This window comes from Oncorhynchus mykiss, chromosome 6, assembly GCF_013265735.2.
Source record: "Oncorhynchus mykiss isolate Arlee chromosome 6, USDA_OmykA_1.1, whole genome shotgun sequence".
In the NCBI taxonomy this organism is placed as follows: Eukaryota; Metazoa; Chordata; class Actinopteri; order Salmoniformes; family Salmonidae; genus Oncorhynchus; species Oncorhynchus mykiss.
This window is the reverse complement of record NC_048570.1, coordinates 31185982-31330160: the sequence shown is the minus strand read 5'-3', so window position 1 is coordinate 31330160 and position 144179 is coordinate 31185982. Positions and strand designations below refer to the sequence as shown.

General features: G+C 42.0%; 3 protein-coding genes and 1 pseudogene across 4 annotated transcripts; 3 read left to right on the top strand and 1 right to left on the bottom strand.

Annotated features, from left to right (window-relative positions):
• Positions 1 to 9998: 9998 nt before the first annotated feature.
• On the top strand, positions 9999 to 14947 carry LOC110525734 (chemokine-like receptor 1). The gene is given in 3 exon segments (XM_021606132.2): positions 9999 to 10029; positions 10032 to 10069; positions 13643 to 14947. Coding segments are annotated over 3 exon segments (1047 nt in total). The 5' UTR covers positions 9999 to 10013; the 3' UTR covers positions 14636 to 14947.
• Positions 14948 to 15097: 150 nt separating this feature from the next.
• LOC110525735 (chemokine-like receptor 1) lies at positions 15098 to 19261 on the top strand. The gene is made up of 2 exons (XM_021606133.2): positions 15098 to 15233; positions 17373 to 19261. The coding sequence occupies exon 2, from the start codon at positions 17401 to 17403 to the stop codon at positions 18439 to 18441; it is 1041 nt and encodes a 346-aa protein (XP_021461808.2). The 5' UTR covers positions 15098 to 15233; positions 17373 to 17400; the 3' UTR covers positions 18442 to 19261.
• A 4501-nt stretch (positions 19262 to 23762) lies between these two features.
• Positions 23763 to 24554, top strand: LOC110525732 (annotated as a pseudogene).
• A 20-nt stretch (positions 24555 to 24574) lies between these two features.
• Positions 24575 to 115085, bottom strand: LOC110525733 (WSC domain-containing protein 2). Of its 2 annotated transcripts, XM_036979876.1 has the most exons (9): positions 114505 to 115085; positions 57597 to 58450; positions 52376 to 52490; positions 42374 to 42558; positions 39315 to 39436; positions 38467 to 38641; positions 31282 to 31446; positions 30240 to 30440; positions 24575 to 27281 (listed from the first exon to the last, which is right to left on the bottom strand). In XM_036979876.1, exons 2-9 carry the CDS (start codon positions 57982 to 57984, stop codon positions 26923 to 26925), a joined length of 1710 nt encoding a protein of 569 aa, XP_036835771.1. In that variant the 5' UTR covers positions 57985 to 58450; positions 114505 to 115085; the 3' UTR covers positions 24575 to 26922. The 2 variants fall into 2 exon arrangements, with proteins under 2 accessions (XP_036835771.1, XP_036835772.1); XM_036979877.1 differs by lacking the exons at positions 57597 to 58450; positions 114505 to 115085 and adding an exon at positions 53987 to 54272.
• Positions 115086 to 144179: the final 29094 nt, after the last annotated feature.

Sequence of the window (144179 nt, the reverse complement as noted above, 5' to 3'; positions counted from 1 at the left end):
AACCATTTTAAGGCAATGTTACCAAATACTAATTGAGTGTATGTAAACTTCTGACCCACTGGGAATGTGAAGAAATAAAAGCTGAAATAAATAATTCTCTCTACTATTATTCTGACATTTCACATTCTTAAAATAAAGTGGTGATAACTGACCTAAGACAGGGAATATTTACTAGGATTGAATGTCAGGAATTGTGAAAAACTGAGTTTAAATGTATTTGGCTAAGGTGTATGTAAACTTCCGACTTCAACTGTATGAATATATACTGAAAATATAAACATACATGCAACAATTTTACAAAGATTTTACTGAGTTACAATTCATATAAGGAAATCAGTCAATTGAAATAAATTCATTAGGCTCTAACTATGGATTTCAGATGACTGGGAATACAGATATGCATCCGGTCACAGATACCTTAAAAAAAAGGTAACGCTGTGGATCAGAACACCAGTCAGTATCTGGTGTGACCACCAATTTCCTCATGCAGCGCGACACATCTCTTCTCATTGATTTACTAAGGATGTGGATTGTGGCCTGTGGAATGTTTTCCCACTTCTCTTCAATGGCTGTTCAAAGTTGCTGGATATTGGCGGGAACTGGAACACGTTGTTGTACACGTTGATCCAGAGCTCAGTGGGTGACATATCTGGTGAGTATGCAAGCCACGAAGAACTGGGACTATTTCAGCTTCCAGGAATTGTGTACAGGTCCTTGTGACATGGGGCCATGCATTATCATCCTGAAATATGAGGTTATGGCGGCGAATGAATGGCACGACAATGGGACTCAGGATTTCGTCACGGTATCTCTATGCATTCAAATTGACATCGATAAAATGCAATTGTGTTCGTTGTCCCTAGCTTATGTCTGCCCACATCATGACCCCACTGCCAACGTTGGACACTCTGTTCACAGCATTGACATCAGCAAACTGCTCGCCCACACAACGCCATCCACGTGGTCTGAGGATGTGAGGCCAGTTGGACGTGCTGAAAAATGATCCTTGACGATGTTGGAGACGGCTTATGGTAGAGAAATTAAAATTAAATTACCTGGCAACAAATCTGGTGGACATTCCTGCCGTCAGCATGCCAATTGTACACTCCCTCAAAACTTGAGACATCTGTGGGATAGTGTTGTGTGTCAAAACTTCACATTTTAGAGTGGCATTTTATTGTCCCCAAGCATAATGTACACCTGTGTAATGATTATGCATTTTAATCAGCTTCTTGATATGCCACACCTGTCAGGTGTATGGATTATCTTGGCAATGGAGAAATGCTCACTACCAGGGATGTAAACAAATTTGTTCTGTATTTTATCATGTTTAATGTTTTGTGTGGACCCCTGGAAGAGTAGCTGCTGCATTCGCAACAGCTGATGGGGGATCCTAATAAATTACCAATAAATACCAATAGTTCACTTACAGTGCATTTGGAAAGTATTCAGACTCCCTTGACTTTTTCCACATTTTGTTATGTTACAGCCTTATTCTAAAGTGGATGAAATAGTTTTTTTCCCCCCTCATCAATCTACACACAATACCCTTTAATGACAAAGCAAAATCAGGTTTTTAGAAATGATCAGACCCTTTACTCAGTACTTTGTTGAAGTACCTTTGGCAGCGATTATAGCCAAGTACCTTTGGCAGTGTCTACAAGCTTGCCACACCTGTATTTGGGGAGTTTCTCCAATTCTTCTCTGCAGATCCTCTCAAGCTCTGTCAGGTTGGATGGGGAGCGTAGCTGCATAGCTATTTTCTAGGCTCTATCAGAGATATTCGATCAGATTCAAGGCCGGGCTCTGGTTGGGCCCCTCAAGGACATTCAGAGACTCGTCACGAAGCCACTCCTGCATTGTCTTGTCTGTGTGCTTAGGGTCATTGTCCAATTGGAAAGTGAACCTTCGCCCCAGTCTGAGGTCCTAAGCGGTCTGGAGCAGGTTATCATAAAGGATCTCTCTGTACTTTGCTCCGTTCATCTTTCCCTTGATACTGACTAGTCTCCCAGTCCCTGCCTCTCAAGAACATCCCCATAGCATGATGCTGCCACCACCATGCTTCACTGTAGGGATGGTGCAAAGTTTCCTCCAGACGTGACGCTTGGCATTCAGGCAAAATAGAAGAGAATCTTGTTTCTCATGGTCTGAGAGTCTTCAGGTGCCTTCTGGCAAACTCCAAGCAGGCTGTCTTGTGCCTTCTACTGAGGAGTGGCTTCCGTCTGGCCAGTCTACCATAAAGGCCTGATTTGTGGAATGCTGCAGAGATGGTTGTCTTTCTGGAAGGTTTTCCCATCTCCACAGAGGAACACCGGAGCTCTGTCAGAGTGACCATCACGTTCTTGGTCACCTCCCTGACCAGGCCCTTCTCCCCCGATTGCTCAGTTTGACCTGGCGGCCAGCTGTAGGAAGAGTCTCTGTGTTTCCAAACTTCTTTAATTTAATAAATGTTTTGGTACCCTTCCCCAGATCTGTGCCTTGACACAATCCTGTCTCGGAGCTGTACAGATAATTCCTTCGACCTCATGGCTTGGTTTTGGCTTTGACATGCACTGTCAACTGTGGGACCTTATATAGACAGGTGTATGCCTTTCCAAATAATGTCAAATCAATTGACTTTACCACAGGTGTACTACGATCCATTTGTGGAAACACCTCAAGGATGATCAATGGAAACAAGATAAACCTGAGCTCAATTTCGAGTCTCAGAGCAAAGAGTCTGAATAGTTTTTTTTTTAAATGGCAACATTATGGGGTATTGTGTGTAGACTGATGATAAAATATATATATATATATTTAATACATTTTAGAATAAGGCTGTAACATAACAAAATGTGGAAAAAGTCAAGGGTTCTGAATACTTTCTGAAGGTACTGTATTCATGGACTGTGACCAACATTATTGGAAATTGTTCATGAGGAAGACAACACCTCTTCAACCTCAGGAGGCTGAAGAAATGTGTCTTGTCACCAAAATTCCTCTCAAAGTTTTACAGATGCACAATTGACAGCATCATGTCGTGCTGTATCAACGCCTGGTATGGCAACTGCTCCGCCCACAACCGCAAGTCTCTCCAGAGGGTGGTGCGGTCTGCACAACGCATCACCGGTGGCAAACTACCTGTCCTCAAGGACACCGACAGCACCCGATGTTACAGGAAGGCCAAAAAGATCATCAAGGACAACAACCACCTGAGCCCCTGCCTGTTCACCCCGCTACCATCCAGATGGCGAGTTCAGTACAGGTGCATCAAAGCTGGGACCAAGAGACTGAAAAACAGCTTTTATCTCAAGGCCATCAGACTGTTAAACAGCCATCACTAACACAGAGAGGCTGCTGCCTACATATAGACTTGAAATTATTGGCCACTTTAATAAATGGGTTTACATATCTTGCATTACTCATCTCATATGTATATACTGTATTTTATACCATCTATTGCATCTTGCCTATGCCGCTCTGTCATTGCTCATCCATATCTTTATACAGTGGGGCAAAAAAGTATTTAGTCAGCCACCAATTGTGCAAGTTCTCCCACTTAAAAAGATGAGAGCGGCCTGTAATTTTCATCATAGGTACACTTCAACTATGACAGACAAAATGAGAAAAAAATCCAGAAAATCACATTGTAGGATTTTTTATGAATTTATTTACAAATTATGGTGGAAAATAAGTATTTGGTCACCTACAAACAAGCAAGATTTCTGGTTCTCACAGACCTGTAACTTCTTCTTTAAGAGGCTCCTCTGTCCTCCACTCGTTACCTGTATTAATGGCACCTGTTTGAACTTGTTATCAGTATAAAAGACACCTGTCCACAACCTTAAAACCTCTTAAGCCTACCCCCTCCTTTTTCGAACATTCTGTTAAAAATCGCGCAACTTTTCAGCGTCCTGCTACTCATGCCAGGAATATAGTATATGCATATGATTAGTATGTGTGGATAGAAAACACTCTGAAGTTTCTAAAACTGGTTAAATCACGGCTGTGACTATAACAGATTGTGTGTTTCATCGAAAAGCGCAAGAAAAACTGCTCACTGAAAGCTAAAAATAATATCCATGCGTCACTTTCATGGATTGTTAAAAGGGCACAAAATTAATTATGGATCTGCATGCAATTCCTACAGATTCCACACGATGTCGCCATTGTCGTCATTATCCGGGGAGTTATTTGTTGGTAAAACCAACTAACTGGATTCCATTTCTTCCGGTCTCCGCCAGGATGTTTTGAAGTGCACATTTTCGGCCATTGATTTGAAGACGAGGAGCTATTGAATACACATCGCCCCGGGATCATTTTGATAGATTATAAACGTTTACTAATACCCAAAGTTGGATTACAAAAGTATTTCGAAGTGTTTTGTGAAAGTTTATCGTCAACTTTTTTAATTTTAAAAAATGACGCTGCGTTTTAAAACAATGTTTTTTTCTGAATTACACAGCTTCCATAGATGGCTATTTTGGGTATATATGGACCGATTTAATCGAAAAAAAGACCCAATAGTGATGTTTATGGGGCATATAGGAGTGCCAAGAAAGAAACTCGTCAAAGGTAATGAATGTTTTATATTTTATTTCTGCGTTTTGTGTAGCGCCGGCTACGCTAAATCTTTTGTTTACGTCGCCTTCAGGCATTTTGGGGTGTTGCATGCTATCAGATAATAGCTTCTCATGCTTTCGCCGAAAAGCATTTTAAAAATCTGACTTGTTGGCTAGATTCACAACGAGTGTAGCTTTAATTCTATACCCTGCATGTGTATTTTGATGAACGTTTGAGTTTTAGCATTTAGCGTAGCGCATTTGCATTTCCAGGTGCCTAGTTGAGACATCTGCGTCTCAAGTAGGATCAAGAAGTTAAACAGTCACATTCCAAACTCCACTTTGGCCAAGACCAAAGAGCTGTCAAAGGACACCAGAAACAAAATTGTAGACCTGCACCAGGCTGGGAAGACTGAATCTGCAATAGGTAAGCAGCTTGGTTTGAAGAAATCAACTGTGGGAGCAATTATTAGGAAATGGAAGACATACAAGACCACTGATAATCTCCCTCAACCTGGGGCTCCACGCAAGATCTCACCCCGTGGGGTCAAAATGATCACAAGAACGGTGAGCAAAAATCCCAGAACCACACGGCGGTACCTAGTGAATGACCTGCAGAGAGCTGGGACCAAAGTAACAAAGCCTACCATCAGTAACACACTACGCTGCCAAGGACTCAAATCCTGCAGTGCCAGACGTGTCCCCCTGCTTAAGCCAGTACATGTCCAGGCCCGTCTGAAGTTTGCTAGGGAGCATTTGGATGATCCAGAAGAAGATTGGGAGAATGTCATATGGTCAGATGAAACTTTTTGGTAAAAACTCAACTCGTCGTGTTTGGAGGACAAAGAATGCTGAGTTGCATCCAAAGCACACCATACCTACTGTGAAGCATGGGGGTAGAAACATCATGCTTTGGGGCTGTTTTTCTGCAAAGGGACCAGGACGACTGATACGTGTAAAGGAAAGAATGAATGGGGCCATGTATCGTGAGATTTTGAGTGAAAACCTCCTTCCATCAGCAAGGGCATTAAAGATGAAACGTGGCTGGGTCTATCAGCATGACAATGATCCCAAACACACCGCCCGGGCAACGAAGGAGTGGCTTCGTAAGAAGCATTTCAAGGTCCTGGAGTGGCCTAGCCAGTCTCCAGATCTCAACCCCATAGAAAATCTTTGCCACTCCCTAGCATTCTTCTTGCCAATGTTCAGTCTCTTGACAACAAGGTTGATGAAATCCAAGCAAGGGTAGCATTCCAGAGGGACATCAGAGACTGTAACGTTCTTTGCTTCACGGAAACGTGGCTCACTGGAGAGACGCTATCCGAGGCGGTGCAGCCAACGGGTTTCTCCACGCATCGCGCAGACAGAAACAAACATCTTTCTGGTAAGAAGAGGGGCGGGGGCGTATGCCTTATGACTAACGTGACATGGTGTGATGAAAGAAACATACAGGAACTCAAATCCTTCTGTTCACCTGATTTAGAATTCCTCACAATCAAATGTAGGCCGCATTATCTACCAAGAGAATTCTCTTCGATTATAATCACAGCCGTATATATCCCCCCCCCCAAGCAGACACATCGATGGCTCTGAATGAACTTTATTTGACTCTTTGCAAACTGGAAAACATTTATCCGGAGGCTGCATTCATTGTAGCTGGGGATTTTAACAAGGCTAATCTGAAAACAAGACTCCCTAAATTTGATCAGCATATCGATTGCGCAACCAGGGGTGGAAAGACCTTGGATCATTGTTACTCTAACTTCCGCGACGCATATAAGGCCCTGCCCCGCCCCCCTTTCGGAAAAGCTGACCACGACTCCATTTTGTTGATCCCTGCCTACAGACAGAAACTAAAACAAGAGGCTCCCACGCTGAGGTCTGTCCAACGCTGGTCCGACCAAGCTGACTCCACACTCCAAGACTGCTTCCATCACGTGGACTGGGACATGTTTCGTATTGCGTCAGACAACAACATTGACGAATACGCTGATTCGGTGTGCGAGTTCATTAGAACGTGCGTTGAAGATGTCGTTCCCATAGCAACGATTAAAACATTCCCTAACCAGAAACCGTGGATTGATGGCAGCATTCGCGTGAAACTGAAAGCGCGAACCACTGCTTTTAATCAGGGCAAGGTGTCTGGTAACATGACCGAATACAAACAGTGCAGCTATTCCCTCCGAAAGGCTATCAAACAAGCTAAGCGTCAGTACAGAGACAAAGTAGAATCTCAATTCAACGGCTCAGACACAAGAGGCATGTGGCAGGGTCTACAGTCAATCACGGACTACAGGAAGAAATCCAGCCCAGTCACGGACCAGGATGTCCTGCTCCCAGGCAGACTAAATAACTTTTTTGCCCGCTTTGAGGACAATACAGTGCCACCGACACGGCCTGCAACGAAAACATGTGGTCTCTCCTTCACTGCAGCCGAGGTGAGTAAGACATTTAAACGTGTTAACCCTCGCAAGGCTGCAGGCCCAGACGGCATCCCCAGCCACGCCCTCAGAGCATGCGCAGACCAGCTGGCCGGTGTGTTTACGGACATATTCAATCAATCCCTATACCAGTCTGCTGTTCCCACATGCTTCAAGAGGGCCACCATTGTTCCTGTTCCCAAGAAAGCTAAGGTAACTGAGCTAAACGACTACCGCCCCGTAGCACTCACTTCCGTCATCATGAAGTGCTTTGAGAGACTAGTCAAGGACCATATCACCTCCACCCTACCTGACACCCTAGACCCACTCCAATTTGCTTACCGCCCAAATTAGGTCCACAGACGATGCAATCTCAACCACACTGCACACTGCCCTAACCCATCTGGACAAGAGGAATACCTATGTGAGAATGCTGTTCATTGACTACAGCTCAGCATTCAACACCATAGTACCCTCCAAGCTCGTCATCAAGCTCGAGACCCTGGGTTTCTACCCCTCCCTGTGCAACTGGGTCCTGGACTTCCTGACGGGCCGCCCCCAGGTGGTGAGGGTAGGCAACAACATCTCCTCCCCGCTGATCCTCAATACTGGGGCGTTCTGAGCCCTCTCCTGTACTCCCTGTTCACCCATGACTGCGTGGCCACGCACGCCTCCAACTCAATCATCAAGTTTGCGGACGACACAACAGTGGTAGGCTTGATTACCAACAACGACGAGACGGCCTACAGGGAGGAGGTGAGGGCCCTCGGAGTGTGGTGTCAGGAAAATAACCTCACACTCAACGTCAACAAAACTAAGGAGATGATTGTGGACTTCAGGAAACAGCAGAGGGAACACCCCCCTATCCACATCGATGGAACAGTAGTGGAGAGGGTAGCAAGTTTTAAGTTCCTCGGCATACACATCACAGACAAACTGAATTGGTCCACTCACACAGACAGCATTGTGAAGAAGGCGCAGCAGCGCCTCTTCAACCTCAGGAAATTCAGAAATTTGGCTTGTCACCAAAAGCACTCACAAACTTCTACAGATGCACAATCGAGAGCATCCTGGCGGGCTGTATCACCGCCTGGTATGGCAACTGCTCCGCCCTCAACCGTAAGGCTCTCCAGAGGGTAGTGAGGTCTGCACAACGCATCACCGGGGGCAAACTACCTGCCCTCCAGGACACCTACACCACCCGATGTCACAGGAAGGCCATAAAGATCATCAAGGACATCAACCACCCGAGCCACTGCCTGTTCACCCCGCTATCATCCAGAAGGCGAGGTCAGTACAGGTGCATCAAAGCTGGGACCGAGAGACTGAAAAACAGCTTCTATCTCAAGGCCATCAGACTGTTAAACAGCCACCACTAACATTGAGTGGCTGCTGCCAACACACTGACACTGACTCAACTCCAGCCACTTTAATAATGGGAATTGATGGGAAATTATGTAAATATATCACTAGCCACTTTAAGCAATGCTACCTTATATAATGTTACTTACCCTACATTATTCATCTCATATGCATACGTATATACTGTACTCTATATCATCGACTGTATCCTTATGTAATACATGTATCACTAGCCACTTTAACTATGCCACTTTGTTTACATACTCATCTCATATGTATATACTGTACTCGATACCATCTACTGTATCTTGGCTATGCTGCTCTGTACCATCACTCATTCATATATCCTTATGTACATATTCTTTATCCCCTCACACTGTGTACAAGACAGTAGTTTTGGAATTGTTAGTTAGATTACTTGTTGGTTATTACTGCATTGTCGGAACTAGAAGCACAAGCATTTCGCTACACTCGCATTAACATCTGCTAACCATGTGTATGTGACAAATAACATTTGATTTGATTTGAATTGATTTGATTTGATTTTGATTTGAAAGTCCGTGTTGCCCAGCAACAGCCCCAAAACATTACTGCTCTAGAGGAGATCTGCATGGAGGAATGGGCCAAAATACCAGCAACAGTGTGTGAAAACCTTGTGAAGACTTACAGAAAACATTTGACCTCTGCCATTGCCAACAAAGGATATATAACAAAGTATTGAGATAAACTTTTTTTATTGACCAAATACTTATTTTCCACCATAATTTGCAAATAAATTCATAAAAAATCCTACAATGTGATTTACTGGATTTTTTTTCTCATTTTGTCTGTCAAATGCTGAAGTGTACCTATGATGAAAATTACAGGCCTCTCTCATCTTTTTAAGTGGGAGAACTTGCACAATTGGTGGCTGACTAAATACTTTTTTGCCCCACTGTATGTTGCCAGCAGCATACCACCCTGCATACCACTGCTGCCTTGCTTCTGAAGCTAAGCAGGGTTGGTCTTGGTTAGTCCCTGGATTGGAGACCAGATGCTGCAGGAAGTGGTTTTGGAGGGCCACTCTTTCCTCTGGTCTAAAAATTATCCCAATACCCCAGGGTGATGATTGGGGTCAATGCCCTGTGTAGGGTGCTGTCTTTCGGATGGGATGTTAAACAGGTGTCCTGACTCTCTGTGGTCACTAAAGATCCCATGGCACTTATTGTAAGAGTAGGGGTGTTAACCCTGGTGTCCTGGCTAAGTTCCCAATCTGGCCCTCAAACCATCACGGTCACCTAATTATCCCCAGTTTACAATTGGCTCATTCATCCCTCTCCCCTGTAACTATTCCCCAGGTAGTTGCTGTAAATGAGAATGTCTTCTCAGTCAACTTACATGGAAAAACAAAATATATTCTTATTCCATTCATTTACTTAGATTTGTGTGTATTAGGTAGTTGTGGAATTGTTAGATAACATGTTAGATATTGCTGCACTGTCAGAACTAGAAGCACAAGCATTTCGCTACACTCGCAATAACATCTGCTAAACATGTGTATGTGACCAATAAAATTTGATTTGATTTGATGAAAAGTCCCCATTCGCTACTGGGTTCTTAACTAGTCCTTCTTTCATTCCTGAAATGTCGACGAGTCTCTTCATGTTTGTTCAAAATTCCTGAAGGAGCTCAATGATAACAACACATTCCTATGCTATTTGGAAGCTGCTTTTTTCTCAACGTAATATTCTAAATCTTTTTCATAAGGTAAGGTTAACTTCCGTGGGAATCTTTACACCAACAGCATGTGTTTGTCTATGTCCTGTAAAATGCAACCATTTTCTGGTGTGTTCCTCTTAACTTTCTCACAGTCTGAACTGTCAGCTGTTGGCTTCCAGAAATTAGGACCATTGCTATTGCCACTCTTAGGCTACAAACAACTTGTTTAATGGAATGGCTTTTTAGTTAGTATAACATTTTCTTAAACGCATTGTTTGGTTCTAGGTTATGAATTTAGTAGGTGAAGTTAAATTGATGTACAGTGCCTTCAGAAAGTATTCACACCCCTTGACTTTTCTCAAATGTTGTTGTGTTACAAGGTGGGTTTTAAATGGATTTCATTGTAATTTTGGGGGGAAAACAATCTTCACAAAATACTCAAAATAATAGCAATGTCAAAGTGGAAGAAAAATTCAAACATTAGTCCCCAAAAATATATACAACTAAAACACTAATATATATTGATTAGAGAAGTACTCAGCCCCTTGGTACTCAGTTAATTTCTTTGCCACATTTCTTTGCCACACGTTTTTCTTTAGTGCCTTATTGCAAACAGGATTCATGTTTTGGAATAATTTTATTCTCTACAGACATCCTTCTTTTCACTCTGAGGATGGATCAACAACAACAATGTTCTCCTATCACAGCCATTAAACTCTATAACTGTTTTAAAGTCACCATGGGCCTCATGGTGAAATCCCTGAGCAGTGTGCTTCCTCTCCGGCAACTGATTTAGGAAGGACACCTGTATCTTTCTAGTGACTGGGTGTATTGATGCACCATCCAAAGTGTAATTAATAACTTCACCATGCTCAAAGGGATATTCAATGTCTATTTTTTATTTTTACCCATCTACCATTAGGTGACTTTTATTGCGAGTCACTGGAAAACCTGCCTGGTCTTTGTGGTTGAATATGTGTTTGAAATTCACTGCTCAACTGAGGGACCTTACAGATAATTGTATGTGTGGGGTCCAGCACAGGAGATTGGTGGCACCTTAATTGGGGAGGACGGGCTTGTGATAATGGTTGGAGCGGAATCAGTGGAATGGTATCAAATACATCAAACACATGGTTTCCATGTGTTTGATGCCATTCCATTAGCTCCGTTCCAGCCATTATTATGAGCTGTCTTCCCCTCAGCGGCCTCCACTGTGGTACAAATACGAGGTAGTCATGCATTTTTTAAATGTTAAACACTATTATTGCACACAGGGTGAGTCCATGCAACTTATTACAGTATGTGACTTGTTGAGCACATTTATACTCCTGAACTTATTTAGGCTTGCCATAACAAAGGGGTTGAATACTTATTGACTCAAGATATTTCAGCTTTTCATTTGCAATTAATCTGTAAAAATGTCCATAAAACGTTATTCCACTTTGACATAATGGGGTATTGTGTGTAGGTGACACAAAATCTACATTTATTCCATTTTAAATTCAGGCTGTAACACAACAAAATGTGCCCGACCACCTCGATTCAGTCTTATGTTGCAAAATTTGGAATGTTGTTTTTTTTTTACATTGGATAAAAGTATAAACTCAGAGCTACAAAACAATGGGAACTTAATTCTGCTTTGAAAGTTTATAAACTGGTAAACCTACGTTGAGAAAGTGGCCCTTTAATTTTTTGACACATCTACTGGAGAGCTCTTTGTTGTCTACACCTATTTAGCATCGTTCACAACCTCTTAAGCCTGAGCCCCACTGATCTCTTTAAGGATTCACATGTGAGGCCATGTGCTAAGCAGAGTGAGTAAGGTCGTGTATTTTAAACAACCAAAGAATACTAAAAGGGGTGAAAGTATTAATCTACAATAGGAAAAATTCCAGGTAAAAATACACTTTTAGTCCTTGGTCTGTTTCCTGATCTGACATTGGTGCAGGTCATGTTTTTCTTCACATTACCGTCTCTGGTAAACACACACTATATCAAATCAAAGTGTATTTGTCACATGCACAGGATACAGAAGTTGTAAACGCTACAGTCAAATGGTTACTGGCATATTTGCATAGTAGCAATATCAAAAATACAATGTGTCCAAATAAAATATTTGATAAATATTTGATAATTATTAGATTATGCTTACCCAAACACACTTGCCTAAATTGATGGGTCATGTGAAAGAAATGCCATAATCACCCCCCCCCCCCCCCCCACACACACACATCTAGCTAAGTGGATGGGTCACTATTGTCTTGACATGTACACATGCTCATGAAATACAATAGATGGCCATAATCACCCCCAGACACACCTGGCTAACTTGATGGGTCATGTAATCATCTGTAAAAGTGGACTTTTGTTTAAACATGTAGCTAGCTAGTTAAACAATGAACCATAATCCCAACCCATACTACTAGCAATACAAACGGACTGTCATAGCTAGCCACCATCCCTGAAATGCTGTAGTATGCATCTGCAGGTAGCTAAAGCTAACCAACTAGGTTCAATGTTAGCTAGCTAGCTAACATTAGTCTATAACTAGCAATGCAAATGGATTTCTGAGATATTAATAATATTACTACACATATCATACACGTAAGGTTATCTAGCGAGTCAGCAAGCTAATGTTTGCTAGCTAGCTAAGAGTACACTTTCATTTGCAATGGAAACAACTATCTGACTAAATTAAAAATGTATAATATCTGAAAATGTACCTAGATTCTTACCTGTATACATGGATGAATGCTTCACGGCAGACTGGAACTCCTTTAACTCCCTTTTGTTTGGACAACTTGTTTGGCCCGTGTTGTGTCAAGTCATTTTTCACACTGATCTTTGTCTATAGCATTGCTGCCCTGCTAAATTCAGGGCAGCAATATTGTTGAGAGCAGTAGCAACCCTTTTGCAGTTCTCCATGGCAAACGTTATATCGTTCTAAAAAGCCGTGGTAGCAAGGATTATCTACACATACTGAGCAGCTCATGTTATAGACAAAAGTATGCTACATGGCAGACCAATCCGAACTAATCTCTCGGCGTGTCCAGCCCATCCATTATCTCAGCCAATCATGGCTAGCAGGAAGGTTCCTGTCTTTTTCCGTTGCTAAACCATTTAGGCTCGTCATTTAACAATAGTATTTGTATTTACAGATGGCATACACATTTGTTATTAAGGCACATTAAATTTCACATGTTCCAGAAGGCATTTCAGCCAAAAAAACGTATTTTGAAAATATTAATGTTTTCATGCTTCAAATGCCTCTCCTGGGAAGTAGTGACATGCAACATATGTCTAGCTCATACACCTAGCTTCCTGAAACGGGTCGCAAATGTGGAAAAAGTCAAGGGGTGTGAATACTTTTTGAAGGCACTGTATGTGCTGCAGCATTGAATACATCCAGTCTTAAGAAAAAGTTGTAGTGGTCAAGTACAACTTGAACAAGTTGTAGTATGGGCCTACCTACAGTACAAGATGCATGTTTTTATTTTATTAAATATTATTTACTGAAAAACTGGAAGGACATAGCATGTCATGTTCTTTTAGTTAGCATGCAGATGCAGTCATTACAGACAGAACCTGTTCTGACTGAATCATTGTATTCATTTTCTTTAGGGTAAAAAAACAACAGAAATCATGGATGCCTCACACAACACATCAGTCTATGATGACTACGATGATTCAGTGGTAATACCTTCCCAGTCCCCAGTCATCTATGAGATGTATCAGATGAAGGCTGGCTTTAGACACATGTATGTGTTAGTGTACTCAGCCAACATTCTGATGGGTCTGCTGCTCAACTCTGCTGTCATCTTCAGGACTGTAAAATGCAGGTCCAAGAAGAAACTGAGTCAACAGATGTTAATCATTGGCTTGGCTGTCACCCACCTCGTCTTCTGCCTCTTCGCCCCACTTTACCTGATCACTGCCTGGAACTACTTCTCCTGGACATTTGGGAAGGTTGTCTGCAAGCTGGGGTCCTACGTGATGTTTATGAACATGTTTTCTGTCTCACTGATGATCACCTTCTGGAATGTGTGCTGGAGTGTCCCTAGATGCTTTGAACACCGCATGTCCACCAACATGGTCCTGCTGTCCTGGTTCACTGGGGCCATACTGAGTACCCCCTCTCTACTGTCCAGGGAGGTTCAGTACACTGCCGATGGACATGTCTGCATTGACGACTATGGCTATACTGGAAGCTCCCAGATGTCTAAAGAGGGAAGGGAGAGAATGATGACAGTGTTGATCTGTCGCTTCATTGTCGGGATGCTGCTCCCTTTGGGTGCGAGATGTGTCAGTTGTTGCTGCATGAACAGCATGGGAAACAACCAGCTGAGGCCACGGGTTATTCGACCTGTGACTATTGCCCATTTCCTATGCTGGACTCCTGTCATTAGTCTCTCTGTGCTGCAAGTCACAATGGGGACAGGCAGCAGGTTGTTCACATACGCATTGCCCCCGGCCACTGCCCTGTCAGTCTTAAACAGCTGCATCTCTCCTATCATCTGCATATGGCAGGAGAAGAAGGAACAGAGCCTGAGAGGACCCCCTCGGGTGGAGGACAACAGAGATGAGGATGAGGACATGACATCCCTGACACGCTAACCATAAGGAGGATAATATCCTTAAGCAGTAATGGGAAAACAACATACTGTAAACACCATTTGCAATTTATGAACAGCTTGAAATGTAGTTAGAAATAGTGATATCATGCAAAATCAAAAATATTTTTTTATGAATTGTAATAAATACTTTATAAAATTGTCTTGTTAACAACTCACTGTATGTATAATTAATTACACATTGTACATAAAGACCTCTTGAGGTCATACATTACTTCTTGTTTTTAACCTGTGTTTATTTTCAATTCAAATGCTTGCCAAGTAAAGATTTGATGAAACACATAACTATTAACATTTCTGAAAATACCTCTTTTCAATTACATTTGCCAATTTGCCATAGAAAAAATGTGACACCAACAGTGTGGCATAATGTGACACAATACTTACAACAAGGGGCTACCAAGCCAAAATAGAGTACTGAAAGTAGTGGAGTGGAATGGACATGTTTGGAAAACTGCACAGTCAGCCAGTGCTGTTGTATTGGTCAAAAACGGAGAGGAGTGCTAGGATATCACAAGTGACAATCAATTGAGAAGCACCACTGGACAGTGACATGTCAGCACCATCAATTGGTCTGTAAGGTAGGCTATTGTCTTTTCCTTCATTTCGGAACCATTGTTTCAGATCATCTAATGTTATGTTTGTGCTATAGATTACATATTAAGTTAATTGTTTGGATAATTGTCAAGTACTGATTTAATGAATATAGGCAATATCTTATACATCTGTAATTGAGGATGTTTTCAACGCTTGCAAAACATATCTTACATTTTCACGTAGGCCTATAGACATCAGTATTTTATTGAGGAGAGGGAGAAATTGATGAAGGCCATTGATGAAAGCCAAAATGTGAAGTTTTTAACTTTGCTAAAAATACATTAAAACTTCTTCAGGATCGGTGTCCCGTCCGTGGTACGGTTTAGCTAACGTAGGCTAATGTGATTAGCATGAGGTTGTAAGAAACAAACAAAAAAATCCCATCTACTGTATCTATCTGATATGGGCAGAAAGCTTACATTTGTGTTAATCTAACTGCACTGTCCAATTTATAGTAGCTATTGGAGTGAAATAATTCCATGCTATTGTTTGAGGAGAGTGCACAATTATGAACTTGAAAATGTATGAATAAACCAGTTATAGGCCAGTTAGGGCAGTCTTGATACAACATTTTGAATAGACATGCAATATTTCACTGGATCACTCTTAAACTTTGCACATACAGTGTTGCCATCTAGTGGCCAGTCTAAATTGCGCCTGGGCTAGAAAAATTAATTTAGCCCTTTCTCTTGCGTTTCAAAAATGATGGTACAAAAAATATATTTGTATTATCTCTTACCAGATCTAATATGTTATATTCTCCTGCATTCCTTTCACATTTACACAAACTTCAAAATGTTTCCTTTCAAATGGTATCAAGAATATGCATATCCCTGCTTCAGGGACTGAGCTACAGGCAGCTAAGACTTAAGACTTGGGTATGTCATTTTAGGCGAACATTTTTTAAAGAAGGGGCGGATCCTTAAGATACGTTTTTAATGGTGAGCAAGCGTTGAGCCTTTTCCTTTTCAATTTTCATTGAAGAGAGGGAGGACACGGTAGTAGGAGAATAGTGAGGAGAGAGTTTGTGACAAACTAGCGATGGCCCTGGAACTCCAACCCACGTGATCATGAGCACATACAGTCAGGTCCAAAAGTATTGGCACCCTTGATAAAGATAGGCAAAAAAAAAAAACGATTAAAAAAATGATGCAAATACTGAGCTCTTTTGTATGCTACATTTTTTGTAGAAAATTACATTATTTTACACTTATACATTTGCTAATTTTATGTTTAGATTTGACATTTTAGTCATTTAGTAGACACTCGTAACCAGAGTGACAATGAATGTATTAATCTTAAGATAGCTAGGTGAGACAACAAAATATCACAATCATAGCAAGTACATTTGCCCTCAAAGTATTTATCAGCAAAGTCAGTGGTAGTAGGAAAAGACAAGTAAAAAAATACAAAATAATAAAAAGAGGACCAGTGGAAACTAAATTGCCCCATAACATCAAAGATCCACCACCATATTTTACAGTAGGTATGAGGTACTTTCTGCATATGCTTATGTTTTTTTTATATCAAACCCACCACTGGTGTGTGTGGCCAAAGAACTCTATCTTCAAATCATCTAACCATAGCACCGCCTGGAGTTTGATAAACGGCATTGGAACCGGTGCTATGGTCAGATGCCATGAAGATAGAGCTCTTTGGCGTCGAAAAACGGAAGTGTACCAGGACATTTTAGCCAAAAACTTGGTTGCCTCTGCTAGGCCACAAGAAATGGTTAATTAACCACAAAATCAACATTTTGCAATGGCCATCTCAATCTCCGGACTTGAACCCCTTTGAAAACCGTTGGTTTAAATTGAAGAGGGCAGTCCATAAGAGCAGACAAAGGCTATCAAAGATCTAAAAAATATTCTGTATGGAGGAATGGTCTAAGATCCCTCCCAATGTGTCCTCCAATCTCATAAAATACTTTAGAAAATGGCTCAGTGTAGTTATCCTTGCAAGGAAGGGTGCTGGAGTACTGAAAACAAGGGTTTTCAGTAGTGGACATGTTCAGAAATAGACATGTAAATTACCCATGGCTAGAAGACAGACTTTGAAGTAAAGGGTTGAGAACAAGGGGGTGATCAAAACCATTTCCTAACGACAATATCTTATCTTCACAGGGATTGCAAGCCAAATAACTGCAACACAATGGAGGATTATACATATGAATATGATTATAGCAATTACACCTATGACAATGTTACTCCTCCCGAGGATTTAGATTTCAAAACTCACAAGACATGCTTCACAGAAGTTTCATGCGCCTCCCTCCTGGTGGTCAATGTAGTTATCTTCCTGCTGGGGGTTTGTGGGAATGGGGTGGTCATCTGGATCGCTGGTCTCAAGATGAAGAAGACAATCAACACCACCTGGTACCTCAGCCTGGCCGTCTCCGACTTCATATTCTGTGCCTGTCTCCCCTTCAACATCATCAACACGGTGACAAAAGACTGGATCTTTGGGCTCTTCATGTGCAAGTTCACCTCTTTTGTGATGTTCCTCAACATGTTCTGCAGCATCTTCCTCCTGGTCATCATCAGTGTTGACCGCTGTGTGTCAGTGATGTTTCCAGTGTGGGCTCAGAACCACCGCACCATGGGCAAGGCCTCTGTAGTGGTGGTTCTGGCCTGGGTTGCCTCTGTCGCCCTCAGCATCCCCTCCATAGTGTTCAGAGACGTCAAAACCCATTTAGGGATGAGAAAGTGTTTCAATAACTACAGAGACCAACACAGCCACAAGATGATTGCAGTGAGTCGGTTCATTGGTGGGTTTGTGCTGCCATTCTTTATCATCATCTTTTGTTACTCTGTCATCATCCTGCGACTGAGAACCAACCGAATGATGAGCAAGTCCTCCAAGCCCTTCAAAGTTATGACTGCCCTGATAGCCACATTCTTCATCTGCTGGCTGCCTTACCATGTCTTTGTACTGCTTGAGCTGAACCACCAAAGCTACGACCTGGAGATTATAAGAGCTGGGCTTATGGTGGGCACTACTGTAGCCATAGCTAACAGTTTCCTCAACCCAATGCTGTATGTTTTCATGGGCAATGACTTCCTGCAGAAATTCAAGAGCTCCATACTGTCTAAGATGGCGAATGCCATCGGAGAGGAGGGCCGCACCACCAGCCGCTACCTCTCCAGGTCCAGCTCCATGGAGGGCAGCCGCAGAACCTCCACACACATCTAAATCTCTATGATGATGGTAAGGCCTCAGTGGCTGCAGACGCTTTGTCTTGTAGAAATGTCATGTAAGGTGTATTTTCACTTTATGATCTAATGGACTAGTTATATTTGTCATATATTTGTATAATCACAAGTAGTGCCCTTTGTCTCATGTTAAAACATCTATCTGTTTGATATGTTTCTCCCATGAGCTCCAGTATATTTTCCTACCGTAACTTTTTCCAACCAATTTGAATGTCATTATCTCACATACAGAATGCGATGGAGGCCTTGCTGTGGAGTGATCTTTTGTAGTGATGTGACCTAACATAGGGTTATAACCTATTTACTAGACATATTGAAATAACAACCTAATAACCTAATAATTATAACCTCTGTATAATGTGTGTATAATGTGTGTCCCTGTAGATGTTAATCTTACAAGCAGAAGTCCATTTGTTTCAGTGAGTGACCAAGCTCAAAGTTCAACGACATCAGTGAAAACAGGAAATGCTCCTGTTTGACAGCCATGTCTCTTGAGGGGAAATGTTTTTTGTGGGGAAATCATTGTGACCTCTTTGTGGTAATTTGTGTAAATTAAGCTGAAACATATCCCTACCGCTGAAAAAAAAGCTACCTTCTAAAAGGAAATGAACGTCACACTGCTTACAGTACGAAGAGCAGAAATACTATTCACACACTTTGAAGTGTACACTGGGTGTACATAACAATATGAACACCTTCCTAATATTTGACATCAGAACAGCCTCAATTCGTCTGGGCATGGACTCCAGAAGGTGTCGAAAGCATTCCACATGGACGCTGGCCTATGTTGACTCCAATGCTTCCCACAGTTGTGTCAAGTTGGCTGGATGTCCTTTGGGTGGTGGACCAGTCTTGATAAACATGGGAAACTGTTGAGTGTGAAAAACCCAGCAGCATTGCAGTTCTTGACACAAACCAGTGCACCTGGCACCTACTACCATACCCTGTTCAAATGCACTTAAATATTTTGACCTGCCCATTCACCCTCTGACTGGCACACACACACAATCTATGTCTTAATTGTCTCAAGGCTTAAAAATATTTATTTAACCTTTTATCTATACTGATTGAAGTGGATTTAACAAGTTAATTTAATAACGGAGCATAGCTTTCAACTGGATTCACCTGGTCAGTCTATGTCATGGAAAGAGCAGGTGTTCATAATGTTTTGTGCACTCAGTGTGAATACAGTGCATTTGGAAAGTATTCAGACCCCTTGACTTTTTCCACATGTTGTTATGTTACAGGCTTATTCTAAAATGGATTGAATACATTTTGGGGAGCATGGGAGCATCGCTGCACAACTATTTTCAGGTCTCTCCAGAGATGTTTGATTGGGTTTAAGTCCGGGCTCTGGCTGTGCTACTCAAGGATATTCAGAGACTTGCGCCGAAGTCACTACTGCGTTGTCTTGGCTGTGTGCCTAGGGTCGTTGTCCTGTTGGAAGGTTAACCTTCACCCCAGTCTGAGGTCTTGAGCGCTCTGGAGCAGGATTTCATAAAGGATCTATCTGTGCTTTGCTCCGTTCATCTTTCTCTCAATCCTGACTTGTCTCCCAGTCCCTGCCGCTGAAAAACATCCCCACAGCATGATGCTGCCATCACCATGCTTCACCGTAGGGATAGTGCAGGTTTCCTACAGCCATGACGCTTTGCATTCAGGCCAAGGAGTTCAATCTTGATTTCATCAGACCAGAGAATCTTGTTTCTCATGGTCTGAGAGTCCTTTAGGTCCTCTTTGGCAAACTCCAAGCGGGCTGTCATGTGCCTTTTACTAAGGGATAACTTCCATCTGGCCACTCTACCATAAAGGCCTGATTGGTGGAGTGCTGCAGAAATGATTGTCCTTCTGCAAGGTTCTCCCATCTCCACAGAGGAACTTTGTGACCATCAGGTTCTTGGGCACCTCCCTGACCAAGACCCTTCTTCCCCAATTGCTCAGTTGGCCTAGCGGCCAGCTCTAGGAAGAGTCTAGGTGGTTCCAAACTTCTTCCATTTAAGAATGATGGTGGCCACTGTGTTCTTGGGGACCTTCAATGCAGCAGAAATGTTTTGGTACCCTTCCCCAATCTGTGCCTTGACACAATCCTGTCTCGGAGCTGTACGGACAATTCCTTCGACCTCAAGGCTCTGCCATGCACTGTCAACTGTGGGACCTTATATAGGCAAGTGTGTGCCTTTCCAAATCATGTCCAATCAATTGAATTTACCACAGGTGGACTCCAATCAAGTTGTAGAAACATCTCAAGGAAGTTGATCAATGGAAACAGGATGCGCCTGAGCTCAATTTCGAGTCTCATAGCAAAGGGTCTGAATACTTATGTAAATAAGTTTGACATTTTGTTATACATTTGCAAACAATTCTAAAAAACGGATTTTGCTTTTAAAAATGAATTTAATTAATTTTAGTGTAATGCTGTAACGTAACAAAATGTGGAAAAAGTCAAGTTGCCTGAATACTTTCAGTCAAGGGGTCTGAATACTTCCCAAATGCACTGTATACATCTGCCTCAGCTATTGCAAACATCCATACACAACGTAACGTCCAGCCCTATGCAAAACAAATAATTTGTGGTCGTCTGGATCGCTGGATATTGTGTTTTGGAACAAAACTATTCATTTATATTTCCTGCCATATATCACCCAGCTTGTGGACAGGTTTCTATGCAATCAGATTTGTACCATGACATGTAATTCATCCCACCTCACCATCTGTCAGATCATCTGCTGTGACACTGAAAGTCAAGTGTTATTAAATACCCTAGCTGAGAATCATATTGGAGAGTCCTGTGTTTACGTGTGAACAACACATGGACAACACATTTCACACAACCATTGTGTGACTTGATTAATGTGAACTCATTGGAAGTTAGAATTGTTAATGTATTTGTAAAAACACAACCTTTGTTCTGTTCAATCTACCTCTTTAATTAGTTTATCTGATGAATAAGATGAATCGGCTAGGATCTTGTGTTGCAGGGTTAGGCAACCCTGGTCCTGGAGGGCCGCAGCCACTTCATGCTTTTGATTTAACCGACCTGGAAGACCAGGAAGACCATGTTGAATTTATGCAATCACTGAACTTATCAATTAGCTCAGTTGATCAGGTGTGGTGCCTAGTTGTAACAAGATCCTGTTATATGTGTGGCACTCCAGGAACAGGGCTGCCTACCCCTGTTGTTTGTATATTGGACCATGTTTGTAATTATTTATGGTAAACCACAGAAAGAGAAGCTGCTTGTTAAAAGGAACTTAACTGGGAAGCGGAAAGACCATTGTCACATTCTAACTGAATTGCATTTGTAATTCTGCAGCAGACTGTTTCTGCCTTTTTCTGATTCAATCCGATGTTTTAAGAAATAGAAAGAAATAGAAAGTTAACTGATGTACACTTGTTTTAATGTATTTAATAATTAAAAGTCATGTGACATAAACAAACTCCTGTGTCCAACCATCTTTATGTGTATGCCATGAACAGTTTATTGAAAAAGTGCATGTAATTACATTAGTCACCCAGCAGTTGCAAAACAGCATGCATCAGACAGTGTGGAGAACAAGTATTGATACACTGCCGATTTTGCAGGTTTTCCTATTTACAAAGCATGTAGAGGTCTGTAATTTTTATCATAGGTACACTTTAACTGTGAGAGACGGAATCTAAACAAAAATCCAGAAAATCACATTGTATGATTTTTAAGTAATTAATTTGCATTTTATTGCATTACATAAGTATTTGATACATCAGAAAAGCAGAACTTAATATTTGGTACAGAAACCTTTGTTTGCAATTACAGAGATCATACGTTTCCTGTAATTCTTGACCAGGTTTGCACACACAGCAGCAGGGATTTTGGCCCACTCCTCCATACAGGCCTTCTCTAGATCCTTCAGGTTTCGGGGCTGTTGCTGGGCAAAACGGACTTTCAGCTCCCTCCAAAGATTTTCTATTGGGTTCAGGTCTGGAGACTGGCTAGGCCACTCCAGGACCTTGAGATGCTTCTTACGGAGCCACTCCTCAGTTGCCCTGGCTGTGTGTTTTGGGTTGTTGTCATGCTGGAATACCCAGCCATGACCCATCTTCAATGCTCTTACTGAGGGAAGGAGGTTGTTGGCCAAGATCTCGCGATACATGGCCCCATCCATCCTCCCCTCAATACGGTGCAGTCGTCCTGTCCCCTTTGCAGAAAAACACCCCCAAAGAATGATGTTTCCACCTCCATGCTTCACGGTTGGGATGGTGTTCTTGGGGTTGTACTCATCCTTCTTCTTCCTCCAAACACGGAGAGTGGAGTTTAGACCAAAAAGCTCTATTTTTGTCTCATCAGACCACATGACCTTTTCCCATTCCTCCTCTGGATCATCCAGATGGTCATTGGCAAACTTCAGACGGGCCTGGACATGCGCTGGCTTGAACAGGGGGACCTTGCGTGCGCTGCAGGATTTTAATCCTTTACCCCGTAGTGTGTTACTAATGGTTTTCTTTGAGACTGTGGTCCCAGCTCTCTTCAGGTCATTGACCAGGTAGTTCTGGGCTGATCCTTCACCTTTCTCATGATCATTGATGCCCCACGAGGTGGGATCTTGCATGGAGCCCCAGTCCGAGGATGATTGACCGTCATCTTGAACTTCTTCCATTTTCTAATAATTGCGCCAACAGTTGTTGCGTTCTCACCAAGCTGCTTGCCTAATGTCCTGTAGCCCATCCCAGCCTTGTGCAGGTCTACAATTTTATCCCTGATGTCCTTACACAGCTCTCTGGTCTTGGCCATTGTGGAGAGGTTGGAGTCTGTTTGATTGAGTGTGTGGACAAGTGTCTTTTATACAGGTAATGAGTTCAAACAGGTGCAGTTAATACAGGTAATGAGTGGAGAACAAGGGGGCTTCTTAAAGAAAAATTAACAGGTCTGTGAGAGTCGGAATTCTTACTGGTTGGTAGGTGATCAAATACTTATGTCATGGAATAAAATGCAAATTAATTACTTAAAAATCATACAATGTGATTTTCTGGATTTTTGTTTTAGATTCTGTCTCTCACAGTTTAAGTGTACCTATGATAAAAATTACAGACCTCTTCATGCTTTGTAAGTAGGAAAACCTGCAAAATCGTCAGTGTATCAAATACTTGTTCTCCCCACTGTATATGAGCCTGCTGCCTCTGTAATGTCCAAAGGGTCAAAGTCAATGTTTTGTATTGGATGCTGTGCCTGACCAGGTTTAGGTATAGGTGTAGGTGTATTTTCTCTTCATTATACATTTCAAATTGAGTGTCAATGTCAGTTCATCAATGTTACTCCTCCCGAGGATGTAGATTTCAAAACCCACAAGACATGCTTCACACAGAGGTTTCATGCGCCTCCCTCCTGGTGGTCAATGTAGTTATCTTCCTGCTGGGGGTTTGTGGGAATGGGATGGTCATCCGGATCGCTGGTCTCAAGATGAAGAAGACAGTCAACACCACCTGGTACCTCAGCCTGGCCGTCTCCGACTTCATAATCTGTGCCTGTCTCCCCTTCAACATCATCAACACTGTGACAATGGACTGGATCTTTGGGCTGTTCATGTGCATGTTCACCTCTTTCACAATGTTCCTTAACATGTTCAGCAGCATCTTCCTCCTGGTCTTCATGAGTGTTGACTGTTATGTAATGGTCGTATATCCAGTTTGGGCCCAAAACCAGTGTACCGTGAGGATGGCCTCTGCAGTTTTGGTCCTTGCCTGGGTCATCTCTGTTGCACTCAGCATTGCCTCCATAATGTTTTGTCATGTCACCACAGACTACACAACAACATGCTTTAACAATTGGGATGGGTATCCCAAAATATCCATCTAATTGTAGTTGTGAGTCGATTTGTCAGCGACTTTGTGCTCCCGCTCCTCCTAATCATCTTCTGCTACTCTGTCATCACCCTGCAACTGAGGACCAACAGGATTACCAGGTCCTCCAAGTCCTTCAGAGTCATGACTGCCCTGATAGCCATGTTCCTCATCGGCTGGCTGCCCTGCCATGTCTTCATTATACTGCAATCCGGAGCCAGGGATAAAGCTTATCTAACTGTTATTCCTGAAGGTCTGAAGATATGATGGACTAAATACATACTAACCAACGTCTGGTGTATTTTTACTACCATACAACATTTATTTCAGATTGCATGTTTATTTGGAATCGCAGTCTTTTACTTCCATTCTATTACCTTATTTATAATCACATTACATTCATTCCATACAAAATACATTCAACTGTGACACCCCTTTTGAGATAGTGCTAGCCTGTCAATGAAAGCAAAAAACACTCAAAGTTAAAGTCCTATGTCAAAAATAGAAGAGATATCTCCCATTTACTTGTTGCATTATAAATATATTTGTAATTTTGTTGCACGTACTATAAAAAATATATGTGTATATTTTGGAAGGAATTTTTTCTTTCATTGCACTCTTTCTACATGTGACCAATAGAGACACGCACACATTATACATCAGTCAACATAAAATGGTGGGTGTACAAAATCAAATGCTTCACTTACAGATTATTTTGATGTATATTAGCTTTCTATTCTCTGTTGCACATTACCTATGGCTGGGACTATTATATACCTGTACATGTAGCTTGTTTTGCGATACCAAAGCAATCGAGAAAATGGGGTGCGTCACTTTCAGCATTACTACTCACCTTCAACAAAAATGATCAGGGATCGTATATCAAGAAAAAAAAGCATTGAGGGGAAAACTCTCATCTCATATCATCTATAACTTGAATAAATGCCTTTTGGGCCTTTGGGGTAGTAAGCGTGCAGCTACAGTACATGCTACAGCTGTATTAACCTTACAGTGAAACACTTTTTGGATCATATTCAAGTTAAATAAATGAAGACAAATATTATCTTATTATGAAGACAAATATTATTATCTTATTATGAAGACAAATATGATTATCTCTTAGTTATGAAGTCACTCAAACAGAGACACAATGTTCATTTTGATTGATTTTGGTGTGTTTGAGTCATTATAGGCAGGCAAATTTGACTGCCCCCCCATACAAATGTATAATTTGAAGTGTTAAACTATCAGGGTATGCTTGATAACTCCACAATACTGATCTAACGTGCCTCAGCCACACAGTGAGGTGGCATACAATTATTGATTGTTAACCCTGCCTCTTCCCAGCCTGTATTAAGTTATGAGCCAAATGGAAATCTCAAACATTCGATCAGTGCATTGCACTGACACAATATTTGCAATAATTGCATAACAACATCCTTGGTATTTTGTTTCATAAGCTCGACACTAGTGTGTCTGATGATGCATTAAGCGGACAGTTTAACATCAAATATCATCAATAATGTATTCACATTACCAATAATATTTGATATTAGTAATCATTTTATTTTCCCTACATTTCAACTTAAAGCCAACAGTTAGCTGACAGAAAAGGCACCACATTGTAATTTTGCTTCAAACCACCATTATAAGGAAAGCAACAAGTTCTGCAGAGTGATTTAGCAGAAGTGGTAGTTTCAAAATAGCGCTGTTTGCAGAAAACTCCATTCAATAAATCCACAATAAATGTATCATGCGCAGTGTGTCTGGCTGACCACATCTGAGGAGACCAAGGACGAACAAGCTGTCGATGAGTCGAGGCTAGTTATTGAAAGGGCTGTCTTGACAAGAGTCAGGAGTGTTCCATAGAGCCTGATGGTCAAAATAAACTATGTAGAGTTAATTATTTAGTGTTCCAGAGCTGTTGCCAGTAACCAAAAGGACAGCTGTAATGCACAGATGTAATGACTCAGTAGGACTGATGCAGCACAGTTTTAAGAGAGGCCACTGCTTCAGAGAAGCAGAGCAGCTGTTTGATAGTGCTGTATTACCTCTTCTTGTTAGAATACTGCTGAAGTATGAGGAGAAGAGTGAAGATCTAGCCTCATGGTGTGTCCACAGGGGTAGACGGAGAGATGAGTGTTCAGTCCCATTCATTACCTCCTATAGATGGACACAGGGGTTTTCGCCAACCAAATCCAAGTCCAATAGTACGGTTTTGACCACCTCCTAATTTTAAATATAGTGGCTCTCAAACATACTGTATTCAGCAAGTTGAGGTATAGATTTTTCATATCTAACAAAACAAAACATTTAGTTGAAAATGACAGATCATTAAAAGGTTTTGTGACATTTCAAACCATTTCATGAAAGAGTATTTGTTCTCCTAATCAATACGGTTGTGTGCCTGTCAGTCAAACAAATAAAGGAAAGGGATGTGAGAAAGAAGGAGACAGAGAAGTGGTGGGGAACAGAGAAGTATATTAAATAAAAACGTATTTCCTACACATAGATTTTCAGTTCATGTGACTTTTATATTTGAAGCCATTTGGACATGGATGGCATGAATTAATCCTAGAACGAAGGGAAGGGATAGAAGAACAGAGTGAGAAATGGAGAGAGAGAGAGAGGGAAAGGAGAGGAGATATTATCTCAGAGTGGGTCGGTACTCCTTCGGCACCCCGGCCATGTTCCTCTTCTTTAGGGAAGCGTCCACAGTCATGACCAGTTCGTCAATGCTAGTGCGCATCTCAGGTGTGTACGGGTCATAATCCAGTTTACGCAGGCCGGAGCGCTTGAATTTACCGTCCTTCTGTCCCTCTACACAGAGTAGGCGTTCCTCGGCCACCTCCAGGTCCAGAAACAGGACCATGTCCTTGAGCTTAGAGAACAGCTCCCTCTTCAGCTCCTCAAAGTGGACCACATGGACATTCCTCCCATAACGCAGCCAATCCAGTGTGTGGGACGCCCACCAAGGAGCATAGTTCTTCACAAACTCAGGCCACTCTGCAAAACAACACAGAACACCAGAAGCAGATTAAAAATAATCGAGTTGTGTGAGAAGGCCTAAAATCTTAAATAAGGGTACACAATTGATCTTTAGCATATATCAGTTATATTCAATGTAAATAATTATAATCCAAAATTGGAAGAAAACACCTATAAATGGGGCACTATTGGCTGTATGAGCAGCCCAGCGAAAAGCAGGAAAAAATACAATTTGAATATAATTTTAGAATACAATCTCTGCAGCTCTCTACATCCCCAGGGAACCCAAGGTAGTGGATCCATTCTCCCTGCAGAAGAATCATCAAACACTGATATTATTTCGTTTAAGAGGTCTGGTGCAATTCACCAAGTGTAATCACAGCACATAATGCCTTCTCTGAGACCCGGGCTTCCTTGGGGGGATTAAATGAATGACACAGAACAGAGCAAGTTTTTGTCCTTTTAACAGATAGACCTGCTGCAGTCTGGGGGGCTCAGGATTTACCACCAGGGTCAATGGAGAGCTTCAGGGGCGGGACATACTGTAGAGCAGGGGACAGCTAGGATAGGGATCTACTGTTGTGGCACCAGTAGGTCTACCAGCACCCTACAGTATACATTGTCCTTCAGTTGACTGCTAAGACAGTTCAGTGCACCATACCCTTTTGGAATACTTTACTGCAGAAACCTTTCAATCTTTTATAAGCCACAGTCCATAAAGGAGTTGGCAGGCGAAACCAGGGCTGCTTTAGCATGTACCTTTATTAGGAGGAGAGGGATGGTTGTTAAAGTGTAAGTCTGCTGAGTTAGCAGTGCAGGCTTGGGGATTCAGATGATATGAGAGTGGAAGTTATACTGCCATAGTGAGCTTCAGAAGAACATTGCACGTTAAAGGGCAGCAGTGAAGCAGAGAAACAGTTCTCTTATCAGATAGCGAAACCAAATCTGGAGAGCCAAAACACCACAGCTATTGAATTCCTCTTGACAAACCTCATGCATTGTATGCCATGAAGCATTGGTAAATACCGTAGGCAGTCCTAATCCGAGTAGGATAGTACAATTCAACCATTTTAATGTAGTATGTGAATGGATAGAGGTTTGTTTGTTTGTCAGTCAGTTGGTGTTCAGTTACAGTGGCCATGGACCAAGGTTGTTGAGCCCCTCTGGACATCAGGAAGTACAGAATGTTAGCCTATAAGGGGGGCAAAAAGCTAATACAGTACACTGAAATGAGCTGTGTGAATAACTTAATTATGTAGCTAAGGGACATTTGTTGGTTTAGGGATTGTAAGATAATATTTTTGACAAATTCAATAATTTGACGTAATCATCCAGAGACCACTTCCGAATATGACACATAGCCTACCGATACTTATGCATGTGTAACATTCAAATACTATCGCCAAAATAATTTGTTTTGGATTCAAGGTAATTGTGAGGCTGCAGTGCATTAAAAGGCGTCAGCAACTCTAACAGTAACTCTAACGTCATCATAACAACCTACAGTACAGCCCCCCTCTAAGGCCTGGGGCCGGTGATCACACAGCTGGGGCCGGCTCTTACACAATGTCCTGCTGAGTCAGAGGTTCCATCTCGAATGGCACCATGTTCCCTATTTTGTGCAATATACAGTATAGGGAATATGGCAGGGTTCCCCAATAGACAGCGAACGGGCCAAATTTGTCCCGTGGGTAATTTTATTTGGGCCCCCAAGTTGTTGGACATAAAAGACTGTAAAATCACCAGGAAATCAGCTCAAACTCATTTTTATTTAGAAAATATGTTCCCAAACTTACAAGGGATTTCAGATAGGAGCTGTGGTTGCCATGGTTACTGACACACTCTGAACTGTGTGGAGGGAAACATTTATAATATGAGAACATACCAAAAACAATTCTGCCCATTGGAGGAGCTGAAAATGAGAAAATCTTACAACATGAGGCCAAAACCCCATTATATCATTCAGATATTGAAAGCCTCTGTGGTTGACCACATTAGTTAATAAAAAAGACATTATAAGGAATAAGGTTTTGAAGTGTCTGTCCTATATCCAAGAGTTCTAAGAAAGCTCAGGAAATATTTTTGTTTTGTTTTTACACACATTTAACCCCTTATTTTGGTTGGCACAAAACTACATCCATTCATTTGTATGGGTCATGTGACACATGTGTCTATCTTTCTATAGAATGGGCTTATTAGTTTATAGGCCAAACCGTTTGGATGCTACAGACATTTTTGTGAGAAGAACGATTTTCGGGATGTCTCCCGGTCTGACAAAAAGTAGCTTTTGCCACTTTCCACCGCAGATGCGACATAGGTTGATGTGCTGAATTTAGACGCAGCCCACGCAGGAAAAAAAACAGATATCTCTAGCTTAATCTGCTGGGTTTTGATGGGGAAATGTTTATTATGTTACTTAGATTAAAGCACGGGTGCATCAGCAAACTCTAGGGGGTTTTAATAAAGAGAGAGCCACTGAAAATGGGCATTCAGTAGCATGATGGGGAAAAGGCATATCCACAGTATGCCAAGCCTGTTCATATCTGTTGATTTCACTTAGTCATGACTCATCAATAATTTACATCACATACCCTTATTACTGTGTAATTATACTAATGTAATTACTGTTACAAGTATTGTAATTACTAATGCTTGTACTTACACTGTACTTACAGCAGTAACCCTATTCATCTTAGCTCTAACCCAAACTCTAGCTTCATGTCAACACCTCGGCTCAACCCCAACCCTAACCCTAAGTAAAGTATAAGTACAGTGTATTAAAGAGCACTGTAATATAAAGTATAACTGACAGTTGATTAGATTAATCATTTTCATTGCAAGACAGCGGAAGGACACAATGCACAAATACAGTAGGTCGAAAAAAGTACAAAAAATAAGCATTGGCATTCGCTGAGGACGAGAGACTGAATTGTGGACACAGTGACAACATGTTGTCATCATTGGCTAAAGTCTCACCTTTCCCTCTCCAGTGGGCCTGAGAGGCGAATCCAATATGGCCGCCGTACTTGCGGTTGAACTCAGCCATGAGGGCTTTGTAAGGGTTGCGGATCATGACGATGCTGGCGTCAAAGGCTTCAATCTCCTTCTTGCCACTCTCATGTGTTTTAATGCAGATGGTCCTACCACTCCGCCAATGGTCTCGCTCACCTTTGAAGCCTTAGAAAAAAGTATATATATACAGTACCAGTCAAAAGTTTGGACACACCGACTCATTCAAGGGTTTTTCTTTATTTTTACTATTTTCTACATTGTAGAATAATAGTGAAGACATCAAAACTATGAAATAACACATATGGAATCATGTAGTAACAAAAAAAGTGTTAAAAAAGAAATCCACATATATTTTATATTTGAGATTCTTCAAAGTAGCCTCCCTTTGCCTTAATGACAGCTTTGCACACTCTTGGCATTCTCTCAACCAGCTTCATTAGGCAGTCACCTGGAATTCATTTAAATTAACAGCTGTGCCTTGTTAAAAGTTAAGAGCCAATCAGTTGTGTTGTGACAAGGTAGGGGTGGTATACAGAAGATAGCCCTATTTGGTAAAAGTCCAAGTCCATATTATGGCAAGAACAGCTCAAATAAGCAAAGTAAAACGACAGTCCATCGTTACTTTAGGACATGAAGGTCAGTCAATGCAGAGAATTTTAAGAACTTTGAAAGTTTCTTCATGTTCAGTCGCAAAAACCATCAAGCAGTATGATGAAACTGGCTCTCATGAGGACCGCCATAGGAAAGGAAGACCTAAAGTTACCTCTGTTGCAGAGGATGTGTTATTTCATTGTTTTGATGTCTTCACTATTATTCTACAATGTAGAAAATAGTAAAAATAAAGAAAAACCCTTGAATGAGTAGGAGTTCTAAAACTTTGGACCGTTAGTGTATATATATATATGGAAATGCTTAAAGTGTATTTTTTACTGTGTAAGTGACTGAATGACTTCCCAACTGGCCAGTACCCATGCCATATTTTATGTCTAAGTGAGGCCTACAGTACCTTTGTTGTAGAGGGAGCCATCAAAGTAGTAGCTGCCTGTGTAGAAGCCGGTGGCCAGCTCTATGAGGTGGCGGGCCCAGGTGTTGCCAGCCCCGGGGAAGCTGGCCAGAGCAATCAGCTGCTTGGAACGCGTGGGCAGGAAGCGCCGGTCCATGCAGCGGTTATCTGAGGGAACACAGGATAGAACACAGGTCACACACGTGATACACAATAATGAATGAGAAAATTAAATACACAGACTTATTTGTGTTCCTTACTAAAAAATAGTCTTATTAACCTGCCACAGAATTGAAATTGCTGGACAGTGAGGGAGAATGTCAAAGGGTCTCTGTACTTTAGCTTGACAGTAGGAATCTCAAATGGCTTCAGTAAGCCCCTGAAGGACTGGTGAACATAGACTGCTCTTTCAGGTTCATACATCCTAGACCTAGAGCAGACATGTGTTTCTACTATAGAGGGAAACATATTGCAAAGGTCATGTATAATGTCTTTGAAATCCAGTCACTGCTTCAAATGTCCTGCACTGTAAACACAAATCAATAACTTACTTGTAACAGATGACATTCACATTCTGACTGTCTCTGAAACTCACTTGGATAATACCTTTGATGATTCAGTGGTAGCAATACATGGTTATAACATCTACCGTAAAGACAGAAATGCCAATGGGGGTGGTGTTGCGGTCTATATTCAAAACAGTTCCTGTATAGCTTAGAGAGGATCTCATGTTAAATACTGTTAAAGTAATATGGCTACAGGTTCACCTGCATCACCTAAAGAACATTCTTGTGGGAAGCTGCTACAGACCACCAAGTGCTAATAGTCAGTATCTGGATAATATGTGTGAAATGCTTTGATAATGTATGTGATTTCAACAGAGATGTTGACTGGATTTCATCAAGAAAAAACTTCAAACTGTAACCAGTGCCTGCAACCTGGTTCAGGTTATCAGTCAACCTACCAGGGTAGTTACAAACAGCACAGGAATGAAATCCTCAACATGTATTGATCACATCTTTACCAATGCTGCAGAAATGTGCTTTAAAGCAGTATACAAATCCATAGGATGTATTGATAACAATATAGTAGCCATATCTAGGAAAACCAAAGTTCCAAAGGCTGGGCATAATATAGTGTATAAGAGGTCATACAAAAAGTGTTGAAATGATTCTTATGTTGATGATGTAATTAATATTTTCTGGTCTGTGGTGTGTAATAAGGAGCAACCAGACGCTGCCCTTGACACATTTATTAAATTAATTATTCCAGTTACTAATAAGCATGCACCCATTAAGAAAATGACTGAAAAACAGTTAAATCCTCTTGGATTAATGAGGAATTTAAATGTTTTATGGTTGAGACGGATGAGGTAAAAGATATGGCAAATAAGTCTGGCAGCACAACCGATTGGCAAACGTACTGCAAATTGAGAAATCATGTGACTCAGCTAAATAAAAATACAAATAAACTGTACTATGAAAAAATATATATATATAAAGAATGATGGTAAAAAGCTTTGGAGAACCCTAAATTACATTTTTGCCAAAAAGGCAAACCCGGCTCCATCATTCATTGAATCAAATGGCTCATTCACAAAACCCACTGATATTGCCAACTACTTTAATGATGTTTTCATTGGCAAGATTTGCAAACTTAGGCATGACATGCCAGCAACAAACACTGACACTGCACATCCAAGTATATCTGACCAAATTATGAAAGACAAACATTGTATTTTTGAATTCCGTGGTGTGGAGTGTGGAGGATGTGAAAAAAGTATTGTTGTCTATCAACAATGACAAGCCACCAGGGTTTGACAATCTGGATAATAATAGTAGACAATATTGCCAAATCTTCAATTTAAGCCTACTAGAAAGTGTGTGCCCTCTGGCCTGGAGGAAAGCTAAAGTAATTCCACTACCCAAGAATAGTAAAGCCTCCTTTACTGGCTCAAAATAGCCAACCAATCAGCCTGTTACCAACCCTTAAACTTTTGGAAAAAGTTGTGTTTGACCAGATACAATGCTATTTTACAGTAAACAAATTGACAACAGACTTTCAGCATGTTTATAGGGAAGGACATTCAACAGCACTTACACAAATGATTGGCTGGGAGAAATTGATGATAAAAAGATTGTGGGGGCTGTTTTTTTCAACTTCAGTGTGGCTTTTGACATTATCGATCAGAGTCTGCTGCTGGAAAACCGCATGTGTTATGGCTTTACACCCCATGCTATATTGTGGATAAAGAGTTACCTGTCTAACAGAACACAGACAGTGTTTTTAAATGGAAGCCTCACCAACATAATCCAGGTAGAATCAGGAATTCCCCAGGGCAGCTGTTTAAGCCACTAACTTTATTCAATCTTTCCTAACGACATGCCACTGGTTTGAGTAAAGCCAGTGTGTCTATGTATGGGGATGACTCAACACTATACACGTCAGCTACTACAGCGACTGAAATGACTGCAGTTAGTTTCAGAATGGATGGCAAGGAATAAGTTAGTCCTGAATATTTCAAAAACTAAAAGCATTGTATTTGGGACAAATCATTCACTAAATGCTAAACCTCAACTAAATCTTGTAATGAATAATGTGAAAATTTAGTAATTTGAGGTGACTAAACTGCTTGGAGTAACCCTGGATTTTAAACTGACATGGTCAAAACATATTGATGCAACAGTAGCTAAGATGGGGAGAACTCTGTCTATAATAAAGCCCTGTTCTGCCTTCTTAACAACAATATCAACAAGGCAGGTCCTACAGGCCCTAGTTTTGTCGCACCTGGACTACTGTTCAGCCATGTGGTCATTAATAATATGCATGTCAATCTCTCATGGCTCAAAGTATAGGAGCGATTAACTTCATCACTACTTGCTTTGTTAAGAAGTATTGACACCCATGCATTCTCCACAAGACATGCCACCAGAGGTCTCTTCACAATCCCCAAGTCCAGAACAGACTATGGGAGGTGCACAGTACTACATAGAGCCATGACTACATGGAACTCTATTCCACATAAGGTAACTGGTACAAGCAGTAGAATCAGATTTAAAAAACGAATAAAAGTACACCTTATGGAACAGCGGGGAGCAGGGACTGTGAAGAGACACACACACAAAGGTACAGACATATGCATACACACACAAGTGCTAGCACACGCATACTGTACATTGTACTATTGTTGTATGGTGGTAGTATATATTGTGTATTGTAGATACAGTGCATTCGTTATTCAGACCCATCTACACCCAATTCCCCATAATAACAAAGCAAAAACTGTTTTTTATTTTATTTTTGCAAATGTATTACAAATAAAAACTGAAATATGACATTTACATAAGTATTCAGACCCTTTACTCAGTACTCTGTTGAAGCACATTTGACAGCGATTACAGCCTCGAGTCTTCTTGCTTATGACGTTACAAGCTTGGCACACCTGTATTTGGGGAGTTTCTCCCATTCTTCTCTGCAGATCCTCTCAAGCTCTGTCAGGTTGGATGGGGAGCGTCGCTGCCTAGCTATTTTCAGGTCTCTCCAGAGATGTTCGATCCAGGATCTGGCTGGGCCACTCAAGGACATTCAGAGACTTGTCCCGAAGCCACTACTGCGTTGTCTTGGCTGTGCTCTTAGGGTTGTTGTCTTGTTGGAAGGTGAACCTTCACCTGAGTATGAGGTCCTGAGTGGTCTCGAGCAGGTTTTCATCAAGGATCTCTCTCTGTACTTTGCTCCATTCATCTTTCACTCGAGCCTGACTAGTCTCCCAGTCCCTGCCGCTGAAAAACATCCCCACAGCATGATGCTGCCACCACCATGCTTCACTGTAGGGATGGTGCAAAGTTTCCTCCAGACGTGACGCTTGGCATTCAGGCCAAATAGTTCAATCTTGGTTTCATCAGAACAGAGAATCTTGTTTCTCATGGTCTGAAAGTCCTTTAGGTGCTGTTTGGCAAACCCCAAGCGTGCTGTCATGTGCCTTTTACTGAGGAGTGGCTTCCGTCTGGCCACTCTACTATAAAGGCCTGATTGGTGGAGTGCTGCAGAGATGGTTGTCCTTCTGGAAGGTTCTCCCATCCCCACAGAGGAACTCTGGAGCTCTGTCAGAGTGACCATCAGGTCCTTGCTCACCTCCCTGACCAAGGCCCTTCTCCCCCGATTGCTCAGTTTGGCCAGCCAGCCAGCTCTAGGTAGAGTCTTGGTGGTTCCAAACTTCTTCCATTTAAGATTGATGGAGGCCAATGTGTTCTTGGGGACCTTCAATCAATGCTGCAGACATGTTTTGGTACCCTTCCCCAGAGCTGTGCCTCGACACAATCCTGTCTCAGAGCTCTTCGTACAATTTCTTCGACCTCTAGGCTTGGTTTTTGCTCTAACATGCACTGTCAACTGAAGGACCTTATATAGACAGGTGTCTGTGCCCTTCCAAGTCATGTCCAATAAATGTAATTTACCACAGGTGGACTCCAATCAAGTTGTAGAAACATCTCAAGGATGATCAATGGAAACAGGATTCACCTGTTTAAAAAATATATATATATATATATATGCAAAAACAATCTAAAAACCTGTTTTTGCTTTGTCATTATGGGGTATTGTATGTAGATTTAAGAGGGGAAAAAATATTTTATCCACTTCAGAATAAGGGTTGGATTGTAACAATATGTAGAAAAGGTCAAGGGGTCTGAATACTTTCCGAATGCACTGTATGTAGTGGTGTAATAATGTTATATGATGTAATGTTTTATATTTTGTTTTTATATGTGATGTAAGTGCCTTAATGTATTTGGACCTCAGGAAAAGTCACTGCTGCTTTGGCTAATGGGGATCCCTAACAAATACAAATACAATGAGACTCTTGAACTAGAGATTGCTTCATATATGTGTAAGCTAAGTCACCCTTGATACAAGTTCCTGCTTAGCAACAGTGTAATCACTGCGGTGGTGTAAAGTACTTAAGTAAAAATATATGAAAGTACTAGTTAAGTAGTTTGTTGGACTTTACTATTCATATTTTTTGACTACTTTTACTTTTACTTCACTACATTACTAAAGAAAATCATGTATTTTTTACTCCATACATTTTCCCTTACAGCCCAAAATACATTTTCAATGCTTAGCAGGACAGGATTTTTTTTCCAAATTCACACACTTGTGTGCTGTCTGGTTTGCTTAATATAAGGAATTTTACATTAATTATATTTTTACTTTTACTGTTGATACTTAAGTATATTTTAGAAATTACATTTACTTGTAATACTTAAGTATGTTTAAAACCAAATACTTTTAGGGTTTTACTCAAGTAGTAATTTACTGGATGACTCACTTTTACTTGAGTCATTTTCTATTAAGGTATCTTTACTTTTACTCAAGTATGAAATTTGAGTACTTTTTCCACCACTGTGTGACTGCAGGACTTGGTTGGTGTGAGAGCAGCCCTGTGGTGGTTGTGATGTTGCAACTCTGAAGTCTGTTTAAGGAAGCAAGAGATGGTACAATACGTCAGTTTGTGTTCTGGGACAGCTGTTGATGCACAGGCTTTCGCCATACTGGAGACGAAAATAAATGTCACATGAAACATGGCCAGTGACTAAGAAACAAATAATTGTACAATTTATATAGCCAATGTGTATAATACAGAATGTTTACGTTTTAAAATGTATTTGACTGTTTTTTTATTGTATCCTTATATAATATGACTGGTCCAGAACAGTATGTTGTTGTACATTGTTTATTAGAGCCTGTATTTCCAGTTCTGAATGTAAGAAGTGCTGTTGCAGCAGTAGGGCAGCATTGCTCACAGCCTCTCTGGGCATCCATCCACTGAGGTGAGAGAAAACAGCAGCAGCAGCATCCATGGTGATGGTAAAGTGTAGTGTATCGCAGGGCAGCTCTCTAGGCCCTCTACTCTTTTTTTATTTTTACCAAGGACCTGCCATGTGTGTCCATGTATGCTTCTGATTTAACCATATGTGCATCCGCAACCACAGCTAATGAGTCACTGAAACCTTTAACAAAGAGTTGCAGTCAGTTTTGGAATGGGTGGTTAGTAATAAACTAGCCCTGAAAATGTCTAAAACTAAGAGCATTGTATTTGGTACAAATCATTCCTTAAGTTCAAAACCTCAGCTGAATCTGGTGATGAATGGTGTGACTGTTGAACAAGTTGAGGAGATTAAATAACTTAGTGTTACCTTAGATTGTAAACAGTCATGGTCAAAACATATAGATTCAATGATTGTAAAGATGAGGAGATGTCTGTCCGTAATAAAGAGTTGCTCTGCTTTTTTGACACCACACTCCACAAAGCAAGTCCTGCAGGCTCTAGTTTTATCTTATCTTGATTATTGTCCAGTCATGTGGTCAAATGCTGCAAAGAAAGACCTAGTTAAGCTGCAGCTGGCACAGAACAGAGTGGCACGTCTTGCTCTTCATTGTAATCAGAGGGCTAATATTAATTCTATGCATTCCAGTCACTCTTGGCTAGGAGTTGAGGAAATTCCAGATTGTTTGCATAGTTAATTTACACACAGCACTGACACACACACTTACCACACCAGACATGCCAACAGGAGTCTTTTCACAGTCCCCAGGTCCAGAACAAATTCAAGGAAACGTACAGTATTATACAGAGCCATGAGTGCATGGAACTCCCTTCCATCTTATATAGTGCAAGTGAACAGCCAACCTGGTTTCAAAAAACAAATAAAGCAACACCTCACGGTACAACGCCTCTCCCCATGTGACCTGCTTGTTGTGTGTATGTGCTTATAGATGCACACACACACTACATGTTAATGCTTTTAAATGTAAATTGTAATGTATTTTATCTGCAATGTATTTTTCGTTATTTGTCGGACCCCAGTAAGACTAGCTGTCGCCCTTGGTGTCGGCGAATGGGAATCGTAATAAATCAAATCAACTGGTGATGGTGTGAAAGCAGTGGGCTAGCTGTTTCACAAGAACACTCTCACCCATGCTCAGAAACACTGTACACAAATGGTTTCCTGTACCACTTCCAGCACTCTGCCATTCTCTTCTACTTAAAGAGCATCAAAACAAATATATGGGAATCCATCCTTTAATATGAATAACATTGGTAATGGTAATTGATGTAGTTATATCCAGTCACTACAACTAGAGAGGGATTAGAAGGATGAGGTCAGTGGTAGATAGTGGCTTGTTTACCTTGGACCTGTGTCTGGTACACCACAAAGTACTCGTCATTCCCACAGCTCTCAAACTCCTCGCCATGGCAGCGGTGCAGGCACAGGTCCTCATCCTCCATCTCATGGAGGGAGAAGTGGGGGGTGGGGAACCCACAGAGACACCTGTCTCCAGCTAGGACCGCTAGGGACAGCTCCTGGAGGACAGGAAGGAGGGAGCCCAGGGACATCAGAGAGATAAAGATGATGTATAGGCATATGATACACACACTCACACACTGTAAAAATAATCTAGTTGTTTCAACAAATTATTATTAAGTAAATAGTTCTACAGCCTTTTTTGTTTACTCAACTTTTCGGTCCATGTGCTACCTGAACTTAAAATGTTTAGCTCTAACTTGAGAAAACTTAGGCAAAAACTCAGTAAATGTAAAATGATGTGTTTGCTCAACTTTTCTCACATGTTCATTCAACTATAAGGCTGTGGAACTGGTTGCACGCACACACACGCCACGCCACACACACACGCCACACACACACCCACGCCACGCCACAGCACGCCACGCCACACACACACACACACACACACACACACACACACACACACAGTGCTTTTAACATACAATGTTTTCAACTTACATATTCGACACACATTGACATCACATTGACGTCTTACATCAGCAGTTACTTAATAATAAATAGTTGAAACAACTCGTTTTAAATTTTTTTACAGTGAAAGCACTTGTAGGCACACATACACATGACATGTACGCACCCTCACATAACACAAATACACCTGCTCTCACTCAAACAGTACCAAGCAAACAGACATCACAATCTCACACATCACAATATGTACATTTCCCTCACCTTCTCCGTACACATGTCCACACACTTCTCCACTGACATGTTCTGGATGACAGCGCTGATGGGCAGGGCCAGGGTGACGTTGTCAGGCCTGTGGAAGCACCCCTTAAAGATGGCACTCCCATCTGAACCAAGGACAAACACAATATACTAGATTAGTATCAACACATTTTCATGTGTGTTCTGACTGAACAAAGCTTTCAGTTTGACCCCTATAGTATAAACTGACCCCTCCCTTGGCCTCACTAGGAACCTAACACAAAGCATGAGGCCCTGACCCAGCAGTGGCCTGCCCTGAGCAGTTACCATCACATCAGGGACTGCCTGGCTCTCTTACACTGGCTGTCTCAACAACCTTTAGCCCCAAGCTGTCCCTATGGGCTACCACAGTGCAGAACAGTAAATAACAAGCCCAACCATACTGTAGAACAGTAAATAACAGGCCCAGCCATACTGTAGAACAGCAAATAACAGGCCCAGCCGTACTGTAGAACAGCAAATAACAGGCCCAGCCATACTGTAGAACAGTAAATAACAGGCCCAACCATACTGTAGAACAGTAAATAACAGGCCCAGCCATACTGTAGAACAGCAAATAACAGGCCCAGCCATACTGTAGAACAGTAAATAACAGGCCCAGCCATACTGTAGAACAGCAAATAACAGGCCCAGCCATACTGTAGAACAGCAAATAACAGGCCCAGCCATACTGTAGAACAGTAAATAACAGGCCCAGCCATACTGTAGAACAGCAAATAACAGGCCCAGCCATACTGTAGAACAGTAAATAACAGGCCCAACCATACTGTAGAACAGTAAATAACAGGCCCAGCCATACTGTAGAACAGCAAATAACAGGCCCAGCCATACTGTAGAACAGTAAATAACAGGCCCAGCCATACTGTAGAACAGTAAATAACAGGCCCAGCCATACTGTAGAACAGTAAATAACAGGCCCAGCCATACTGTAGAACAGTAAATAACAGGCCCAGCCATACTGTAGAACAGTAAATAACAGGCCCAGCCATACTGTAGAACAGTAAATAACAGGCCCAGCCATACTGTAGAACAGTAAATAACAGGCCCAGCCATACTGTAGAACAGTAAATAACAGGCCCAGCCATACTGTAGAACAGCAAATAACAGGCCCAGCCATACTGTAGAACAGTAAATAACAGGCCCAGCCATACTGTAGAACAGTAAATAACAGGCCCAGCCATACTGTAGAACAGTAAATAACAGGCCCAGCCATACTGTAGAACAGTAAATAACAGGCCCAGCCATACTGTAGAACAGTAAACAATAGGCACATTGACACTCTCGCTCTTTCTGTCTCTCAGTTCAGCTATTCTCTGTTAAGTCCATCTTCCTCTATCTCCTCCGCCTGCCGTCTCACAAAAGACACCCTTTCCTTTTTTGGTAATGAAATGCTTCATTGGAGCTTCCTCGGCTAGCGTGTCACTTAACTATAAATGATCAGCCCAAGGCCCCGAGAACTAGAGCACCTTTCTAACTGTATTAGGTCTGTGTGTATTACTCATCATGGTAACATATCATAGATGCAAATATTAAGCTGCATTAGCGCATGTATGTTAGCCTAGATCTAATGTGTGGGTAGACTACACATGATCTTTCTGATTCAGTATTACAAATAGGTATATAGAGATAGGGGAAAGGGACATTATAACGGGAAAGGAAAGGGTGAAAGAGAGGTAGGAGTTTTTACTCAGAAAATGGGGTCTTATTTCACTACAAACGTTCTGCTGCTGATCAGAGGGGAAAATGGGAGGCTGCACTGTTTCCCAGACAACCGGATGATAACAGTCTGCAGTGCAGAGGACAACAGAGGGTAAAACATCCTCCCGTTCATTTCCTCTTTTGAAGAATTGCAGCAGGGTTCTTGTCACATGATTACTGCGATCAGGGTCAGAGGTGTCAGAGCATGCTCAAACACATTTGAAAAAGAGCAATGCTCAGCCATCTGGAATATGCATGCTTCAGCAAACAGGAAAAAAGGAGAAACAACAACAATTACAGAACAGTGTTGTTATTTTAACCCTGAATATAAACAAGCTTGGAGCCACTTCCAAAAGATATACTACCATAGATTGTGGATTGGTGTCAATGTGCTTATCGTTTAAGAGACCTAGGAGATAGTAGAAGTGGGGGAGGAGGAAGCGTTTGAGAGGGAGTAAAAGGAGAGGGAGGAGGTGCACCCTACCCTGTTGCCTCTGAACTTCCTATCACACTTAACTTCCCGTCCCACCCATAGACATTAATATCAGTACATAGCGATAACGCGGACATCATCCATGTATTCCTGTGGAGAACTCCTGATGGCGTATGAAGCCGGAAGTACTTGAATTTGAAGTTTGCCATATTGCTGAATCATCCTGCCTGAGAGAGTCAATCGGAAGCCTCCTAGTAGCCTACCGGCCCATGATTGGTCTACGTCAGCACGTGGTCCTGTGTGTCGATAAATGTAGTAGTATTTAATGAAATATCTAGATTTGTATTGAACTTTAAAATAATTCACTGTGGGGATCAAACTTGATAATTTTAGAGTCCTACACGGCTGTTTATTTAGCCCTTTGGCGATCGTAGGCTTTCTAGGGCAGACCAGGGTTTTTGTTCTCACAAAACGAGAGCCGTGTCAAAGTGAAAAACATGGCTCGCTGGGCTAGGTAGCACAGCTCTTTGGGGGAAAAGTAAACAACTAAACCGGGTTGCACCCGACCCTGGTAAAAGTGTTCACCGTCAAACCACCAAAAACTAAATATTTTATTAGCATCATTTATTAGCATTGATTGCAAAACAGTGCCAGGGACTGTGTAGAATCCTTTCAAGTATCTACTTTGCAGTTAGTTAACTTATGGTTTTTTTTTGCATTTTAGCCTATAATATGAGGTAGAAGTCATGTTGAAAGAGAACAGCACTGTGGTATGATTGCCTGGCTGCTCCTATCAGTACCCCTCTGTTTGTCATTGTGTGGGGTGCACAATGCCCCCTAAGTGGAGTACCCATGCCCAGGTGGAGTGTGGTGATAGGTGGTTAAAGCTCACAGTGGCGCGCTGACTCCTGGCTCAGCTCCAGTCTGTAGATGGACAGGCGATTGGCCCCTCCACACAGGTTGCCCTTGTCGCCCTTACACTGCATGATGCATTCACTCTCAGAGGCATTGGGGGCCTGGATCTTGTGGCCACAGTAGCACTCCGCCCCAAACTCTAGGCCTGAATACAGGTATCCCCTGGTGAAAGGAAAACAGAGGGGGTTAACATGTTAATATCATCAATAATGGGGGGGATCACATGACCCTTGAACGAGGTGGCCGCATGAACTGACAGCTCCGCACAAGTAATTTCCAATTCTTATTCTTAAGTTAAACCCCATTAGCTTTAGTAAAAAAAGCCATGGTGGTTACAAAAGTCGACATTACATGTGACATTTTCGCGCTGACTCTAGCAATAGCAGCGGAAAAAGCCTCAGAGCTTCAGAAAAGGCTAGCGCCATTAGCCAGGAGCATGACGACCATCCCTTCCCGAGGCCCAACAACTGCCAACCTACTCCTCTGTCGAAGACATCCTTTCTGAGCTGAGATCCAAACATACAGAACTCAACATCAAACTCAGCTCAGTGTAATAGGGGACAACGTGACAACCCTGGAAAATGCCTTGCCTGACATCAACAACAAGATAGCCATCAACGTAGGGTGCCTGGATTAGCCAGATTTGGGAATACAATCATTGGAAAACTCAATGGCAGATGCAGTGAAAACAATAGCATATGCTGAAAATGAAACAGAGCATCTGGAAGAGAAAATCAGAGGACCTGGAAAATAGGGGATGAAGGAATAACTGTTCTAATAACCCTGTCCGAAAAAGAAGAGGGAAACATGTCACTGATCCGCTACCTACAACACAACCCCCCAGAGTGGCTCCACCAGCCCACCGACAGGCCCATAGAACTGGAGAGCTCACCAAGCACTGAGGCCCCCACCAGCAGCCAGACAACCACCGCGCCCAATCGTCATACGTTTCCTGAGATTTCACTGACAAGGAACGAGTGCTACAGGCGGTGAAAATCAACACCATTACAGTGTAAAACGCAAAACTCACCTTGCACCAAGACCTGTCAGCTGGAATACGTTGAAAGCGCAGAGAGTTTGACAAGGTGAAGAAACACTTCATTAACCGAGGCATCTTCAGGTGATTCAAATACCCAAACGCGTTCAGGATTCTTCACCAATGAGCCATATCACACTTCAAAACTCCCGAAGAGGCAAATAGGTTTTTGAAGGACAATCCTGGCCACTGAGAAACAGACCAATGACTAAAAGCGATTACTGTTATTACTATTGGAGGTGAGACAACATATCTGCCATCCAATAACCCAGCCACCCGGCTAAATGTAATTTTAGCAGTCTATTTATTATTTTTTGGGGCTGCGTGAGGGATAGGCCCCATAGCCTAACATAGGCCTGCAAAAGATTTTGCCTACTTTTATTTCCACATTTTTAGCCCCTTTTACGATCTTGTATCATCACTGCAAGAGCTCGGAAGGTGAAGGTCGAGTCATGCGTCCTCCGAAACATGACCCGCAAAGCCGCGCTTCTTAACACCCGCCCGCTTAACCCAGAAGCCAGCCGCACCAATGTGTCGGAGGAAACACCATTCAACTGACGACCGAGGTCAGCCTGCAGGCACCCGTCCCGCCACAAGGAGTCGCTAGAGAGCGATGAGCCAAGTAAAGCTCTCCCGGCCAAACCATCCCCTAACCCGGACGACGCTGTGCCAATTGTGCGCCACCCTATGGGACTCCCGATCAAGGCCGGATGTGATACAGCTGCGCCTCTCAGGAGAAAATTCACTATTTACAGCCTGTTATCTTGTTTGTAGAACATATAGGCTATTTGGCAGACAATGTGATCAGACACTGTGTCAATTCAATATTAGGCCTATAGCTTACTTTACTTACATCTCATATGCATTTTCTGTACCCTGTACCATCTACTGCATCTGCCTATGCCGTTCGGCCATTGCTCATCCATATATTTACATGTACATATTCTTAATCATTCCTTTACACTAGATTTTTAGATTACTTGTTAGATATTACTGTACGGTCGGAACTAGAAGCACAAGCATGTACCTACACTCGCATTAACATCTGCTAACCATGTGTATGCGACCAATAAAACCCATAGCACTTTCGAGTGGCTAGATGTTCTTTACCATTCAGCCATCAGATTTGCCACCAATGCTCCTTATAGGACACATCACTGCACTCTATACTCCTCTGTAAATTTCATGTATTGCTGCCATGCTATGTTGTTGTCTAAGGTCTCTCTTTATGTAGTGATGTGTGTTTTATCCTATATTTTTGTCCTATATTGTGTTATTTTTTGAATCCCTCGTCCACGCAGGAGGCCTTTTGCCTTCTGGAAGGCCATCATTGTAAATAAAAAGTTTTTCTAGCTGACTTGCCTAGTTAAAGAAAGGTTTGTCTGCCTTCGCTTTGACCTCTGTAAAACATCCCGAGGTCAAAGACCTGGAAATTCAACATCCCCATGTTATGAAACAAAACATTCCATTCATTGGTCACTAAATAGATAGACAACTACTGTACTCACAAGGCAAGAAAGACTCTCCTGTTTCTCCGGCTACAATGTGGGATGCTGCCAAAGCCACATTAAGAGGTCATCTAATTGCATATGTTTCCTCCTCAAAAAAGCAATGGAAGCACACATGTTAGATCTTGAGAGGGAGCTGGAACATTGCGAAAAGGTACATGAACAATCCCCAGACAGTGCCACCTGGAGTCAACCTAAAACAGCCAAAGTCAACCTAACATTGTTGCTCGTCCTTCCGGCCCATAAGCTTGCTGCATTTCGACTACAACATAATTACCAAATTGCTCGCCAAAGACTAAACACTCCTCTTTCCAAAATAACAAAAACGTACCAAACTAGATTTACTAGAGACAGGTACTCTTCTGATTACTTTCGCCGTCTTTTTGATATTATAGATCAAGTAAACGCACAGAAGACCCCTGTCCTGCTGGCTTCACTGGATGCTGAGAAGGCGTTCAACAGGATGGACTGGAGCTTTCTGTTCTCAGTCTTAGAAAGGTTCAATATGGACCCAAACTTTATTAAAGGATGCTCGCTGTCCCCTCTGCTCTACTTATTGGGGGCGGAGCCTTTAGTGGAGTTGATAAGGAGCAATCCAAGTATTATGGATGTTTATGCAGGCGGCCTTCAGCACAAGATTTCACTCCACGCGGAATATGTCTTGCTCTACGTATCCCACGTCCTGAGAAATCAAGAGGACAAGTACATTAGAGTGTCTAGTTTGAGAAACAGACGCTTCACAAGTCCTCAACTGGCAGCTTCATTAAATAGTACCTGCAAAACACCAGTCTCAACGTCAACAGTGATGAGGCAACTCCAGGATGCTGGCCTTCTAGGCAGAGTTCCTCTGTCTAGTGTCTGTGTTTTTTTGCCCATCTTAATCTTTTCTTTTTATTGGCCTGTCTGAGATATGGCTTTTTCTTTGCAACAGCATCCCGGAGTCGCCTCTTCACTGTTGACATTGAGACTGGTGTTTTGTGGGTACTATTTAATAAAGCTGACAGTCGAGGACTTCTGAGGCGTCTGTTTCTCAAACTAGACACTCTAATGTACTTGTCCTCTTGCTCAGTCGTGCACCAGTGCCTCCCACTTCTCTTTCTATTCTGGTTAGAGCCCGTTTGCACTTTTCTGTGAAGGGAGCAGTACACAGCCTTGTACAACATCTTCAGTTTCCTGGCAATTTCTCGCATGGAATAGCCTTCATTTCTCAGAACAAAAATAGACTGACGAGTTTCAGAAGAAAATGCTGACGCTCCAGATACTCAACTAGTCTAAAGATGGCCAGTTTGATTGATTCTTTAATTAGCACAACAGTTTTCAGCTGTGCTAACATAATTGCAAAAGGGTTTTCTAATGATCAATTAGCCTTTTAAAATGATAAACTTGGATTAGCTAACACAACGTGCCATTGGAACACAGGTGTGATGGTTGCTGGTAATGGGCCTCTGACATTTAGGAAGATATTCCATAAAACATCTGCCGTTTCCAGCTACAACAGTCATTTACATTTCCATGAACAATGTCTACACTGTATTTCTGATCAACTTGATGTTATTTTAATGGACAAAAAACGTGCTTTTCTTTAGAAAAAACAAGGCCATTTCGAAGTGACGACAAACCTTTGAACGGTAGTGTAATGTATATGCATGTGTTTTGGAGTTGTGGAGAGTACTGTACTTCTGCACACAAAATATTAGATTACAGTTTGATATGACCCTGTGTCTCTATCTTCAGAATGCTCAGCAGGAATTTGTTCTTGATCCAGACATAGAAAATGTGTTTATGACTATCACATACTTTGCTAAAAAATCTATTATCTAGTGTGAGCTTCTAATTCCTCCCCTACATTTAAAATGTGGATTTTAAAAGCTCACTTATGACCTCAGCAAGAGACAGCCCAGGTCTAATGGACTCTGGTCTCCACTATTCAACTATATTTTAAACTGGACAGAGTGAATGGGGTGATTAAGGAAATGTGTACAGTACATGCTGTGTAAGATGCTGTAAAACTAATGATCTGCTTGTTGTCTCAGAAAAAGCTGGAAATAGCTAACATGATCACAGATAGTGTTGCTGCAAATGTGATGTTGTTTTTTTTAAGTAAAAAAATATTTATGTCTGCTACATATGTTTGTTTGTTGATTGAAAAATAAGAAAACTTAATAAAACGATATCATCAATAATAACAGAGAGGCTCTGTCTCACACAATAATATTCTGCATTGGTTGCAACATGATAAGAAATAAAAATGTCCCTACAGCAGCAATACTCTCAGTGCTTCTAGTACTGCCTGACAATCTGTAAGCATCTCGTCTCACCTACTGCAGTCTGCAATGTCTGACCAGAGGTAAGTGGTCTTGTATTTCAGAACTCGATTATGCATGCAGTAGCAAGACACACGTCAGCCTCTCTCTCAGCAGCTCTCTCTGCAGTCAGTCCAGTAATAGGGTGATTGACTCATAGACAGTCAGCTGGGTAACTAGCAGTAACCTCACTCGCCCTCTTCAAGATGAAGAGAGCCCTCTGGGTGGACAAGGGTGGGACCAGAGAGAGATTGCATGCATTAATACTGCACCAAGACACCAGAGCTTTTTAAAGAAATAGATTTTCCAGGGTGATGCTGATTACGAAGTCCATGCAGAGTACAATATTCTGGAAGGCTCTATCCATCAAACACACATGGCCTGTATACTCCTTGGGGCACAGTAACCTGGCAGTGGCACATGAGAGATGCATACTTGATTCCTCTGAGTTCTTTAGAATGCCAATAGATGGCCAACACTACAGCCTTTACACAAAAAATGCTGGGTTTGTTAGGATGACCCAACTGCTGGGTTGCAGACATTGGGTCACTTAATTTGGTTGTTTTATTTTAAATCAGCAAAGTTGGGTTGTGGATGCTGGAGTATTGTTACTGAGTTATTGAGATATGGCCCAGCCGGTTAGATCAGAAGACCAGAAGCGTGGCTTAGTAGGGGCGTGGCTTTCAGATAGTTATTTTTGGCCACCAGTGAGAGTAAATGTAATTCTGTTCCGTTGTATTGTTATCACATGTTAAGGTTGAACACTGAAACTTTTATAGCTTTAATGAAGCTTACACACGTGTATGAGTTCCTTAAGAGCCTATGCATTTCCCAGTGTTGGGATAGTTACCACTTTGTTACAATATGTTATTACTATGTTATTATGGTTTTATTAGAATATGTAATGTGAAAAAACATTAAAGGAAAACAAAAATTTGCACTGTACAAACTTAACATGATGACATTTACGCTCACTGGTGGCCAAAAATAACTATATAAAAGCCACGGACCTTGATAGTGCATGACTCCTGAAAATAACCTATGGATTACATAAAAAAGACCCAGCTGCTCGGTCAACCCAGCATGAAAATGAATACAAATCCAATTCATGGTTAAATTAATTAACTATTAAAGGCCCAGTGCATTAATTTTGTCTGAGGATAAAAAAAATGTTTGTACTCAATAATACCCTGAACAAAAACATAAATGCAACATGCAAAGTGTTGGTCCCATGTTTAAAAGATCACAGACATTTTCCATATGCACACAAAGCTTATTTATCTCAGATTTTGTTAACACATTTGTTTACATCCCTGTTGTCATGACGTTGCTCTGTTCTCTCTCTACTCTACAGATTGGACTCTTGGAAAGCCCTTTGTTAACATAGAGAAAGTCTGGTAACATCAAAAGGTTGGGAACGGAACCATATTTCAGTAATCCAACCAGATGAAAATATTCATTGGTACTTAAAGAGTATGATGTCAGATCAGTTGTCATCGGAGACATTATTACTGACGATAGGACGACATAAACTGTATCTTGGAAAGTCAGATTCACATGGAATTGTTGTGCAATTTAAATGTTTAAATATTAAACAATTTGTGAAAAGATTCAATATAATTCTACCTTCTAAATGAGAGAATTGTTTTCAAAAGTGAACTATGCTCACTCAGTGTCCCCGCCCATGTGAACAGGCATTGGTTGTGAACTATGAAGCACACCCTTCTCTCCCCCACTACAAAAGCCCATTGACGAAAGTCAACCTAGTGTTCCCGATGACGTGAGGACTGCTGTCCATACGTTTAAAAGGGCTAATATCAACTACAGAACTAAACCAACCTCAGCATGAGCTCTGGTTGCGAATGGTTGAACGACTACAACCTAACGAAATTAACATTGTGTTCCCATTGTGAGGACAGCTGTCCATACGTTTAAAAGGGCTAATTTCAACGTGGAGGTGACGATCAACACGCTGGAAGCATGACCTTCGACTATACCAGCCAGAATATAGCATGAGCTTATAGTATGGCAACTTTGAACTCTTATTCACTAAAGAAGTGATACATCCTAGATGTCGAGTTATCAGCAGCAGCTGTAAACGTGGGCTATGAAAGGACAAACAATCTCTTCAGAAAGACAGGGTACTACAACGTATACGTTCTACCACGCGACGACGGTACTACAACGTATCCGTTCTACCACAAGACATATTCTTCAAAGGACAAGGGAGATCTCTGCTGGGCAACCCAGCCTTCCATCTTCGACCAATCTATCGAAGCGCAGATCAGAGTAAATATTTCTTGCATTTTCCATTTCCAAATGGGCGGTTATTTAGAATGCATAAGATTCTGTATTTATGATAGCATAGCTTCATAAGTTCCGATAGAGACCCAATCCTTTTGTTCCTCAGTCTTCCCACGCTTCATTCAAACCCAACCCCCTTTCTTTGTGTAACCAGCTGTCATATCGGTTCCGTTCGCTAGGGACGTTTTCTTGTAAGACATAATTAGTAATCAATGTATGATCCATCCTGTGTACAGTATATGTAATTATGTGTGATTATTTAGGTATTTAGTAAATAAATAGTTAAACCAAAATTTGTATTGCTGATTCAACTGGTTAGCCAGGTTTTGTGAAGATAACCAAGAATTTTCAGATGAGACTGAATAAGTTAACGATTGATAATTGACTGCTATTGATATAAAATATTACCAGGTCTTTAAGAGTTTATTCGAAAGACAACAGCTCTATAAACTTCCTTCCGTGGTGCCCCGACTTCCTAGTTAATTAAATTTACATGATTAGTTTAATCAGGTAATATTAATTACATAGAATTGATTTGATAAATTAGCATGTCATATATCACTTAATCCATAGTAAAGATACGACACTGTTAGTGAGCGTTTCTCCTTTGTCAAGATAATCCATCCACCTGACAGGTGTGGCATATCAAGGAGCTGATTAAACAGCATGATCATTTCACATGTGCACCTTATGCTGGGGACAATAAAAAGTCAATCTAAAATGTGCAGTTTTGTCACACAAAACCATTTGGAATTTGGCAGTACGTCCAACTGACCTCCCAAACGCAGACCACGTGTAACCATGCCAGCCCTGGACCTCCACATCTGGCATCTTCACCTGTGGGGTCGTCTGAGACCAGCCCAACTAAAGAATTTCTGCACAAACTGTCAGAAACCATCTTAGGGAAGCTCATCTGCGTGCTCGTCGTCCTCACCAGGGTCTTGCCCTGACTGCAGTTGGGCGTCGTAACCAACGTCAGTGATCGCAGTCAGCGTGTCGCAGTCAGCGTGTATGGTGTCGTGTGGGCAAGAAGTTTGCTGATGTCAACATTGTGAACAGAGTGCCCCATGGTGAAGGTGGGGTTATGGTATGGGCTGGCATAAGCTACGGACAACGAACGCAATTACATTTTATTGATGGCAATTTGAATGCACAGAGATACCAAGGTGAGATCCTTAGGCCCATTGTTGTGCCATTCATCCACCGCCATCACCTTATGTTTCAGCATAATAATGCACGTCCCCATGTCGCAAGGATCTGTACACAATTCCTGGAACTGAACATGTCCCAGTTCTTCCATGGCCTGCATGTCCAGACATGTCACCAATTGAGCATGTTTGGGATGCTCTGGATTGTATAACAGCATGTTCCAGTTCCCACCAATAACTATCAACTTCGCACAGCCATTGATGAGGAGTGGGACAACATTCCACAGGCCACAATAAAGAGCCTGATCAACTGTATGCGAAGGAGATGTGTCGCACGGCAAGAATGGTGGTCACACCAGATACAGACTGGTTGTCTGACCCACGCCACTATCTTTCTTTTTAAGGTATCTGTGACCAAAAGATGCATATCCGTATTCCGAGTGATGTGAAATCCATAGGTTAGGGCCTAATGAATTTATTTTAATTGACTGATTTCCTCATAAGAACTGTAACTCAGTAAAATCTTTGAAATTGTTACATGTTGTGTTTATATATTTTTTCAGTGTAAATAATATATATTTTTTATTCTGATTTTTCAGGGGGTGCCGCAGCATCTTTAGCACCTCTACTTCCCACAGCTATGGATTTGTCTGCATATGAGCAGCCTGCTCTGGGAGGGGTTGGAGTACAGAGAAAGAGAGAGGAGCAGAAGAGGAAGATGAAAACATGCTCTCTACTTCTCCTCTCTCTCTTCTCTCGTTGTCCTCCTCTTGCTGTCCTCCTCTCTTTCTCTAGTAACGGAATGCATTGGGCTGAGCCATTGGGAGAATGAGAGGGACAGTAGAAGGCAAGGTGGACCGGGAGAAATAGATGATTTGAAGAAGAGATGATAAGAGGAGGCAAAGAGAGAGAGAAATCGAGAAAGAGAGAGAAATAGAGAAAGGGAGAAAGAAAGAGAGAGAGAAAGAGAGGGAGAAATAATGTGAAAAAAGTATAGAGACTACAGGTATAGATAGCTAATGTGAAGGAGAAGGAGAGAGGGAGAGGGTGAGAGAGTATGATAGCTGGCACAAGGCACTATATCCATTAAAAAGGACTAATTTCATTCTGCCAGACATGTTAATCTACTACACACTGATCAGGTACACAACCTTTACTCCTCACTCCCACCCTGTGACTGTGTGTGTTTGTATATGTGTATATGCGTGCCTGCGTGAGTGTGTGTGTTTGTATATGTGTATATGCGTGCCTGCGTGAGTGTGTGTGTTTGTATATGTGTATATGCGTGCCTGCGTGAGTGTGTGTGTTTGTATATGTGTATATGCGTGCCTGCGTGAGTGTGTGTGTTTGTATATGTGAATATGCGTGCCTGTGTAAGTGTGTGTGTTTGTATATGTGTATATGCGTGCCTGCGTGAGTGTGTGTGTTTGTATATGTGAATATGCGTGCCTGCGTGAGTGTGTGTGTTTGTATATGTGTATATGCGTGCCTGCGTGAGTGTGTGTGTTTGAAACATAAGCATTTTTTATCCTGTCATTCCTCAGCCAAACAGTTACAGTAGTAACCACCAGTGAATTTAGAAGTAGCAAGGATAGTAAGCACACTAGAGGACATTTGATTGCTTGTTATGTCTTTGTACTGAATCGTCGTGTTTGTGAGTTTTTATATTCACACGCCTACCTTTCAGCACAGTTGTCCTGGCAACGGAAGACCGTCATTTTCTTGTAGTCGAAAAAGGACACTCCCCTAAGTGCTCTTTTTGCTGTGTCGTCGATATAGCAGCCGATGTACTTCGCTGTAAGAGAGAAAAATATAACATTTTTGATAATAAATCAAATATGCACAATTCAAGCAGACCAATGAATATTATAGGAGACAAGGGAGAGAGGCAATAATACTGTTTGAAATAGCACATGTTTTGTTTAGCATGGAATTCCATAGTTTATGTGAGTAAAACATGCACATTTAGTACATTTCCAAAGGTAATTGCTTATTATTACAGCCATAGTCAATTCTGTAGAGACATTCTATAAATCAGTAAAACAACTTTTAAGTAAAATCCCAAATCATCAATTTGATCCATACAGTGAAGACAAATTGAAGGGCAATGTTTCTGCTCAAGGAATCAACACCAGACTAGCATGTTGATTTATTTATAAAGACACACAACTCCTTCTAGTGGCCTGCTACTGCAATGGCACTCAGTACACTTCCTCCCTGACTTATTTGAAGTGAGTATTGAGGGAGGGAGGGAGGGATGTCCTTCTGCAGTGGGACTGGTTGATCCTTCCACACTTCCTTCCTGCTCTGTCTGTGAGGTAGCATGCTGGGTAGACCAATCCAAAACCCTCACCATCTGTCCCCTGGGGGGTTGAACAATGCACATCCTAACCCACCACATTACTGTAATTGTAATGGTCTAAAAGGCAGTAGAGCGGCAGCATGTGGTGCTCTGTAGGACCTTGCAGTAATCTTCCTCCCAGACATAGCAGCAGAGTGGACTGATCACTAATCTGCTTTATGACAAAGGGAAGCAGTGATTTAGTTCAACTGAACTGCACTTCAGTGGGGCTGCCCTTCCACCTTCCGTTTTTGTGCTGAGTTTATTAAATTAAATAATCCGATCAGCAGCCACACAAGGAAGCAGAGATACTATATCTATCTGCAAGTTGTGATGTAAGCACAGTCATGTGGCAAGAAGATTAACATCAGACACAAATGTGAAGTCTATACTGTACGAACAAATACTGTGTGTACACAGATGTATGGCAGGAGTGTAGGGAGTGTGGGGACATAACTCAGCCACCTGTATAGAGTTTTATTCAGGGCTGTGATGATAGTTAAAGTAGGCATCTCTCTAAATCAGAAGATCTGGTGTTGACAGGTGATGGATAGTGGTTCCATTTCAAACAGCTTTGTTTTTTCCTCTCGATTTCCCAAACAAATAACAGACATGTCAGAAACAATCTGCCTCTCTGAGTTTGTCACCATAGTATGAGCTTATTGTCTCCCCTCTCGTATCATGTTATTATCTTATCATAATCTTATTATAATCTTATGTAATAATCTTATTATTATTATATACTATACAGTAATGTTCTCGCCTCATGAGGGATGTCAACAGATAAAATTAATCTGTACTGGATAACAACGATACCCTTGCTGGATTACTCCTTGAAACAGGGTTGATGAGGTGGTTGGATATAGGGGAAGACAGTATTTGGTTAATGTTTCTTTCAGACAGTGTGTTTGCTTGCGTGCGTGTGCTTGCATGTGCACACGGGTGCGTACCCTTGTGTGAATGGTGGGGAGCGGGTTGGGTGTGGCTGCTCTTGACGAGAACATGACAGGGGCCTGGAGTGTGATGAGGTGGCGGTGGGGGTGGTGGAGTACTGTGGCACATAGGAGTTGTGGATGAAGTGGAGCAGTGTCACTTTGAAAGCACTAATTACTTTCAGCTAGCGCTCTGCCGTGGTCCTGTGGGGGTTACCACTTCACAGAGAAAGAACAGAGGGAGAGAAAGACAGGAAGAGAGAAAAAGAGAATGAGAGAGAGAGAGAGAGAGAGAGAGAGAGAGAGAGAGAGAGAGAGAGAGAGAGAGAGAGAGATAGAGGGAAGGAGAGAGAGAGAGAGAGAGAGAGAGAGAGAGAGAGAGAGAGAGAGAGCAAGGACATCCTAGACAGAGAGGACATACTACATGGAGACAAACTGAGGTCCTCTCGTATGATCTGATAATTAGTAGCAATAATACATGTACTATATTAAGCCTGTTTGGATGGAAAACAATCATGTACCATATGAATACCACATGAATGTAACAAAAACAATCCCTGTGCAAATCAATTCCACTCAGGAACTGCTTGAACTTGTAATACCTATTTCTCTAATTCAAAGGCTAACTATATGTAGGTATCCTTGTCCTACGAAGGTTATAACCATAGAGATTCTATCTATATTATTATACTGCTGTCATCTGGTACAAATCCTACTATATACTTTAAAGTCCAGTATGGAGAGTGTAAAGATCATTGAAAAGGATAATATGATTAGGGCGGTGCGCTATGCTGTGCACTTCTGGCACTTCCAGTCTGCTACCAGCTGCTCACAGCAGCCAGCTTTGTGGAGTCCCATTCTAAATGAATCTACATCACTTCACAGGAGCTCAATCTAGCTCTTTTTGGGAAAGGTTAATTGCCATGGACATGCTACATATGGCCCATGAAAATGAGCCGTGAAGGATTTTACCCAAGATTGGAGATCTATGCTTATGAGTGTGAGACTTTCAGAGATAGAGACAAACCTTCAAGTAGCTTATTTTTTAATTATATTTTGTGGTTTGGTTCCAAGTCATTTGTCTGTGGCTTCTCAGTATCTAGGTAATATTTACAATGTCACACCAGATGTTGCTAAGGATAGCTCCATTATGTAGGTAAACATACATAATAAAATATAGGGAAAACCTGCTATCACTGTAAAGCAGTGCGTTCTGAATATCCCCCTCAATGGGTGTTGACTGACTGTGGGCAAGGAGGACCAGGGTGGGTGGCATCACAGAGCTAACTGAGCCCCTGGTTCTAGATCTCCCTGGGAGAGAGGTCTTCATCTCCCTGGAGCTAAATGCTCTCACAGTCTTAATCGTCACATTTTTAAGTTATTCCAAACATCACATTATTAAGTGTTTAAGGTTAAGTTTAGGAATTAACTCCACATTTGTACGGTTAGGGTTTAATTTAGACATTAACTCTGAATGGTTAATGTAAGGGTTAAGTTTTGAGATAGGTTTAAAAGAAAAAATATTAAAAACAACTTTCTTTCGCTGGATTCAAACATGCATCCTTTGGAATCAGAGATAGAAGCTTAAGCCCATCCACCATCCCCATCCACAATGTCCTTGCAAAACCAAAATCTACTTGAAGGTAACAGTGCTCACTGTTGCCCCTAATAGACAGTTTCCACATCATCTCCCAACGTCTTCAGAAATGGATGAACGTGAAATACTGGCTTGTTTTACAGGTGACCTGCCTGTCCTGGAGAGGCATCACCTGAAGGGCTAATTACTTGTTAAATATCCAGTCACTTAAATGCTGCAGCAAATTTAAATGGCTGTCATTTTGCCAAGGCCTCCAGCACAATAATACCCACATTAACCTTGAGCAACACTCTGAGGGTGAATGTATATTTGCCTATCCACAAATGCCTGTGTGTCTGTACATGTGGAATACTGTGTATTTCATAATGAACAGTGAATACTCAAGGGGCCATTTAAGTTTTCTAGTCACTTAAACGGATAGTATATTTCTTCAGGCTGTTGCAGTGAAATAATAAATGACTCTATTGTCTATAAACCTGTCATTTTTTATACAACATAAACAACTGGAGCTACAGATGTAGGATCGTAATTTGAGCCAGCAACAGGACATATGAATGATGTGGATGACAATTAATGGACATTTTTGTAGGGGTTGAAACATGATTCGTAAGGGAAATTCAAGTCTGAAATTTCAAAGTGGAAATGTCAAACTTCAGAAGCATTTTAAACCTTGAATACCCTATAGGTTTTACATTTACGGCATTGCAGGAAAGGTCTCCTGCAACAGGGTGATCAAATTAAGATCATAAATCTGTAAGTCAGAGGTGACTTTATGAGACAATGATTCTTATGTATAAAACCAAGCTGAGGGTGTCTAGTGAAATACACTACAGGACCAAAAGTATGTGGACACCTGCTCGTCGAACATCTAATTCCAAAATCATGGGCATTAATATGGAGTTGGTCACCCCCTTTCTGCTGTAACAGCCTCCACTCTTCTGGGAAGACTTTCCATTAGATGTTGGAACATTGCTGCGGGGACTATTGCTGCGGGGAGTATTGCTGCGGGGAACATTGCTGCGGGGAGTATTAGTGATGTTGGGTGATTAGGTCTGGCTCACAGTCGGCGTTGCAATTCATCCCAAAGGTCTCGATGGGGTTGAGGTCAGGGTTCTGTGCAGGTCAGTCAAGTTCTTCCACACCGATCTCGACAAACCATTTCTGTGTGGACCTCGCTTTGTGCACGGGGGCGTTGTCATGTTGCCACAAAGTTGGAAGCACAGAATTGTCTAAAATATCCTTATATGCTGTGGTGTTAATATTTCCCCTCACTGGCACTAAGGGGCCTAGCCCGAACCATGAAAAACAGCCCCAGACCATAATTCTTCGTCCACCAAACTTTACAGTTGGCACTATGCATTTGGGCAGGTAGTGTTTTCCTGGCATCCGCCAAACTCAGATTAGTCCATCGGACTGCCAAATGGTGAAGCATGATTAATCACTCCAGAGAATCACTCCAGTTTCCACTGTTCCAGAGTCCAATGGGGGCGAGCTTTACACTACTCCAGCCGATGCTTGGCATTGTGCATGGTGATCTGAGGCTTGTATGTGGCTGCTCGGCCATGGAAACCCATTTCATGAAGCTCCAGGCGAACAGTTCTTGTGCTGACGTTGCTTCCTGAGGCAGTTTGGAACTCGGTAGTGAGTGGTGCAACCGAGGACAGACGATTTTAACGTGCTATGCGCTTCAACACTTGGCGGTCCCGTTCTGTTTCCACTTCACAATAACAGCACTTACAGTTGACCTGGGCAGCTCTAGTAGGGCAGAAACTCTAAGAAATGACTTGTTGGAAAGGTGGCATCCTATGATGGTGCCATATTGAAGGTCACTGAGCTCTTCAGTAAGGCCATTCTACTGCCAATGTTTGTCTATGGAGATTGCATGGCTGTGTGCTCAATTTTATACACCTGTCGGCAACGGGTGTGTCTGAAATAGCCAAATCCACATACTTTTGTGTATATTGTGTATACCAAACATGTACTGTAGGTACTGTACAACTAGCAATGTATCAACATAAACTTTTGACTCACCCCGTCCGTCGTCCAGATCTTTGGCGTTGCGTCCCTTGAGGGCGCGGTTCCAGCTGCTAGTGTAGTCTACTCCCCTACCCTCCCAGTCCTTCCCACCAGCCCCTTTCATCCAGGGAGGGCCGTACCTCCGCGGGGTGGGTCTGCGTGTATCTTTCAACACCCTCCCCATCATTCCTACCCCCCGGCCGTCTGAGGAGGCCACCCTGTTCCCTATCCCAGATGCTACCATGGGGTCCCGGCCCCCATTTTCCCCTGTGGAGCTGTCCCCTACAAAGCCAGTGTGCAGGAACACCAGGCTCCCAGCTGTCAGGTAGAGGAGGATGAAGGAGAAGAAGCGCACAGGTTTCCTGCGAAAGTAGCGTTGGATTTTCAGCAGAGGCCTGGCCATGCTGGCTCCCCCTGCTCAGTCACAACGTCCCAGTGAAACCCAACCATAAAGCAGCAGAGCAGGACAACACCCCCCTAAAGCTACTAAGAGGTTCAATCACACAGGACAGAGAGTCCAAATCCAATGGTTGGGGAAAAATAATTGCCTACTAGGTAAAAAAACACACACAACAAAGGTATCTTGTGCTAAGGAGTGTGTGTGTGTATGGGATCTCTGCATGAAGGTGTGTGTGTGTGTAGTGCTGGAGAGTGTGTCTCCAGTGTGTGTCTCTCTACATTCCCTCTGAGAAAGCATCAGGAGGGCAGAGAGCTGATGGTGGGGCCATGGCAGGAAAGGTGATTTGCTGAGACTGAGAGACGACCACAGCTCCACAGAGGCCCTTTCCACCGCCACGCAGACGGAAGACGCTTGTATTCCCTCCAGCCATTCACCGTGACGGTCTGTGACGGAGGTTGTGGCTCGCCATCTGAAAGTAAAATAAGCCGCATTAAATCAAATCAAAATCGAATTGTATTTGTAACATGCTTCATAAACAACATGTGTAGTCTAACAGGGAAATGCTTCCTTTCGGGCCCTTCCAAACAATGCAGAGAAAAAACATTGAAATAGAAGAGAAAAAAAATAAAAATAATAACACAAAGAATAAATAGAAAAAATTATAACACACGATAACTTGGCTATGTACACGAGGTACCAATATCGAGTCAAGGGGTACAAGGTAGTTGAGGTAGATACTGTATGTACATATAGATAGGGATAAAGTGACTAGGCAACGGAATAGATAATAAATAGTAGCAACAGAGTATTTGATGAGTCAAAAGAGATTAGTGCAAAAAGGATCAATGCAGATATTCCGGGTAGCTATTGGTTAACTATTTAACAAACTATTTTACCAGTCTTATAGCTTTGGGGGTAGTGCCCACCACACACACCATCTCCCCACCTCCTCAGCAACACTCAACCATCATGCACCAGGTTGCAAAGAAATAAACTAACACAAATAAATAAACAACCTAACCCGAAAAAAGCAGAAGCAGTGGCAAGCAGTACATTAGGGTTAGATATGGCCAAAAGATACATCAAAATGAATCTCACAAATAAATACAAGACATTATTATTAAGACAAATGCATCAAACTAAAATACAAAATACTTTTGCAAAGTAGAGTATTTACATAAATACACTTGCAAGTACACAGCTTCACTACAACAGCAATCTCAGTAGCTCTAACAAAAAGTGTTTTACTTGCTATGGCTGTGAAATGTGGTTGTTTATCTACCTCAGTTGAATGCACTGTAAGTCGCTCTGGATAAGAGCTCATTAACACAATACCCAGCATGCTTTAATGTTCATTTTTACATTTTCATTTATGTTAATTTAGAATAATTTATTGGTAATTTAGAAGACACTCTTATCATACCATAATGCCATTAGACTTCTGATACCAATGCAAGGAGATATTAAATAATAATAATTAAATAAAGTTATTAGAAAGTATTTTGTATTTTGAAAATACTAATTACAGGTCTCGAAAGTATCTTGTTACAAACTACATTGGATTGTAGTTAAGGCCGGTGAAATACAAATTACAAAATGCTCAAAAGTAAATGAAATACATATTTCTAATATATCTCTGATTAGAGTGGATGAAAAGCTTTGGGCTGTGGTGGTTGTTGCCTTCAGTTCATACTAAACCCAACTGTGGGTGGTCCTCTCTGTTCCAACCAGCTCTGAGCTCTACAGGCTTCATTATATCTTCTAAATGAGATTGGAATGGAAACACTGGATGGGGAGGGGAAACATAGGAGTTCCACCCCGCAGCAGTCTAATTAACCTTTTACTGCAGTTGGCTAAATCAGGGTCACACAGAGTGTTTCTTGGTAGTACTAAACAAATCTACTTTGAAACAAAAGTATACACCTCACACAGCTTAAAAAACACCTACAGTATATACCATGTCAGATATAGAGTTGAAATGTATTCAGTTTAGTGTTTGCATCCCAATATTACACTCTATATACCTCATAGAAGACATAGAAACACCGGATTTTCGGCAGGTTTTAAAAAATAATGTTTATTCATTATGAAATTATGAAAAATATGAATACAATTCTACCCATGAGGTCACTATGTCATTTGATTGCAGGAAATGGCTACATTCCTCTCCATCACGGATGGTATGAGTTGCTGAATTGAAAAATAAATAAAAAATCCCGTTCTGTTTCAGTGGTCCCAGATCAGGATCTGGTAACATTCTTTATATTAAGAGCACTACAGATGTAGGATCTTAATTTGAGCCCGTTTGCTACAGCAGGAAAATAATCCTGCAGCAACGGGAAATGTGAAATATCCTGCGGAATATAATTAATGGACATTTGTCTGGATATCTCAAGTAAGATTGCCGTTCTTCATTCATTAAAAAATACATTAAAAATAAATTTAAAAAAAAATATATATATATATATATATTATTTTTTTAAACTTTTTGTTTTTTTATATATATATGTGCCTAATAGCAAACTCTTTGGTGATCTGTAAAACATTTTAAATTACGAGCCTAGTTTATTTCTTATGGAGAAAAAAAGGATTCTTCCTGGCTAGCCTTGATTGGCTGAGATAATGAAGGGGCTGGTCATGCTGAGAGATGATTCCTGATTGGTCTACCATGCCACAGGCTACTGTCTATAACATAATGGGGGGTTCCTGATCAGTAGTCTCCCGCAGATTTCTTTTTAAAGATAATAGCAATGGACAACTGCAAACGTGTTGCTGCAGCTCTCAACGTCACCACTGCCCTGAATTTAACTGGCACTATTGACAAAGCTCAGTAGGAGAATGTTGTGATGGACTACTCTCTGGAGGATGACAGCCTGACTCGCTCTTGACTCTGAAAGTGAATCAGATGACGAAGCAATCCTTGACTTGGGTAGAAACAACATTGTCATTTCTGATGATTTCTGATGACAGTGGTGAGGAAGAAGCGAAGATCAACTGTATTGTTGTAAGTGGACCAAGTTTTGAACTCAGTGGAATGCCCAGTAGTAGCAGAGCATGAGGAGATGAACAAAACTCTGAAGTTCGATTGCAAATAAGGAGAGAGTCGAAAAAAGAACTCAGACGGCTCTTGTACTGTATAAAACAACTCTCACTGCGTTAAATTTTTAAGCAAAGGGCAAACACAGCATCCATGAAAGAGACAAACAAAGATGATTCTTGGAATATTGAACACTGTCAATGTGAACTGGAGCGACATGACACAACATAACAAGAATGCTGAGCAGACGAAAAGCAAATGACAGAGAACCTTTTACTTAACCATTAGAAACCCAGGCCCAGTTTCCCTTGCATAAAAACATCAGTAGTGATAGGACTGCTCAAGGAGACCCCAATTAACATATTCTGAAGAAAAAATTAAAATGTTGGTTTACAAAAAATGCATGCAAAGCTATGGTTTGCATCACTTAATGCTGTTTGTTACACAACACACTTTCAAGTGACTATACTTAGCCAAAAATGTATATTTTTAGTTGAAAATATACTCAGGCATCTCTGGACATCACATGAACTATGCTGAATGAGCATACAAAACAATGCCTCTTCAGCAAGTGTGTAAAACCTTCTGGAGCTTGTCTATAAATTGGAATTACAAGTTAGCACATTTCAAATAAGCATTACTTTCCCATGTTTCCCCCATGAGTCTGTACTTTTATAAAACATACAAAAAAGCCAATATCGATTTGATGGAATAGGAACAAACTCTGTCACTCTTTCAGAGTACCACCTTAGCGGGTGGTGAAGAAAGAGTGTCCTTATCTGTCCTCTGAGTCACGCTATGGCCATTATAAGGCTTGTGTTTACACCCGATGCCTTGGGAGATTAAGGTGTTGAGGTCAGAGCATTCAGAGGGGAGGGGGGGTAACCTTGACTTAGAGGCAGACATTCATAAAAGGTACTACAGTACATATAAAGGTACTCAAAGTACTTCCCCTCATGCGCTCTTCCTCCTTATTTTCACTTTCTAACCATGGCATGCAGACACAGACAATTATATCTGCCTAGCATTCTTTTACATACTGGGATTGGCATGTAGGCCAGGGGCAAAAAACTCCTGGGCAGATTTTGGGCATGGTTGGGGAGAAAGATAAAGGGCACACAACTGGTGGCAGATGGCAGAATGTTACAGTATACACACATGCATACGCACACATGCACACACACGCTTGCAATCACCCTATTAATTATTTATAAGCACACAATGGAAAAAATGAAATTGAACTACAAACTCCACCTGAGAAGAGCATTTCTAATTTGCAGGTTCAAATGACCGTAATAAGAGTGGATACAGAGGTCACTGACTTCAAACAAGATATTGAAACACAGACAGGTTTTGTATGTAGCGGGGCAGAGAGTGACAGGTGTCCTTGCATTCCTAATTGCCAATTGGGGTTCTATGACTTGTCGTGAGTTTACAATGTTTAAATGAGCTATAAGAGGCCCTTGAAGTGAGAACCTCCTCGAATATTGTGGTTGCATTGTGTTCATATCTGGCTGACCACTTCAGAAGGTGGTCAGGGAAACATTTCTCCTCAGTCTGGATGCAATCAGGCTACCAAAAGCACATTTTTGGGATGACATCATCAGCACTCTGCCACAAGTCTCCAGAAAACTTGTGTTTTGGAAGTGAGGCACCTTTTTTCATTAAACGTTAGAGGAAATATGTTCCTAGTGTGTGAGGAACGTATTTATTGGCTTCAAAATGGCTAGCCAGCTAACTTATTTACAAAAAAAATATTTTTTGTGTGGCTAGAGTTATGCTAACCTGTTTGCAATCCCTTTAACTTTGCTAGCTAACTTGCTGGCTAGATACAGAGTTTCATTGGCTAGATAGCTACAGTAAATGGCTCCTGCCATCAAGTTGTTGTTGTGTTCTTATCAGAGTTATCCTGTTCCACCGTTTGCAGAATGCATACTGGCATTTCAATACATAAAAAAGGGAATCCAGACACAACATGGACATTTAAATGTAGGCGTATACACATGACGTTTTCGAAATGTCATGATCTCCATGATCAGAACTCCATGATCAGAATACAAAAGCTGCATGAACTGTCAAGTCTAGACACGGCGTGATTGACCATTAATTCACATTCATATTAAATGAGCCAGCAAATATTTAATCCGAGTGGATTCTGGCGGGAGAAATGTCAGAGTTAATCGTTACCGGGCAGTCGGGCAGCTCAGTGCGTGCTGTGGGCCATGGCTCTGCAGGACACTCCATAAATATACTTCATATCTGCCCTGTGACTTATTGAGCACTAGGCAAGGGGCTCTCCTGCAGAGTGGATGCTGTCACCTCACTCATACCCTTTACAGAAAGCCTTTACTGTAAAACAAAATCAGGCCATGTTTTTTAGAGCCCAATTCATAGAGTCCCGTGCACATGCTGGGAAGTGTGGGAGTAGATGTGGATCAATGTGGGTGGACGTCTATTTGAATAAATCTATTGAATATACACCATTATAAAGGAATCCGTGATTTTTTTTTTTAGGCAGGTCCTAAGAAACATTTTAAGACAAATTGTTCATTTTTACGAATAGAATGCCATATCTTTTGTTTAATTATGTTACTGGTCTGTGCAGCCAAAAGTCTGCAGCATGTGCATGAAATCACAACCTGGTCTCAGAGCATTTTATATTATTCTGTATGTATATTAAATACACTCCATTTAGAATGATACGTTACATTTTAAACGGTATTAATTAATTTGTGGATGTCCATCACCCATTTCGTATGATTATAAGTACAAATTTGCAAAATGTACAATATGTTACGAATTTGCAAAATGTATAATATGTTGCGAATTTTAAAACGTATGATATGTTGTGAAAACTAGCTAGCTGAATAACGTTAGCTTGGCTAGGGGTTAGGGTTAAGGTTAGGGTTAAGTTTAGGAGTTAGGTTAAAGGGTTGCGGTTAGGGTTAGGGGAAGAGTTAGCTTACATGCTAAGTAGTTGCAAAGCAGCTAAAAAGTAGTTAGCAGTTGAAAAGTTGCTAATTAGCTAAAGTTGTCCATGATGAGATTCGAACTAGCAACCTTGCTACACATTTGCGTTATATGCCCACCAATCCACCCCAACCAACCACCCTACTTACATTATTACCAATCAGGCTGTTATGGTAGAGTGGTCAGTTGGAACCACTCCTTATTAAAAGGCACATGACAGCCCGCTTCGAGTTTGCCAAAAGGCACTTAAAGACTCTCAGACCATGAGAAACAAGATTCTCTCATCTGATGAAACCAAGATTGAACCTGGCACTATCCCTATGGTGAAGCGTGGTGGTGGCAGCATCATGGTGTGGGGGTGTTTTTCAGCGGCAGGGACTGGGAGATTAGTCAGGATCAAGGCAAAGATTAATGGAGCAAAGTACAGAGAGATCCTTGGTGAAAACCTGCTCCAGAGCGCTCAGGACCTCAGACTGGGGTGAAGGTTCACCTTCCAACAGGACAACTACCCTAAGCACACAGCCAAGACAACGCAGGAGTGGCTTCAGGACAAGTCTCTGAATGCCCTTGAGTGGCCCAGCCAGAGCTCAGACTTGAACTCGATCGAACATCTTTGGGAGACCTGAAAATAGCTGTGCAGCAACGCTCCCCTTCCAACCTGTCAGATCTTGAGTGGATCTGCAGAGAAGAATTGGTAAAGCACCTCAAATACAGGTGTGCCAAGCTTGTAACGTCATACCCAAGAAGACTCAAGGCTGTAATTGCTGCCAAAGATGCTTCAGCAAAGTACTGAATAGAGGATCTGAATACTTATGTAAATGTCATATTTCATTTTTCTTTTTATAGAAATTAGCAAACATGTCTAAAAACCTACTTTGACATTATGGGGTGTGGTGTGTAGATTGATGAGGGAAAAAAACTATTGACTACATTTTAGAATAAGGCTGTAACCTAACAAAATGTCCAAAAAGTCAAGGTGTCTGAATACTTTCCAAAGGCACTGTCTATCCAGATGATGCTGCATACCATTTTGCGCAATGAAGATGTAGGCATGTTCGAGGTGTACGGCTACATTTCATGCAGAACTTTACGCAATCATGACTAACACCTTGATCACACAGACAGCATCAATGGCAAAATGGTATGCAGAATCATCTGGATATGTGTGCAACAAAAGTTCAACATTCCCCTTCTGCTAGCATTTCTGTCAAGCTGTTTACGTATACAGTTTGACGCATATGTTAGATAAATCCAATGTATGCACCATATACTGTAGAATGCACTGTAGAATGCACTGCAACTGCCTCTAACACGATGCTGCAAGGAAAACGTAGCGTTCCATTGGAAATGAATGTACTTCTGGTGTACCCAAATGCAATGATGCTGTGGGTGTGATCGAGGCGTAAGTCGGTTGGCGGAAATAAAAGTATAGGTATTTGTTATCTTTTATATATGAAGAAAAGTCGGCAAAAAGTTTTTCTTCATATATAAAAGATATTGCCAGCAACAAATACCTATACTTTTATTTCCGCCAACCGACTTACGCCTCGATCACACCCACAGCATCATTGCATTTTGGCGGGATGCTAAAGTTGGTGGAAAAACGTCTTGGTTTAAGAACTGTTTCTATCCGACCTAGCTCAGGGAACAGGTCTACTGAGACCACCTTATGTGACCACCAGCCTTTCTGTCCTACCCTGTCCTACCCAGTCCTGCCTTGCTGGCTCTCTGACAGTTGTCACAGCCTCTGTCATTCACAGACTTCTTATATACACTGAGTGTACAAAACATTAAGAACATGACACATCCATGACATAGCTTTCAACTGGATTCACCTGGTCAGTCTATGATCCCTTGTTGATGTCACTTGTTAAATCCACTTCAATCAGTGTAGATGAAGGGGAGGAGACAGGTTAAGGAAAGATTTTTAAGCCTTGAGACAATTGAGACATGGATTGTGTATGTGTGCCATTCAGAGGGTGAATGGACAAGACAAAATATTTAAGTGCCTTTGAACGGGGTGTGGGTTTTTCACGCTCAACAGTTTCCCGTGTGTATCAAGAATGGTCCACAACCCAAAGGACATCCAGCCAACTTGACACAACTATGGGAAGCATTGGAGTCAACATGGGCCAGCATCTTGTAGAGTCCACGCCCCGATGAACCGTTCTGATGGTAAAGGGCATTCAGTGTAGCTTCCCCATATGGCACTCAGTTACCAACTTCATTTAGTTTCACTACATTACAGATGCACAATGGATCAGATTGAATGGATGGATTCAGCTTGTTTCCACTGGGTTTTAGAGAAAGTATTCGGTTTCAGAGACAGTTTCCATGAGTGGCAATGTGAGCATTATTTGTAGAGGAGTGGAGTGTACAGTATTAGTGGTAAACGCTGTTAAAGGAGGTGAGGGTGAGAGAACGTCAGTAGCAGTCTAAAAAGTGTTTGTCTTTTGGAGGGGTGGCTGAGTTAGTCGTGTTTATATGCCTTGTGTTTGGCCCCAGATGAGGATAATACAGACCACTTTTGTAACATTGAATAAAAAACAAATGATTTGATTAAATATAATTATCTCCTTATCTGTTTTCATTCATTATCGTTTGAGATGTTATTGGATTACCTTGTATAAACCACTATAGCAGGCTCACGGGTGTAGGGTTTCCACGTCACCATGTTCAATAACAAACAGGCACCAGTAGCACAATTAGAATGCAAATGGGAGGTTTATTAAGGGTTTTGGTACACTGGGGAAATGCACCAGACAGAACTGTTTCGGTTTCGTTCGTTCATTTTGTTGCTTTTGTTTAGTGTTCAATTGCTTTATTAAAAATATGGATACTTACCTCGCTGCGCATTGGTCCTCACCTTCTTCCAACAACAACGGCCTTTACAAACCACCTACAGCCTCCCCTCGTTGGGGCAGGAAGTTCATATAAGGCTCGGCGGTGGAGCCAGCAACCTGCAAGATATCTCCCCTCAATTACAACTCGTCTGCCACACCAAATAAAAATAAACCTTTCTCTAGATATTATTGTCATGAATGGGACAATCTCAAATTGTTTCCATAAATGTCTAAGATTTTGATGTTCTAATGCCAAGAAAATAAATTGGGTAGAAATGTCATGGTAATGACATTCTGTTGAGAGAGCAAACAGGAGAACTATGTTGTGCAGCACATCAATAAATGAAAACAAATCAGTCCCAGAAAATAATAATAATGGTCAAATAACTAAGACATAAAACATACGGTTTGTGGTTTGGCTTGGCCCTTACATACTGTATGTATCCAATTTCTGTTATTTTGTATTTTATTTTACCAAATTAACCCTATTCCACTCCTGAATTATTGGGAAACAGGGCGACATAGAGCTCTGAAACAGAGTTGACCACAGCTGGTTTAAATTTTATTTTAATCAATCCCCTCCCCTGGTTTGTGTTGGGCTTGGCTGTGACTGGCTTCCTCCCTGATGATATTGCATTCTACAACAGTGATAACAGCATCACAACATGGCTGAACAAGGGCCAGTGTGTGTGGGGGGGGGGGGGGGGGGGGGGGAGAAAGAGAAAGAGAAAGAGAGAGAGAGAGAGAGAGAGAGAGAGAGAGAGAGAGAGAGAGAGAGAAAGAGAAGCCAGTGTGGGGCCGGAGAGAGGAGTGTGTGGTTTTTCTGAAATCCTGGTTGAACGATTCCGGATTTCCTGCATATTCCCTCCTGGTTCTGGTAAGCCTTCAACCGGGATTTTGGGAAAACCAGGGAATTTATTGAAAGTCTCAGGAATTTTGCAACCCTAATCCCAAGGCAATGCTTTAACTGAGGTCTGTGAATTGAAGCTAAAATCCACGGAAGATGAAACAGTGCGACTGTTGGCCCTCAGACGCATTTGTAATCCAGCATCTTGGTCAAATAAGTAGTAGTACATGCTCTACAGTTCTATGCACATGTAATGATGTCTGAGGGGGAAAAAACTGTGTCCGTTGTTTGAAGGAAAGTCTTTGTTGTTGAAATATCGCAAACGGACGTGGCAGTTTCACCGCTACGGATTCCAGCTTTAAGATCTATTCCAGGCGTAGCTCCTAAGTGACACAGCTCTTTATAAGATTAGCACAGATGGTGTCTGTGAGTGTTGCTGGAGCCTTGAAAACGGTTGTGCTCAGGAGGTCCTGGCAATAAGTATTGAGGGGCAGTGGGTAAAGAGCACAGGAGCAGCTCTGTTTGCTCTGTGATTGGCAGTGTACAGTAGTAGCCAGCCACACAGTGCAGGGGTTTCACATCTTCATGCCAACCATTTTGATTAGACCCATGTTTGATCCTGGAGTGTGCCGGCTGGTATCAGTGATTGGCTCAATTCCCAATTCAATGAATTATTGGTAGCCACTCAGAGGCTGTGGAAGCTCGTCAGTGGGGCTATGTGGGAAACTTCCCAGATATATCCTGTCTTTCGTTCGATCGTCCTCTGAAGCTAACATAGCACTTTGAAAACAGCTGGCATAGCCCTTCACTGGGTGCCCAAAATAGACTGTTATCACTGGTGAACAGTTTTGGGGAGTACATGTAGTTTAACTTGTAATTTAACTACATTTTGCAGTAGCTTGGTAATTGTTGACCTAAATTCTAATCTTGGAGGTGTTTTCAGAAATTAATTACCTTTCTGCCATGTAGCGGTGTAGCTAACTACTAGAACTACACACTACTTTATTTGCAATAATAAAATAAAATATGGGAGAAGTCGGTAAGAATTTCCTTTATTTTTCTGCATCAGAACTACCTGATTCTCACTTGAAATTCAGTTGTTGTGTTTAATAGACTAACTTACACATTCTGCAATTCTGTCAATCTGACTCTAAAGTTCTTGCAATTTCTTATCTTATCTTCTTGCAATTTCTTATCTATGACATTTCAGATTTAGTAGTTTGGAAGTAGTTTGGATGTAGTGAACCACTTTAAGTGTAGTTTTCATGTAGCTTAACTTATTTCAGTGTAATTGGTAGCTTGGTAAACTATATTTTCAAAGTTGCTTCCCCAACACTGCTGGTTAGACAAGGTTTCTTACAGTTAGTGACATGATTCTTTGGCACATCAGTTTTATAGATGCTGTAGTTAGGTAAAGTGTCTCACACGAGCCGTAGTTGGGTACAGTATCTAACACTAGCCGTAGTTGGGTACAGTATCTAACACTAGCTGTAGTTGGGTACAGTATCTAACACTAGTTGTAGTAGGGTACAGTATCTAACACTAGCTGTACTTGGGTACAGTATCTAACACTAGCTGTAGTTGGGTACAGTATCTAACAACAGCTGTAGTTGGGTACAGTATCTAACACTAGCTGTGGTTGGGAACAGTATGTAACACTAGCTGTAGATGGGTAAGGTGTGTAACACTAGCAGTAGTAGGGTACCGTATCTAATACTAGCTGTAGTTGGGCACAGTATCTAACACTAGCTGTTGTTGGGTACAGTATCTAACACTAGATGTAGTTGGGTACAGTATCTAACACTAGCTGTTGTTGGGTACAGTTACTAACACTAGCTGTAGTTGGGTACGGTGTGTAACACTAGCTGTAGTTTGGTACAGTAACACTAGCTGTAGTTTGGTACAGTATCTAACACTAGCTGTAGTTGGGTACAGTATCTAAAACTAGCTGTAATTGGGTACAGTGTCTAACACTGGCTGTAGTAGGATACAGTATCGAACACTAGCTGTAGTTGGGTACAGTATCTTACACTAGCTGTAGTAGGGTACAGTATCTAAAATTAGCTGTAGTTGGGTACAGTATCTTACACTAGCTGTAGTAGGGTACAGTATCTTACACTAGCTGTAGTTGGGTACGGTGTGTAACACTAGCTGTTGTAGGGTACAGTATCTAACACTAGCTGTAGTTGGGTACAGTGTCTAACGTTGGCTGTAGTAGGATACATTATCGAACACGAGCTGTAGTTGGGTACAGTATCTTACACTAGCTGTAGTAGGGTACAGTATCAAAAACTAGCTGTAGTTGGGTACAGTGTCTAACGTTGGCTGTAGTACGATACAGTATCGAACACTAGCTGTAGTTTGGTACAGTACCTAACACTAACTGTAGTAGGGTACAGAATCTAACAGTAGCTGTACTTGGGTATAGTATCCAAAACTAGCTATAGTAGGGTATGGTATCTAACACTAGCTGTAGTGGGGTACATTATTTAACACTAGCTGTAGTTGGGTACAGTATCTAACACTAGCTGTAGTTGGGTACATTGTCTAACACTAGCTGTAGTAGGGTACAGTATCTAACACTACCTGTAGTTGGGTACAGCATCTAAAACTAGCTGTAGTAGGGTACAGTATCTAACACTAACTGTAGTTGGGTACAGTATCTAACTAGCTGTAGTAGGGTACAGTATCTAACACTAGCTGTAGTTGGGTACGGTATCTAACACTAGCTGTAGTTTGGTACGGTATCTAACGTTAGCTGTAGTTGGGTACGGTATCTAACGTTAGCTGTAGTTGGGTACCGTATCTAACACTAGCTGTAGTAGAGTACAGTATTTCACACTGGCTGTAGTAGGATACAGTATCGAAAACTAGCTGTAGTTGGGGACAGTATCTTACACTAGCTGTAGTAGGGTACAGTATCTAAAACTAGCTGTAGTTGGGTACAGTGTCTAACGTTGGCTGTAGTACGATACAGTATCGAACACTAGCTGTAGTTGGCTACAGTATCTTACACTAGCTGTAGTCGGGTTCGGTGTCTAATACTAGCTATGGTTGGGTACAGTATCTAACACTAGCTGTAGTTGGGTTCGGTGTGTAACACTAGCTGTAGTTGGGTACTACATCTAACAAAAGCTGTAGTTTGGTATAGTTCCTAACACTAACTGTAGTAGGGTACAGAATCTAACACTAGCTGTACTTGGGTATAGTATCCAACACTAGCTGTAGTAGGGTACGGTATCTAACACTAGCCGTAGTTGGGTACAGTATCTAACACTAGCTGTAGTTGGGTACAGTATCTAACACTAGTTGTAGTTGGGTACAGTATCTAACACTAGCTGTAGTTGGGTACAGTATCTAACACTAGTTGTAGTAGGGTACAGTATCTAACACTAGCTGTACTTGGGTACAGTATCTAACACTAGCTGTAGTTGGGTACAGTATCTAACAACAGCTGTAGTTGGGTACAGTATCTAACACTAGCTGTGGTTGGGAACAGTATGTAACACTAGCTGTAGATGGGTAAGGTGTGTAACACTAGCAGTAGTAGGGTACAGTATCTAATACTAGCTGTAGTTGGGCACAGTATCTAACACTAGCTGTTGTTGGGTACAGTATCTAACACTAGATGTAGTTGGGTACAGTATCTAACACTAGCTGTTGTTGGGTACAGTTACTAACACTAGCTGTAGTTGGGTACGGTGTGTAACACTAGCTGTAGTTTGGTACAGTAACTAACACTAGCTGTAGTTGGGTACAGTATCTAAAACTAGCTGTAATTGGGTACAGTGTCTAACACTGGCTGTAGTAGGATACAGTATCAAACACTAGCTGTAGTTGGGTACAGTATCTTACACTAGCTGTAGTAGGGTACAGTATCTAAAATTAGCTGTAGTTGGGTACAGTATCTTACACTAGCTGTAGTAGGGTACAGTATCTAACACTAGCTGTAGTTGGGTACGGTGTGTAACACTAGCTGTAGTAGGGTACAGTATCTAACACTAGCTGTAGTTGGGTACAGTATCTAACACTAGCTGTAGTTTGGTACGGTATCTAACATTAGCGGTAGTTGCGTTCAGTATCTAACACTAGCTGTAGTTGGGTACAGTATCTAACACTTTCTGTAGTTGGGTACAGTATCTAACACTAGCTGTAGTTCGGTACAGTATCTTACACTAGCTGTGGTAGGGTACAGTATCTAACACTAGCTGTAGTTGGGTACAGTGTCTAACGTTGGCTGTAGTAGGATACATTATCGAACACGAGCTGTAGTTGGGTACAGTATCTTACACTAGCTGTAGTAGGGTACAGTATCAAAAACTAGCTGTAGTTGGGTACAGTGTCTAACGTTGGCTGTAGTACGATATAGTATCGAACACTAGCTGTAGTTTGGTACAGTACCTAACACTAACTGTAGTAGGGTACAGAATCTAACAGTAGCTGTACTTGGGTATAGTATCCAAAACTAGCTATAGTAGGGTATGGTATCTAACACTAGCTGTAGTGGGGTACAGTATTTAACACTAGCTGTAGTTGGGTACAGTATCTAACACTAGCTGTAGTTGGGTACATTGTCTAACACTAGCTGTAGTAGGGTACAGTATCTAACACTACCTGTAGTTGGGTACAGCATCTAAAACTAGCTGAAGTAGGGTACAGTATCTAACACTAACTGTAGTTGGGTACAGTATCTAACTAGCTGTAGTAGGGTACAGTATCTAACACTAGCTGTAGTTGGGTACGGTATCTAACACTAGCTGTAGTTTGGTACGGTATCTAACATTAGCTGTAGTTGGGTACCGTATTTAACACTAGCTGTAGTAGAGTACAGTATTTCACACTGGCTGTAGTAGGATACAGTATCGAAAACTAGCTGTAGTTGGGGACAGTATCTTACACTAGCTGTAGTAGGGTACAGTATCTAAAACTAGCTGTAGTTGGGTACAGTGTCTAACGTTGGCTGTAGTACGATACAGTATCGAACACTAGCTGTAGTTGGCTACAGTATCTTACACTAGCTGTAGTCGGGTTCGGTGTCTAATACTAGCTATGGTTGGGTACAGTATCTAACACTAGCTGTAGTTGGGTTCGGTGTGTAACACTAGCTGTAGTTGGGTACTACATCTAACAAAAGCTGTAGTTTGGTACAGTACCTAACACTAACTGTAGTAGGGTACAGAATCTAACACTAGCTGTACTTGGGTATAGTATCCAACACTAGCTGTAGTAGGGTACGGTATCTAACACTAGCTGTAGTTTGGTACAGTATCTAACACTAGCTGTTGTTGGGTACAGTTTCTAACACTAGCTGTAGTTGGGTACGGTGTGTAACACTAGCTGTTGTCGGGTACAGTTTCTAACACTAGCTGTAGTTGGGTACGGTGTGTAACACTAGCTGTAGTTTGGTACAGTATCTAACACTAGCTGTAGTAGGGTACAGTATCTAACACTAGCTGTACTTGGGTACAGCATCTAACACTAGCTGTAGCAGGGTACAGTATCTAACACTAACTGTAATTGGGTACAGTATCTAACTAGCTGTAGTAGGGTACAGTATCTAACACTAGCTGTACTTGGGTACAGTATCTAACACTAGCTGTAGTAGGGTACAGTATCTAACACTAGCTGTAGTAGGGTACAGTATCTAACACTAGCTGTTGTTGGGTACAGTATCTAAATCTAGCTGTAGTAGGGTACATAATCTTACACTAGCTGTAGTTTGGTACAGTATCTAACACTAGCTGTAGTTGGGTACAGTATCTAAAACTAGCTGTACTTGGGTACGGTGTCTAACACTGGCTGTAGTAGGATACAGTATCGAACACTAACTGTAGTTGGCTACAGTATCTTACACGAGCTGTATTAGGGTCCAGTATCTAACACTAGCTGTACTTGGGTACAATATCTAACACTGGCTGTAGTTGGGTACAGTATCATACACTAGCTGTAGTAGGGTACAGTATCTAACAGTACCTGTAGTTGGGTACAGTGTCTAACACTAGCTGTAGTAGGGTACAGTATTTAACACTAGCTGTACTTGGGTACAGTATCTAACACTAGCTGTAGTAGGGTACAGTATATAACACTAGCTGAAGTAGGGTACAGTATCTAACACTAGCTGTAGTTGGGTACAGTATCATACACTAGCTGTAGTAGGGTACAGTATCTAACAGTACCTGTAGTTGGGTACAGTGTCTAACACTAGCTGTAGTAGGGTACAGTATTTAACACTAGCTGTACTTGGGTACAGTATCTCACACTAGCTGTAGTAGGGTACAGTATCTAACACTAACTGTAGTTGGGTACAGTATCTAACACTAGCTGTAGTAGGGTACAGTATCTAACACTAGCTGTTGTTGGGTACAGTTTCTAACACTAGCTGTAGTTGGGTACGGTGTGTAACACTAGCTGTTGTTGGGTACAGTATCTAACACTAGCTGTAGTTGGGTACAGTATCTAAAACTAGCTGTAATTGGGTACGGTGTCTAACACTGGCTGTAGTAGGATACAGTATTGAACACTAGCTGTAGTTGGGTACAGTATCTTACACTAGCTGTAGTAGGGCACAGTTCTAACACTAGCTGTAGTAGGGTACAGTATCTAACACTAACTGGAGTTGGGTACAGTATCTAACTAGCTGTAGTAGGGTACAGTATCTAAAACTAGCTGTAATTGGGTACGGTGTCTAACACTGGCTGTAGTAGGATACAGTATCGAACACTAACTGTAGTTGGCTACAGTATCTTACACTAGCTGTAGTTGGGTAGGGTGTCTAATACAAGCTATCGTTGGGTACAGTATCTAACACTAGCTGTAGTTGGGTACGGTGTGTAACACTAGCTGTAGTTAGGTACAGTATCTAACACTAGCTGTAGTTCGTTACAGTATCTAACACGAGCTGTATTAGGGTCCAGTATCTAACACTAGCTGTACTTGGGTACAATATCTAACACTGGCTGTAGATGGGTACAGTACCTAACACTAGCTGTAGTTGGGTTCAGTATCTAACGCTAGCTGTAGTAGGGTACAGTATCTAAAAATAGCTGTACTTGGGTACAGTATCTAACACTAGCTGTAGTTGGGTACAGTATCTAACACCAGCTGTAGTTGGGTACAGTGTCTAACACTAGCTGTAGTAGGGTACAGTATTTAACACTAGCTGTAGTTGGGTACAGTATCTAACACTAGCTGTAGTAGGGTACAATATCTAACACTAACTGTAGTTGGGTACAGTATCTAATACTATCTGTAGTTGGGTACAGTATCTAACACTAGCTGTACTTGGGTACAGTATCTAGCACTAGCTGTAGTAGGGTACAGTATCTAACACTAACTGTAGTTGGGTACAGTATCTAACACTAGCTGTTGTCTGGTACAGTATCTAAATCTAGCTGTAGTAGGGTACAGTATCTAACACTAGCTGTAGTTGGGTACAGTATCTAACACTAGCTGTTGTTGGGTACAGTATCTAAATCTAGCTGTAGTAGTGTACATAATCTTACACTAGCTGTAGTAGGGTACAGTTTCTAAAACTAGCTGTAGTTGGGTACGGTGTGTAACACTAGCTGTAGTTTGGTACAGTATCTAACACTAGCTGTAGTAGGGTACAGTATCTAAAACTAGCTGTACTTGGGTACGGTGTCTAACACTGGCTGTAGTAGGATACAGTATCGAACACTAACTGTAGTTGGCTACAGTATCTTACACTAGCTGTAGTTGGGTAGGGTGTCTAATACAAGCTATCGTTGGGTACAGTATCTACCACTAACTCTAGTTGGGTACGGTGTGTAACACTAGCTGTAGTTTGGTACAATATCTAACACTAGCTGTAGTTGGGTACAGTATCTAAAACTAGCTGTAGTAGGGTACAGTATCTAACACTAGCTGTACTTGGGTAGAGTATCTAACACTAGCTGTAGTAGGGTACAGTATCTAACACTAGCTGTACTTGGGTACAGTATCTAACACTAGCTGTAGTAGGGTACAGTATCTAACACTAACTGTAGTTGGGTACAGTATCTAACACTAGCTGTAGTAGGGTACAGTATCTAACACTAGCTGTTGTTGGGTACAATATCTAACACTAGCTGTAATTGGGTACGGTGTCTAACACTGGCATTAGTAGGATACAGTATCGAACACTAGCTGTATTTGGGTACAGTATCTTACACTAGCTGTAGTAGGGTACAGTATCTAAAACTAGCTGTAGTTGGGTACAGTGTCTAACACTAGCTGTAGTAGGATACAGTATTGAACACTAACTGTAGTTGGCTACAGTATCTTACACTAGCTGTAGTTGGGTAGGGTGTCTAATACAAGCTATCGTTGGGTACAGTATCTACCACTAGCTGTAGTTGGGTACGGTGTGTAACACTAGCTGTAGTTAGGTACAGTATCTAACACTAGCTGTAGTTCGTTACAGTATCTTACACGAGCTGTATTAGGGTCCAGTATCTAACACTAGCTGTACTTGGGTACAATATCTAACCCTGGCTGTAGTTGGGTACAGTACCTAACACTAGCTGTACTTGGGTACAGTATCTAAAGCTAGCTGTAGTAGGGTACAGTATCTAACACTAGCTGTACTTGGGTACAGTATCTAACACTAGCTGTAGTAGGGTACAGTATCTAACACTAGCTGTACTTGTGTAACAGTACAAATTTAAACCGTCCCCTCGCCCATACCCGGGCGCGAACTAGGGACCTTCTGCACACATCAACAGTCACCCTCGAAGCATCGTTACCCATCGCGCCACAAAAGCCGCGGCCCTTGCAGAGCAAGGGGAACTACTACTTCAAGGTCTCAGAGCAAGTGACGTCACTGATTGAAACGCTATTTAGCGCCCACGCTAACTAAGCTAGCCGTTTCACATCTGTTACACTCACCCCCCTTTTGACCTTCCTCCTTTTTCCGCAGCAACTAGTAATCCGGGGCAACAGCATCAATGTAACAGTATACTTTTTAAACCGTCCCTCGCCCATACCCGGGCGCAAACCAGGGACCTTCTGCACACATCAACAACTGACGCCTACGAAGCGTCGTTACCCATCGCTCCACAAAAGCCGCGGCCCTTGCAGAGCAAGGGGAACTACTACTTCAAGGTCTCAGAGCAAGTGACGTCACTGATTGAAACGCTATTTAGCGCCCACGCTAACTAAGCTAGCCGTTTCACATCCGTTACACTCACCCCCCTTTTGACCTTCCTACTTTTTTTCTGCAGCAACCAGTAATCCGGGTCACGGCACCAATGTAACAGTACAAATTTAAACCGTCCCCTCGCCCATACCCGGGCGCGAACTAGGGACCTTCTGCACACATCAACAGTCACCCTCGAAGCATCGTTACCCATCGCGCCACAAAAGCCGCGGCCCTTGCAGAGCAAGGGGAACTACTACTTCAAGGTCTCAGGGCAAGTGACGTCACTGATTGAAACGCTATTTAGCGCCCACGCTAACTAAGCTAGCCGTTTCACATCTGTTACACTTGGGTACAGTATCTAACACTAGCTGAAGTAGGGTACAGTATCTAACACTAGCTGAAGTAGGGTACAGTATCTAACACTAGCTGAAGTAGGGTACAGTATCTAACACTAGCTGTAGTTGGGTACAGTATCTTACACTAGCTGTAGTAGGGCACAGTATCAAACACGTGCTGTATTAGGGTACAGTATCTTACACTAGCTGTTGTAGGGTACAGTATCTAACACTAGCTGTACTTGGGTACAGTATCTAACACTAGCTGTAGTAGGGTACAGTATCTAACACTAGCTGTTGTTGGGTACAGTATCTAACACTAGCTGTACTTGGGTAAAGTATCCAACACTAGCTGTGGTAGGGTACGGTATCTAACACTAGCTGTAGTTTGGTACAGTATCTAACACTAGCTGTAGTGGGGTACAGTATCTAACACTAGCTGTAGTTGGGTACTGTATCTAACACTAGCTGTAGTTGGGTACATTGTCTAACACTAGCTTTAGTTGGGCACGGTGTCTAACACTAGCTTTAGTAGGGTACAGTATCTAACAGTAGCTGTAGTTGGGTACGGTGTCTAACACTAGCTGTAGTTGGGTACAATATCTAACACTAGCTTTAGTTGGGTACTGTGTCTAACACTAGCTGTAGTTGGGTACAGTATCTAACACTAGCTGTAGTAGGGTACAGTATCTACCTCTAGCTGTAGTTTGGTACAGTATCTAACAATAGCTGTAGTTGCATCTCGCATACTATCCAAAGGCAGCTCTGCAATTACCACAAGATAGTGAACATCAGCCAGACAGTAGATATCTTGAACACCAGTAATAGTTTGAATACCTCCAATCCATAATGTCAACATCTGTCTTTCGGAGAGAGATACCGTCTATAGCCTGTAGAGATAGGGTGGAAGATACAGTGCTGTTCTAATTGGGGTAGGGTGGAAGATACAGTGCTGTTCTAATTGGGATAGGGTGGAAGATACAGTGCTGTTCTAGTTGGAATAGGGTGGAAGATACAGTGCTGTTCTAATTGGGGTAGGGTGGAAGATACAGTGCTGTTCTAATTGGGATAGGGTGGAAGATACAGTGCTGTTCTAATTGGAATAGGGTGGAAGATACAGTGCTGTTCTAATTGGGGTAGGGTGGAAGATACAGTGCTGTTCTAATTGGGGTAGGGTGGAAGATACAGTGCTGTTCTAATTGGGGTAGGGTGGAAGATACAGTGCTGTTCTAATTGGGGTAGGGTGGAAGATTCTTCTAATTTAACACCTTGCCTATTTAATGCTACCAAGGGAAAGAGTAATGTCAAAGGAGAAACATAAGAAACTGAAGGATGTGAGGAAATGGCAGTACAGTGTTGAGAAAGACATAAAGAGGTACTTTATGCAGTAGCACATTTCTAATGTTTGTAAACAAGTGAATTCGTACACAGTGGCACGCAATGAAGTGGCAGATGCCAATAATGCCCATGCATTTGGCACAAAAAGGATCCAACAGACCAATCACAGGATGGGGTTTTAGGTGAGCCATTTAAAGCTGAGAAATTAAGCCCATGGGTGGCAGGGAAAAGGCTCATTGTAATCCTTATAATACTCAATGGACCATTAAGCTCACTGGTGTCCTTTTTACAGTGAAAGAGGTAAATAAAAGGCTCTAAAAATAACGTTATCCTATACAGTAGCAACTGGCCCTGTACAGTAGTAACCTTAGCTGAGTGTGGTGTAATGGAGTAACTACATCGGTGTTGAGAAACATTTTCTGAGCATAATCAAAGGAAAGACTATTGTTTCCACCCATTTGTTTCTACTCTGTTGTTTCCATGGCACCATATCGGTGCCTATTGGTGCCATGGAAACTGAATTGTAAAAATAAACGGGTGGTAGTGATGATAGCTTCCTTTGATTATAGAACATGCCCAAAAGCACTGAAGTGTGATTAAGCAAATCAAACTGGACTGTGCAGGTTTCACCTGTCTTTTCCTCAAAATCCGAGTCAGCTTTCTTTTGTTCCACAGCACACTAGGCTGTGTGAAAACACAATAAATTCATGAAGCTTTTCAATTTAGGGAGGGAGGGGGAGGGAGGAAGGAAGGAAGGAGAGAGATAGAGAAAGAGAGGGAGTGAGTGAATGAATAAAACAGTGCAGCAACCTTTACAGCATCACAGACTCAGAATTAACCAACACAGAGAAGGAGCCATTAAATTCCAAAAGGAGCCATTGATGGGCACAACCGAAGAGGTACTTTCATCCTGTCCTCCTTACCCAGGTGTCACCCTACAGTCTAAAATCTGAGAAAATACTTCAGATCACCCCCCCCCCCCCCCCCCCACGCTGTCTCTCCACCTAGCCAGCCCAGCACCCTGCCCGTCGCCCCTAGACGGACATTTGAAAATCAACTGAGTGAATTGGCCCTCTGACGGCTCCTGTAAAGAAGTCATTATTTGCAGTGATGCTGAATGGGGAAGCTCTGTCAATGGGAGATCAAATGATGTCTTCCACTCACCAGCCTGAACAAAACGTTTATTCAGGGCCCACAGAATATCTGTATTTTTCCCCCGGAGTGAAGCGTTTCCCCTTGCTTCCAGCTTTCCCACAGGCAGGATTGATTGGCTTTAATTAAGAAATAAATCTCATAGCTATGTTATTCTCTGAAATTCAGTCCACTGTGGTTGAAGGAGAGACATTTTTTAAGACACACTTTCATATTTTAAACACCCTTTAAAAACAATCTGAACATCTAATTACATATCTGAATACAAGACGAGTTCAGGGTTCCCAACAAATTACTAACTTTACAGTAGTTACTTAATTTACAAGGGGTGGACAGAAACCTAGCTTAAATCAACACAAATCACATGCCGACAAACACACACACACACACACACACACACACACACACACACACACACACACACACACACACACACACAGTTACTTGGAGTCATTCATTAACTGAAAGGAAGGCTCTTAGTTTTTCCATGTTGACCGAACAGGAAGCCACTTAACTGAGCTTGCTAGAGGGGAGGAAGCAGCTTCTACTCTTTCCCAGCTTCTACGTTACACCTTATCTTACATCAGCCTTCCTGCCCTTTGTCTTAGTAATAGAGCAGCTCAGAATCTTTTCCAAGGATTTTCTTTGTATCTAAGCCACACGTGTATGTCCAAATCCAATATCCTGGTTACTCATTACTCCACACCACTGCTCAGTGGCCTGTGTTCTTAAACACAGTCTGGATTTAATGATCCAACAAACATGGGCAAAGTTATCTGGATGTTGCTGGCATACGGCATAGAGAGTAGACACTGAGCGAGAGAAAGAGAAAGAGAAAGAGATGGTGGTGCATTCACAAGCAAACCAATTTTAGTAGTTTGAAAGAGTAAAAGAGCTTGTGTTGTACTTATATGGTGTTTTTTCTTCTTAATTTCTTCTTAATTTGGCTATATTGTCTCTTCTGACATATTCTTTTGAATGTTGATTTCAGATTTCAGGCAATGACAGAATGCACTTATGAATGAAATTCGAATGTGGAAACTTGAATGTCAAACTAAACTTGACTTCAACAGCAGCCAATGATCCCCTAAAGCCCAAACTCAGCTAAAGAGCCAAGCAGCCATCTTACCTCACCTAGGCTCACCTGACCTGTCTGCTTACTTGTGGACAGAACTAATCACCAAATCCCCTATCCTGTTCTGTCCATAGACACGCACAAACGCACACACACATGCACGAACACACACACACGCACACACACACACACACACACACACACACACACACACACACACACACACACACACACACACACACACACACACACACACACACACACACACACACACACACACACACACACACACACACACACACACACACACACACACACACACAGTGTAGATAATGTCAAGACGTAGCAGGAGCAGGCATGAGCAGTTGAATCTGGATTGTGGATTGTGTAAAGCGTTAACCAGCCTTCCACCCCCAACCCGTCCGTCAACCCCGTCCCTTATCCCCCTTTGGCAAAGCCATCTCCTCCTTTTAGCATCAACACCTCAGCTACTGTGAGCATAATGACATTTCACACTAACAAAACAGCCATTCTGAGCTGCCGCACCAGCATTATTGTGATTTTTTTAGGTACCCTTCCCTAAATAATGTCCAATCAATTGAATTTACCACAGGTGGACTCCAATAAAGTTGATCAATGGAAACAGGATTCACCTCAGCTCAATTTCGAGTCTATCAAAGGGTTTGAATACTTATGTAAATATGGTATTTCTGTTTTTTATTTTTAATACATTTGAAAAAAATTATAAAATCCTGTTTCCGCTTTGTCATTATGTGTATTGTGTGTAGATTGATGAGAGAAAATTGTATGTAGTCAATTTTAGAATAAGGCTGTAAGGTAACAAAATTTGGAAAAAGTGAGGGGGTCTGAATACTTTCCAAACGCACTCTATGCTTCCATTAATTTTTTTACGTGGTACCAGGATTTTTTATTATGCTAATTAGATTTCCGTGGGCACTGACATCGACTCTAGGCGGTTTAAACTATGAGGGTCACAAGGAACAACCTATTTTAACATCCTGGGAGTCTAATGAAATCGAAAGGCACATCCAAAGATCGCACATATAATGTTTACATTTGCAGCAGAAAATGGCCTCTTGGACAAAAAATGACTTGGCACAATGTGAGCTAAATACAGTAATACTTGAGAATTTCATACAGTACTGTACATAAATCAGCTGCAAGAGCAGATATTTACTGAGCTACATTTCAGCTTTCAAAATAGTCCTTCATTGTGGACTGCTTGAAAGGCACAATGTATAGAAAGCACACATCCTCACAATGTTCATGGACTCTATACTCTGTCTAAAGATCTCCTCAAGGATAACCTGACCTCAAGGATAACCTGACTAGAAATTGAGCAGACTGCAGAGGCCATGGCCTAAACCTTAGCACACAAAAATAGTAAATGATGAGAATGGGAAGCTTGCAAACCTGCCTCTCACTCTGATGAACACTGCTTTATCTCTGCAGTGGATAACCTCCAAAGGCTCAGGCTATTTTGGCTTTTAATATGAGCTCTGCAACGGTGAGCAGTCATGTCAGGCAGTGGCCAGGACCCACTGGGCTGGATGCACTTGTTTGGGGGGAGAGAGGGGGATGGGGGGTAGGGTTGGGGTTGAAGGTTCTATGAACATGCCTCCTCTTGCGGAACAGTCACTGAACCATGGGCCTCCTCATCAAGCCAATCTGCCTGAAAAGGCAGAGTAGTGCCGGCAGCCAGATATCATCACAGCCACATTAATTAAAGAGGGGCCATCATTAGAGTGAGTCCCTGTTGCTCACTGCTGTTACTATTTCTGGACAGACTGTTGTTATTGTTATTGTTGTAGCTATTTTTGCCTCTTCACCCAGACAGGAAGGAAGATGCTAACAGGTTGCTTAATAATGAAGAGGAGCATAGTGACATCTACTGTAACCTCAATCTCCCCTCCAATATGGGTAGTTGAGAATTAGTATCCAAAAAAGTGCATTCCTGTTACACACCACTAATTTAGTGTAAGTGCTGCCCTTTAGATATTCAATTCCCAGATTCTCAGTTAACTGATTAAACATAAAGAAAAGGCACAACTCTATACTAATAATTTAAGAATCATTATCATTGCTTTTCAGGTCTCAGAATGCACCACCCATTTCTGTCCATGCAACAAAATATCACATGACATGGGATTGAGAAAAAGGAAGTCAAGAAACTGCAGTTTTTGCATTTTACTTATGATACAGTGGTTATCATAAGTATCCACCCCCTTTGGATTTCTTCACATTTTATTGTGTTACAAAGTGGGATTAAAATGGATTTGACATTTTTTGTACATAATCTATACAAAATGTCGCAAAAATTATAACAGGTCTTAAAACTGTATGAAAAATGTAACACTAACATACTTTGATTGGATAAGTATTCACCCCCCTGAGTCAATACATGTTAGAAACAGCTTTGGCAGCGACTACAGCTGTGAGTCGTCTTGGGTAAGTCTCTAAGAGCTTTTCACACCTGGATTGGACAATATTTGTCCATTATTTCTTCAAGCTCTTTTAATGTTAAGGTGTGGGGGTCATGGCTAGACAGCAATGTTCAAGTCTTGCAAACATAGTTATGGCCCAAGGACAAATTGACTTGTGTTTCTTGGCCGAAACACGTCTCTTCTTATTATTGGTGTCCTTTAGTAGTGGTTTCTTTGCAGCAATTAGACCACGAAGAACTACAAAAATCTCTGAAACTGAAAACACTTATCTCCCTCACTAGCTTTAAGCACCAGCTGTCAGAGCAGCTCACAGATTACTGCACCTGTACATAGCCCATCTATAATTTAGCCCAAACAACTCCCTGTTCCCCTACTGTATTTATTTATTTTGCTCCTTTGCACCCCATTATTTCTATTTATACTTTGCACATTCTTCCACTGCAAATCTACCATTCCAGTGTTTCACTTGCTATATTGTATTTACTTCGCCACCATGGCCTTTTTTTGTCTTTACCTCCCTTATCTCACCTCATTTGCTCACATTGTATATAGACTTCTTTTTCTACTGTATTATTGATTGTATGTTTGTTTTACTCCATGTGTAACTCTGTGTTGTTGTATGTGTCGAACTGCATTGCTTTATCTTGGCCAGGTCGCAATTGTAAATGAGAACTTGTTCTCAACTTGTCTACTTGATTAAATAAAGGTGAAATTATTATTTTTTTTTTAAATCACACAGTCACCTCTGAACAGTTGATGTTGAGATGTGTCAGTTACTTGAACTCTGAAGCATTTATTTGGGCTGCAATTTCTGAGGCTGGTAACTAATGAACTTCTGGAGCAGAGATAACTCTGGATCTTCCATTCCTGTGGCGATCCTCATGAGAGCCAGTTTCATTATAGCGCTTGATGGTTTTTGTGACTGCACTTGAAGAAACTTTCAAAGTTCTTCAATTTTACAAATTGACTGACCTTCATATCTTAAAGTAATGATGGACTGTAGTTTCTCTTTGCTTATTTGAGCTGGTCTTCACATAATATGGACTTGGTCTTTTACCAAATATGGTTATCTTCTGTATACCTCCTACCTTCTCACAACAGAACTGATTGGCTCAAACACATTGAGGAGGATAGAAATTCCACAAATTAACTTTGAAAAAGGCACACCTGTTAATTGAAAAACATTCCAGGTGACTAACTCATGAAGCTGGTTGAGAGAATTCTAATTCATGAAAGCAAAGGGTGGCTATTTGGAGAATCTCAAATCTAACATATATTTAGATTTGTTTAACACTTTTATGGATACTACATGATTCCATATGTGTTATTTCATAGTTTTGATGTCATCACTATTATTCTACAATGTAGAAAATAGTAAAAATAAAGAAAAACCCTTGAATGAGTAGGTGTTCTAAAACTTTTGACCGGTAGTGTATGTCCAAAACTTGGTTTATTTTAGGGTAGCTGCAAGCTAGGTGTTGATAGCAACTCGCTGACCAATGTAACGTTAGCAGGCTGGTAGGGCTAGTGTTAGCAGGCTTGTAGGGATAACGTTAGCAGGCTAGTTGGTTAGCAACCCTGCACGTTGATTTGTAATAAAACATTAATAAAGTATTTGCTTGTAAGTTGGCTGAAAATTGAACTGAAACCAGTAGTCATGAGTGCAAACGATTTGGTTTAATTTGAAATTACGCATTTTAAGTTATTTCTGCTGGAGTTTACATTATAAGGACTTTTGTATTCTTCGGAATTCTGATTGGCTTCATGGAATAACTCCAAAAATAGAAATGTGAGGTGTAACTTTGTATCGGGACTTTTGATGTGTATACTAATGCCAATCCATATGTTACATTTGGTTACGTTTATGCTAACTACCCTTTAAGTCAAACCTGTAACTTGGCCACTCAGGAACATACACTGTCTTCTTGGTAAGCAACTCCAGTGTATATTTGATGCAACCACCACCATGCTTGAAAATAAGAATGAAATATGGCGCTGGAATGTATAGCAGACATTTTAGGGATTCCTGACCAATTCTGCTATTATTTTTAATTGTTTTGCTTTTGGACATCATAGCAGGGATAACTAGCCTCGATTTGGATAAAGATTTCTAATTTAATGAGGAGACAAAGGACATACTGCTCACCCCGGACCAGGCCCTAATCCCTGACACTTGGAAGAGAAAGAGACAGTGCGGGTACCCTGATGAAGCTACTGCAGATAGTAAATAATCTGCCTCTCCCCTTTGTTCTATTGAAGAATGTACAATCACTGGAGAACAAACTGGATGAACTCCATTTGAGACTATCCTATCAATGGGACCTGAAGAAGAATGACATGAATAATATTCTAGCTGGTTTTTATATGCATCGGCAGGACTGAATGGCAGCATTGGGTAAACTCAAGGGAGGTGGTGTGTGTCTCTGTAAAAAACAGCTGGTCTGCAATCTCTAATATTAAGGAAGTCTAGATATTCTGCTCTCCTGAGTTAGAATACCTCATGATAAGCTGTAGACCACACTATTTATCAATAGTTTTCATCTACATTTCTTGTAGCTGTCTATTTACCCCCACAAACCGATGGCATTAAGACCATACTCAACGAGCTGTATAGGCCCATAAGAAAACAACAAAATGCTCATCCAGTGGTGGCGCTCCTAACTGCCGATGATTTTAATGCAGGAAAACTAATTTCTCATGCTCGTCGGATGTGGCAGGGCTTGCAAACTATCATGGATTACAAAGGGAAACCCAGCCGCGAGCTGCCCAGTGATGTGAGCCTACCAGACAAATGAAATTCCATCTATGCTCGCTTCGAAGCAAGCAACACTGAACCATGCATGAGCGCACCAACTGTTCTGAACGACTGTGTGATCAAACTCTCCGTAGCCGATGTGAGTAAGACCTTTAAAACAGGTTAACATTCAGAATACCAGTTCGCATACCGCCCCAACAAATCCACAGATTACACAATCTCTATTGCATCCCACACTGCCCTTTCCCACTTGGACAAAAGGAACACCTACCTGAGAATGCTGTTCATTGACTGCAGATCAGTGTTCAACACCATAGCTTAGCACTAAGCTAAAGACCCTGGGACTGAAAACCTCCCTCTGCAGCTGAATCCTGGACTTCCTGAAAGGAAGCACCCAGGTGGTGAGAATAGGCAACAACACAGCAGACCGTAAGGTGCTACAGAGGGTAGTGCATACAGCCCTAAACATCACTGAGGCCAAGCTTCCTGCCATCCAGGACCTATAGTTGAAGTCGGAAGTTTACATACACTTAGGTTGGAGTCATTAAAACTCATTCTTCAACCACTCCACAAATTTCTTGTAAACAAACTATAGTTTTGGCAAGTCGGTTAGGACATCTACTTTGTGCATGACACAAGTAATTTTTCCAACAATCGTTTACAGACAGATTATTTCACTTATAATTCACTGTATCACAATTCCAGTGGGTTAGAAGTTTACATACACTAAGTTGACTGTGTCTTTAAACAGCTTGGAAAATTCCAGAAAATTATGTCATGGCTTTAGAAGCTTCTGGTAGGCTAATTGACATAATTTGAGTCAATTGGAGGTGTACATGTGGATGTATTTCAAGGCCTACCTTCAAACTCAAGTGTCTCTTTGCTTGACATCATGGGAAAATCAAAAGAAATCAGCCAAGACCTCAGAAAAAAATTGTAGACCACAAGTCTGGTTCATCATTGGGAGCAATTTCCAAACGGCAGAATGTACCACGTTCATCTGTACAAACAATAGTCCGCAAGTATAAACACCATGGGACCACGCAGCCGTCATACCGCTCAGGAAGGAGATGCGTTCTGTCTCCTAGAGATGAACGTACTTTGGTGCGAAAAGTGCAAATCAATCCCAGAACCACACCAAAGGACCTTGTGAAGATGCTGGAGAAAACAGGTACAAAAGTATCTATATCCACAGTAAAACGAGTCCTTTATCGACATAACCTGAAAGGCAGCTGGGAAAGGAAGAAGCCACTGCTCCAAAACCACCATAAAAAAGTCAGACTACAGTTCGCAACTACACATGGGGACAAAGATCGTACTTTTTGGAGAAATGTCCTCTGGTCTGATGAAACAAAAACGGAACTGTTTGGCCATAATGACCATCGTTACGTTTGGAGGAAAAAGGGGGAGGCTTGTAAGCCGTAGCACACCATCCCAACCGTGAAGCCCCTGGAGTGGCAGCATCATGTTGTGGGGGTGATTTGCTGCAGGAGGGACTGGTGCACTTCACAAAATAGATGGCATCATGAGGAAAGAAAATGATGTTATTATGTTGAAGCAACATCTCAAGACATCAGTCAGGATGTCACGCCCTGGCCATAGAGAGGCTTTTTATTTTTTATTTTGGTTAGGCCAGGGTGTAACTAGGGTGGGCGTTCTATGTTCTTTTTTCTGTGTTTTTGTATTTCCTTGTTTTTGGCCGGGTATGGTTCTCAATCAGTGACAGCTGTCTCTCGTTGACTCTGATTGAGAACCATACTTAGGTAGCCTGTTTCCCCACTATGGGTTGTGGGTAGTTATTTTCTGTTTAGTGTTTTTGTTGCACCTTGCAGAACTGTTCGTTTGTCGGTTTGTTGTTTTTGTTCGAGTATTCATCTTTATTAAAAGTATTATGAATACGTACCACGCTGCACTTTGGTCCTCTTCTCCTTCTCCCAACGACAATCGTTACAGAACTACCCACCACCAAAGGACTAAGCAGCATGGTAAGGAGGAGCAGCGCTAAAGGAGGAATGGACATGGGAAGACATTCTGGATGGCAAGGGATCCTATACATGGGAGGAGATCCTGGCTGAAGGGATCGCCTCCCATGGGAACAGGTGGAGGCAGCCAGGAGAGTGGAGGCAGCAGGAAAAGGGAGCCAGCGATGTGAGGGAACACGGATGGCAAGGAAGCCTGAGAGCAGTCCCAAATATTTATTGGGGGAGGCACACGGGGAGATTGGCGGAGTCAGGTAGGAGACCTGAGCCAACTCCCCGTGCTTACCGGGTGGGGCGTCGTACTGCTCAGGCACCGTGTTATGCGGTGGAGCGCACGGTGTCTCCAGTGCATGTTCACAGCCCGGTACGTTACATCGCAGCTCCTCGCATCGGCTAGAGTGGGCATCGAGCCAGGAGGGATGAAGCCGGCTCAGCGCATCTGGTCTCTAGTGCGTCTCCTCGGCCAGGGTTATCCTGTGCCAGCTCTGCGCACTGTGTCTCCAGTGCGTCTGCACAGCCCAGTGCGTCCTGTGCCTGCTCCCCGCACGTGCCGGGCTAAAATCACCATCCAGCCAGGACGGGTTGTGCAGGCCCTTAGTTCGAGACCTCCAGTGCGCCTCCACAGCCCGGTCTATCCTGTGCCTCCTCCAAGGACCAGGCTGTCTCTCCGTCTCCTTCCTCCAGGTTCTCCCTCCTGTCCGGAGCTGCCAGAGCCGCCCATCAGTCAGGAGCTGCCAGAGCCGCCCGTCAGTCAGGAGCTGCCAGAGCCGCCCATCAGTCAGGAGCTGCCAGAGCCGCCCGTCACTCCGGAGCTGCCAGTCGCCCTTCACTCCGGAGCTGCCAGTCACCCTTCACTCCGGAGCTGCCAGAGTCGCCCTTCATTCCGGAGCTGCCAGAGTCGCCCTTCACTCTGGAGCTGCCAGAGTCGCCCTTCATTCCGGAGCTGCCAGAGTCGCCCTTCACTCCGGAGCTGCCAGAGTCGCCCTTCACTCCGGAGCTGCCAGAGTCGCCCTTCACTCCGGAGCTGCCAGAGTCGCCCTTCACTCCGGAGCTGCCAGAGTCGCCCTTCACTCCGGAGCTGCCAGAGTCGCTCTTCAATCTGGAGCTGCCAGAGTCGCTCTTGACTCCGGAGCTGCCAGAGTCGCCCTTCACTCTGGAGCTGCACTATTATTATGAATACGTACCACGCTGCACTTTGGTCCTCTTCTCCTTCTTCCAACGACAGTCGTTACACAGGAAGTTGAAGCTTGGTCGCAAATGGGTCTTCCAAATGGACAAAGACCCCAAGATTACTTCCAAAGTTGTGCCAAAATGGTTTAAGGACAACAATGTCAAGGTATTGGAGTGGCCATCACAAAGCACTGACCTCAATCATATAGAAAATGTGTGGGCAGAACTGAAAAAGCGTGTGCGAGCAAGGAGGCCTCCAAACCTGACTCAGTTACACCAGCTCTGTCAGGAGGAATGGGCCAAAATTCACCCAACTTATTGCGGGAAGCTTGTGGAAGGCTCCCAGAAACATTTGACCCAAGTTAAACAATTTATAGGCAATGCTACCAAATACTAATTGAGTGTATGTAAACCTCTGACCCACTGGGAATGTGATGAAAGCAATAAAAGCTGAAATAAATAATTCCCTTGTCACAGCTGTTGAAGGATGAGGACCAAGGTGCAGCATGGTGAGCGTACATTTTCTTTATTTTAATCAAAATGACGCCAAACAAAACAATAAACACTACAAACACCAACCGTGAAGCTCAAAAGCAAAGTGCTCTAAACAAAATCAACCTCTCACAAACCCAGGAGGGAAAAAGGGTACCTAAGTATAATAGACAGCTGTCCCTGATTGAGAACCATACCCGGCCAAACACAAAGAAATAGAAAACATAGAACACAAAACATAGAATGCCCACTCCAACTCACGCCCTGATCAAACCAAAATAGAGACATAAAAAGGATCTCTAAGGTCAGGGCGTGACATCCCTCTACTATTATTCTGATTTTTCACATTCTTAAAATAAAGTGGTGATGCTAACTGACCTGAGACAGGAAATTTTTACTAGGATTAAATGTCAGGAATTGTGAAAAACAGAGTTTAAATGTATTTGGCCTAGCTGTATGTAAACTTCTGACTTCAACTGTATATACTACGCGGTGTCAGAGGAAGGCCCAACAAATTGTCAAAGACAAGCGGTACCGGGCCGACAAGTCTAGGTCCAAAAGGCTCCTTAACAGCTTCTACCCCCAAGCCGTAAGACTGCTGAACAATTAATCAAATGGCCACCCAGACTATTTGCATTGACACCCCCCGCCCTTTGTTATTACACTGCTGCTACTCACTGTTTATTGTCTATGATTAGTCACTTTACCCCTGCCTACACGTACAAATTACCTCAACTAACCTGTACCCCCGCACATTGACTTTAGTTAAAACTGCATTGTTGGTTAAGGGCTTGTAAGTAAGCATTTCACGGCAAGGTCTACACCTTTTGTATTCAGCGCGTGACAAATCAAATTTGATTTGATTTGCTATAGATTTTCTATTAATTACCAACATTACTGAAGATTCCGGTAACTTTGGTAAATTACCGGTAGCTTTGCAACCCTAATAGCAATATCACACTCCCAGCCCTGGCCTCAGTCTAACCTTGCAGCGAGGTCCGTGTGAATGGGTGAATGTTTCCGGGAGGGAATCAGTGAGGCCCTGAATGAGCTGAGTCATCCTCAGAGCACATCTATAAGATACCTGTTACTGACACATGCACAGTTACCACATAGTAGAGTAGACACAGGAACTGATGGGAGCCATCATGGCCTGGGCCCTGGCTGCCACATAGCCGACCAGGCGCTGTGTAATAATGTGACACTCCCACACATCTCACCAGACTTGTGTGACTTCACTGCCAGATGGATAATGAATATAGGCCTTGTGAATGGAACCTGCATGAGCGTGCTTACTGATCCCCACCAGACCGGAAACTAGGCTAATACTTAAGACATGCTTAGAGCCTTATCCTATTTGATGCTTCTAGTGCAGGAGCCAACCCTTTGTATTAGAACAATGTGGAACGGTAGAAAGGCAGGTCTTATTGTAAATAGACAGAGCTTGGCTACTGCATTACATTACATTACAAAATCTTAGTCATGAAGAGCATAAAACATATTGTAAGAACATTTAAGGTTCACCACACCCTTCATGTACTTGTTCCCAACGGTGCATACACATTTAACTACTTATCCCATGATAATTACACAGCAGTAACAGGCCTCCTGTATGTAGAGAATCTTAGCAGGAACAGTGGGATGCACCCCGGGATTTTGCCAGGAGTTTCACTTCACAGCATTCGGACAAAGCTGCATGGAAGCTGTGACAGCCCAATTAGGGCCCAGTGAGAAGAGAGGAGAGGAGATCTGAGGCTGCTGCCTCTCCCTGTACAAGCTGAAATACAGATCAACAGGGGATCTCTTCTCTTCTCCTGTGTGACTCAGTTGGTGGAGCATGGCGCTTGCAATGCCAGGGTTTTGGGTTTGATTCCCACGGGGGACCAGTACAGGAAAAAAAGTATGAAAATGTATGCACTCACTGCTCTGCTCTGGAGCTGCTCTGGATAAGAGCGTCTGCTAAATTACTCAAATGTATATCCTTTATCAGACCAACCACTGGTGCTGCATTGGAGGGAGGAGGGGAGTATTATGAGGAGAGGGCTCAGAAATATATCTTCCTTTTCTTATTTTAAGTGAAGAATTTGATTCTGATTTTTCACAGAGCTTTCTGAATGTGGGTTTAACTCTGCTGTGCCAGTCCGTTTCCTACTGTCCAGATATCTATGGGTGGAGTTGCAGATTCACCATGATTCTCTACTTAATTAGGCCTTAAATTGGTAAAATAGATTATTGGGCATGAATATTATTGTGAAGATGAGGTATGTGAAATGTACTACATACCATACTATAGTTGCATTCTTTTAACAGCAAGGGCGAACAGCAAGAACATAGCTCAGGCAGTAGAAAGCTCTCCTCCATTTATATGCAAATGAAACAGTCTTATGATCAGCTGGCCCATCCCTGGATTTTGTGTTAAATGCTCTACAACAAAGCTTTCTTAGTGTCCAACAAGATTTCTCTACCCATAACCTTGTTCTGAACACCTCCAAAAGGTCATGTGGTTTGGTAAGAAGAATTCCCCTCTCCCCACAGGTGTGATTACTACCTCTGAGGGTTTAGAGCTTGAGGTAGTCACACAAGTACTTGGGAGTATGGCTAAACAGGACACTGTCTTTCTCTCAGTTAAATCTAGACTTGGTTTCCTCTTTCGTAATCGCTCCTCTTTAACCCCAGCTGCCAAACTAACCCTGATTCAGATGACCATCCTACCCATGCTAGATTACGGAGACATAATTTACAGCAGGTAAGGGTGCTCTCAAGCTGCTAGATATTCTTTACCATCTCGGCCATCAGATTTGCCACCAATGCTCCTTATAGGACACATCACTGCACTCTATACTCATCTGTAAACTGTCGCAAGGCCCACTGGTTGATGCTTATTTATAAAACGGTCTTAGGCCTCACTCCCCCATCTGAGATATCTACTGAAGCCCTCATCCTCTACATACAACACCCATTCGGCCAGTCACATTCTTTTAAAGGTCCCCAAAGCACACAAATCCCTGAGCCGCTCCTCTTTTCAGTTCACTGCAGCTAGCGACTGGAAAGAGCTGCAACAAACACTCAAACTGGACAGTTTTATCTTAATCTCTTCATTCAAAGACTCAATCATGGACACTGTTCCTGACAGTTGTGGCTGCTTTGCGTGATGTATTGTTGTCTCTACCTTCTTGCCCTTTGTGCTGTTGTCTGTGCCCAATAATGTTTGTACCATGTTTTGTGCTGCTACCATGACGTGTTGCTGCCATGTTGTTGTCATGTTGTGTTGCTACCATGCTGTGTTGTCATGTGTTGCTGCCTTGCTATGTTGTTGCCTGCTATGTTGTTGCCTTAGGTCTCTCTTTATGTGGTGTTGTGTTGTCCTATATTGACATTTTATTCATTATTACTTTTTAAATCCCAGCCCCCGTCCCCGCAGGAGGCCTTTTGCCTTTAGGTATGCCGTCATTGTAAATAATAATTTGTTCTTAACTGACTTGCCTAGTTAAATAAAGGTTAAATAAATAAATAAAATAAAAATATCTGGGTAATATCCGCAACTTGTTACCAAACAGAGCACGAATTCATTAGGCAGAAACTGTAGCTCAAAACAAAAAGATAAATTGTTTAATAAATGCAGTGTTTATCTTTCCTCCCACATGATCCAGCCTAAGGAAGCATTCATTACTTTAATATGTGAATTAATTTGCAGAATGTAATATAATAGTGCGGAAATCGCCAGGCTTTGGTAGTTGTGTGTTAAATATCAATGGGGCTTTGGCTCAGCATTAGCCCAAGATAAATGGCTCACTGAGTTAAACACTGGCGCCAGTAACTACGATACATTTCCCTTCTCCAAGATGCAATGAAAGTGGACCCAGATAACTAAAAGTCTGTGTTTTAGGAGGATGGGTGTTGGCAGGTGGCACCCTCTTGATAAGCCAGGTAGAAAAACAGGTTCCAGTACTTTCACGCAGACTAAGGCTTGTTTGTGTGTCAGCAAGTTCAAGAATGAACAAGAGGGTCTGTTATTGTAGGTCAGCAATTACAATTGGCTGATGTTGTAATCTCTATGACTGGCCACATCTCAAGGTCAGCCATTCATTGACTACATAATGGACTATTCTTTCTCTCTTTTTCCTCACTCTATTTCTCTCGTCTCCCCACTCGTTCTTCTTCTCGGTCTCTCTCTCTGTCACACGCACGCACACATACACGCCTTAATGTCGAACCCTCTAACTCCCCTTGGCAGTTAGTGTTGGTCATTTACAATGATATGAGAGTCAGCCTAAATGACACTTTAGAGGACAGGATGATGGAGGATGGAGGATGGAGCAGAGAGTTGGCGAGACTACAAGGAGACAGTGCAAACGCCACGTCTGGGACCTGATTCCTAATCAACCCTGAAAACTCGGAAACACTTTACTTGACACCTAGCGTCATAACAAGTTATGACACAGTCATAACCATGTCATAATATGTCATAACAGTTGACATAACTTGTCATAACCTGTCATAAGATGGTCATAACACTACACATATATTTAGACCTCTTGTAACATATATTGCATTATTTTACGGCTGGTTATGACACCTACATAAGAGTGTCAAAACCCACAAAACCGACCCTACAGGGCCAAATATTCAATTAAACCATAGTCTACAGTATGTTTGTTGTATAACATTTTATGAAATTGACCATATTAAATTATCATTGTAATTGCGCACAAATTGATGTCAGACACGCACCTACCCCAATGCTCTGTTGCTGATGTATGGGATGAATGCAGGAGCAGATTTCAGGAGCAGGAAAAGACACCCTCTTTTTGACTGATGACTGACATATGGGCATGTACGTGATAGGCCTATCTGGCTTATATGATTATGGTGGTCATAATGCTTTTTGACAGTGTCATAAAGTGGATTTTCTTAGTCCAAGTAAAGTGACACGTGATGGTCATAATGCTTCATGACAATGCCATAAAGTGTATTTTCTGCAAGTTATTTAAAATGAAAAAAATGTCTGTAAACAGAATTCATTACAACAACAACAAATGACTTAAGAAACAAACTTTCAAATGAAAGGAAACTTCTTGGCAGGGAAAAAACACATTTGAATAAATGTGAGTTTTGACACTCTTATGTAACCAGCCATAACATAACGCAATATATGTCACCACATGTGTAAATATATGTGTCATGCCAGTGTTATGACCATATTATGACAAGTTATGTCAGCTATTATGACATATTATGACATGGTTATGACTGTGTAAAGTTTCACACGACAAGGCTTGAAATAGCGGCTTTGGGAAGGTCCTTCTACATTGACTGACTATCGGACCTAATCAACCATTTTGGGTTAATAAGCATGTGTGTGTCAGGAAAGAGCTTAATAACATATTCATTATCTATTTCAACTCTGCCAACTGAGAAGACCTGGCATTATTAACCTCACATAACCAGTTGATTGATGGATGATGTGAATGCTGGGTATAGATGACTGACAACGCCATATGAACAAATTGAAATAATCAAAACACAATACCAATTCAAGTTCAACGATCCAAATAGGAACGGAGAGTATGAGCCTGCTGAACCACATTATAGTATATACAGTAAACAAGCCTGTAAACACCACCGTCCTTATAGAGTGGATTCATTCAGTTACTCTAGCAGTGTTAGAGTAACGACCTTGGTTAATGACGGTAATGATGACAAATCATCTCCTTGTTTCTGTGACAGTGCATGTTTCCCTGCCCTTTCTACGGCGTTCCGCAGTCATCCATCACCATGGGATGCCTCTAACGCTGCTGATTCATCGTCCTTCCTCCTCGGCCCGGTAGACACAGTTAGAGATGTTAACAAAGTAGAGTGACAGAGTCCCCATCGCGCAGGGAAAACCACTTGTGATTCACAGACGTCTATATCCCTGCATACTGGACCCTCAACCACACACCAGCCCCACCCACCACCACAACCCCCTTCCTAAAACCAAACAATAGTCACGGGCAGGTGGGCTAAACAACATCCTCTCCCTCAGTGCCCTGCTGTATCTGCGTCTGCTGGAGGATGCCCAGCGGAGAAACAAGTGTTACTTTGATTGGACAGGCCTGGGTTCACATCCTTCAAAGGAGGGGGAGAGGAACATCTATCCACACACTGGCTCTTGAAACCCCTCATAGAGCATCAACATTAGCATAACCAAAAAATGTAAGCGTTTGATGAGGATGAAATGAGTGAAATGTATAAAGGAGAAACATGTAAGTATGCACACACGCACAATGTCATACTTCATTAGGACATTATCTTGTTACCTAAATCTTGTTTTTTTCCCCCACCACCCAGAATGGCCTTTCCTCACTCAAGGTTACCTTATCACCTGTCCAGGCAGCTATTACTTGAGTATTATTTACTGAAAAAGCCCACGGTTGCGGATTATCCCTGTCAAGACAAAAAAATCTGCCAAAATATGTATGCAGCAAGGCTAGCCTCCTCAGGCCTTCCTGTAACTGATCAAAGAGTCTTGCAGATAATCCCCACTCCAAAATAATCTTGACATTTGAGGAAACATTAGCAGGGAAATGACGAAAGGCTCGGCACACGCATTCTCAGGCTGACTGGCTATCGTTCAGGAAAATGAGAAATAAGGACACTCAGGCTATCCAGAAGGCCAAAGTTAGTTACTTTAAGGAGCATTTCTCTCTCTGTGGGTCTAAGCCCAAGAAGTTCTGGAAAACGGTTAAAGTCCTGGAGAATGAATCCTCCTCCTCACAGCTGCCCATGTCCCTTAAAGTTGATGATGTGGTTGTTACTGACAAGAAGAACAATCCTAAGCTAAGTTAGGATTCCTATTTGACTCAGCAATGCCTCCTTGTCCATCCAACATTTCCTCATCTCCCACCCCTTCTAATGCAACTATCCATGATGCTACTCCCTATTTTTCCCTGCCAAAAGTTACTCCCATTAGGCAGTCACTGAGTCGGAGGTGCTAAAGGAGCTCTTTAAACTTGACCACAAAAAAACATCTAAGTAAGAAGCCTTTCTTCATTAAGGTTGCTGCCCCTATCATCGCCAAGACTATCTCCAACCTTTTTAACCTGTCTCTCCTTTCTGGGGAGGTTCCCATTGCTTGGAAGGCAGCCACGGTTCATCCTTTATTAAAAGGGGGAGATCAAGCTGATCCTGACTGTTATAGGCCTATTTCTATTTTGCCCTGTTTATCAAAAGTGTTGGAAAAACTTGTCAATAATCAACTGACTGGCTTTCTTGATGTCTATAGTATTCTCTTGGTTATGCAATCTGGTTTCCGCTCAGATTATGGATGTGTCACAGCAACCTTAAAGGTTCTCAATGATGTCACCATTGCTCTTGATTCTAAGCAATATTGTGTGGCTATTTTTATTGACTTGTCCAAGGCTTTTGATACGGTAGACCATTCCATTCTTGTGGGCCGGCTAAGGAGTATTGGTGTCTCTGAGGGGTCTTTGGCCTGGTTTGCTAACTACCTCGCTCAAAGAGTGCAGTGTATAAAGTCAGAAAATCTGCTGTCTCAGCCACTGCCTGTCACCAAGGGAGTACCCCAAGGCTCGATCCTAGGTCCCACGCTCTTTTCAATTTACATCAATAACACAGCTCAGGCAGTAGGAAGCTCTCTCAGCCATTTATATGCAGATGATACAGTCTTATACTCAGCTGGCCCCTCCCAGGATTCTGTGTTAAATGCTCTACAACAAAGCTTTCTTAGTGTCCAACAAGCTTTCACTACCCTTAACCTTGATGTGAACACCTCCAAAACAAAGGTCATGTGGTTTGGTAAGAAAAATGCCCCTCTTCCCACAGGTGTTATTAAATCCTCTGAAGGTTTAGAGTTTGAGTTAGTCACCTCATACAAATACTTGGGAGGATGGCTAGACGGTACACTGTCCTTCTCTCAGCACATATCAAAGCTGGCTAAAGTGAAGGTTAAAGGCTAAAGTGAAATCTAGGTTTCCTCTATCGTAATCACTCCTCTTTCACACCACCTGCCAAACTATCCCTGATTCAGATGACCATCCTACCCATTCTAGATTACGGAGACATAATTTATAGATCGGCAGGTAAGGGTGCTCTCGAGCGGCTAGATGTTCTTTACCATTCGGCCATCAGATTTGCCACCAATGCTCCTTAGAGAACACATCACTGCACTATATACTCCACCGTAAACTGGTCATCTCTGTATACCCGTCGCAAGACCCACTGGTTGATGTTTATTTATAAAACCCTCTTAGGCCTCACTCCCCCTATCTGAGATATCTACTGCAGCCCCCATCCTCCACATACAACACCCGTTCTGCCAGTCACATTCTTTTAAAGGTCTCCAAAGCACACACATCCTTGGGCCGCTCCTCTTTTCAGTTCGCTGCAGCTAGTGACTGGAACGAGCTGCAACAAACACTCAAACTGAACAGTTTTATCTCATTCTCTTCATTCAAAGACTCAATCATGGACACTCTTACTGACAGTTGTGGCTGCTTTATGTGATGTATTATTGTCTCTACTTTCTTAACCTTTGTGCTGTTGTCTGTGCCCAATAATGTTTGTATCATGTTTTGTGCTGCCACCATGACATGTTGCTACCATGTTGTTGTCATGTTGTGTTGCTGCCATGCTATGTTGTTGTTTTACGTCTCTCTTTATGTAGTGTTGTCTCTCTTGTTGTGATGTTTGTTTTGTCCTATATTTATATTGCATGTATTTATTTATTTTAATCCCAGGCCCCCGTCCCTGCAGAAGGCCTTTTGCCTTTTGGTAGGCCGCCATTGTAATTAAGAATTTGTTCTTAACTGACTTGCCTAGTTAAATAAAGGTTGAATAAAAATATATAAATAAATAAATACTGGGTGTGCAAGTTTCTGTTCAAGCCCAGCCCTGACATTATTTGTATTAGACACTATTCATTTAACTATTCAATCATCTCTTGTTTTGGAGAAAGATGGATGTCTAAATCTACTAACCATGTATATGAGCATTGAAATAAAGCATTGCTTCTTTGAATTAAGTATAGTGTATTTTCTGGGTCATTGAACATTCCCTGTTTGTCTCTTTTATTTGGGTGTCACTCACTCTCATTTTGTCTGATGATATTGCACAGATTTGCAGCTGAAGTTAATGTCCTTGATCATTGGTGTGGGTGTAACAATACCTTTATGGCTGACATAGGAGGCAAACCCTGTCCACAACAGGACTTCATACCCACAAAGTAAAGTACATTATCCTTCTAAAACCATGATCTTGGTTGGGCTAGGATATCAGTACTTTAGGTCTCATCACCTCATGATGGCTACTAGGGCTTTGTCTCACTTTGTTTTTCCTTGATAACTCGCATCCTATTTCCTCACCTGTATTGTATCACAACTGTATTGGAGGAGAAGGTACAAGGTCCCTCCCATCTGACCTTCTTCTCCAATTGGTTTTGAGAAGGATGTGAAGAGAGGAATCGAGGAAGGATGATTTGAGAAAGTGCTTAGCTCGCATGTTCTACACACTCACCCCTCTGCTGCACTCACTGACCTCCTCCTTCTCCGCATCAACCTCAGCAGCCAGCTAAGCAGACTGTGTGAACTGAGTCAATCTAGCACCCACAGAATACATGTTATGGTTATTTAATTCTGCTACATTGACTCAGATCACACAGGCGGCGGATGAGTTATACTGTCGGTTGCGTAGGAGAAGGTGAAAGGGGCGTGACTGTAGCAGAGGTGAGCTGCAGGTGAGTTCTAAACTGAACAAAAATTTAAACACAACATGTAAAGTGTTGCTCCATGTTTCATGAGCTGAAATTAAATGAAAGATTCCAGACATGTTCCATACGCACAAAAAGCTTATTGCTCAAATTTTGTGCACAAATATTTACATCCCTGTGAGTGAGCCTTCCATCAACCTGACAGGTGCGGTATATCAAGAAGCTAATTAAACAGCATGATCATAGAGTGCCTAGAGGTCAAACAGCGAAATGGTTCCAATTGTTTTTCCACCATTCATTTTTCCCAAAGGGGATTTTGGAAACACTTAAAGGGCTGTTTTGTGTAGGTTTACCCTGGCGTGACGTTTTGATAGCCGTGTAAATCTCTCTATGACAAGGTGACTATTATTAATATATTTGCCTGTATTTACCCCCAAAAAATGTATTGCTAATTAGCCTCTAATGTGGAACTACAAATGCCATGATAATCTGGACGAGACTGCCATATTGAGGAAAGGGTAAGAATCTCTGGATGAACTATCTAATGTTAGCTAAATGTAGTAATGAATAAATAGGCTACATTGGGTACATTGACAATTAGATAGATAGATAGATATTCTAGATATTCTTTACCATCTCGGCCATCAGATTTGCCACCAATGCTCCTTATAGGACACATCACTGCACTCTATACTCATCTGTAAACTGTCGCAAGGCCCACTGGTTGATGCTTATTTATAAAACGGTCTTAGGCCTCACTCCCCCATCTGAGATATCTACTGAAGCCCTCCTCCTCTACATACAACACCCATTCGGCCAGTCACATTCTTTTAAAGGTCCCCAAAGCACACAAATCCCTGAGCCGCTCCTCTTTTCAGTTCACTGCAGCTAGCGACTGGAAAGAGCTGCAACAAACACTCAAACTGGACAGTTTTATCTCAATCTCTTCATTCAAAGACTTAATCATGGACACTGTTACTGACAGTTGTGGCTGCTTTGCGTGATGTATTGTTGTCTCTACCTTCTTGCCCTTTGTGCTGTTGTCTGTGCCCAATAATGTTTGTACCATGTTTTGTGCTGCTACCATGACGTGTTGCTGCCATGTTGTTGTCATGTTGTGTTGCTACCATGCTGTGTTGTCATGTGTTGCTGCCTTGCTATGTTGTTGCCTGCTATGTTGTTGCCTTAGGTCTCTCTTTATGTGGTGTTGTGTTGTCCTGTATTGACATTTTATTCATTATTACTTTTTTAAATCCCAGCCCCCGTCCCCGCAGGAGGCCTTTTGCCTTTAGGTATGCCGTCATTGTAAATAATAATTTGTTCTTAACTGACTTGCCTAGTTAAATAAAGGTTAAATAAATAAATAAAATAAAAATATCTGGGTAATATCCGCAACTTGTTACCAAACAGAGCACGAATTCATTAGGCAGAAACTGTAGCTCAAAACAAAAAGATAAATTGTTTAATAAATGCAGTGTTTATCTTTCCTCCCACATGATCCAGCCTAAGGAAGCATTCATTACTTTAATATGTGAATTAATTTGCAGAATGTAATATAATAGTGCGGAAATCGCCAGGCTTTGGTAGTTGTGTGTTAAATATCAATGGGGCTTTGGCTCAGCATTAGCCCAAGATAAATGGCTCACTGAGTTAAACACTGGCGCCAGTAACTACGATACATTTCCCTTCTCCAAGATGCAATGAAAGTGGACCCAGATAACTAAAAGTCTGTGTTTTAGGAGGATGGGTGTTGGCAGGTGGCACCCTCTTGATAAGCCAGGTAGAAAAACAGGTTCCAGTACTTTCACGCAGACTAAGGCTTGTTTGTGTGTCAGCAAGTTCAAGAATGAACAAGAGGGTCTGTTATTGTAGGTCAGCAATTACAATTGGCTGATGTTGTAATCTCTATGACTGGCCACATCTCAAGGTCAGCCATTCATTGACTACATAATGGACTATTCTTTCTCTCTTTTTCCTCACTCTATTTCTCTCGTCTCCCCACTCGTTCTTCTTCTCGGTCTCTCTCTCTGTCACACGCACGCACACATACACGCCTTAATGTCGAACCCTCTAACTCCCCTTGGCAGTTAGTGTTGGTCATTTACAATGATATGAGAGTCAGCCTAAATGACACTTTAGAGGACAGGATGATGGAGGATGGAGGATGGAGCAGAGAGTTGGCGAGACTACAAGGAGACAGTGCAAACGCCACGTCTGGGACCTGATTCCTAATCAACCCTGAAAACTCGGAAACACTTTACTTGACACCTAGCGTCATAACAAGTTATGACACAGTCATAACCATGTCATAATATGTCATAACAGTTGACATAACTTGTCATAACCTGTCATAAGATGGTCATAACACTACACATATATTTAGACCTCTTGTAACATATATTGCATTATTTTACGGCTGGTTATGACACCTACATAAGAGTGTCAAAACCCACAAAACCGACCCTACAGGGCCAAATATTCAATTAAACCATAGTCTACAGTATGTTTGTTGTATAACATTTTATGAAATTGACCATATTAAATTATCATTGTAATTGCGCACAAATTGATGTCAGACACGCACCTACCCCAATGCTCTGTTGCTGATGTATGGGATGAATGCAGGAGCAGATTTCAGGAGCAGGAAAAGACACCCTCTTTTTGACTGATGACTGACATATGGGCATGTACGTGATAGGCCTATCTGGCTTATATGATTATGGTGGTCATAATGCTTTTTGACAGTGTCATAAAGTGGATTTTCTTAGTCCAAGTAAAGTGACACGTGATGGTCATAATGCTTCATGACAATGCCATAAAGTGTATTTTCTGCAAGTTATTTAAAATGAAAAAAATGTCTGTAAACAGAATTCATTACAACAACAACAAATGACTTAAGAAACAAACTTTCAAATGAAAGGAAACTTCTTGGCAGGGAAAAAACACATTTGAATAAATGTGAGTTTTGACACTCTTATGTAACCAGCCATAACATAACGCAATATATGTCACCACATGTGTAAATATATGTGTCATGCCAGTGTTATGACCATATTATGACAAGTTATGTCAGCTATTATGACATATTATGACATGGTTATGACTGTGTAAAGTTTCACACGACAAGGCTTGAAATAGCGGCTTTGGGAAGGTCCTTCTACATTGACTGACTATCGGACCTAATCAACCATTTTGGGTTAATAAGCATGTGTGTGTCAGGAAAGAGCTTAATAACATATTCATTATCTATTTCAACTCTGCCAACTGAGAAGACCTGGCATTATTAACCTCACATAACCAGTTGATTGATGGATGATGTGAATGCTGGGTATAGATGACTGACAACGCCATATGAACAAATTGAAATAATCAAAACACAATACCAATTCAAGTTCAACGATCCAAATAGGAACGGAGAGTATGAGCCTGCTGAACCACATTATAGTATATACAGTAAACAAGCCTGTAAACACCACCGTCCTTATAGAGTGGATTCATTCAGTTACTCTAGCAGTGTTAGAGTAACGACCTTGGTTAATGACGGTAATGATGACAAATCATCTCCTTGTTTCTGTGACAGTGCATGTTTCCCTGCCCTTTCTACGGCGTTCCGCAGTCATCCATCACCATGGGATGCCTCTAACGCTGCTGATTCATCGTCCTTCCTCCTCGGCCCGGTAGACACAGTTAGAGATGTTAACAAAGTAGAGTGACAGAGTCCCCATCGCGCAGGGAAAACCACTTGTGATTCACAGACGTCTATATCCCTGCATACTGGACCCTCAACCACACACCAGCCCCACCCACCACCACAACCCCCTTCCTAAAACCAAACAATAGTCACGGGCAGGTGGGCTAAACAACATCCTCTCCCTCAGTGCCCTGCTGTATCTGCGTCTGCTGGAGGATGCCCAGCGGAGAAACAAGTGTTACTTTGATTGGACAGGCCTGGGTTCACATCCTTCAAAGGAGGGGGAGAGGAACATCTATCCACACACTGGCTCTTGAAACCCCTCATAGAGCATCAACATTAGCATAACCAAAAAATGTAAGCGTTTGATGAGGATGAAATGAGTGAAATGTATAAAGGAGAAACATGTAAGTATGCACACACGCACAATGTCATACTTCATTAGGACATTATCTTGTTACCTAAATCTTGTTTTTTTCCCCCACCACCCAGAATGGCCTTTCCTCACTCAAGGTTACCTTATCACCTGTCCAGGCAGCTATTACTTGAGTATTATTTACTGAAAAAGCCCACGGTTGCGGATTATCCCTGTCAAGACAAAAAAATCTGCCAAAATATGTATGCAGCAAGGCTAGCCTCCTCAGGCCTTCCTGTAACTGATCAAAGAGTCTTGCAGATAATCCCCACTCCAAAATAATCTTGACATTTGAGGAAACATTAGCAGGGAAATGACGAAAGGCTCGGCACACGCATTCTCAGGCTGACTGGCTATCGTTCAGGAAAATGAGAAATAAGGACACTCAGGCTATCCAGAAGGCCAAAGTTAGTTACTTTAAGGAGCATTTCTCTCTCTGTGGGTCTAAGCCCAAGAAGTTCTGGAAAACGGTTAAAGTCCTGGAGAATGAATCCTCCTCCTCACAGCTGCCCATGTCCCTTAAAGTTGATGATGTGGTTGTTACTGACAAGAAGAACAATCCTAAGCTAAGTTAGGATTCCTATTTGACTCAGCAATGCCTCCTTGTCCATCCAACATTTCCTCATCTCCCACCCCTTCTAATGCAACTATCCATGATGCTACTCCCTATTTTTCCCTGCCAAAAGTTACTCCCATTAGGCAGTCACTGAGTCGGAGGTGCTAAAGGAGCTCTTTAAACTTGACCACAAAAAAACATCTAAGTAAGAAGCCTTTCTTCATTAAGGTTGCTGCCCCTATCATCGCCAAGACTATCTCCAACCTTTTTAACCTGTCTCTCCTTTCTGGGGAGGTTCCCATTGCTTGGAAGGCAGCCACGGTTCATCCTTTATTAAAAGGGGGAGATCAAGCTGATCCTGACTGTTATAGGCCTATTTCTATTTTGCCCTGTTTATCAAAAGTGTTGGAAAAACTTGTCAATAATCAACTGACTGGCTTTCTTGATGTCTATAGTATTCTCTTGGTTATGCAATCTGGTTTCCGCTCAGATTATGGATGTGTCACAGCAACCTTAAAGGTTCTCAATGATGTCACCATTGCTCTTGATTCTAAGCAATATTGTGTGGCTATTTTTATTGACTTGTCCAAGGCTTTTGATACGGTAGACCATTCCATTCTTGTGGGCCGGCTAAGGAGTATTGGTGTCTCTGAGGGGTCTTTGGCCTGGTTTGCTAACTACCTCGCTCAAAGAGTGCAGTGTATAAAGTCAGAAAATCTGCTGTCTCAGCCACTGCCTGTCACCAAGGGAGTACCCCAAGGCTCGATCCTAGGTCCCACGCTCTTTTCAATTTACATCAATAACACAGCTCAGGCAGTAGGAAGCTCTCTCAGCCATTTATATGCAGATGATACAGTCTTATACTCAGCTGGCCCCTCCCAGGATTCTGTGTTAAATGCTCTACAACAAAGCTTTCTTAGTGTCCAACAAGCTTTCACTACCCTTAACCTTGATGTGAACACCTCCAAAACAAAGGTCATGTGGTTTGGTAAGAAAAATGCCCCTCTTCCCACAGGTGTTATTAAATCCTCTGAAGGTTTAGAGTTTGAGTTAGTCACCTCATACAAATACTTGGGAGGATGGCTAGACGGTACACTGTCCTTCTCTCAGCACATATCAAAGCTGGCTAAAGTGAAGGTTAAAGGCTAAAGTGAAATCTAGGTTTCCTCTATCGTAATCACTCCTCTTTCACACCACCTGCCAAACTATCCCTGATTCAGATGACCATCCTACCCATTCTAGATTACGGAGACATAATTTATAGATCGGCAGGTAAGGGTGCTCTCGAGCGGCTAGATGTTCTTTACCATTCGGCCATCAGATTTGCCACCAATGCTCCTTAGAGAACACATCACTGCACTATATACTCCACCGTAAACTGGTCATCTCTGTATACCCGTCGCAAGACCCACTGGTTGATGTTTATTTATAAAACCCTCTTAGGCCTCACTCCCCCTATCTGAGATATCTACTGCAGCCCCCATCCTCCACATACAACACCCGTTCTGCCAGTCACATTCTTTTAAAGGTCTCCAAAGCACACACATCCTTGGGCCGCTCCTCTTTTCAGTTCGCTGCAGCTAGTGACTGGAACGAGCTGCAACAAACACTCAAACTGAACAGTTTTATCTCATTCTCTTCATTCAAAGACTCAATCATGGACACTCTTACTGACAGTTGTGGCTGCTTTATGTGATGTATTATTGTCTCTACTTTCTTAACCTTTGTGCTGTTGTCTGTGCCCAATAATGTTTGTATCATGTTTTGTGCTGCCACCATGACATGTTGCTACCATGTTGTTGTCATGTTGTGTTGCTGCCATGCTATGTTGTTGTTTTACGTCTCTCTTTATGTAGTGTTGTCTCTCTTGTTGTGATGTTTGTTTTGTCCTATATTTATATTGCATGTATTTATTTATTTTAATCCCAGGCCCCCGTCCCTGCAGAAGGCCTTTTGCCTTTTGGTAGGCCGCCATTGTAATTAAGAATTTGTTCTTAACTGACTTGCCTAGTTAAATAAAGGTTGAATAAAAATATATAAATAAATAAATACTGGGTGTGCAAGTTTCTGTTCAAGCCCAGCCCTGACATTATTTGTATTAGACACTATTCATTTAACTATTCAATCATCTCTTGTTTTGGAGAAAGATGGATGTCTAAATCTACTAACCATGTATATGAGCATTGAAATAAAGCATTGCTTCTTTGAATTAAGTATAGTGTATTTTCTGGGTCATTGAACATTCCCTGTTTGTCTCTTTTATTTGGGTGTCACTCACTCTCATTTTGTCTGATGATATTGCACAGATTTGCAGCTGAAGTTAATGTCCTTGATCATTGGTGTGGGTGTAACAATACCTTTATGGCTGACATAGGAGGCAAACCCTGTCCACAACAGGACTTCATACCCACAAAGTAAAGTACATTATCCTTCTAAAACCATGATCTTGGTTGGGCTAGGATATCAGTACTTTAGGTCTCATCACCTCATGATGGCTACTAGGGCTTTGTCTCACTTTGTTTTTCCTTGATAACTCGCATCCTATTTCCTCACCTGTATTGTATCACAACTGTATTGGAGGAGAAGGTACAAGGTCCCTCCCATCTGACCTTCTTCTCCAATTGGTTTTGAGAAGGATGTGAAGAGAGGAATCGAGGAAGGATGATTTGAGAAAGTGCTTAGCTCGCATGTTCTACACACTCACCCCTCTGCTGCACTCACTGACCTCCTCCTTCTCCGCATCAACCTCAGCAGCCAGCTAAGCAGACTGTGTGAACTGAGTCAATCTAGCACCCACAGAATACATGTTATGGTTATTTAATTCTGCTACATTGACTCAGATCACACAGGCGGCGGATGAGTTATACTGTCGGTTGCGTAGGAGAAGGTGAAAGGGGCGTGACTGTAGCAGAGGTGAGCTGCAGGTGAGTTCTAAACTGAACAAAAATTTAAACACAACATGTAAAGTGTTGCTCCATGTTTCATGAGCTGAAATTAAATGAAAGATTCCAGACATGTTCCATACGCACAAAAAGCTTATTGCTCAAATTTTGTGCACAAATATTTACATCCCTGTGAGTGAGCCTTCCATCAACCTGACAGGTGCGGTATATCAAGAAGCTAATTAAACAGCATGATCATAGAGTGCCTAGAGGTCAAACAGCGAAATGGTTCCAATTGTTTTTCCACCATTCATTTTTCCCAAAGGGGATTTTGGAAACACTTAAAGGGCTGTTTTGTGTAGGTTTACCCTGGCGTGACGTTTTGATAGCCGTGTAAATCTCTCTATGACAAGGTGACTATTATTAATATATTTGCCTGTATTTACCCCCAAAAAATGTATTGCTAATTAGCCTCTAATGTGGAACTACAAATGCCATGATAATCTGGACGAGACTGCCATATTGAGGAAAGGGTAAGAATCTCTGGATGAACTATCTAATGTTAGCTAAATGTAGTAATGAATAAATAGGCTACATTGACAATTCTGTGAACTGTCTTGTGCAAGTTAACGCTGTTAGCAAAGGTGTCAGCTTGAGATAAGGTTTAAGCGCTTGCAGGGATTTGTAGTTTTGTATGATGTCTACATTGATTCTAATTAGCATTTTCAAATCTGAGAGTAAATAGAGCCGAATTTATTGATGAAAGTAACCTTATCCACGAGAGATTTACATGGTTATCAAAACGTCACGCCAAGGTAGGCCTGCAAGAAACATATCCCTTATTGTAAGTGTTTCTAAAATCCCCCATGGGAAAAATGAATGGTGGAAAAATATAATGTCCACCAGAGCTGTTACCAGATACTTGAATGTTCATTTCGCTACCATAAGCCACCTCCAACATCAGAAATGTACAGATATACAGCATTTGGCAGTACATCCAATCAGCCTCACAACTGCAGACCATGTGTAACCACACCAGCCCAGGACCTCCACATCCGGCTTCTTCACCTGCGGGGATCGTCTGAGACCAGCCAACCAGACAGCTGATGAAACTCTGTGTTGCATAGCTGAATAATCATCTGTGTGCTCGTTGTCCTCACCAGGGTCTTGACCTGACTGCAGTTTGGCATCATACCTAACTTCAGTGAGCATTCGATGGCCACTGGCACTCTGGAGAAGTGTTCTATTCACAAATGAATCTCAATTTCAACTGTGGGTTATGGTATGGGCAGGCATAAGATATGGGGGAGGGGTGTTAGTTTTGTTTCTTCTGGGACTGGAATAAAAATGCCTGGAACGTAAAATAATGTTATTAACCGGTTCCCATGCTTTTAAAATTATGGTTCTGTTCCGGAACAGTTTAGATCACTTTAGATTCCGGTTTTGATTCTGTTCCTCAAATTTTGTTGCCATTTTCTGTTTTTCGTTTCTGTTCCCTGTTCCAGGGCCTATTGCAATAATAAGAAATTATAACACATTTCATGCAATTGTATTTATTTTGCCATGGGGCAGAGAGAAAACAATTGCAGTTTTACAGCTAATTTCCTGCAATTCAATCCATTTTGTCAAAACTTATGTCATGTTAATGATATCTGAGTGAGAGTAACTAACAAAATCAATGGGGCCCCCTTGGAGTTCAGGGCTCCTGGGCACCTACCCAGCATGCACGGTCGATATTCAGACATGATTAATACAAGTTTAGATACAGTAGCTGGCTAGACTAACTTTATATTTGTATATATTTTTGTACTTTTACTCCTTTTTCTCCCTAATTTTGTGATATCCAATTGGTAGTTACAGTCTTGTCCCATCACTGCAACTCCCTTTCGGACTCAGGAGAGGTGAGGCTAGACTAACTTAACAATGTAAAAGTTGTTAGCTGACATGGTAATTTTGTGACTGTCAGTGACTGACATAACAAGAGAAAAACTGCTGATGCACAACCAAATTTCGAAATTGCACATTGTGTATTCTACTATTCTAACTCGCAACAGTAAGACTGACTTCCCAAATAAATAAATAATATATATTGTTTTTGGTGGGGGCCCCTTAGCGGCTGGTGGCCCTTAGCGACCACTTATATCGCTTATGCATGGAGCCAGCACTGGTTATATTAGAACCAATCACAAAGATGTCATTGTACATACTGTAGATGTTTCTGTCATGTCCCTCTGACATGACATGACTAAGCCATCACTATATGAGTCCTACAGCTCTACTTATAGAGATCATAGATGAGACAATGCCTAATTTACCTGTCAGAATTTGGAGGCATTAAACTGTTTTCATTGAGATGATGGACGTGTCTTATTCACTGTTCTTTCCTTCAAACACTGACTAACCTCTTTATAACTGACAGGCCACAGATCTGCTGTTCTGTCTTTCTATGATTCTTATTCTCAGTGGTGTAAAGTACTTAAGTAAAAATACTTGAAACTATTACTTAAGTAGTTTACTTTACTTTACATTCATATTTTTTGACAACTTTTACTTTTACTTCACTATATTCCTAAATAAAATTATGTACTTTTTATTCTATACATTTTCCCTGACACCAAAAAGTACTCGTTACATTTTGAATGCTTAGCAGGACAGGTCATCCCTACTGCCTATGATTTGGTGGATTCACTAAACACATGCTTCGTTTGTAAATTATGTCTGAGTGTTGGAGCGTACCACTGGCTATCCGTAAATGTAAAAAACAAGAAAACGGTGCCGTCTGGTTTGCTTAATAGAAATTATTTGAAATGATTTATACTTTTGCTTTTACTTTTGATACTTAAGTATATTTTAGCAATTACATTTACTTTTGATACTTAAGTATATGTAAAATCAAATACTTTTATACTTTTACTCAAGTAGTATTTTACTGGATGACTTTCACTTTTACTTGAGTCATTTCTATTAAGGTATCTGTAATTTTACTCAAGTATGACAATTGAGTCTCTTTTTCCAACACTGCTTATTCTGCACCAAAACAGTATTTGACAACGAGTACAGAGAAAACCATCAACTCCCTCTGTCTAATATGCCACTTCCCTGAGACACTGCACTGACGAAACCCAGAGAACAGTGAGGAGCGATTGTCCACATGCCAGAGCTTAATTACTCAACACTGAAGCTCCGTTTTTATAGCCAGGCTACTTCTGTATACACCCTAATGAGAATCTTGGCATCCGTTCATGATAATGAAATATCAATAGAGAGAGAGAGCACATCATCAAACACACATACAATACAGGACAGTACAGTGCCTTTCCATAACACAGCAGGGTTCAGAAGGTTTCATTGCTATGACCAGCTCAGCCATGGATGTTCTCTTTATGTCAGCTCCTCTGGTTATATTCACAGACCAGAGCCACTTATTCTGATCCATGAGGAGTCAATGAGAGTTCACCAAGAGGATAAAGAAGGAAGCCATATAAACTCTGAAGGTATTCAAAGCCTTCTTCACTATGCTGCTGTTGCTGCTATCTGGTCATGGCTCTTTAAAAAAAAAAAAAAAAAAATTACTAGGCAAGTCAGTTAACAACAAATTCTTATTTTCAATGACGGCCTAGGAACAGTGGGTTAACTGCCTGTTCAGGGGCAGAACGACAGATTTTGTACCTTGTCAGCTCGTGGATTTGAACTTGCAACCTTTTGGTTACTAGTCCAATGCTCTAACCACTAGGCGTGCATATCAGGTGCATATCTGAGCGGCTTTAAAGTGCTCTATTGGGCTGGGTACTAAGCCTGCTAAAATCTGAAATTCTAAATGAAATACTACCTACATACTAGATTTTTTTTTAACTTAAAAAAAAGATTATTGGAAGGTTGAAAGGAATGAGTACTCACAACTGTTTGAATGTGTCAGCTGGCCTGGTGAGTAATTGGAATGAATGAATATATATAATGGGCAATACTATAAAATACTGTACCGTGCATCTGTTATTACCATGGTTAGTTACCATGTAGGGCGACCCAGCCCCCAAAGTGACTATTTACACTGAATGCAAGGATTCCTCTGTTTTGTCTTAGGAATTCAACATTCTCTGTGTTGATCTCACCAACCCCCATTGTCACACCTAGAAGCAGAGGTTCTGTTGTCTTTAAAGGTCTGTAGGTCTTATATCTGATTGGAGATGAACCAGTAATGCTGTTGGTCAACAAACAACTGAGGCTTAAAGAAGGTCTTAGATTCATTGTCTCGCTCTCCTTTTTGTTCCTGATCTGCGCTGGTGAGACAGTCTCTCCTTCTCTTTCATTCTCTCCCTCTCCCATGAGCTATGGGCTCCCTCTCTGATCATGCTTAAAATAATGCCTTGTAATGCTTGTTAATGCTTTGTAACTTAAGCTGTATGTCTTGTATGGCATAAGGCTCCCGAGTGGCGCAGTGGTCTAAGGCACTGCATCTCAATGCTAGAGGCATCACTACAGACCCTGGTTTGATCCTGGGCTGTATCAAAACTGGCTGTGATCGGGAGTCCCATAGAGCGGCGCACAATTGGCCCAGCATCGTCCGGGTTAGGGGAGGGTTTGGCTGTGGTAAGCCATTGAGAGCACCTGAATGTCTATTTTTCCTATCTAATTGCAAAGGGGCGAGAGGAACATTATTCAGATTTGCTGTTTGGCACAGCATCACTCAGAATCCAAACCCCTTTGAGCATTCTTATCTCTAGCCTGTCCCCCCACTTTCTCAGCCTCAGGCTAGTAGATGGCTGCAGGATGGGACGGCTACTGCCAGCTACACTTAAGCTAGATAATGGTTTCATTTGTCAAAATGAGTGACTTGTAATTAATCAACCTCTTTTAAAAGTACAAGGTGTTGACACATATAATACATACACAACTTGTCAGTAATAGTGGGTGCCCGGTTTTATACTTACTTTCTCCAGAGGGTAATTACTATAGCCTACTGTACTGTACTATGGCAGCAGTCTGAACAATTCCCAGCATTAATAACTGGGTAGTTCAGCGGCCTTGTGGTCATTTTTAAAGACTTAACATATTGCTATTATATTATTCTGACCCAAGAATGTTAGGGTTAGCGTTAAATGTGGGAATGTTTGCTCATTTCCAGTACTGAATAACTGTGCCTCTGGAGAGCACTTGCTGACAGATGATGCTTCATTATGAATACCACCCAATATCAATTCAGTTAATTTCCCCATTACTGAGCTACCACAAAGAAGAATACATCTAACACATCTCTAACCCTGTCATTAGCCTCAGTAACAGAATAACAGAGGGTTAAGGAAGGGAAGGCAGGAAGTCAGGAAGGCAGAAAGGCAAGCCGGTTTCCTCTACTATCTGAGGTGGATCTGCAAGTCATTCTGCTAGTTAAACATTAGCAGGAGGGCTCTAATGAAAGTCCAGCTGCCTCACACTTTGGTTAAAGTGAGAGTTTCGATGTGTTGATTCTCACGGCCAAACAATATTTACATAGAGCAAGCCCTCCAGAACAGGCAGGGAAATAATGACATGCAGCCTGGCAGAGCCACTGACTGGGCCTGATTACACACACTGAGATGAGTTGGCTACTGGTGCAGAGGGCACTCTCACATTTCCATTAGCACAACTAACTAATCCAAATAAACCCTGCATGTATCAGGTGTTGTGAGATTCAGGGGAGCTGATCGTTTTACACACACACACACACACACACACACACACACACACACAGAGAAAATCAAACAACCTCTTCCTGACTTGACTTTGTCTAATTGATTACAGACTATAGAGAGCTCCACTTGGTTTGTGGGAATATACGCATTGCAAACAAGATGCATGTTTTGGAATATGTTTTATTCTGTACAGGCTTTCTTCTTTCCACTCTGTCATTTAGGTTAGTATTTGGTGAGTAACTACAATGTTGTTGATCCATCGTCAGTTTCTCCTATCATCGCCATTAAACTCTGTAACTGTTTTAAAGTCAGCATTGGCCTTATGGTGAAATCCCTGAGCGGTTTCCTTCCTCTCCGGCAACTGAGCTAGGAAGGATGCCTGCATCTTTGTAGTGACTGCGTGTATTGATACACCATCCAAAGTGTAATTAATAACTTCACCATCCCCAAAGGGATATTCAATGTCTGTTTTTTTACCCATCACACTTCTTTGTGAGGCATTGGAAAACCTCCCTGGTCTTTGCGGTTGAATCTATGTTTGAAATTCGCTGCTCAACTGAGGGACCATACAGATAATTGTATGTGTGGGGTACAGAGATGAGGTAGTCATTCAAAAATCATGTTAAACACTATTAGTCCAAGCAACTTATTTGACTTGTCAAGCACAATTTTACTCCTGAACTTATGTAGACTTGTGTTAAGGGAATTTTTATCAATAATGACTAATTATGTATACATTTCAATCAGGACTGACTAATCAGAATACTATTATGTTACTGTATATGTACTAATCAAAATACTATTATGTTACTGTATATGTATGAATTTTCTTTTTAATCCTAGTACTGAATATAATGTGTGTAAATATAATCAAGAATTAGAACAATGACTGTCTGTTCCTTGGTAGAAATGAATGAACTATATCGCCAGACTGGGTAGAATGCTTATCTACACTGGCTGACCTTGGCTCTAGGCGAGGTGGGAAGGCTTGAGAACTATAGAGCCTTTCTACCAGTGTCAAGAAGAGACTGAACATTTAGAAAACGCTGATGTCATTTTCAGTTTATAACCTGTGGTAAAATGTGTAAGGAGCAGTACTCTCGTGAATAAAAGCTGCTGTTTGACTTTAAGACTGGGCTCTGTCCATTTCTATAAAATAAGGGTCATACAAATCCTTATGAATTGACAGTGTTTAATTTTAATTGGGTGTTAAAACATAGAGGAATTTAATTCCTGCAACAACTTGCCAAAACAAATGGCCTCTATTCTTACGGACTCAAGATATTTCAGCTTTTCATTTTTAATTAATTTGTAAAAAATTACAACATAATTTCACTTTAGCATTATGGGGTTTTGTGTGCAGGCCAGTGACACAAAATCTACATTTATTCCATTGTAGATTCAGGCTGTAACACAACAAAATGTGGAAAAAGTCAAGGGGTGTGAATACTTTCTGAAGGAACTGTATATGAGAGTCTGTGGTGGTAATGGTAGGCCAATTAATAGGCCCTCAGGGAAATCTTGAAATGTCTGTTGAAATTTCAGCTCAATGGCAATGACTCTCTCCACCATTATCAGTGGTAAGGGTCTCTCACCACCACCACCTTCAGTAGGCTTGGAAAATAATAAACTATAGGCTACTGTAGGCTACATTCAGATATTTGTATGACTTAAATTCATGTCAGTGGCCCAGTGGCCCAGCATACATAAAGATCCGAGGGGAGAGTGGGTTTGCTGGTTTGCTGAAATTACCCTGCACTGTCTGATCGTCAAAACAATTGTGATGGGGGCACTTATCAATGTCTCAGTATACAGTAGAAACCAGCTGATAGAAACAGACGTTATCCAGTAGAAATCTGCTGGTAGATGTTAAATCATACAATAGAAATCTGCCCATAGAAAATGCATATAACAGCCTAGTAAAATTCTATATCTGGTAAAACATTTTTTGAATCAATGTTTGACAACTTTCATCGAACTGAATATAATATGATAATGTCTGTAACCTACCTCAAATAGGAGTCATGAGAGAGACATCCAAAGGTGAGTACAATCCATTACCGCATATTCAGGAAATCTTTGGTTGAACCTAATGCGCGGGTAACAGAAAGATGCAACTCTGAAATAAGAATGGGTCTGAAAACAGCTCTCATGCACAATCTTGGTCCTCGCTTGGAGAAAATTCCTCACAATGTCAAGAAAATAGATCCAGTGGTAGTCTAAATGTTGAGATAGGGTAACTAATTTATGAATTCGCCATAACGTCCATGCGTGGGTGTTCTGTCACTGAGTTTCTCAATCCCGTTACAAACCAATCTGGGTCCAGTTCTATAAAACATTAATTGGATGCTACCACACGTTTATTTACAATGAGAGAAGAACGTGGAATATGGTCCTTGAAGCAAACCAAATGAAATTGAACACGGTAGGCGGGAGACTATCCTTTCTGTACACCGCTGTCATATATTTGGGTCAATGTCGGTATGATGCCGCCAGCGTGTCGCGGTGAGACGACCTGTCTATTCTCTTCGTGTCCAGACCGCCTGTCAAACAGCCCTGTGGATCGCGCATACCGCAGCGGTAACCGCGCTCTGCGCTCCACACAGACCGATTGCACTTCCTACTGTATTTAAAGAGACACAGCAGAAAAACACGCAACCAAGGACGCGGTGACTGTGCATTTCACTGTGCATTTAGCAATAACTACTTTTCTATTGCATATATTATAAACCATACAGGCCACCCTACACCATAAAACAAATAATTCCTCCTTGAGTATTCATGTATGATCCATGTCTTGAATTAATTATATGGGTATTTATGTATGATTCTTGTCTTGAATTAATTATATGGGGCAGGTAATGGTCACCTTGACATGATTTATTTTATTTATGTATTTTTATTTAACATTTATTTAACTAGTCAGTTAATAAGAACAAATTCTTCAGATGCAGTGCATTAGACCGCTGAGCCACTCGAGATTTGTTTCTACTGTGTAATGTCACAACAGTGCAATACACCAAAACATCATACATCTAATTCTGTTTTCGTGAAAACATATAACTGTGATAGCTTTCTCCAACATGGAATCTCTACAGTTTACAGCAGTTGGCTTGAGAATCATACTAGCCTAATGAAAGTCACTGGTAGAGCAGCCATCTAAACTTATCCTTACTGCTTTCATCACTGTATGAATCTAAGAGCTGTGACTGAGAAACGTTCTGGCACTGCAGTGGGCAAGGGAAGAGACATGGCTGTGACCCTTTATTCTCCCCAAAAATGTATATTATTTTTTTCTATTCAATTTAAGGCCTTTATTGGCATGGCAAACATATGTTTACATTTCCATTCCAAAGCAAGTGAAATAGATAATAAACCAAAGTGAAATAAACTTTTTAATATTGCTGCTGTGATTGCACACTGTGATATTTCACCCAATAGATATGGGAGTTTATCAAAATTGGATTTGTTTTCAAATTATTTGTGAGTTTGTGTAATCTGAGAGAAATGTGTGTCTATGATATGGTCATACATTTGGCAGGAGGTTAGGAAGTGCAGCTCAGTTTCCATCTCATTTTGTGGGCAGTGTGCACATAGCCTGTCTTCTCTTGAAAGCTCTTTCTCAATAGCAAGGCTATGCTCACTGACTGTACATAGTATCACGTTTTAGTGAAGACCCAGATGTAGACAGCGTCGAGGTAACAAAAGTTTATTACTAGAACAGGGTCAGACAAAACAACAGGTCAAGGGCAGGCAGAGGTCAGTAATCCAGATCAGAGTCAAGAGGTACAGAACAGCAGGCAGTCTCAGGGTCAGGGCAGGCACACAAAGACAGGTGAAACAGATCAGGGTATGTCACACAGTCAAAGATTTCCTTAATTTTGAGTCAGTCATGTGGTCAGGTATTCTGCCCCTGTGTACTCTCTGTTTAGAGCCAAATAGCATTCGAGTTTGCTCTGTTTTTTTGTAAATTCTTTCCAATGTGTCAAGTGAATATGTTTTTAACGGCTCTTTTCTGGATTTTGATAATTAGCGGGTATCGGCCTAATTCTGCTCTGCATGCATTATTTGGTGTTTTACGTTGTACACGGAGGAAATTATTGCAGAATTCTGCATGCAGAGTCTCAATTTGTTTTTTTTGTCCCATTTTGTGAATTCTTGGTTGGTGAGCGGACCACAGACCTCACAACCATAAAAGGAAATGGGTTCTATAACTGATTCAAGTATTTTAAGCCAGATCCTAATTGTTATGTCGAATTTTATGTTCCTTTAGATGGCACAGAAGGCCCTTCTTGCTTTGTCTCTCAGATCGTTCACAGCTTTGTGGAAGTTACCTGTGGCGCTGATGTATAGTTTTTTGTGAGCTCTAGAGCAATGGTGTCTAGATGGAATTTGTATTTGTGGTCCTGGGAACTTGACTTTTTTTTGTCTTATTGAGATTTACTGTCAGGGCCCAGGTCTGACAGAATCTGTGCAGAAGATCTAGGTACTGCTATAAACATTTGATTCTAGTAGGGTGAGGCCGGGTGCTGCAGACTGTTCTAGTGCCCTCTCCAATTCGTTGATATACAATGCCTTGCAAAATTATTCATCCCCAATGGTGTTTTTCCTATTTTGTTGCATTACAACATGTCATTTAAATGTATTTTTATTTAGATTTCATGTAATGGACATACACAAAATAGTTCAAAATTCAAAAAAATTTAAACTGAAAAGTGGTGCGTGCATATGTATTCATCCCCCTTTGCTATGAAGCCCCTAAAAAAGATCTGGTGCAACCAATTACCTTCAGAAGTCACATCATTCGTTAAATAAAGTCCACCTGTGTGCTATCTAAGTTCCACATGATTTGTCACATGATCTCAATATATATACACCTGTTCTGAAAGGCCCCAGTGTAAGGCGTCTAGGTGTAGCAGGTAAGGCGGAGTCAGGCGCAGGACACAGAGATTAGTAATTCACGTAACTTTACTCAAAACAACAAATATTCCAAGAAGGAAAATAATCAAGCTCACAAACACAGACCAACTTACAATGAACAAACACACACAAAACCATGGGGGAACCAGAGGGTTAAATAAGGAACATATAATTATGGGAATGGAAACCAGGTGTGTAAAATGATAACAAAACAAATGGAAAATGAAAAGTGGATCGGTGGCGGCTAGAAAACCGGTGACGTCGACCGCCGAACGCTGCCCAAACAAGGAGAGGGACCAACTTCAGCGGTAGTCGAGACACCCAGAGTCTGCAACACCACTAAGCAAGGGGCACCACCAAGCAAGCGGCACCATGTAGACCAACAAGCTCTTTAAACAGGTCAGGGACAAAGTTGTGGAGTGGTATAGATCAGGCTTGAGTTATAAAAAATATCAGAAACTTTGAACATCCCACGGAGCACCATTAAATCCATTATTAAAAAATGGAGAGAATATGGCACCACAACTAACCTGCCAAGAGAGGGCCGCCCACAAAAAGTCATGGACCAGGTCATTAGGGCATTAACCAGAGAGGCAACAAAGAAACTAAAGACAACCCTGAAGGAGCTGCAAAGCTCCACAGCGGAGATTGGAGTATCTGTCCATAGGACCACTTTAAGCCGTACACTCCACAGAGCTGGGCTTTACGAAAGAGTGACCAGAAAAAACGCCTTGCTTAAAACCTCTCTGGGACATGTGGGACAGTAGTGTCCCACCTCGCCAACAGCCAGGGAAAGTGCAGGGCGCCAAATTCAAAACAACAAAAATCTCATAATTAAAATTCCTCAAGCATACAAGTATTTTACACTATTTTAAAGATAAAATTCTCATTTATCCAGCCACAGTGTTTGATTTCAAAAAGACTTTACCGCGAAAGCAGCACAAACGATTATGTTAGGTCACCACCAAGTCACAGAAAAACACAGCCATTTTTCCAGCCAAAGAGAGGAGTAACAAAAAGCACAAATAGAGATCAAATGAATCACTAACCTTTGATGATCTTCATCAGATTACACTAATAGGACTTCATGTTACACAATACATGTATGTTTTGTTCGCTAAAGTGCATATTTATATTTAAAAAATCTAATTTTGCCGCGTTACATTCAGTAGTTCTAAAACATGCAGTGATTTTGCAGAGAGCCACATCAATTCACAGAAATACTCATCATAAATGTTGATGATAATACAAGTGTTATACATGGAATTAGAGATATACTTCTCCTTATTAATGCAACCGCTATGTCAGATTTCAAAAACACTTTACGGAAAAAGCAAACCATGCAATAATCTGAGTACAGCGTTCAGACAACAAAGCAGCCAAAAAGATATCCGCCATATTCTGTAGTCAACATTAGTTAGAAATATCATAATAAATATTCACTTACCTTGATGATCTTCATAAGAATGCAGTCCCAGGAATCCCAGTTCCACAATAAATGTTTGATTTGTTAGATAAAGTTAATCATTTATGTCCAAATAGCTTCTTTTGTTAGGGCGTTTGGTAAACAAATCCAAACGCGTGTTCAGGTCCAGCCGAACGTCGGATGAAAAGTTCAAAAAGTTATATTACACGTCGTAGAAACTTGTCAAACTAAGTATAGAATCAGTCTTTAGCATGTTTTTAACATAAATCTTCAATAATGTTCCAACCGGAGAATTCCATTGTCTGTAGAAAAGCAATGGAACAAGAGCTAACTCTCTTGTGACCGCGCCTGACGAGCCTGTGGCACTCTGCCAGACACCTGACCCAATCCCCTCTCATTCGCCCCCACTTCACAGTAGAAGCCTCAAACAAAGTTCTAAAGACTGTTGACATCTAGTGGAAGCCTTAGGAAGTGCAATATGACCCCAGTTACACTGTATATTGGAATGGCAAAGAGTTGAAAAACTACAAACCTCAGATTTCCCACTTCCTGGTTGGATTTTTCTCAGGTTTTCGCCTGCCATATGAGTTCTGTTATACTCACAGACATCATTCAAACAGTTTTAGAGTTTCAGAGTGTTTTCTATCCAATACTACTAATAATATGCACATATTAGCATCTGGGACAGAGTAGCAGGCAGTTTACTCTGGGCACCTTATTCATCCAAGCTACTGTCACCAAGAAGTTAAAGAACAAAATAAGCAAACACGTTTGGTGTTCGCCAAAAGGCATGTGGGAGACTCCCCAAACATATGGAAGAAGGTACTCTGGTTAGATGAGACTAAAATTGAGCTTTTTGACCATCAAGGAAAAAGCTATGTCTGGCTCAAACCCAACACCTCCCATCACTCCGAGAACACCAATCCCACAGTGAAGCATGGTGGTGGCAGCATCATGTTGTGGGGATGTTTTTCATCGCAGGGACTGGGAAACTGGTCAGAAATGAAGGAATGATGGATGGCACTAAATACAGGGAAATTCTTGAGGGAAACCTATTTCAGTCTTTCGGAGATTTGAGACTGGGATGTAGGTTCACCTTCCAGCAGAGCAATGACCCTAAGCATACTACTAAAGCAACACTTGAATGGAATGGAATGGAATGGCCTAGTCAAAGCCTTGACCTCAATCCAATTGAGAATCTGTGGTATGACTTACAGATTGCTGTTCACCAGTGGAACCCATCCAACTTGAAGGAGCTGGACCAGTTTTGCCTTGAAGAACGGGCAAAAATGCCATGGGCTAGATGTGCCAAGCTTATAAAGACATACCCAGAGAGACTTGCAGCTGTAATTGCTGCAAAAGGTGGTTCTACAAAGTATTGACTTTGGGGGGTGAATAGTTATGCATGCTTAAGTTTTCAGTTTTTTTGCTATATTTCTTGTTTGTTTCACAATAAAAAATATTTTGCATCTTCAAAGTGGTAGGCATGTTGTGTAAATCAAATGATACAAACCTCCCAAAAATCCATTTTAATTCCAGGTTGTAAGGCAACAAAATAGGAAAAATGCCATCGGGGGTGAATACTTTCGCAAGCCACTGTATATGTTGAAGAGGGTAAAAAGAGGGTAAAAAGCCAATTTGACATTTGCTCATTACATTGTTTTCACTGAGGAAATGTACGAGTCTGCTGTTAATGATAATGTAGAGGATTTTCCCAAAGTTGCTGTTGACGCATATCCCACGGTAGTTATTGGGGTCAAATTCTTCAACACTTTTGTGGATTAGGTTGATCAGTCCTTTGTTCCAAATATTGGGGAATATGCCAGAGCTGAATATGATATTAAAGAGTTTAAGTATAGCCAATTGGAATTTTTGGTCTGTATATTTTAACATTTAATTCAGGATACCGTAGGCCTTGGAGGGTTTGTATTTTGTCCTGTAGTTTATTCAATGTAATTAGAGAATCCAGTGGGTTCTGGTATTATTTAGTAGTTGATTCTAAGAGTTGTGTTTGATCATGTATATGTTTTTGATGTTTGTTCTTTGTTATAGAGCAAAACGATTGTAGAAGTGGTTCATCTATACATCTCCAATTTGGTTAGATAACCGTGTTGTTGTTTGTTTATAATAAATATCAGACTCGAACCATCTGCCATCTGCATCTGGGTCTAACCTTGTACCATTATAGTACGAACTGGCCATGACAGACCGAGCAGACTTGGACCAGCTCCGCCACGCTGTCTCCCTGCAGGGAGCCACCATTGGGAGGCGTGAGGAGCTACTAAAGGACTTTTTGGAAGGGCTTCGTCCCCTGACGGAACGCCACGACCAAGGGTTTTAGGCAATCATGGAGCAAATTAGGGAGTTACCTCATTGGCAGCCTGCCACCTCTGAGATCCCCCAACCACCCAGTAACCTTTTATCTATTAGCGGTGAGTTTGTACAGCCTACCCTGGCTCCCCGAGAACCCCGCTTACCTCCTCCGGAGCGATATCCTGGGGATCCTTCTTTCGAAATGCAGCGTTATTTTTGAGCTACAGCCATCTTTGTTCCCTTCGGACCGATCGAAGATAGCGTATATTATTACGCTAATGTCGGAAAGGGCGCTCTCCTGGGCTACGGCAGTTTGGGAGCAACAATCCGCCATTTGTCGTCATCTGCGGTATCTGGGAGAGAGGCGACCCGAAAACTACTTGAAGACTCTCGTAGTGTGGCAGACTACTCTGTAGACTTTCGCACGTTGGCAGCTGAGAGTGCCTGGAATCTGGAGTCCCCTTTCGATACCTTCCCCCATGGTTTATCAGAGGTAATAAAAGATGAGCTAGCTGCTCGGGAATTACCGGTTGACCTCGATTCCCTCATCGCTCTCACCATTAGGATTGATGGACGTCTACGGGAGCGCAGGAGTGAGAGGAGGTCTGGCATAGGTCACACTTGTTTATCTGCTGTATCTTGCTCCCTCCAAAGGAATCCGGAAGTTCCCGAAGACTGTTTTTCTGAGAAGACCCAAAGCTATCCGAGTTCCCACGAGAATCATCGGCGACGGGTGAGTCAGATACACCGGAGCAACTGGGCAGAGCTAGATTATCGCCTAGGGAGCGTTCACATAGGCTAAGCTCCTACAGTGGCTTGTGTTGCAGGGCATTTCATAGCTACCTGCCCAGTGAAGAGACCTAAATCATTAGTTGACACAAGTACACTGGTGAGCCAGACTGGGAAGCCTCTAATTCCTATTACCTGTAGTCCTTTTGTTGTTATCCTGCTGTTGGGAGACCAGTCTGGGATACAGCCCGTTCTGCCATTCACACTGCCTAAAGGCAGCACAGCCTTCCGCGGGGCGTCTGCCTCCAAGGTTAAGTACAGCCTCGGATCTCTCTGCTGTTCTTCCTGGAGGTTTCCAGCAAGGCTCGCGCTACCTCCCTTCCTCCAAATCGTCCTTACGATTGTGCTATTGACTTCCTCCCGGGCAGCACACCGCCTCGAGGCCAGCTATATTCCCTGTCTGTCCCTGAGACCAAGGCCATGGAAGAGTACAGTGAGGATTCTCTGGCTGCTAGCAGCATTCACCCTTCTGCCTCTCATGCCGGCACAGGGTTCTTCTTTGTGGGAAAGAAGGACAAGACCCTGCGTCCATGTACTGATTACCGGGGCCTCAATGACATCACAATCAAGAATCGGTACCTGCTACCACTCCTCTCCTCGACTTTCGAACCTCTCCAAGGGGCTACCATTTTAACTAAACTGGACCTCTGGAATCCATACCACCTTGTTCGGATACGCGAAGGAGACGAGTGGAAGACGACTTTAAACACGGCCAGTGGACACTACGAATACCTGGTCATGCCGTTTGGACTCACCAACGCTCCCGCTGTCTTCCAGGCCCTGGTCAACGATCTGCTCCGGGACATGTTGAATCGTTTTTTTTGTCTACCTCGACGATATCCTTGTTTTCTCCTGTTTTGCCCAAGAACACATTCTCCATGTTAGATAACTCCTGCAGTGCCTCCTTGACAATCAGTTATTTGTAAAAAGCGGAGAAGTGCAAGTTCCACCGCTCCACTATCTGTTTTCTGGGATACATCATCATGGAAGGGAATGTTCAGATGGATCTGGAAAAAGTGAGAGCCGGGGTGGATTGGCCCCAACCCACGTCCAGGGTGCAGCTACAACGGTCTCTGGGGTTTGCAAATTTTTACCGCCCTTTAATTTGGGGCTACAGCAACCTGGCGGCTCTCCTCTCTGCGCTCACCTCTCCCAAGGTACTGTTCACATGGTCCCCAGCAGCAGACAAGGCTTTTGTAGATCTGAAGCAACGATTCACCACTGCTCCCATCTTCATCCATCCGGATCCGACCCGTCAGTTTGTGGTGGAGGTTGATGCATCTGACGTGGGAGTAGGGGCCGTCCTTTCCCAGTGATCCGACCAGGACCAAAAGCTTCATCCCTGTGCCTTCATGTCCCATCGTCTCAACTCTGTGGAGAGGAACTATGACATTGGCAACTGGAAACTCCTAGCGGTTAAGATGGCTCTGGAGGAGTGGAGGCATTGGCTGGAAGGGGTGGAACATCCATTTTTAGTTTGGACTGACCATAAGAATTTAGAATACCTCCGCACTGCCAAGCACCTTAACTCAAGGCAAACCCGTTGGGCCCTGATATTTACCAGGCACCATCTCCTACCACCCAGAGTCCAAAAATGTGAAGCCGGACACCCTTTCCTGCCTGTACAGTTACGCTGCCACATCCTCGGAATCAGAGACCATCCTCCCTGCCTCATGTTTGGCGGCTTCAGTTGTCTGGGGGGTATTGAGACTCTGGTCCGTAAGCATAACGTTCCCAGCCGGACCCTGGGAGGGGCGGAGCCTCAAGTCTCAAGTCAGCCTCAAGTCCTGGAATGGGCTTACTCAGGCTTACCTGTCATCCTGGTGCTCGTTGTACCCTGGCTTTCCTCCGACAATGCTTCTGGTGGCCCACCATGGCTCCTGATGTCTCGGCCTTTGTCGCAGCATGCATGGTGTGTGCTCAAAGCAAGACTCCGCTGCAAGCTCCGTCTGGCCTCCTTCAACCACTTCCTGTTCCTCATCGCCCCTGGTCTCATATTTCCCTAGTTTGTCACTGGGCTTCCTCCATCAGATGGCAACTCCAGCATCCTGATGGTGGTTGACAGGTTCTACAAGGCTGCCCATTTCATCCCTCTTCCTAAATTACCTTCAGCCAAGGAGATGGCCCAGCTCATGGTGCAGCACGTCTTCCGAATCCATAGACTCCCGGTCGACATTGTTTTCGGATCGGGGTCCTCAGTTATCGTTCTGATTCCGGAAGGCCCTTATCGGGTCGTCGGCCAGCCTGTCCTCCTGGTTTCATCCCCAATCCAACGGCCAGTCGGAGCAAGCCAATCAAGACATGGAAACCGCACTCCGGTGTCTCATTGCCAGTAACCTCACCACCTGGAGTCAGCATCTGGTCTGGGTGGAATATGCCAGGAACACTCTCCACTGCACAGCCACTGGACTCTCCCCCTTCACATCTTCTGTGAGGTATCAGCCTCTGCTCTTCCCAGAACAAGAAGTTGAGGTCAACATACCTTCAGCCCAGATGTTCATCCGCCGCTGTCGGCGTACCTGGAAAAGAGCTTGGGCGGCTCTACTCAAGACCACTTCCAGGTATCGTCGACAAGCGGATCACCACCGGGACTCAGGCTTTCTAGAGTCCTTAGTCCCACTGCTGTCCGCCTGCTGTTGCCCCGTACCCTCTGTGTTCACCCTACTTTTCATGTGTCCAGGATTAAGCCCTTGTCTCACAGTCCTCTGTCTTCTATTTCTAGGTCCATCCCTCCACCCGTGTCATCGATGGCCAGCCAGCATATACGGTGAGACGCCTTCTGAGGGTTCAACCACAGGGCAGTGGTTTCCAGTACCTGGATGACTGGGAGGGTTATGGCCCAGAGGAGAGGTGCTGGGTTCCTGCTTAAGACATCCTGGACCTGGCCCTCATCGTAAATTTTCACCGCCGTCTCCCTGGTCAGCCAGGTATGCACCCAGGTAGGACGGCAGGTGGCATTCCTAGAGGGGGGGGGGGGGGGGTACTGTCACGCCCTGATCGGTTTCACCTGTGCTTGTGATTGTACCCACCCCCTCCAGGTGTTGCTTATTTTCCCCGGTGTATTTATCCCTGTGTTTCCTGTCTCTCTGTGCCAGTTTGTCTTGTAGTGTCAAGTCAACCAACGTGTTCCGTGCTGCTGCTTTTTCCTTTTCTCTGTTTTTACTAGTCCTCCCGGTTTTGATCCTTGCCTGCCTAGACTCAGAACCCGCCTGCCTGACCATACTGCCTGCCCTCACCTCGAGCCTGCCTGCCACTCAGTACCTTCTGTACTCTGACCTTGTTATGATCTTTTGCCTGTCCACAACCATTCTCTTGCCTACCCCTTGGATTATAATAAATATCAGAGACTCTAACCATCTGCCTCACATGTCTGCATCCGGGTCTAAATGATACGTAAGAAGTGCCCATCAAGCCAATCCAACTTGTGGGAGTTGCTTCAAGAAGCATGGGATGAAATCTCTTCAGATTACTTCAAGAAATTGACAAAAGAATGCCCAATGTCTGCAAAGCTGTAATTGCCACAAATGGAGGACCCCATTATTATTTCAATGAAAAATCATTATTTATAACATTGTCAACGTCTTGACTGTATTTCCTATTCATTTTGCAACTCATTTAATGTATGTTTTCATGGAAAACAAGGACATGTCTAAGCGACTCCAAACTTTTGAACAGTAGTGTACCTCGTAGGTCGCAGGGTGGGGCTTGGGCAGCTGTAATAGTGAGAGTTGGGCCTGTTGCTCTGTTCACGGCTTGGGCATATGTCCTGCTGTCATGTTGAGGTCCTTGTCGCAGGGCTATGGGGTGGATGGGGCATAGGTCTGATATAGAGGGGCCTATATAGAGTGTGGCCAGGATTTGCTTGGGGTGGTCTTAGCTGGTTGGGGTGTGGCTGGTGATGCTGTGGATTGGGTGTAGGTCCTCTTGGCGTGAGTTCTCTCGGTGCAGGTCCTTCATTAGGGGGTCTTGCAGGTCTGGCAGTGTGTCTCACTGGTCTGGGCGGGGTGTCCGTTGCTCTGTTGCTCCTGTGTGAGGTGCTGGGGCAACGGTTGAGGGTGACGTCCTTCAGGGTCCTGTCAAAAGTTGGGATTGCTACCTTTTAGAGGTGGACCTAGTCATAAAGGCTGTTCAAGTCCAGGTTGAAGTGGTGGGCCAGGTAGACATTAGGTTTTGAGGCACAGTCTCGCGAAATGCTTGCATTCACCCGCTGTATGGTGGCTTTCGTGGTAGTAGGGTGGAGATAGCCACTTGTGCGTTGGGGAAAGTGGAAGAAGCTTTTTCAATCACAATCACTTGAGTACTGTGGCCACCCTTTCCTGCTGGGCACTCAGGTCATTTGTGCCCGTGTAATGTGGCTGGGGGATCCTAGTCTGTCCTCTTACAACAGCTCCAGAGCATGCCTAGTGTTTGGGCACAAGAGCTTAGCCACTTTGTGTTTAGGAAAAAGTTTATCCTCTTGAATGTATTAGCCATTTGAGTCAATGCACAGTCTTTGGCTTTTTTTTGTGTGTCCTCAGTGGATGTGTGGGGGTTGTCAAGAGAGCTATCAGGGGCGCTGACAGGGGTGCTGTTAGGAGGGGGTGGGGTCTGTTGGGTTGGTGGGTCCTGTGTTGTCTGTCCCATTGTGGTGTTGTGGTCTGGGTTTGAGGTGGGCTGTTCTGCTGGCTGTTCTGGGGGAGTGTCCTTCTCTCTGTCACACCACAGCTTTCTCACTTCTTAATTCAGTGCCATGTGTGCCTCTAAGTTCTCTCACCTCAGTCCAAATAACAGCCAGCTGTCTCAGACAGCTGTCCATCTCCACCTTCTGCCCTCTGGGTCTTGTTCGGGGTGTTGTTGTGCTGGTCTGTTTTGTGGGTTTGTTCTGTCTGTATTGTGTGGACTAGCTCTCTGTGCTCCACCATGTCTCTCTCCAGCTCTGTGAATGTATCCCTCTCAGTGATGGAGGAGTAGTGCAGTTGTTGGACCTGGGTGTGTTCAGTGCTGGGGGGGGGGGGGGGGGGGGGGGTGTGTGTGTGACTATCCTCGTCTGCAGGACAGTTTGAAGAGGTGTGATCAGACTGACTCAGGATGGGGGAGTCGTCTCAAAGAGAGAACTTTTCCTGCTGTGCTCTTGCTTTGATCCCGTAAAAGTCCAGCTGCAACTGCACGAGAATGCCCTGCACCATTACTGTCCCAGACTTGTAGACATTGACAGAGGTTGTTTAAATGACCCAATACCCTATCTCTTGACATAGGGGGAGTGTGCTCTTATAGCACTGTGCCATGCCAGGGGTTGGTCTGTGTGGAAAATGAAGTTGCTTACGTTCCCGTCGTTGTAGCAGTCAGTAAATAGTCTCTCGGGATTGTCCCGAGGAGCTTTTTAAAAAACGTATTCCGTGTAGTGTTATTTTTAATATCCATGGGGTACTGTATCGTAATAACCTCTGGACAGGGATAATCCATGGGGGGCTTCAAAGGCCTCTACATTTGGGTGGAGGAGGGGCGGTGGAACTCTCCTGCCATTGTTAGGCTTAAGAGTTTTCACACCTCTCACTTCACACTTCAGTGCTAATTGATCAGGTCAGTTTCTTTCCTATCCGCTAGGTAACTTAGTAGCCTTATTTATTAAGCTTTATAAAACAAAATTACCTAGAGATTATTGTATTTAATTTTTTGCCTTCAGAAGTAGGTTCAGACTAAACATCACTGACTTACAGTAGTTTTGTGTTGGATGGTATTTCCAGGATCCGCTGTGTTTCTTCTGAGGCTTTGGTTTGTTAGAACTTTTTGTTGTTGATAGTCCTTGGTACAGTAGTAATAGTCCATTCCGGTAATTTTGTCCAAAATCAAGGCTTTAGGAATTGGTCACTCTCTATCTCTCTCTCTTTGTACCAGCCTCAGAAATTGCAGCCCAAATAAATGCTTCACAGAGTTCAAGTAACAGACACATCTCAACATCAACTGTTCAGAGGAGACTGTGTGAGTCAGGCCTTTATGGTCAAATTGCTGCAAAGAAACCACTACCAAACGACACCAATAATAAGAAGAGACTTGCTTGGGCCAAGAAACACAAGCAATTTTGGTTCCAACCACTATGTCTTTGTAAGACGCAGAGTGGGTGACTGGATGATCTCCACATGTGTGGTTCCCACCATGAAGCATGGAGGAGGAGGTGTGATGGTGTGGGGGTGCCTTATTTAGAATTCAAGGCACACTTAACCAGTATGGCTACCACAGCATTCTGCAGCGATATGCCATCCCATCTGGTTTGCGCTTACTGGGATTATCATTTGTTTTCAAGACTGTTGGGAAAGCATTCCAGGTGAATCTGGTTGAGAGAATGCCAAGAGTGTGCAAAGCTGCCATCAAGGCAAATGGTGGCTACTTTGAAGAATCTCAAATATAAAACACTTCTTTGGTTACTACATGATTCCGTATGTGTTATTTCATAGTTTTGATGTCTTCACTATTATTCTACAGTGTAGAAAATAGTAAAAATAAAGAAAAACTCTAGAATGAGTAGGCGTGTCCCAAACATTTGACTGGTACTGTGAGGCGTGTTGCTGACTTTATATTGTATAGAGCAGAGACCGTCACTGCTGCTCATATCATTTGCAGAAGCCTAGACAGAGCAGCATACAATCCTTGTCTCAGCCTTCTCAAATTCAAGTCCTGCTGTTCAGCTGCTGCATCCTTAACAGGCACTTAACTTAGTGACTAGAGCCATCATAGCTCTGCTTACAGACAAATCTTCCTTGCGTGTAAAACACTCTCTCTGATCAAAGTTTGATCACTCTCACCCTGCAAATGATGACATTGCAATCAATAGCACAGCAACAGCATTAAGCAGGCCTTTAAAGGCCAGCATGCACCCACTCTCTCTCAAATACAAAATGTACTCCATACACACATTGACACACATACACACTAGTCTATTGAAGTATCCCCTGAGCCAATAAGCAGCACTCCATGCAAATGAGTAATCTACAACACATAGATATGAAAAAAGATTTTGTGTAAGCCAACCTGTTTGTTAATCAGAGCTGAGCTGAGTAATGCAAAGTATGACAATTCTTTGCTCCAAAAAATATATCTCTAAACATTTTCACTTGGATTAGACATTGACATCACACTTCTCTAATAGAAATATGATCAGTTGTCCATGTAATAGACACATCGACATTATGCAGTAAAAATGTATCTGTAGTTGAATAGTTGACCCATTGTTGAAATTGAACTTAAGGAGCAACAGTCAACACATTGCATTATTATTCATCCATCTACAAGGAGCAGCCAGTCTGCTGACACTACATAACAGACATGACAGTGCACATTCCAAGCAGCAGCATAATCATCTCAGGGTGAGCAGGGGAGTGATGCTTTCTCTCTGCACAGTGGCCCCTGGCACTGTTACCTCCCATTAATAACTTCACTTAGCTCCGTGGTGACCAGGAGGACTGGGGTCAACCTACAAATAGATGCTTGACCTGGCCACTGAGTTCCAGTGAGACTACTCATGCTGAAGCAGTCAGGGTCATGCCTCTGTCTCATCTACTGTATGGCAACCGCCTCTGCGACTCGTGAGTAAAAAGACCACATAGCATCTTGCATTTATGTTAATGCTTGTTTGATATGCCAAAAGGTAAGGTTTATTTCTGTAAACGTTTTAGCCATCAACAATACAGTAAACCTGGGTTAATCTGCAAAAAGTTGTGAAATGTCATTCTGTCAGTTTAAGACATATCACCTCCATTTATGTACACATCACATCCGTGCCCTTTCAGGAGATGACCCAGGCTGTATCCCAAATTGCACCATAGTCCACTTACCTATGGGCCCTGGCCAAAGTAGTGCACTTTATAGAGAACAGTGCCATTTGGGATGCAGGCCCACAATGAAATAAGGGGTCTGTGTCTGTTGTCCTCTCCCAGAACCCCTCTTCTATGTGGATGTCATATAGAGACATGGGGAGTGGGCTGTCAGGCCAGATATAAGGAGCCAGTCAGTTGTCAGAGATCCTTTTCATTATTCAAAAGGATTTGAATCAAGATCCACACACGTGGAATAATACATTTGTATTATAAACGACAGGGCACGTACTAGGAAAACAATGATATAATCTGTGATTTACAAGAAAACTCATTGAACAGTTCATGGCATTTTCATTGGATCACATTATTTATTTAACCTTTAGTTAACTAGGCAAGTCAGTTAACACATTCTTATTCACAATGATGGCCTACCCGGGCCAAACCCGGATGACGCTGGGCCAATTGTGGGCCGCCCTACGGGACTCCCAATCACGGACGGTTTTGATACAGCCTGGAATCAAACTAGGGTCTGTAATGAGGCCTCTTGCACTGAGATGCAGTGCCTTAGACCCCTGCGCCACTCGGGAACCCCACATGAATATTTAAAGATTGAGCCATACTTACTGTTTTTTCTTGGCAATGTTCTGGCAATGTTCTGCTGTTAGAGATGATATGAAGAGAATATATAACTTCATAACTCATTATTTTAAGTATAAAGGATATAATGAATTCAGGATCATATTTTACTTGGAAGACACATTCATACTCTATTTGTATGGCATAATTTTTTCCACATTTTCCACTGCTCAAACACAATACAAATAACAGGCCTTGAAGGCCAATAGAACGAATGTCAAACTCTGCCATGGGAAAATGTGTGATGTTATATCCCATTAGTATTCATTGAGCGTTTCCCATCAAGAACCTAACTCTGCTTTTATCCTGTAAACACAGGTCTCAGGGGAAATTTAAGGCTACAGCCATGGTGTTACTCTACATACTGCATGACTCTCTGCTTCGCAATGGGGAAGAGAAAGGGCACTTCATCTGTCATCATATAACTTTAGAACAATAAACACATCTCTTTGGGCACACCACGTCATTTCAACATGGATAATTGGGTCATATTTGGTTGAGGTGTTGATAAATTAGAGTACAACCTATATTCACCCATTCAAAAATCCAGCCAAAAGATAGTTGAATTTCCAATGTGTTGTCACTTTGCTTTTAATTTAACCATATAAAACCACAACCAAATTTCAAATGGGAATACAATGCCAGATATTTATTTATTTATACAACAGATGAATGTGTTATCCCTGTGCTTACTCTAATAGCAGAACCAAATGGCCTGGATTGCAGTTGAGGTTTCAAGTACATGGTGCAAGTGACCAATGCCGTTCGAGATTCTGCACAGAAATTGTGAAGATCTCCACAGACCTGCGGCGGCCTATGCATGAACATGCACACTTTATATGATAACATAAGTTGACATTTATAGTTACAGTAAAATCTAAATGTGGCCATGGATGTGTTACTTATTTTAACTTTGAATGTTACATTAGTTTGTAAAGTAGCTTTAACTTCAGGCGATTTACTGTATTACAAAATTAATATTGAATTGTGTTTGGTTGACAACGCACCCAAATATAAACATTTGAAGAAGATGTAGGAATATCTACTGCTTGGATAGTTCCATCTGAGCTACAGGCTTAATCCTATTCTTTAACATTTTTTATGTTAACTTATAGACAAATGGGCAAAAACTGGGCAAAAACTGGATGAATCAACATTGTTTCAACGTAATTTGTCAACGTATTGTGATGTGGAATCTACGTGGAAATTACACTGGATTTGAAAGAAGTCATCAACGTAAATTGTTGTTTTAAGGGTGAAGTATCAACCACAGGAATATGTCATCATGGTACCAACATATTTTATACAAACCTTGTATAAAATGTTGAATTTGTACCTTTAAAACAATGTCAGAATTTCAATGTTATATCCACTATCAGAAGAACAAAAATACTGGGCAGCACGTCCTACTGGAGAATTGATCTATCTACAGCTACCTCTTGGTCTCCCATCCAATAGCTGTTGATGACTTGTTATATACTGTAGACCGAGCTATAAAGTATGGTCACATTTAATTTGCTCTGTTAAATCTATCTGTTGGAATGACTTCGACAGCAACAATGAATCTATTTAGTTTTTAAATGGAGATCTCTCAACAATCATTCTTGCGATAGCACATTGGTAATAATCACTGAAAATAGGAATAGGAAACCAAAAGGTGCGGTAGCACATTGGTAATAATCACTGAAAATAGGAATAGGAAACCAAAAGGTGAGGTAGCACACTGGTAATAATCACTGAGAATAGGAAAAGGAAACCAAAAGGTGCGGTAGCACACTGGTAATAATCACTTAAAATAGGAATAGGAAACCAAAAGGTGCGGTAGCACATTGGTAATAATCACTGAAAATAGGAATAGGAAACCAAAAGGTGCGATAGTACATTGGTAGTAATCACTGAAAATAGGAATAGGAAACCAAAAGGTGCGGTAGCACACTGGTAATAATCACTGAAAATAGGAATAGGAAACCAAAAGGTGCGATAGTACATTGGTAATAATCACTGAAAATAGGAATAGGAAACCAAAAGGTGCGGTAGCACACTGGTAATAATCACTGAAAATAGGAATAGGAAACCAAAAGGTGCGATAGTACATTGGTAGTAATCACTGAAAATAGGAATAGGAAACCAAAAGGTGCGGTAGCACATTGGTAATAATCACTGAGAATAGGAATAGGAAACCAAAAGGTGCAGTAGCACACTGGTAATAATCACTGAGAATAGGAATAGGAAACCAAAAGGTGCAGTAGCACACTGGTAATAATCACTGAGAATAGGAAACCAAAAGGTGCGGTAGCACACTGGTAATAATCACTGAGAATAGGAAACCAAAAGGTGCGGTAGCACATTGGTAATAATCACTGAAAATAGGAATAGGAAACCAAAAGGTGCGGTAGCACACTGGTAATAATCACTGAAAATAGGAATAGGAAACCAAAAGGTGCGGTAGCACACTGGTAATAATCACTGAAAATAGGAATAGGAAACCAAAAGGTGCGGTAGCACATTGGTAATAATCACTGAAAATAGGAATAGGAAACCAAAAGGTGCGGTAGCACATTGGTAAATATCACTGAAAATAGGAATAGGAAACCAAAAGGTGCGGTAGCACACTGGTAATAATCACTGAAAATAGGAATAGGAAACCAAAAGGTGCGGTAGCACACTGGTAATAATCACTGAAAATAGGAATAGGAAACCAAAAGGTGCGGTAGCACACTGGTAATAATCACTGAAAATAGGAATAGGAAACCAAAAGGTGCGGTAGCACATTGGTAATAATCACTGAAAATAGGAATAGGAAACCAAAAGGTGCGGTAGCACATTGGTAAATATCACTGAAAATAGGAATAGGAAACCAAAAGGTGAGGTAGCAGTAGATAGATCAACTTCCAGTAGGTGATGCCCAGCCTATTTTCTTTATTTTTTAAATTTACAAATTCAACATATTTTATACAAGGTTTGTCTGTGTTGAAATGTGGATACCATGATGATATACAGTGCCTTGACTTTTTCCACATTTTGTTATGTTACAGCATTATGGATGGATGGACTAAAAACATTTTCGTCAGCAATCTACATACAATACCTCATAATAAAAAAGCAAAAACAGGTTTTCAGCATTTTTTGCTAATGTATTAAAAATAAAAAACAAATACCTTATTTACATGAGTATTCAGTATACATACATATTGCTAGGAGACTCAGGTGCATTCTGTTTCCATTGATCATCCTTGAGAAGTTTGTCCAACTTAATTGGAGTCCACCTGTGGTAAATTCAACTGATTGGACATGATTTGGAAAGGCACACACCTGTCTATATAAGGTCCCACAGTTGACAGTGCATGTCAGAGCAAAACCCACGAGGTCAAATTAATTGCCTGTAGAGCGCCAAGACAGGATTGCTTCGAGGCACAGATCTAGGGTACCAAAAAATGTCTGCAGCATTGAAGGTCCCCAAGAACACAGTGGCCTCCAAAACTCATCCTAGAGCTGGCTCCCCGGCCAAAAACTGAGCAATCGGGGGAGAAGGTCCTTGGTCAGGGAGGTGCCCAAGAACCCGATGGTCACTCTGACAGAGCTCTAGAGTTCCTCTGTGGAGATGGGAGAACCTTCCAGAAGGACAACCATCTCAGCAACCCTCCACCAATCAGGCTTTTATGGTAGAGTGGCCAAACGGAAGCCACTCCTCAGTAAAAGGAACATGACAGTCTGCTTGGAGTTTGCCAAAAGGCACCTAAAGGACTCTCAGACCATGAGAAACTAGATTCTCTGGTCTGATGAAGCCAAGATTGAACTATTTGGCCTGAATGTCAAGCGTCACGTCTGGAGGAAACCTGGCACCATCAGTGAAGCATGGTGGTGGTAGCATCATGCTGTGGGGATGTCTTTCAGCGGCAAGGACTGGGAGACTAGTCAGGATTGAGGCAAAAATTAACTGAGCAAAGTACAGAGAGATTCTTAATTAAAACCTGCTCCAGAGCACTCAAGACCTCAGACTGGGGTGAAGGTTCACCTTCCAACAGGACAACAACCCTAAGCACACAGCCAAGACAACACAGAAGTGGCTTCGTGACAAGTCTCTGAATGTCCTTGAGAAAACCAGCCAGAGCCCGGACTTGAACCTGATCGAACATCTCTGGAGAGACCTGAAAATAGCTGTGCAGCAACGCTACCCATCCAACTTGACAGAGTTTGAGAGGATCTGCAAAGAAGAATGGGAGAAACCCCCCAAATACAGGTGTGCCAAGCTTGTAGCGTCATACCCAAGAAGACTCAAGGCTGTAATCGCTGCCAACGGTGCTTCAACAAAGTACTGAGTAAAGGGTCTGAATACTATTGTATTTTAAAGAAAATGTATTAACTTGTTCTTGCTTTGTCATTATGGATTATTGTGTGTAGATTGATGAGGAAAAAAAATATTTAATCAATTTTAGAACAAGGCTGTAACGTAACAAAAAGTGGAAAAAGTCAAGGGTTCTGAATACTTTCCGAATAGACTGTAATCTTGTTGTTGAAATTTGACCCTCAAAACAACAGTTTACTTTTTCAAATCCAATGTTTTTTCCATGTAGATTCCATATCACAATACGTTGACATATTACGATGAAACAACGTGTATTCAACCAGTTTGTGCCCAGTATGACATTTCACACGACCATATTGCACCAGAACACTGGGCTGCTGTTGGTCATTTCTCATCGTGAGAAATAGTCCTATGGTTTAGATGTCAACATTCAATGCATGGTGCGAGAGACCTGATATTGATGCGAACAACCATCCTCTTAATGGTAGCTCTCCTCTAAATGGTAGCTCTAACAGAATGAAAATCAAAACCAGCCCATTTACCCTATTCTCATTGTAAGCAGTGAAATAGCACAATAATTTGTCTCCATTTGTAATTGTACCGTTCAGAAGCACCATTGTCAAGGAGCCATTGTGTCTGTTCTTGATGCATGTTTATGAAGAGTTACACCTGTATAAATCGTCACGTGAGATCCTGTTACGGTAAATGTACTATGGTCCTGGATGGGAACTCCACTGTAGCGTCCAGCGATGTAGTAACAATGGCATCTAAATAACTCTACCTCCTCTTATGAAACGTGTATATGATTTGCATAGAAACTTCAAAGCTACATCTCTCCTTGGACAAGTTACTTAAACATCACATAAATACTACTCCCAGGAGTCTCTATTTAACAAATAGGGTACTTTAAATGAAACATGTTTGGCCTTCCACACACGGGAACGTTTTTACTGACAGTGGCTGGAACAGAGACAGCAACGTGTCCTTGTAATGCTTTGCCAAAACAACACCTTGTCATTGACATCCGAACACCATATCCTCTGCCCTTTAACATCACTAAGTTCTGTTCTGGAACCCATTCCTAGCATCATATTCTATAAAACACTTATTTATATATCACGTTCAACTCTTACTACATTGTCCATTCCTATAACCAGTACACTAGTTATGGTATTCTGTTTGAGAGGGGGAGAGGAGAATAGCAGTGAGCATTGATGCCTCTTTTCACATAAGTCACACTATTCCCCTATAATAAAAGAGAGCGAGAGAGAGTATATTGAGTGGAATGTGCTGGCAGTGAAAATGCTGGAAGGTCTACAGGGATGATTTAATTGAAAATGTGTTGTTTGGGTGTGGGTCTCCCAGCTATCCTTGTCGTCAAACTGACTGGAATGATTTAAAATAGGATTCCAAGAGGTGCAATCTTCTAATGGATTCCTGGAGCCCATGGCTGTAAGACTGTAATTTCCTATCCATAACCCCCCTTCTTTTCCCACGTACACTCATCCAGCACAAATAAACAGATGCAGACATCAGCAAAAATGATTTACTTGTCACAATACATTTCATACAATACAATAAACTGGCCTGAATGCCAAGCGTCACATCTGGAAGAAACCTAGCACCATCCTTATGGTGAAGCATGGTGGTGGCAGCATAATGCTGTGGGGAGGATTTTCAGTGGCAGTGATTGGGAGACTACTCAGGATCGAGGGAATGATGAATGGAGCAAAGTACAGAGATCCTTGATGAAAACCTGCTCCAGAGCTCTCAGGACCTCAAACTGGGGGTGAAGGTTCACCTTCCAATAGGACAATGTTGGACAGGACCCTAAGCCCACAGCCAACACAACACAGGAGTGGCTTCGGGACAAGTCTCTGAATGTCCTTGACTGGCCCAGCCAGAGCCTGGACTTAAACCAGATTGAACATCTCTGGAGAGACCTGAAAATAGCTGTGCAGTGACGCTTCCCATCCAAGCTGACAGAGCTAGCAAGGATCTGCAAAGAAGAAGGGGAGAAACTCCCCAAATACAGGTGTGCCAAGCTTGTAGCATCATACCCAAGAAGACTCGAGGCTGTAATTGCTGCCAAAGGTGCTTCAACAAAGTACTGAGTAAAGGGTCTGAATACTTAAGCAAATATGATATTTCAGTTTTTTGTTTTTTATAAATTTGCAACAATTTCTAAAAACCTGTTTTTGTTTTGTCATTATGGGGTATTGTGTTGATGAGGGAAAAATAAGATTTAATCAATTTTAGAACAAGGCTGTAACGTAACAAAATGTGGAAAAGTTAAGGGGTCTGAATATGTTCCGAATGCACTGTACATAAACTGATGTCCTGAATTAATCAACCTTTTTTCATTCTCCATGATAATGTTGTTGAAACTGATCATTGGTCTTGTCAGTTCCAGCTGATAATCAATCAAATTCAATCAATAAAAATAGATTTTCTTTACATCGGCAGTTGTCACAAAGTGATTTATGTAATCATGTGTCATGTTTATTGATTATCTGTATCGCCATGTGTCTGTTGGCCCAATCAGTGTCCCTCACTGGGACTTGCTGTGTACTAGCTAACGTCTAGTAAGGTCTAACAGGATGTGGATGAATAGTGATGTTTATAGTTTTGTCCCAAATGGCATCCTATTTCCTATATATGGAACAAGGTGCCATTTGGCACAGACACTATGAGTTTTAATGAGTCAGAGGAAAGAAGAGAAAGTCTCTAGAGGGGGAAACTGTTTCACCATGTTTTCCCTCCAGCATTGCCTAGAGAGGATGTGGTAACCTTATATAGAATACTGAGATGGGTTGCATTCGTTCAGCGGATATCTTATTTCCGCTAGTTCCTTCCTCTTCCAGAATAGCATGCATTGACTCAAAACAAGTAAATTAGCAGTTGTGGAAAAAACTCAATCATCTAGTTGTCAGCTTCAGTGTGATTTGACCTTTGGGGAATTGCATTGCACTGACAACACCATTGTCAAACTGTCAGGACCATAATAGTTTACCTCTATGAAATGCTTTAGATCCTCTGCAATTATTTTGGTGGCACAATTACTAGAGAGCTGTGCTCAGGGCATTCTACTCTGCAGCCTCCACAGCCTTCCTTATTGGAATGCTATAAAATGGATTATATCTGGGATAATCTGTCACTGTTACACAGTGCATATCACTCAGTCGGCTTGTTCATGCGAAGAAGTAGAGATTATTATCAACCTACAGGTATGAAGAAAGAGAACAACACAAATGGAAAGTGAAAAGCCCTAAATGTGTCTTACAAGCATGGCTGTCTGGGATGGCATACATCAGGAAACAGTTGTAGACCGCTCAGCTATGTGTTGTGTTCATAAATGCCTGAGGAGACTTTGTAAATCAACTACCCCTTGACTCTACGCTTTGATGCACTATAAAGACAATTTCATCATGACACGCAGGTTTTGGCATTGTCCTCATTAAAAGCAGCTCCTCTCCAGGCTACTTCAGTTCACTTTAAACCTCTTAGCTGATGTCACAAGACTAGCAGCAGCAGCAGTGTGCCTCTCTTTCTCCACATAGTTCTTCTTTGTTTACATCAGCCATTACTGGTGTGTAGAGTGGAATAGTTCTGTTTGACAGTAATCTGAGGACTGACTCAATGCTCCTCAGACAACATTGTGATGGTGATACATGTCTATGTTGGTTCATTGTGTTCTCTGTCTGCCCCTCTCTGTACCCCTGCAGGGGGCAGTGTCAAGGTGAAAGTGATGAGAAGCTTTAATATGCAGCCACCAGGGGTAAATTGGCTTTTATATTTTGCACCTTGTCTTGATAAGATTCAGATGCCCGGTCGACTAAATTATGCTTAATATTCAACAGTGTGTGCGTTCCAAATGGCACCCTATTCCCTATTGGGGCGGCAGGTAGCCTAGTGGTTAGAGCATTGGGCCAGTAACCGAAATTTGCAAGATTGAATCCCTGAGCTGACAAGATAAAAATCTGTCATTCAGCCCCTGAACAAGGCAGTTAACCCACTGTTCCTTGGCCGTTATTGTAAATAAGAATTTGTTCTCCGCTGACTTGTTTGGTTAAATAAAAAATAAAAAATACCATTATAGTTCACTACTTTTGAAGGAGCCTTTTGTTATGCATGAACTACAGACCTCTCACGCCCAAGAGCTGGAGAATGGAAGAAAGGGTTTAAACTGGGAATATGGTGGTGGCATTATGTCACCAAAATTATTCACATGACCACTCTGTGCACACTCTCATGAAACTGTTTTTCTTGGGAGAATATTTACTTTTTATATTTTGAAGTCATTAATATAGGCTGGTAGTAATTGTGCCACCAAAATAATTGCAGCCGATCTACTCTCAAATTTCAAAGTTCACTTGCCACGTGCACAGGATACAACAGGTGTAAAAACAAAACAGTGAAATTCTTGTCTTGAGAGCTCTTTCCCAACAATGCAGTAATAGTAATAATTATATAGATAATAATACAAAATATAATATATATATATTTTTTAAATCAACACAATAAGCACTAAATAGGTTGATGAAATGAGAATACCGTTCAAAAGTTTGGGGTCACTAAGGAAATGTCCTTGTTTTTGAAAGAAAAGCAAATATTTTTGTCCATTAATTAAACTTCTTAAGGTATAAGGGGCAGCATTTTCACTTTTGAATAAATAGCGTGCCCAATTTCATCTTCCGCTGCTCATGCAAAGAATATAAGATGTGCATATTATTAGTAGATTTGGATAGAAAACACTCTGAAGTTTCTAAAACTGTTTGAATCATGTCTGTGAGTATAACATAACTTATGTAGCAGAGGACTAACCGTTCAGAATTTTTTTTTTTTTTTTTAGGTCTCTGTTTGTTCAGTGAGTTCTCATTGGCAAATGATATTTCTTAGGCACTTGTTTTCAGTTCCTACCGCTTCCCGTCTTCAATTAAATTAAATTAAATTAAAAATACCTAAAGTTGTATTACAAAAGTAGTTCGAAAAGTTTTTAGATATTTTGTAGTGACGTTGCGCAAATTGGAAGCTGTTTTTTTCTGGATCAAACTCGCCAAATAAATTGACATTTTGGATATATATGGACGGAATTAATCGAACAAAAGGACCAATTGTGATGTTTATGGGACATATTGGAGTGCCATCAAAAGAAACTCGTCAAACGTAAGGCATGTTTTATATTTTTATTTCTGCATTTTGTGTAGCGCCTGCAGGGTTGAAATATGGTTTCTCTCTTTGTTTACGGAGGTGCTATCCTCAGATAATAGCATTGTTTGCTTTCGTCGAAAAGCCTTTTTGAAATCTGACAAGTGTAGCTTTAATTTGCTATCTTGCATGTGTGATTTAATGAAAGTTAGATTTTTATAGTAATTTCTTTGAATTTGGCGCTTTGCATTTTCCCTGGCTTTTTATCCCAGAGAAGTTTTAAGGGTGCCATTAATTGTGAAACCTTGATTTAGAGGACATTGATTTTTAATTAAATCAATAAATGATTTTGGGGCCTCCCAGGTGGCGCAGTGGTTAAGGGCGCTGTACTGCAGGGCCAGCTGTGCCATCAGAGTCCCTGGGTTCGCGCCCAGGCTCTGTCGTAACCGGCCGCGACCGGGAGGTCTGTGGGGCGACGCACAATTGGCCTAGCGTCGTCTGGGTTAGGGAGGGATTGGTCGGTAGGGATCTCCTTGTCTCATCGCGCACCAGCGACTCTTGTGGCGGGCCGGGCGCAGTGCGCGCTAGCCAAGGTTGCCAGGTGCATGGTGTAGCCTCCGACACATTGGTGCGGCTGGCTTCCGGGTTGGATGCGCGCTGTGTTAAGAAGCAGTACGGCTGGTTGGGTTGTGTATCGGAGGACGCATGACATTCAACCTTCGTCTCTCCCGAGCCCGTACGGGAGTTGTAGCAATGAGACAAGTAGCTACTACAACAATTGGATACCATGAAAAAGGGGTACAATTTATAAAATAAAATGATTTTGGTGGGTTCCATTGAAACATTAATAAAGTACAGTATTTCTCACATGTTGGTATTTTGAGTTAATCTCTATCATTATATTGTTTATTATATTGTTTGTGCATTGCCAGTTAGGGGTGCCAATAATATTGGAGCCCACTGCATGTAAACTCCACTAATCTGCTCTTGTCTCCTGAAGCACAAACAAAAGCTCATGTGTTTAGTTGCATTCAATTATTTATCTTAATCAATATCAACTGTTAGAGGCCATGCACGCATGTCACTACTTCAGCAGAAGCTCCTCTCCTTGTTCGGACGGTGTTCGGCGTCACCGGCTTTCCAGCCATCGGCGCTCCATTTTTCATGTATCCATTTGTTTTGTCTTGTTCCCTGCACACCTGGTTTTCATTCCCCAATCAATTCATATGTTTTTATTCCTCTGTTCCCCATCATGTCTTTGTGTAGGATTTTTTGTGTTCGTGTATTTTGATATTGTGGATATTGTTAGGCGCATTACTTTTTGACTATGTTCCATGTTTTGATCACATTTTATGTATTTTGTGTTGTCATTTTGACTGGAATAAAAAGTGCACCTGTTCACTACACTCTGCTCTCTCTACACACTCCTAACAGAATCCTACACTAACCATGGAGACAGCAGGAGCAGGTACCCCGGTCAGAGGAGTCGAGGAACACGTCCAGGAACACGCGGCTATGCTACATCATCTCTTTGCCATGATGGATCGCATTGTCCAGACCATGGACCGCTGGGAGAGACAGGAAGTCTCGACCAGCTTACCCGGGTTTATCTCTACCCGTCCCATCCGGATCCAGCTCCAGTGGAATACGTCTCTCCCTTCCCAGGGAGTATGATGGAACGGTCGCACAGTGCCAGGGGTTACTTTTTCAACTGGACCTATACCTGGCCACTGTTCACCCAGCTCCCTCAGGAAGGGAGAGAGTATCCGCCCTCGTCTCATGCCTCTCGGGGAGTGCTCTGGAGTGGGCAAACGCCGTATGGGGAGAGGAAGACGCAGCGTTGGACCATTTCGAGGAGTTCACCCGCCGTTGACCATCCGCCCGAAGGTAAAGCGGCGGGTCAACGACTCTTCCATTTAAGGCAGGGGACGAGAAGCGCACAGGATTTTACGCTGGAGTTCCGGACCTTGGCCGCCGGAGCAGGATGGAACGACAGGGCCCTCATCGACCACTATCAATGCAGGGGGCGAACTACCTGCCCTCCAGGACACCTACACCACCCGATGTCACAGGAAGGCCAAAAAGATCATCAAGGACAACAACCACCCGAGCCACTGCCTGTTCACCCCGCTATCATCCAGAAGGCGAGGTCAGTACAGGTGCATCAAAGCGGGGACCGAGAGACTGAAAAACAGCTTCTATCTCAAGGCCATCAGACTGTTAAACAGCCATCATTAACATTGAGTGGCTGCTGCCAACATACTGACTCAAATCTCTAGCCACTTTAAAAATTAAAAATTGGATGTAATAAATGTACCACTAGCCACTATAAACAATGCCACTTTATATAATGTTTACATACCCTACATTACTCATCTCATATGTATGTACTGTACTCTATACCATCTACTGCATCTTGCCCTTTTGATGTAATATATGTACCACTAGCCACTTTAAACAATGCCACTTTATATAATGTTCACATACCCTACATTACTCATCTCATATGTATACACTGTATTTGTCACGCCCTGACCATAGAGAGGCTTTTATTCTCTATTTTGGTTAGGCCAGGGTGTGACTAGGGTGGGCATTCTAGTTTCTTTACTTCTATGTTTCTGTTTCTATGTTTTGGCCTGGTATGGTTCTCAATCAGGGACAGCTGTCTATCGTTGTCTCTGATTGGGAATCATACTTAGGCAGCCTGTTTTGCCACCTTAGTTGTGGGTAGTTGACTTTGTTAGTGGCCTGTATAGCCCTAGTAAGCTTAACGGTTGTTTTTGTTGTTTCTTGTTGGCGACGTTTTTAATAAAAAGAAATGTACGCTAACCACGCTCAACCTTGGTCTGGTCATTTCCCTGACGATGTTCGTGACAGTACTCTATACCATCTACTGCATCTTGCCTATGCCATTCGGCCATCACTCATTCATATATTTGTATGTACATATTCGTATTAATTCCTTTACACTTGTGGTATAAGGTAGTTGTTGTGAAATTGTTAGGTTAGATTACTTTTTAGATATTACTGCATGGTCAGAACTAGAAGCACAAGCATTTCGCTACACTCACATTAACATCTGATAACCATGTGTATGTGACAAATACATTAGATTTAATTTGATTTGAAGCTAGGCAGTTGACAGTGAGTGTGTCATGACTGGCGCAGGAGGAGAAGGCCTGGGCTAAACTGAAATAGCAATCTACATTTATTAGACCTGGTGAAGGCTGTTAACATCAATAATTCACAAGCCTCTCTCTGAAAACCATGAAAAATAGACCCTGCATTATTAAAGGGACATGCAGATTTAATTAGCAGGGTTATGAATGAATAATGAGATTATCCTAAGTGCTCAACTATAATCGCTAGCTAAAACACTCGGGAAATCAACAGACCAAAGATCAGGCATTGATTTTACTTGGTGAAAAAGGGTTGAAGCAGTATGAAGAGTAAAGTAGGGCTGTTTGTGTTCTCATTCAGGGAGTGTCTCTCAGGAATGCACGCTGAGCTAACAATACTGTACATCTAGGTCGTGTGAAGATCACTGAAAAATTATAATTATTGTAGTTAAATTAATATTTGCTTTTTCATTTCGTATCTCGTCCACATTGTCTAACATCGGTCCCATTAACAATACCCCATTTCCTAGGCATTGTAGACATTTTTTTAACCTTTATTTAACCAGGCAAGTCAGTTAAGAACAAATTCTTATTTTCAATGATGGCCTAGGAACAGTGGGTTATTTGCCTGTTCAGGGGCAGAACAACAGATTGTCAGCTTGGGGGTTTGAACTTGCAACCTTCCGGTTACTAGTCCAACGCTCTAACCACTAGGCTACCCTGCCGCCACATTGTCCTGTAGCCCTCGCTGCTAAATTTACACTCATTGGGTTCACTCTCATGGGAAGGGGCACAGGCAGTGTACAGCATGATGTTGTCTAATTTCATCATCATTGTTCTATGAGTGCTGCTAGCTCTTGTGTCTGATGTATGAACCTGAGAAGGACTGGCTGTCTACTGAAGTCCAGATGAGTCTTGCTGTTCATGCTGCTCAAGATGGGAGCAGGGCCCGTGTCCCAAATGCACCCTATTCCCTTCACAGTGCACATAGTGCTGGGCCCTGGTCAGAAATAGTGCACTTTAGTATAGGGAATAGAGTGCCATTTGGGACTCAATCCAGGACTCAGAGGTTCAGCTCACATGGTGAATACGTAATGTCCCACAGTAAGACAACAACACTTGAGCAGAGAGCACCCTAGGAAGATTGTATCAGCCATAAGCATCAGCCTTGGAGGGAGCCATAATTTCTCAGATCAGTTTCTATCTACAGTACCAACGTTTAAACATTTTCCTGCAAG

Coding starts and splice junctions, on each gene's coding strand:
- LOC110525735 (XM_021606133.2), top strand. CDS start 17,401: ATGGAGGATTATACATATGAATATGATTATAGCAATTACACCTATGAC.
- LOC110525733 (XM_036979876.1), bottom strand. CDS start 57,984: ATGGCCAGGCCTCTGCTGAAAATCCAACGCTACTTTCGCAGGAAACCT. Junction 52,491..57,596: donor AGATCTGGACGACGGACGGG/GTGAGTCAAAAG, acceptor TCTCTCTTACAG/CGAAGTACATCGGCTGCTAT. Junction 27,282..30,239: donor GGCCCACTGGAGAGGGAAAG/GTGAGACTTTAG, acceptor GTTGTTTTGCAG/AGTGGCCTGAGTTTGTGAAG.